Source organism: Pleurodeles waltl, chromosome 3_1, assembly GCF_031143425.1.
Source record: "Pleurodeles waltl isolate 20211129_DDA chromosome 3_1, aPleWal1.hap1.20221129, whole genome shotgun sequence".
NCBI classification, from domain to species: Eukaryota; Metazoa; Chordata; class Amphibia; order Caudata; family Salamandridae; genus Pleurodeles; species Pleurodeles waltl.
This window is the reverse complement of record NC_090440.1, coordinates 22,479,294-22,623,472: the sequence shown is the minus strand read 5'-3', so window position 1 is coordinate 22,623,472 and position 144,179 is coordinate 22,479,294.

Below are 144,179 nucleotides of genomic sequence, written 5' to 3'. Positions count from 1 at the left end.
TCAGGCCTCAGTTGCTGCTCCAAACATGCTGCATAACATAGCAGCGTCCCAGTTTCCGGCTGCCGCACTACCACAGCGGGACAAAGCACAGGGGGGCAGGCTGGGCTCAGTTTTCACCCCTGGTTGCAGCAGCAGCCCTAGGGTGGGCCGCAGCATTCAGCAGCAACTCTAAGGCATCTGCTAGATCTCAGCGATGCCCAGCGGTCGAGAGTGCATTGTGCAGTGTTACCCCAGGTAGCTTTTCTTGGGTGATGTGGGTCTCAGTTAAGCAGGATTATAAAAGATTGTAGAGTGGGGCAGTGGAGCGCATTATCCGCACGTCCGGTCAGCCATTTTGCCTGTCCTCACCCCTCAAGTTCAGCATGATTACCTAGGTGGCGGCTGCACTGTTTCAAACATCACTGACCCAACAGTTTTTGGCAATAAAAGTTAAATTGTCAACAAATAAAAAACTAAACAAGCAACACAAATTCACACACCTTCCAAGTGCTCCAAGCTTTTATTTTGCTCTGTGTTTATAGCTTATTACTGATGTTTCATCTTGAAGTTATCGCTGCATTAATTTAAGCTTACAGTCTTGAACAATATTTCCTCCTCAGAGATATACCTGGTTAAGAGTACTGTGGGCGGAGCACAGTTCGTCAGTGTAGGAGGCCGGCTCTCTTTATAGTGTACAGAAATGATGTGCAGTGTGCAGAGAAGCTGAGCAACCCCACCTTGGTATTCAGAGGCAATAAACAGACCACCTAATGCTCTATTTTTAGTTGTAGCTTGGTCGAGTGGTTAGGCTAATCTTGGAGATGTGGAAAGCATTTCTTGTACTCACAGTATCAATAAATGTGGGGACACACTCAAAAGAATAACTCAAGACCAATTTACAAAAATACTTCAGATTTGTATAAAATTCTTAGGACCAAGATCATCAAAATCGGATAAGTACTTTTTAAGTTATGATTTTTAAAAGTATAGCAAAAATAGGGCCGGATTACGACCTTGGCGGGAGGGAATTACTCTGTCACAAATGTGACGGATATCCCGTCCACCATGTTACAAGTTCCATAGGATATCCATCAGGAGGCTGCCCACCAAACTCTTCCCGCCATCTGGGCGCCTTGCGGCCTGAACCCCACTGGCCTTATTATTTCCCAGCTGGGCCATCGGTCGGAAACAGTGCTTCCGCCCACCGGGCCAGTGGGAAACAGGGCCTTAACATTGCAGTAGGCTCCTAATGGAGCCGGCTGAAATGTGGCGGTGCAGCGGTGACCTGGCGGATTACAACCGCCGGGACTGCCAGGCTGCAGGCTGGCGGCAGACCGGCGGTGTTGGCAGTTGGACCATGGCGGCTCTGCCACGGTCATAATGTGGTGGTCGGACTGCCACGACCACAGCGGTCTGACCACCACCGTGGGTTTGGCGGTCTGAAGACCGCCAAACCCATAATGAGGCCCATAATAGTCTTTCTTGTGTGTTTATCACCAATCCCCACTTTCTCCAGGTGAGGAGAAGTGTAGACAGGTACCATTCTTACTAATATTCGCCCGACGAGTCTAAAGGGAAGGAAACAACAGCTCTAGATGATATCCAGTCTGCTAGCGTGAAATGTCAACAGCTTCTATAATAGGCGAAAATATTGCACTTCCTTTTGGGACCCTCCTACACATGCCGATTAATCTGTCACAATATCATCAAGTTTAATCCCTATGGGATGTACCTTGCTCAAATTTAATTTAGATCTGCCAAAACCCACAGTGCCTAATAACCTAACAACAGAGATATCAGCGCTTTTCAATAGTATTTCAAGTGATGGCCTTCTCCAAGTAGATTATTTGCCTAATACACCTAGGCCTGGGTAGACCTCGCAGAGTTCTGTGAATGAGTGGAATTTGGGCATGTTGCGCTGCTTGTGCAGATTTTTAGCATTGAGAGCTTGTTCCACGCTGTAAAAGCTGCACGAACGGCACCACGCAGCGTGCCAGCGGGCGCTGCTTCTTTCTGCTGCTCGAGTAGATTGTCTACGTGAGCAGCAGCTTTCAAGGCAGGAAGGGTCACGACCTGACATGACCGCCCGCGTTGAGAATCTTGCTGGGAAGCATTCTAGCACCTGAAAATCAGTCTAGGAGATGCAAATTCTCGCTTTGCAACTTAAATTTGGGAAGCCGAACGTGAGAAAAAACACACGGTGGTCTTTAGGCAGAGCGCCGCACTCCAAACAGACTCTGCCTACTTCACTGGCGGACTGGAATTATTTACCCAAACCTAAATACACTAAATCGTCCTTTGAACATTTCTTTTAATCTTCCAGGAAACTATATACAATTATCAGAGGCTCTACAAGTGTTGTGTAGAATCCTGGATTTCATTTTAATACATCTAGGAAAAATGACTCACAACTCCGATCGTATTTTGAAAGTTTTCCTATAGTATTATGTACACTCATGAGTCACTCAAATCTCCCTGCAAAATTTCAAAACCCTCATACTCAAGCCATTGTTGACTTAAAATCATCAAATATGCAAGATATGGGTATTAAGATAGCAACTGATGCAACTCAGCCAAAAGAAACATTGGGTCTGGGAAAACAACTTTGTGGAACAGAAAAAGAACAGAACTTTTATTGAGAAAATATACTCTTTGTTTAGTTCATTTTTAGAAGACCAAGCAGTATTTAAGAGCTCTTCTCAACCTGATGTCCATCCTCTCTGTTTTCTGAGTTTTAATAGACAATGTAAAGGCACACCCCACACCCCACATACAGAGCCTGGGAGGGAGCAGAAAGCGAGGAAGCAAAATAATTGAAAACAAGCAAATATTAAAATGAGAAAAGGAACTACAAATACACGCAGAGTAACTAAAAAGGACCAAGGCAGTTTATCTTTCTTTCTGAACAGTTAGTGCCCGGACTTTCTAATAATAACAGTAACACTGACGTCAGCGGGAAACCGCCAATACAGCGCAGCTGTTACCACGCATTGCCTTTTCCACGTATGCGTTACTACGCATGCACCATTACCACGCATGGCCCTTACCCCACATGCGTTACTACGCATGCACCATTACCACGCATGGCCCTTACCCCACAATGTTTTACAATGCATATGCCTTTACGACGCTTGCCTTTACAATGAATTTCGTTGCAAAAGGATGAATGGTAAGGGCATATGGGTGGTACTGGTGGGAAGGGCATATGCCAGGTAAAGGCGCCATCATGGTAAAGGCTATCAGCGCTGTTAGAGGAAACACAGAGACCCTTCTGTTTCTTCTTTACGACCTGAGCTGCGCTTGAGAAGAGCTGGCTTGTGGTGAGTGAGGTAAGAGGGTTTTAGGGTGGGGAGCGGTTTTGGTTCTTGGGGTGGGGGGTACAGTTTTAGTGCTTAGGCAGGGGGTATGGTTTTATGGCTTCGGGGGGGCTTTATGGTTTTAGGGTGGGGGGCTTGGAGGTACGGTTTTAGGGCTTGGGGAGGGGGGCAGAGGGGAATGGTTTTAGGGCTTGGAGTGGGAGGTACGGTTTTAGGGCGAGGGTACAGTTTTAGGGCTTGGGGTAGGGGGCAGAGGGGCACGGTTTTAGGGCTCAGGGCATGGGACGGGTATTTTTTAGAAGGGCAAGGGGCCACAGGGTTGCGCCGGGGACCGCTTTTAGGACTCAAGGCAGGGAGTCAGGGAAATCCTTTACCACTCATATGCCTTTCACATTCATGCTTTTACAGCAAAATTCGTTGTAAAGGCATGCGTGGTAAAGGCATATTTGTTGTATGAAGTTTGTGCTAAAGGTTATGTGTGGTAATGGCATTCACGTTGTAAAACATGCATGGTACTGGCGTACGTTGCAACGGAATGCGTTGTTCTGTCATACAACCACATTATTAACTGATTAGTCCCAACGCAGTGACAAGATTATTGTAACACTTAAGTTGTAGAGCAAGGGTCAAATCCAGCAGCCACTGGACGTCATGGTAATCACTGAGGCTTAACTCTGAATAATACTGTGTGTAAATAAGGGGCCAGATGTATCAAGCCTATTTGCATCTGCAAATGGGTGATTCGCGAATGCAGAAAGGCATTTTGGTATGTATTAATTCCAAATCTGTAGTAGTTACCATATTGCTATTTGCAATTGAGAATGCATACCAATTAGGTATTTGGAGGGGCGTGTTTAAAGCGCTCCTTACAAATACCGAATTGAAATGGTATGTATTTTTGTTTTGCAATCCAACTCTGGTCGCAAAATACTAATACTTTACCACCCGTTCCAGAGTGGTAGTAATCCATTCGCAAATGGGAACAGGTCTCCGTGGAATCCCTTCCCCTTTTCGAATGTAAGGGATCACTGCCAGCTCTTAAAAAATGAAACTTAAATGTTTCATTTTCTGTTTTTTGAAACAGCCCGTTTTCCTTTAAGGAAAAGAGGGTGCATTAAGAATAAAATTGCTTTATTTAAAAGCAATCGCAGCAATGGTCATCTCCTGACCCCAGCAGATCACCATCCCTGCAATGGCTGCGATTCCTAATGGGTCGTAAAGTGCTTAATTTGTAAATAAAAATGTGCCGGTGCCCAATTAAATGTGCAATTAAATGTGTGAGCACGGAATACTGAGGCATTGTAATCCTAAAGCCATCTCGGGCCTCTTCAATCCATTTAAAGCTACTCCCTGCCCCTTCAGCTCACTCTTGCAGTGTTCAGCTTTCTCCCTTTATGACGCTTTTTCGTTTTTCTCTTCCTCCGTCTTTCCCATATGTGTCTTTTGCTCACAGTGAATTCTTGAGGCAGAAAAATAGGCGCCAGCCCTCAAAAATAAGTGCTGGTGCTCCGCACCGGAAACAATAAGCACAAATTAAGCACTGTAACTACCTCATGTATATTCATGGAGTAGGTCAATTTGCGACCTACTAGGAATCACTTTTTGAAAATAAAAAAGTTCATACATTTGGAATACCGATTTCCTAATTGCGATTCGGAGATAACCACAATTAGGAAATAGGTGTTCCTAATGTTGGTACATCTCGCCCTAAATTTCTAGAAATCTATAAAGAAAGATTACGATATTTCTGTCTGTAGTCGAAACCCACGCTGTAAATTCCCTACACAGGACTGCCAAGCACCACTCATCAGAGGTTAGAATAATGCTTGTTGGTGCTGGGGTCCGTACTAAAGTAGTATGTTACGCATTTATCAGTGAGCTATCTTCTGTGTTCAGTGCGGCCATGCAGCTGGTGGTGATGCACTCCTCAGAGGCCTGAGCAGTGTGATTTGGGCCCAGATTGAGAAGATGTGAGCTGCAATGCAGATGTCGGCCTGGGCTTGGGCCTGGTAGTTTGCTTTACTGAACTGTTACAGTTGAATTGCTCCAACATCCAGTGCTGTTCGTGTCCAGGCCACCAGTGCTGCTGGTGAGTGCACCACAACCTGGTGTCCGTTCCAAGGGATGCCGGCTCAGAGTCCTTGTCTCCATCTGCCGCTGTGGCTGGGCATGAGAGGAAGGCAGCCCCTAGTCAAACTACTACAGGAAAAGGAGACATACATGTTCAAGTAGAAACCAATATGTAAACACTTACGCTGTCAGCTCCCATATTAGTTTATGAATATTCTCATGTTTTAGGTGTATTTCTTGACTCGCCTTGCCCTGAGGAGGCCTTAATGAGCACAGGCCGAAACGCGTCCACAGCTTCGGAAGGAGTCCGACAAGTTGGATTAAGATGGAGCAGGTTTTGGCCAAGTTGATTAGGTGACCTTTGTGGTCCTGCTTCCTGGGCATTTTATGTACTACCTTTAGGAGGATTCAGCACTAAAAGCCTCGGCAAAACCACCTTTGACACAAAACCTCAAAAGGGACAAGGAACTGGATGGACTTCAATATGTTTTGACTAATTTATTTTAATTATTTGTATGTATACTTTTTTTTGGACTTCATGGTAGTGGTTTTGTAGTCGGTATTTATTGGTTGATAGTTCGTAGCCCAGGAAGCACAGGGTTATATGGGCATACCCTTTACGTTTATTTGTAATCTCCTGAATGCACTCTCATTTATAACTCCTATCTTCTGCTGATATTACATCAGTTATAGGTGTAGACCAGCACGACCTGTCTGAGGAAAGAGCAGAATTATGGTTGATTTTCTCTCCACTGATACTTTCAGTGTCAGTTCACTGCCCTGTATTTTGACTCCAGAGGGGCGGATGTGGTCCAGCCCTGACATATTCTTCCACGATTCCCGTGTCTGACCTGCGCGCGCACTGACATTGAAGTTAGTGGAGACACGCCCAGTTCAATGTGGGAAAGGATAGTTGGTTGAACAAAGAAGAAAGAAGGGAAAGCACTGGTTACTGGATCTTCTGGGAGGAACACTCTGGACCCCAAACTTCCTGATATCAGGAATTGTCTTCTTTAAAGAGAGAAAAGATTGAGGGCATTAATAGGAGTTTGGTGGTCAGACGAGCCGACTGCCACACTCCCGGGGAGGACGCCACCCTTATACCGGTGGCACTCCCACCTGAGGGTATTACAATGCTTCCGCCAGGCTGACCGGCGGGAACAGTGCTGCGGTATTGTCCTCAGCTCCTTTAAAAGAGCCGAGGCCAATACCGCAGCACACTAGCACCATCGGAATGCGCACTTTCTGCAGAGCAGACAGTGCACATTCTGATAGTGCTGGGCAGAGGGCCTGGCACTGCCATGCCATGGCCATGGGCAGTGCAGGGCCCCCCCTGTGGCTCCCGGCACTGGCCTTCCTCCAGCCTTTCCATGGCGAGGTCTTCGCCATGGAAAGACTGGCAGAAAGTTGAGTTGTAATCAGCCAGGCGGTGCTGAGCGCTGCCCTGGCTGAGTACAACTCCGACTGCCGTCAGCCCGTCAGGAACCATGTGGCTGTCGGACCGCCACAGTTCCGACCGTCACCAAAGGGCTGGCGGTCCTTGGACCATCAGCCTCGTAATGAGGCCTTGAGTTTTATCTCTGGCTGAAGATAGAAGTATATACATGCACTGTTGCATTACAGTGTAATCAATTAAGTACTTGATGCTTCTGGGCCATGATATAGGCTGGGAATTTATTCTGAGTATGTTGGGGCACTCTGTCCGATTTGATTCTTTTCAATACCCATCTTTATGAAATGGGCCACCTAATAAACATCTACGGTTGCTCCCTAGTTTGATTCAACCCAAAGGAATGTACCTTCAGCATCCCTGGGCTTGAGGTTAACTTGTGCGTTCCATGCGCCCGCTAAATACTGGCAACAGAAAAGAAACAAAGTAATGTGTGCGTTATTGTGAGAATCAATCGCTGTAAGAAATCATAGTGTCATTTGCTGAACCGCTTTGTACATAATACATAAGCACTGGTCCTTAATCTTCCTGCGACACTCGCTTGAAAAGAAAAGGAACAAACTTCCCACGATTATAAAAAAACACAAATAACTTGTGGTTTTAGAAGTCAGCACTAAATTCCAAATCTGATGTCCTGCTTTCAGGGAAAGCCAAGAAACCATGGTTTACCAAAGCACCAAAGGCAGTTTAAACCACGCGAACGTCTAAGCGCCGTATGAACAAAGCATTTTTATGGTCAGAAACAGCCCATTTGTGTTAACGATTCGGTATTTGATAAAGAGCGTGTTTAGGGCATCCCTTCCAAATACAGAATCTCAGTGGTCTGTATCAATGTTTTACAATCGAATTCTGTTCACAAAACATTATTATTTTACTGACACCTAGAAGGAGGTGGTAACCCATTTACAAATGGGAAGGGGTCCCCAAGGGACCCTTTCCCCTTTGAAAATGGGAAAAAAATGTTTTTAGGAGCAGACAGTGATCCCACGGACCATTGCCTACTCTTAAGAACTGAAACTTCAAAGTCTCAATTTTTCTTTATAAACACATCCTATTTTTCTTTACTTTAAAAAGGGCTGCATTTTTTTTTAAAAAGTATGCTTCATTAAAGGTCAATCAAACATGGTGGTCTGCTGACCCCAGCAGGACACCATCCCTGTGATGGCTACGATTCCTAAGGGGTTGTAAATTGAGACCTACCTCATTAATATTCATGAGGCAGGTCTATTTGCAGACCAAGTAGGAACCACTATTTTATATATACTTATTTTGTACATTAGGCATAGTGATTTCCTAATTGTGATTCGGTAAACATCGTAATTAGGAAATCACGATCCATAAGTTTTGTACATCTGGTTAACTTTCTTGCAAGTCTGCCTCAGCAACAAGTGCAAGCCAGACCCAGAAGGCAGGGGGAGAAATAAATGACCGAAACAGATCAAAACCAGCAGCTCACGTGCTGCTATGATGTTTCCCCGAAGCAAAGCAAACAATTCCAAGGAAAAGGGAAAGGTTTGGCCTGCTGCGCTCTGTCTCCACTAAAGGGCATAGAAACTGAAAGCAAGCGCGTGCACGCTCTGGCAGCAAGCGCGTGCACGCTCTGACAGCAAGCGCGTGCACGCTCTGGCAGCAAGCGCGTGCACGCTCTGACAGCAAGCGCGTGCACGCTCTGACAGCAAGCGCGTGCACGCTGTTCTCCGCCTCTTTTATTCTGCCTGACCTGCGTGCAGTAGCGCGTCAGCGGAAGCTCGGATTATAGCACAGAGCCTGACATTTACATAACTGTGATTTATTTCACAAAACAATTATGTGATGCCAGGCAAACTAAAAACCTTACAGAGGATCCTAGGAAAATTGATCTTTTCTATTTAAGGTCTGTAACCCAAAAAACAATATAATGCATAAATCAGTAATGAATCGCCTGAATGCTGCATGCTCAGTAATAGTTCAGGTCAACCCTAAAGGAAGAACAGTTTAGGCTTTAAAATAGTCTGCCTCCAACTCAAAGAGGAAAAATAAAGCGGAATCGTGGGCTTCGCTGGCAGGAACTTTAACTGTAAGTAAACCGCATAAGAAAACCTTTCAGTTAACTTAACCAAAACAGTTAAATCCTCTCTTTGAATTGGCAGAACTTCATAAATAATAAATTCATAAACTGATAAATTCATTTAGTTAATATAACTAAAAGATAACTATTATACGTATCCAGGAATCATGGGAAGATGGCAATTTTACAATAGAAAGATATTGCATAGTTAATAGTCCTGACATTATGCCACAAAAGCCATGCTGGGGAGGGCACTGCAACTCTTCTAGCTACAGAATACATTTCACATTATCACATCCTCCCCTATACTTGTGATGCTCTATCTACAGTGCGTTAGGATTCATTTTCTCGGGCTTTATTCACAGAAAAAACATACTCAGCATATATTCCTCCACATCAGATCACAGCTTTGACTTTATAAAGTTTGCCATTGAAAGGAAAAGGACTGAATAAGTAATAGTTGTAGGCACTTCGTTGTAAAGCTCTCTAAGAGTGCTATACAAGCAAATAGACATGGAAGAGGCCTTTAGCTTCCCTGAAGTATCTTTTCTAAATAAATGTAAGGATTACAAATACGGAGTGCTCCTGTTAGACCAGCTAAAGGCAGTGGGTGGTGGGGCAATCAATGGCTGAGAGAATCTGAAATACCTTCCCACCCAACCAGAAAAGGTAAAGACGGGTCCTCAATAATTCACTGTTCAGTTTCTCCCTGTGAGTCCTTTATCCCATCTACAGAAGTGCGCACACTAGATTCAATGAACCATTCAGTCCCACAAGCTAACCAGGACCTTCCAGTCCAGTTAGCCTCAGACTGGTCGGCAGATATTCCTAATGTTCAGGGTGATATTCCATCAACAAATGGATAACTACATTGGAATCCTTTTATGTGAATTGTAAAATTGGTATTGTCATGTGTTGAACTGTCAACGATTTCTCATGATAAACTAATCTTTGCACTTAGCTCTGAATACCAGAATTGTTAAAGACACTGGAAGGCGGTGACCGCTCAATCGCTGAACAGGAAGAAGATAGTCGAGGACCATGGAGACCTACAACTGTGAGGTGAGGTAGATAAACTCATTCCTAAACAGTTTCACAGTGATAAAGATATCGAAATCTACAAAGAAGGTAACAGGCTGAACAGTATTGCTGGGACCTGAATCAAACAGTGCAGGAAAAAAACTCAAGATGCTTCTAGCGAGTTGTAGCTTTAATTTGTGGGACAAAGTTCTGTTGTGTAAACTATGACTTGTGCGTAGTTCTACAAGGTTTACTTTCCCACCCACCTGTGACACAAGTGAACTCAGTTCAAAGCAGCACCGCAGAATGTGAAAGACAGGTTATTGTAGCCCCACAGAGCCCCACCCAATACGCTGTTGAAATAGAGTAATTGCTTTTGGGTTGCTAAGAATCCTTGTAAAGGGATCAGGGGCACCTTGGTAACAGAAACACGCCTATTTCATTTTTCACACTATCACACCCACACACTGTACTAAGAAGAATGGACAATGACAGGTAAACACATTTATTTCAAAAGGAACAAACTTTCTCTCAGTATGTCTAAAACAACTACAAAGAATATCATAAAAACAGCAAGAATGTGCGTTATAAGTAATGAGAATAAAATGAACATTTCTAACATGGTTAAAATGCTATTTAAAACCCAACACCCTAAAAGTCACTTATATGCACTACACTAAGAGACCATTGCAAGCTGAACAACTTGCAGTCTAGAGTTCCTTAGGGAGAAGAGACGCACTACATACCTTTATGACAGCGAAGGCTGTTGTTATCAGAGATGGCGTGAAGGCGGTGTTCCCTGTGCATGGCACACTCATGCTGTGGTAGCAGCCTTCCTCCAGGACTTGGCTTTATCAACACTGAGTGAGATGTTACATCTTTGAAATGTGCCGGCAGTAGGTGAGACCATCTTCTGGCACAATCTGTTTCTTCTTCAAAGTGTGCAGGCAGTAGGTAAAACCATCTTTTGGCACAATCTGTTTCATCTTCAAAGTGTGCCGGCTGTAGGTAAGACCATATTCTAGCACAATCTGTTGCATCTTCAAAGTGTGCGGCAGTAGGTGAGACCATCTTCTGGCACAATCTGTTGCATCTTCGAAGTGTGCCGGCAGTAGGTGAGACCATATTCTGGCACAATCTGTTGCATCTTTGAAGTGTGCCGGCAGTAGGTGAGACCATCGTCTGGAACAATCTTGGGGGATAATCTGGGAGAAGGACGTCTCTATTAAGTGGTAAAATTATAGTCAGTCAATTCAATTTAGACTACATAATTTTGATTACGGGCCTGATTTATATATCAGTGGAGAGGGTACTCCATCGCAACGGTAGCAGAGTTCCCTTCCCGCCAATATAGTGGTCTGCCCGCCGCATTTACATGTGGGTGGACCTTAGGGTTCATCATGGTGGAGACTACTCTGTCTCTGCCATGATTAATCCTCTCGACGGACCTGGGGAGTCAGAAATGACTATGGGGGTCATTCTGACCCTGGCGGTAATTACCGCCATGGCGGAGGTTGGCGGTAGCACCGCCAACAGGCTGGCGGTGCTCCGCCGGGCATTCTGACCGCGGCGGTACAGCCGCGGCCAGTAGCGGAAAGCCGGCGGTGTACCGCCGACTTTCCGCTGCCCATGGGAATCCGCCATTCTGACAGCCCATACCGCCATCCTGTTCCTGGCGGTTCACCCGCCAGGAACAGGATGGCGGTATGGGGTGTCGTGGGGCCCCTGGGGGCCCCACAAAGAATTTCAGTGTCTGCTTTGCAGACACTGAAATTCGCGACGGGTGCAACTGCACCCGTCGCACCTTCCCACTCCGCCGGCTCCATTCTGAGCTGGCTTCCTCGTGGGAAGGGTGTTTCCCGCTGGGCTGGCGGGCAGACTTTCGGCGGTCGCCCGCCAGCCCAGTGGGAAAGCCAGAATGACCGCCGCGGTCTTTCGGCGGGAACCGCTTGGCGGGCGGCGACCGCCGTCCGCCGCGGTCAGAATCACCCCCTATATGTCCGCCCGCCCAATTTAGATGGATGTACATGTATCATATTTTACTATTTCTTACTGCCAGGTACTACCTGGCAGTAAGGAACAGTAAAAACATTATAATGCTCCCCCTGCCAATGGAGGACCCCCATGGCGGCAGGAGCAATACTTTTTTTTCTTTTCGAAAAGAAAATCCCATTTCAGGATTTTCTTTTTAAAAAGAACAAACGAAATGGAGTCTTTCCAACACAGCCCTGTAGCAAACAGTACAATGCATTGACAGGAACCATTGTGACAGAGGTTGCAGCCAATGCCTTTGTAAATGACCGCTAGATAGGCAGTCATTTATAAATCTGGCGGGTGGAGTAGTTTAAAACTGGTGACATTAGGTCTGGACAGAGTTCGCAGAGTTCCGCTTTGCGGAACTCCGCAAAGTGACCAAAAGACTCCACCGGGCTATGTGGAGTTCTGCAAGCAGTGAAGTGCGTTAGGTCACGCCTATCATGCTGATTTTAGTGCTGGGTCTTTGTCCTGTGCTGTTAAATCAGCGCAAACGGCACCACATGCAGCACAAGACGATGCTGCTTCTTTTTTTTGCTGCTCGAGTATATTTTCTACTCGAGCGGCAGCTTCCTGAATTCAAACGGAAGGTTTCTCAGTGCAAGCAGAAGTGACCATCTGTGACTGCCCGGGTTGAGAAATCTCACTGATAGGTAGTCTGGAGTAAGATTTTTGTCGCTTGTGGTCACCAACTTAACGTTGGCGAGTGCGAACAAGGAAAAAACTCCGCTCCACTGAGCTTTTCTCAACTCCTCACTCTAAGTGGAGCGCAGAGTGGAAAAAACTTTGCAAATTTCGCGAGTAGAGCGAAGTTCACCGTCCACCCCTAGTGAACATTAAGTTCTCCACCAGACCAATAGAGGATATGGCATCCACAAGAAAATAAATAAGGCCCTAAGGGCCAGATGTACGAAGCCGTTTGCATGTCGCAAACTGCAAAAATCGCAGTTTGCGGCATGCAAACGGCCGAACGCGATGCTCATTCCCAAATTACGAGTCGGTACCGACTCGCAATTTGGGAATGCGACTCGCAAATAGGAAGGGGTGTTCCCTCGCGGTCGCAAACCTACTCGCAGTTACGACCAGTGTCACACTGGTGGTAACTCATTCGCAAAAGGGAAGGGGTCCCATGGGACCCCTTCACCCCTGTGAATGCCGAAAAAAATATTTTTTCAGAGCAGGCCTACTCTGAAAAAAACGAAACCAAATGGTTTCGGTTTAGTTTTCATTTTGCAGCTCGTTTTCCTTTAAGGAAAACGGGCTGCAAAATGAAAAAAAAAAACTGCTTTATTTACAAAGCAGTCACAGACATGGAGGTCTGCTGACTACAGCAGGCCACCATCCCTGTGAGTGCAGGGACTCGCTATGGGGTCGCAAACTGCGACCCACCTCATGAATATTGATGAGGTGGGTCTTTGCGACCCCATAGCGAGTCGCAGAAGGTGTCTGAGACACCTTTCTGCATCCAATTTTGCAAGTTGCAAATTGCGAGTCGGTCAGACTCACAATTTGCAAGTCGCAAAATTGAAGTTTCCTACATCTGGCCCTAAATGTTCTTGTTTAACCTACATATGGTGATAAGCAGATACTTGACCCTGACGTATGTCACAACGGCTGTTATATCTACGTCATCAGTCAGATGACCTGACACTTTCTCAGTTCTTAGAAAAATAAGGTCAGCCGACATCTGTGTCTAATGGCAGACAATGATTCTGCATGCAGTGAGAAAGATGGTAGCCTTCTTGTCCTAAAATGGCTATGGGTGCCTACCTAAAATAAAGTCTGATGAGTCGCCCCTCAGGCACTTTACGGCAGTTATTCTACCGTGATTCCTTTTCCATCACAGGTTCGGTTTGCTTCATCCCTGAGCTATGCACGTTGAGTGTAACAAAGGCTCATGTTAATTAATGTCAGTTTGCTGAAATATAATTTCTCCTCCATCACGTAAACAAATATGAATTATATCAACAAAGCAAGATGTTCTAGGGCCATGGGACCAGATCAAATTTCGTGAGAGTACTGAAAAGACACCCAGAACTTTGGGCTGATTAAGCGGCACCCTTGAGATCCCATTGCTACAAAACAAGTTACACTCCAAGTTCATGAATGGAGAGTGTTATAATATCATTGCACAAAAAAGGTTGTTGTAAAGCTCATAGCAACTACAGACAAACTGCACTCCCTAACGTGGCTGGGAAGATCTTTACAAGAAGTGCATGAGAACATCTGCAGATATGGGCCTTTGAGAATAACCCAACCCCTTGTGAGCAATCAGGTTTCAGATTTAATTGCTCTGTAACAGGTAATGTAGGCGTAGCCCAAACTGTTGTGGAGAGATATGTAGTTACTAGAAGTCAGACTGTTTATGGTACATTTATTGATTCCCCCTCGGCAGGCACATGCATCAGTAGCCAAATACTCTCAGTAAAGTTATTAGCGTTGGCCATGCATCGTAACGTATTGCTGTTGATGCTTGCACTAAATACGTCAACGCGGTGCAAGTTACTATTAATTGGAAACAAAGAAATTACATCAATGGTAAAACACAGAATGGATTAAAACAAGAATGTGTTCTTACTCCCTTACTTTTCTCCTTATAGTTCCATGATCTCCCAAAGCAATTTGTGAATTTGAACAATTTCCCACTGAAATTAGGTACCCATACACTGATGTATGTAGGTGACGTTGTTTTCTTAGGTAGCAGCCTATCGGACAGAGCAACTGTCTGGTTTGCTAAAGACATCTTGGGGTCTTTCAGAAAGCTGGCCTAGGAATGCATTCTGCCCATTGGCTTTGTGGTTTGTAACTCACATTTTCTGTCTTTCCATTTGCTGACTTTATTTGTTTTAGGCTGCCCAGCTCAAATTCGTACCTTCTCTTGTCCAAACCTTATTTACAGTATCTTTGCGAGTGCTCCCTTTCTGTAAACAGGCCTGTAACTCTTATTCTTTTCTCGTCACATTGACTGTGCATTCAAAGACCGAGGTCAAATGTCAGGCGCTGCCTTCTGAGGGCTCTTGCTTACTTTTCTTTCCCTGACTTCAAAGTGAGAGGATTTATGTGACAATCTTGCTGGATACTGGGTGGCGGGGGTAGGAGAGAGTTTTTGGCCAGTACATGAAAACATTTAAATGAACTGTGTAAGTATTTCGGAATATATCAGAATTAGGATCACAAATTAAACACATTTTTGTTATGTATGAAGTGTGTTCGAAACAAATATTTTAAAATGATCAAAACAAATCATTACACTAGGCGATGCAATTTCCACACATGTTTGTCTATATACTGTATAGTTTTATTAGTATGTATGTGTGTGGACATGTAATGGCCACTTCAGTTGAGAATATGCTGTCTGTAATAACAGTGTGTAACCACACCACAGATACTCCACTCTACTCTGCATCATTCCGCACCTCTGCAATCTACTCTGCACCACTCCACTTTACGACACTCCACGCCATTGTACTCTATGCCACTCTGCAACACTGCACTCTATGCCACTGTAGTCTATGCCAATACACTCTATGTCAATGCACTTTACTCTGTAACACTCGGTCTATGGCCCCCTGTACTCTACACCAACCCACTGTATGCCACTCTGAACTGCTCTGCACCACTATACTATATGCTTCTGCACTTTACACCACTTTACTCTGTCCTTTTACTCTATGCCACTCTACACAACTGCACTCTACCCTGCACCACTCCACTCTATGCCACTTCATTCTACTCTGAAACAATCTATTCCATGCCACCACACTGTATGTCACTCTACTCATCTTTGTGCCACTCCACTCTATGCCACTTCACTCTACGCCACTCTACTCTTAACCACTTCCCTTTAAGCCACTACACTCTACTCTGCATCACTGTACTCTCTGGCACTCTACTCGGCACTACTCCACTCTACGCTACTCTATGTCACTGCACTCTATGCCACTGCACTCTACTGCACTCTACAAAACTCTGCACTACACTACACTACTCTACTCTGCACCACTCTACGCCATTGCACTCTGTACCACTCGACTCCACTCAGCGCCACTGTCCTCTTCACCACTCAAGTGTATACCACTCTACTCTGCACCACTCTACTGTACTCTACTCTGTGCCACTCTACTCTGTAGCACACCACTCTATGCTACTGTACTCAATGCCACTGCACTCTACTAAACTCTGCACCACTCTATGCTACTCTACTCGGCACCACCCTATGCCACTGCACTCTGTACCACTTGACCCTACTCTACACCACTGCTTTCTGTGCCACTTAACTCTACTCGGCACCACTGTCCTCTGCGTCACTCAGGTGCATACCACTCTACTCTCACCACTCTACTGTACTCTACTCTGTGGCATTCCACTCTGTGCCACTCTACTCTGCGTCACTCCACTCTGCACCACTCCACTCTGTGCCACACCACTGTGCCACTCTCTGTGCCTCTCTACTCTGTACGACTCTACTCTATGCCACTCTACTCTGTGCCACTCTACTCCGTGCCACTCTACTCTGTGGCACTCCACTCTGTGATACTCTCTGCGTCACTCTACTCTGTGCCACTTTAGTCTGGGTCACTCCACTCTGCACCACTCCACTCTGTGCCACACCACTGTGCCACTCTCTGCGCCTCTCTACTCTGTACCACTCTACTCTATGCCACTCTACTCTGTGCCCCTCTACTCTGTGCTACACCACTTTGCGCCACTCTACTCTGTGCCACTCTACTCTGTAGCACTCCACTCTACGCTACTGTACTCAATGCCACTGCACTCTACTACACTCTACTAAACTCTGCACCACTCTATGCTACTCTACTCGGCACCACCCTATGCCACTGCACTCTGTGCCACTCGACCCTACTCTACACCACTGCTTTCTGTGCCACTTAACTCTACTCTGCACCACTGTCCTCTGCATCACTCAAGTGTATACCACTCTACTCTCACCACTCTACTGTACTCTACTCTGTGGCATTCCACTCTGTGCCACTCTACTCTGCGTCACTCCACTCTGCACCACTCCACTCTGTGCCACACCACTGTGCCACTCTCTGTGCCTCTCTACTCTGTACGACTCTACTCAATGCCACTCTACTCAATGCCACTCTACTCTGTGCCACAGCACTCTGTGGCACTCTGCGCCACTCTACTCTGTGCCACTCTACTCTGCACTACTCCACTCTACGCCACTGTACCCAATGCCACTGCACTCCGCTGCACTCTACTAAAATCTGCACCACTCTCTGCTACTCTACTCTGCACTACCCTATGCCACTGCACTCTGTACCACTCAACCCTACTCTACACCACTGCATTCTGTGCCACTTGACTCTACTCTGCGCCACTGTACTCTGCATCAGTCAAGCCTATATCACTATACTCTGCACCACTCTACTCTACTCTGTGCCACTCTACTCTGTGGCACTCCACTCTGTGCCACTTTACTCTGCACTACTCCACTCCATTCCACTGCACTCTACAGCACCATATGAAGCTATACACCACTCTACACTTCTCTACTCTGCATCACCCTATGCCACTGCACTCTGTACCACTCGACTCTAATCTGCACTTTACACCACTGCATTCTATGCCACTTGACTCTGCTCTGCGTCACTGTCCACTGCGTCACTCAAGTCTATGCCACTCTACCCTGTGTGAGATAAGGCCTCTTTTTGACATGGTTAGCCCCCCACTGTTTGCCTGATGTTGATGTGTCCTAGAAATTGTAGTGCCCCGGGCCCTGCTAACCAGATTCCCTGGGCCAGAGCTCTTTCCCTAACTCTGTTATGGTGAATTGGCACAATTGGATACACTCTTAACTGCCACTATAAGTCCTTAGTAAGTGGGTACCTATGTGCCCAGGGCATGGGGTACTATGGGTAGGCCCCTGACGGTAGCAGCACTGATTGTGCCACCCTCTAGGGCCATGCATCCAGATATCCAGATGCACCCAGCACTGCCATTGCAGGCTGAGTGTCCTGGTGCACACCTAAAAGACAAATTCCACATGGCACACTGCCTGTATGCCCTGTCCACCATATACTACATTTACTATGGGTAAGACACCCCTCTGGCAGGCCTTACAGCCCTAAGGCAGGGTGCTCCATGTTATATGTGAGGGCATGACTGCATGAGCAATATGCCCCCACTGTGTCCTTGCCAAACTTGGACATTGTGAGTGAACGCAGCTGCCATTATAATACATGTAGTGGACTCTGGTCAACACGAGTTTCCCAGCTTCATGATAGCCACTCTGAACCCTGGGTGTTTTCGTATCAAAAAACTCAGAATGATAAATCCAAACTAGTACCAGTATTGGATTTATCCCTAAATATACCCAGGCGTCAACTTAGATGTGCCCCCTGCAAAAGCTAACTAGCCTGGCATGGTTGCTGACTGGTTCCATCCAGTATGCCACCTCCATACAGCCAATATACAAACCTTGGGGGAGAGCTCTGTCTCTCTGGTTTGTAAAACAATGCCCTTCCTGGGTGGAGAAGCTAGCACCTGTGAGAAAGTAGCCTCTTTCTAGCCTTGTTACCCCCACTTTTGGCCTGTTTGTGAGTGTATGTCAGGGTATTTTCACTGTCTCACTGGGATCCTGCTAGCCAGGGCCCAGTGCTCATAGTGAAAACCCCATGTTTTCAGTATGTTTGTTATGTGTCACTGGGACCCTGCTAGTCAGGACCCCAGTGCTCATAAGTTTGTGGCCTATATGTATGTGTTCCCTGTGTGGTGCCTAACTGTCTCACTGAGGCTCTGCTAACCAGAACCTCAGTGGTTATGCTCTCTCATTTATTTAAAATTGTCACTAACAGGCTAGTGACCAATTTTACCAATTTACATTGGCTTACTGGAACACCCTTATAATTCCCTAGTATATGGTACTGAGGTACCCAGGGTATTGGGGTTCCAGGAGATCCCTATGGGCTGCAGCATTTCTTTTGCCACCCATAGGGAGCTCTGACAATTCTTACACAGGCCTGCCACTGCAGCCTGAGTGAAATAACGTCCACGTTATTTCACAGCCATTTTACACTGCACTTAAGTAACTTATAAGTCACCTATATGTCTAACCTTTACCTGGTAAAGGTTAGGTGCAAAGTTACTTAGTGTGAGGGCACCCTGGCACTAGCCAAGGTGCCCCCACATTGTTCAGAGCCAATTCCCTGAACTTTGTGAGTGCGGGGACACCATTACACGCGTGCACTACATATAGGTCACTACCTATATGTAGCTTCACAATGGTAACTCCGAATATGGCCATGTAACATGTCTATGATCATGGAATTGCCCCCTCTATACCATCCTGGCATAGTTGGCACAATCCCATGATCCCAGTGGTCTGTAGCACAGACCCTGGTACTGCCAAACTGCCCTTCCTAGGGTTTCACTGCTGCTGCCAACCCCTCAGACAGGCATCTGCCCTCCTGGGGTCCAGCCAGGCCTGGCCCAGGATGGCAGAACAAAGAACTTCCTCTGAGAGAGGGTGTGACACCCTCTCCCTTTGGAAAATGGTGTGAAGGCAGGGGAGGAGTAGCCTCCCCCAGCCTCTGGAAATGCTTTGTTGGGCACAGAGGTGCCCAATTCTGCATAAGCCAGTCTACACCGGTTCAGGGGACCCCTTAGCCCTGCTCTGGCGCGAAACTGGACAAAGGAAAGGGGAGTGACCACTCCCCTGACCTGCACCTCCCCTGGGAGGTGTCCAGAGCTCCTCCAGTGTGCTCCAGACCTCTGCCATCTTGGAAACAGAGGTGCTGCTGGCACACTGGACTGCTCTGAGTGGCCAGTGCCACCAGGTGACGTCAGAGACTCCTTGTGATAGGCTCCTTCAGGTGTTGCTAGCCTATCCTCTCTCCTAGGTAGCCAAACCCTCTTTTCTGGCTATTTAGGGTCTCTGTCTCTGGGGAAACTTTAGATAACGAATGCAAGAGCTCATCCGAGTTCCTCTGCATCTCTCTCTTCACCTTCTGCCAAGGAATCGACTGCTGACCGCGCTGGAAGCCTGCAAACCTGCAACATAGTAGCAAAGACGACTACTGCAACTCTGTAACGCTGATCCTGCCGCCTTCTCGACTGTTTTCCTGCTTGTGCATGCTGTGGGGGTAGTCTGCCTCCTCTCTGCACCAGAAGCTCCGAAGAAATCTCCCGTGGGTCGACGGAATCTTCCCCCTGCAACCGCAGGCACCAAAAAGCTGCATTACCGGTCCCTTGGGTCTCCTCTCAGCACGACGAGCGAGGTCCCTCGAATCCAGCGACTCTGTCCAAGTGACCCCCACAGTCCAGTGACTCTTCAGTCCAAGTTTGGTGGAGGTAAGTCCTTGCCTCACCTCGCTGGGCTGCATTGCTGGGAACCGCGACTTTTGCAGCTACTCCGGCCCCTGTGCACTTCCGGCGGAAATCCTTTGTGCACAGCCAAGCCTGGCACTCTAACCTGCATTGCACGACTTTCTAAGTTGGTCTCCGGCGACGTGGGACTCCTTTGTGCAACTTCGGCGAGCACCGTTTCACGCATCCTCGTAGTGCCTGTTCCTGGCACTTCTCCGGGTGCTACCGGCTTCAGAGAGGGCTCCTTGTCTTGCTCGACGTCCCCTCTCTCTGCTGGTCCAATTTGCGACCTCCTGGTCCCTCCTGGGCCTCAGCAGCGTCCAAAAACGCTAACCGCACGATTTGCAGCTAGCAAGGCTTGTTGGCGTTCTTTCGGCGGGAAATCACTTCTGCACGACTCTCCACGGCGAGAAGGATCCGTCCACCAAAGGGGAAGTCTCTAGCCCTTTTCGTTCCTGCAGAAACCTCAGCTTCTTCTGTCCAGTAGAAGCTTCTTTGCACCCGCAGCTGGCATTTCCTGGGCATCTGCCCATCTCCGACTTGCTTGTGACTTTTGGACTTGGTCCCCTTGTTCCACAGGTACCCTAGATTGGAAATCCACAGTTGTTGCATTGCTGGTTTGTGTCTTTCCTGCATTATTCCTCTAACACGACTTCTTTGTCCTTAGGGGAACTTTAGTGCACTTTGCACTCACTTTTCAGGGTCTTGGGGAGGGTTATTTTTCTAACTCTCACTATTTTCTAATAGTCCCAGCGACCCTCTACAAGGTCACATAGGTTTGGGGTCCATTCGTGGTTCGCATTCCACTTTTGGGGTATATGGTTTGTGTTGCCCCTATCCCTATGTTTCCCCATTGCATCCTATTGTAACTATACATTGTTTGCACTGTTTTCTAAGACTATACTGCATATTTTTGCTATTGTGTATATATATCTTGTGTATATTTCCTATCCTCTCACTGAGGGTACACTCTAAGATACTTTGGCATATTGTCATAAAAATAAAGTACCTTTATTTTTAGTATAACTGTGTATTGTGTTTTCTTATGATATTGTGCATATGACACTAGGTGGTACTGTAGTAGCTTCACACGTCTCCTAGTTCAGCCTAAGCTGCTCTGCTAAGCTACCATTATCTATCAGCCTAAGCTGCTAGACACCCTATACACTAATAAGGGATAACTGGGCCTGGTGCAAGGTGCAAGTACCCCTTGGTACTCACTACAAGCCAGTCCAGCCTCCTACAGCACCCCCTCCCACAGGAATGTGCGCTGCCCTAGCGGTGAGCTTTAAAGGGCTTATCGCACTTGAAACTCGACCCCCAGACCTGCTGCTAGCAGCAGATATCCTCCCCCTTTGCAAACCACCACTTTTGGCCGGAGCAAAATCAGGAAACCATACAAAGGGTATGAGCAGTGGCCCTCACCTAGCATGCACCACCCCTAAGGTGTTGCCTATGAAGTGGACCCTCCACTTCATTTTCCTCCATCTTGGATGGAAGGAAAATAGATAATTAGGTTTAGGGAAGTGACCCTTCCCACAGGAAGTGGTCACTATAGTGGATGCAGCCACCCAAAGGTAAGTGTCCCATTGTACCCTACCAGGTTCCCCCTAAAACACCCACTAAATTCAGTCCTTAGTGGGCACTCCGGGACCAAGAAATCAAATTTGAAAGGACAAAGAATACCAGCCCAAAGAAGAACCAAGGCACGAGAAATGTAGACCTGCTGCACAAGAAAGGTGTCAAAATCTGCCTGCTGCACCCAGGTCCTGAGAATCACCGCTGCGGAGGAGCTGGACACTGGACTGAACTCAAGAAATCCAGAAGACCTCCAGGCTTCACTAATCGCCCAAGATCCCCCTCCAGAGTGGAGGTACCACTCTGCAACCAACCAAGAACCAGCAACCCAGTGAGGGTCACTTCATTGACCGGCCAATATCTCCCGAACCAGAAGGCACAGCCAGACACACACCGACGACCACAAGGACAAACTCCGCAAGTGTGCCAAGTTAGGTGGCATTCCACCCTCCAGTGGTCGAGTTGTGCCAATACCCTGAGTACTGGTCAGCTGATGTCGGACAACTAGAAAACCAGCTCCCACACAGCTGAGAAAGAAACAGGAGGAAGCCCTAGTCAAGGGACTTCAGGAACACCCTGGACCTCCCATCAGAGTGCCCCTGTTGTCTTGTAAGTGACCTTCAAAAAAACTTTCCTCTAGCTCCAAAGGGCTCCTTTGCGCACCACTCCTGGATCACAAACTCGCCCTGTACCCGGCCGCCCTGTGCCCTGCATCAAGGAACCAGCTGTGCCCCAAGGGTCCCCCACCCCTTGTGATCTCCACATCCCAAGGGGACCCACAGGCACCACCTCTAAATCTGGAAGAACAGACCTTTTCCAAGTGGTCCCACCTCAGTGCTCCTGCACCTGCACCAAGAGACGTTCCAACGCTGCTCCCGCCGGAACCGGGAGACGCCCGAGCCTCTCCAGCTGGCATAATGTGCCCACCGACAACCTCGACCAACCTGCAAAAGTGGAACTTGGTAACTCAGCTGTGTGATTTTATATGCATTTTTAAAAGTGACTGCCTATTAATTCCTATGAAAGACTACATTTATTAAAACGTCAAAGATCCATATCTTAAAAAGTACTTAACCAATTTTGATAATCTTAGTCTTACAATTTATATTAAAATCTGAAGTATTTTTGTAAATTGGTCTTGAGTTATTCCTTTGAGTGTATGAGTTGCATGATTGATACTGTGAGTACATCAATGCTTTGCACTTCACCAAGATTGGCCTAACTGCTCGACAGAGCTACCTCAAAAATTAGAGCATTAGGTGATCTAGTTTTTACCTCTGGAAGCCAATGTGTGGTTGCCTGGATCCCCTGCACAGTGTGCTTAGTTTTGCACACTACATAGAGGGCCAGCCTCCTACACTCTGCACCACTCTACTCTGTGCCACTCCACTCTGCGCCACTCTTTGAGCCTCTCTACTCTGTGCCACTCCTCTCTGTGCCACTCCACTCTGCGCCACTCTCTGCGCCACTCTACTCTGCGCCTCTCTACTCTGTGCCACTCCACTCTGCGCCACTCTCTGCGCTACTCTACTCTGCGCCTCTCTACTCTGTGCCACTCCACTCTGCGCCACTCTCTGCGCTACTCTACTCTGCGCCACTCTCTGCGCCTCTCTACTCTGTGCCACTCCACTCTGCGCCACTCTCTGCGCCACTCTCTGTGCCTCTCTACTCTGTGCCACTCCACTCTGCGCCACTCTCTGCGCTACTCTACTCTGCGCCTCTCTACTCTGTGCCACTCCACTCTGCGCCACTCTCTGCGCTACTCTACTCTGCGCCACTCTCTGCACCTCTCTACTCTGTGCCACTCCACTCTGCGCCACTCTCTGCGCCACTCTCTGCGCCTCTCTACTCTGTGCCACCCCACTCTGCGCCACTCTCTGCGCTACTCTACTCTGCGCCTCTCTACTCTGTGCCACTCCACTCTGCGCCACTCTCTGCGCTACTCTACTCTGCGCCACTCTCTGCGCCTCTCTACTCTGTGCCACTCCACTCTGCGCCACTCTCTGCGCCACTCTCTGCGCCTCTCTACTCTGTGCCACTCCACTCTGCGCCACTCTCTGCGCTACTCTACTCTGCGCCTCTCTACTCTGTGCCACTCCACTCTGTGGCACTCTCTGCCCTAATCTGCTCTGCACCACTCTCTGCGCCTCTCTACTCTGTGCCACTCTACTCTGCGCCACTCTCTGCGCTACTCTACTCTGCGCCTCTCTACTCTGTGCCACTCCACTCTGCGCCACTCTCTGCGCTACTCTACTCTGCGCCTCTCTACTCTGTGCCACTCCACTCTGCGCCACTCTCTGCGCTACTCTACTCTGTGCCACTCTCTGCGCCTCTCTACTCTGTGCCACTCCACTCTGCGCCACTCTCTGCACCACTCTCTGCGCCTCTCTACTCTGTGCCACTCCACTCTGCGCCACTCTCTGCGCTACTCTACTCTGCGCCTCTCTACTCTGTGCCACTCCACTCTGTGGCACTCTCTGCGCTAATCTACTCTGCACCACTCTCTGCGCCTCTCTACTCTGTGCCACTCCACTCTGCGCCACACTCTGCGCCACTCTCTGAGCTACTCTACTCTGTGCCTCTCTACTCTGTGCCACTCCACTCTGCGCCACTCTCTGAGCTACTCTACTCTGTGCCTCTCTACTCTGTGCCACTCCACTCTGCACCACTCTCTGCGCCTCTCCACTCTGTGACACTCCACTCTGCACCACTCCACTCTGTGCCACTCCACTGTGCACCACTGCACTGTGCACCACTGCACTCTACTATGCACTACTCTAACCTACGCCACTGTATTCTATGGCACTGGATTGTATATCGTTGAATTCAATGCCACTGCACTTTATGTCGCACTCAACACCAGTCCACTCTACTCTATGCCACCCCAGTGCATGCCACTTTATGCTTTCACACTCTGCCACTCCAGTACACTCCACTCTCTGCTACTCCACTCTTCACCACTCCACTCTGTGCCACCCAGCTGTACTCTCCTCTACGCCACTAACCTTTAGCCATGCTGAACAGCTGCCACCCTGGAGCAGAACATGGCCAAAACACACTGGCAAAGCCAATAGCACTTGCATAGTAAGACCTATTGGCTTTGCCAATGCTTGTTATTTCATTAGAGTAGGCTTACAATTCAGTTTAGCGGTGTTGAACCAACATGCAACAAATCATTTTTTGAAGAGTAATGTTTTGAAAAGTAAGATTGCTGCCTTAAGGGGAGGAAAAATGCAAATCACAAAGCTGGGTACTAGGAGAGGACAAACTCGAATCCCTAAAAACACATTTGTACCTGGGCAGACCCTTCATTTCTAACCAAAGAAATAAACTTCACTTCAGCCTCTTAGGGGCTAAGGCTTTGGCCCATGCAGGAGGGATGTTCACACTACTACTGCCATGATGTACCCGTTCAGTAAGAGAAAGGAGCTTAACGGTTGCTGCTGTTCTGTACCCGTTTTATAGCACGTGGAAGCTTGCACTGCTACTGCCTCATGAGAGAAGAAAGGAAACTTGCACTTCTACTGCCTCACGTGAGAAGATCGGAAGCTTGCACTGCTACTTCCCTTAAACCTTTTCTGAGGGAAGGGAAGCTTGCCTTGCTACCGCCTCATGAGGGTAGAAAGGAAGCTTGCCTTGCTACTGCCTCATGTGAGAAGAAAGGAAACTTGCACTGCTGCTAACTCATGTGAGAAGAAAGGAAACTTGCTGAGAAGAAAGGAAGCTTGCACTGCTACTGCCTCATGTGAGAAGAAAGGAAACTTGCATTGCTACTGCCTCATGTGAGAAGAAAGGAAACTTGCTGAGAAGAAAGGAAGCTTGCACTGCTACTGCCTCATGAGAGAAGAAAGGAAGCTTTCATTGCTACTGCCTCATGTGAGAAGAAAGGAAGCTTGCATTGCTACTGCCTCATGTGAAAAGAAAGGAAACTTGCTGAGAAGAAAGGAAGCTTGCATTGCTACTGCCTCATGTGAGAAGAAAGGAAGCTTGCACTGCTACTGCCTCATGTGAGAAGAAAGGAAGCTTGCATTGCTACTGCCTCATGTGAAAAGAAAGGAAACTTGCTGAGAAGAAAGGAAGGTTGCATTGCTACTGCCTCATGTGAGAAGAAAGGAAGCTTGCACTGCTACTGCCTCATGTGAGAAGAAAGGAAGCTTGCATTGCTACTGCCTAATGTGAGAAGAAAGGAAGCTTGCACTGCTGCTATCTCATGTGAGAAGAAAGGAAGCTTGCACTGCTGCTATCTCATGTGAGAAGAAAGGAAGCTTGCATTGCTACTGCCTCATGTGAGAAGAAAGGAAGCTTGCACTGCTACTGCCTTAAGTGAGAAAAAAGGAAGCTTGCACTGCTGCTAACTCATGTGAGAAGAAAGGAAGCTTGCACACTACTGCCTCATGTGTGAAGAAAGGAAGCTTGCATTGCTACTGCCTCATGAGAGAAGGAAAAAGGTTTGCATTGCTGATGCTTGAGTTGTACCTGTTATGGGGGAGTGAAACTTACGCTGTTGATACCTGTGTCATTCCTCTTCTTTGCGTAGGACAGACCCATATGTTGCTTCTCTTGCTTCTCCCACCTGCCTTTTACCCACTCTTTGTGTAAGCGAAGCTTGCACTGCTGCAGCTCATGCAGCATCTATTTTTAGTATTAGGCTAGCATCCTGTATGGAGAAGGGAAGCTCAGGGGCCTGATGAATACGTTCAATGAATATGGAGTACCGGACACACATTTCTTGGAAGTTGGGGGTGTGGTACGGTCATTGCACCAGGTTTTGGTGGATCCTAGCCAAGAACCGCAGATGCATGAGATGCTACAGGTCATGCTCACTTCTTTAGGGAGTGGAAATTGATATCCTGGGCCTCATTTATGATGTTTTTGCGCAAGACCGCACCGCAAGGAATCTTGCTGCACTGCCCTGCATCAAAAGAAAAGGGTGGGAATGAGCCATGTATATGAGATATGGTGCATTCCTGTCCTTTCCCCCTACGCTGGCATACAATTGGCTGCCTTGCACTAATGCAGGCACCCTTGCACCATGGTGCAAGGATGTCTGCGTTGCAGGGGTGATTGTTTTTGTGCTGGAAGTGACACCTTCCTGCATAAAAACAATTACAAGAGGTGTTTTTCTACGTGTGCTGGAGAGTGCAGCACACATAGAAAGAGTAAAAAACGAAGACAAATACATTTATTTCTCCTTGTTACGCCTTCATTACGCCTCCCCTTGGGAGGTGTAGGCTTTAGACGCATTCCCAGGTTTATGAAATGTGGTAAATCTGGTAATGTGTCACATGCCATGGCTGTTACGTGGGAGCGCTCACCATAATGCGCATGGCACACTACCCGACGCAGTGTGAGGCGACTGGCGCTGCGTTGTCTCACTCCATATCTACAAGGCCACGAAGAGCCACGCAGGGTGGCTTTATGTGCCTCTAGAGACATGGCCCTGCAGTGTGTGCCGCCCGGCAGTGCACAGTGGTTTGTAAATAACCCCCCATGTCTCTAAAGACCCTCATCTCAGTGATTTCAGGTGATCTCCCAACATTGTGAGATGGGAAGAAATAAAAGGAGACCGTTACAGGCTAAGGTGTGAGGCAGTACTCCTGCAGATAAACATAAAGTCCATCAGTCACATCTCACGCCGCATAGACTGAATATTATGGTGAACACAGATCATCTTAGATGCCCCTGATGCATTCTTGTCGATGCCAACTTAGCCCACATGGTTTGGAGTTGCCCCCTTATTGCCCACTTCAGGGTGAGGGTCAACCAGAGAGAACTTTGAACAGGAAGATATGAACAATGGGGGGGTATGGTTGTTGGGTTTCAATGCTCAGTGAAAGCCAAAAAAGTGGGTAGAAAATTTATATTTTTGGCTCTGGGTGCTGCCCGCAGAGACTTTTTGTGGTGAATTGGCGCTCGACTGAGGGCCTGCCCTGGACTAGGTGGAAAAGGGAGGTGGAAATGGGAGTTAGCAGACTGAGCTACCCTGATGGCAGAGGAGGACAAGGGTCTAAGACTGAGGCTCTTAGAAGACTTCTTGATGGAAATATGTGCAAACTTTATAGACATTGAAAAATAAACTCATGTCTTGGACCGCAAGACTGACGGGGGTTACCTTCCTATTGCTGTGTGCTTTGAAGTGTGGAGTCACTCTTAAGGCTCTGTAATGCATCTGAGGACTGGGCAGAGAAGAATACTGCACATGAAGTCTGATTATTTCGTTTAAGTTGTAAGTTTTGATATGTGCTTGAACTGTAACATTCTGTACATCTTGTGTGGGATATAAAAAAACATCCTGATGTTCACCTGATGAGAGAGAGAAAGTGGATACGCGACCCGCCACTATTATAGAGCTATCTATGGTGTAAACCTATAAAACACAGCAAAATCAAAAAACATAATTGGAGAAAAAATCTATATTGTGTATTAGTAGTATTTTACAAAAGCTGCAACGTTTGGTGCAGGCCTTGCTTGTTTCACAGTGTGATGGTTTTGCATTCCTCCCTTAGCATAGGAGAGATCGGACAGCGTTCACACACATCCACTTCGTCTTGTGCTCTCGATAAGTTTGTCTTTTTATGCGGATGTTTGCTGCACGAAATGCATTGACCTGTGAAATATGGGTTTATCATCCTAGTGACATACCCACAAGTGTTCTGTGTAGCCTTACCGTCGTCCATCGATTTATCCACATTAGAGCATTGGAATACTGAGTGAAGACAATGGATTGGCCCGGGGCTTATAATGGCTAGTAGAAGCCCGGAGCTCCGACATTCCAATGCCTGGCTTTATGTTTCTCCTTTTTAAGTCGAGTGCGCAAGCGCTTTGTCCTGTAATAATCTATCTGTGGGCTTTTAACCACGCCCACCGCACGCCCATCACTATCACTTGTTCGTGGGCTTGCCTTTCAAAAACCCTCTGTTATCATTGGTAAATGCTTTACGTTTGCCCCTCCTTGGGGCGGTTTTGTTACCGCCTTGGACACCGACCCTGTTACATGGATAATTGCGTGTCTGCTGATACTTTTCACTGCGAGCAAACTTATTTTTCCTTTTCTCTGTCTCCCTTGCACTCATGGCAACTGTGGCGCTTTGAATCGGCTCGCTTATGTCAACTGTTTTACTTATCATTTTTAATTTATGTGGCAAAAAAAGTCCAGTTAGGAATTTGCAACGCTAACCCATTGCATTTCAAATGCGTGTTTAATTTAGAACATTGTACCCTGAGCAGGTGAAATGTTCTAATAGCCTTATAGTCCTTCTGCTTCGGGCTGTACATGTTGTTAAAGACCCTCTCCCTCGTTATAGGCCATCACCTGCAGTTGGAGCCTATAGCCCCGGTATATCCCTTGCCAGTGGGCTATATATGTTGAACAAAATCTGAATATTTTATTTGAAATCAGTGCCTATTGTTAGGTGCATTTTGAAGAGAACAGCTTCAACAATCTCCCTATTCCACTGACAGACCTAAGTTATCTTCTTTTTACTGCAAACACTAAAGCCCATTATTTCACCTATTATTTTCAATAAACCACCCTATGTTTGAAAAACACCCTTTTCAAGCTAAGAATCTCAGAATAAACACGTAATATAAAAATACTTAATTGTTAACCATGTAATAGGTCTATGGGTACTGGTGTTACAAAGTATTTGGCCTTCAGTCTCATGGTTTATGATGTCACCAGAACCCCTCAATAGCAAGGCACCCCAGCTTTGTCCAGAAGTGCCCCGTTTTGGGGTACTAAAAGACCAGCGCCCTGCTGATCTAGTGAGGTGAGCAGGCTCCCTCCCAGGAGTGTAATTTCCCAGCTGAGAAGTGGGGGTGCTGTCCTAATTTAAAAGGCAGCAGCCCTGCTGGGAAGTCCCTGTTACAATTGCAACAGAGCTGTTAAGAGCTGCTGCAACTCTTTCTAACTCTAGAAATAATGCTGCTTTTCCATTGCAGGTGTGACAGTCCATTGAACAGGTGTGGTGCTGGCCTAGTTCTGTTAACCTGCTGAGAAATGTCCATTGCTGTCTAATTAAATTACTGGAAGCCTGCTGGGATACACTGCTACTGTTTCTTTCCAAAACTGGGGTTTATGACTTTCTTGCTGTATTTCAATGTGCTAGCAGGCAGGAGGGGTTTCCACACAAATGTGTATAAAATAAAACAAGCGATAAATAAGTATACTTTAAGCTCTCAATAATGTTAATAACATAACTAAGTTCAAAAATGGGATCAGTAATATTTTTGTGAAATGCTAATAACGTTCAATAGTTATTAAACCATGTGGCTATAACTAAATTGTAAGTCTGTCGTTAAAGATTAAAACCTAAAACTGTAAGATAAATAAATAGATACTTAAATAAATGGCGTGCACCCCGAATATAGAGACCAGGATATTGATGGGACATGATATCGAGGACAGAATATCAAAAATAAAGTTGCAACAGGTGAGTAAGCCTAGATCTTTTATAGCTACCTCCACGTATACATACATATGCTGTACATATATCATAAAGGTATATAGATGTGGAGTTATGAATAACAAATCTCTACTTCCCCATGTGCACTTATCTTTCGATATTTTGTCCCTCGATATTCTTCTATCTCAATATTGTTGCTGTCGATATTCAGCAGTGCAATCTAAAGACATAAATAAATAAATAGTTGATTACAAGTTATTTCACTATCTGAAGATGTTGTTTTTAAAATATGTGAATCAATAAGTTAATCAAGAGGTACAAATATGCTATTTTAGAAAATTAATTGTAATCTTGTGTTAAACTGAAAGTAATCTTTTATTTATCCTTCATCATGTGTCTTGGACACATCACATCACACCATTCCCACACTCACACCCAGAACACACTCACCCCATTTGTAGAGCTAATGCCTCTAACCTCCTTCACATGCCACTCTCTAGAACATGCGCAGTCATTGATGCTAATATGTGTACACTCTCAGTCATGCGTGGTCTGCACATCGTGGACCTCAATACGTAACATAACTAAAAGGCACTCTTCGTCACTGAAACCGGTTACACTCCCTCCTATGCACACATCCTCGTGTCTGATGGGTATAGCATCCAACACAGATTGCCCAGTCAAGATGGAGGGGGACTTTCAGTTCAACACAGGACATCCTAGCAACTACTCCACATGTAAGTCTTTCAAGCTCCTCTGCTGCCATTTCCTTCTCTTAATCTGCAAAACAGCCTTCTTTCATCTGATCTTCAGACCACCCGGACAAAACAAGAACTTCCTAGAAGAACCTTTAGACCTCATCAGCTCTGCAACTGTCCAACACACCTGTCACACAAACTTCAGATACTTCAACCTCCTCTGCAACTCCAACATGAAATATATCAACTCAGCCTACACACTCCTCAACACACTGGCAATAAAACATCATCAATAACCTAACCTACACCAAAGGGAACACACTGGATTTCATCCTACCAGTGCCCCCTTAATATCCATGGTGAGCTACCTATAGCCTCAGACTGCACCAGTCACTTAGCGATCCCCTTTACCATTGCATAAACTATACTTCAGCATCATGGACAACTGAAAAGAGGAAAGGTTACCTTCTGTTCCATCAAAGGCATTGATCTAGGAACAATCCAAGGAGGAGTAAAAACAACCTTCCAGAATACTTCCAGCCTGCTACAGATGTCCACACTCCACTGAAAATACAGAACACCAGTACGAGAACTCAGGTTGAAATCTGTGCTCCACTGAAAACCTGACCCATCAAGCCAAAGCCCTCAGGTCCCTGGTACACTCCCATCGCTTGCAGAGAACCCCTGGGCCCAATCCTTTCTCCCATCATCTTTAGCATCTACATGGTATTTTTCAAAATGCAGATGGTTCCCATCTCCAGCTAAAGATAGCCGCTCACTTAAACCAACACTGCAAAGAAGATCAAGAAAATGTTGTTGCAACTCTCCTTCTTGAAGAAGTGAAGCTGTTTCTCTGAGAAGATAGACATCTAGACAACCGTGTTGGATGGAATTTACCACCCTAGATGGCTCAACCAACTCCATCACCCTCTCCCAGGTACTCTGTGACAACCTTTCACACTACTTCAACAACAAAATTGAGCAGATCTGCAATAACTTAGCAAAGCAAGCAAACCCAGGAGGCATCATCAGCAAACTGCACAGCTACCACTTGGAGAAACAGCTAACCAACTGGAGAACACTAACTGAGGAAGATATTTCCTCTATCATGAAGATGCCCACACCATGTCTACAACCGTGGTGGACCCGTGATCAGCAAATTCCTCACTCACATCATCAACTCCTCCACAAAGTCTGCAACTTTCTTAGAGGAGTGGAAGCATGCTGCATCCACAGCCCTCCTAAAAAAAACATTGTCTGACCCCAACGAACTAAGCAACGTTTGACCCATCTCTCTAATACAGTACTCAGAAAGGTGATGGAGAAAGCACCTGACTCTCCACAATGTTCTCGACCACCCCCAATCCAGATTATATAGCAATCACTGCATAGAGACAGCACTTATTGCTACAGAGAAGATACACACCCTTCTAGACCGAGGAGAGTCCGCTGCCCTCATAATGCTGGACCTCTCTGCAGCATTTGACACCATGTCATACTCCAACCTCATCAAAAGATGACACGATACAGGCAACCAAAGACCAACCCTGAAATGGATATGCTCCTTCCTCACAAAGAGAACTTTGTGAGTCAGTCTCCCCTCTACACATCAAAGCCCAAGGACATGAGCTGTGGAGTCCCTCAAGGATCATCCCTCGGCCACACCCTGTTCAACATGCACACAACACCACTCGCGGATGTCATTATATCCCACAGCATCTCCATCATCCCCTACGCCAATGGCACCCAACCCTACTATATTTTTGCTGACATTAGAACTCTGCACACTTGTCCCCTATTATCCAGTAGTAAAGTGCCTGTGCTCCCCCTTTTCACACTGCTGAATTGGCAAATTCCTCATCAATATACTTAACATTCCTTTAAAGTATATGGTACAAGGTGTCCCCAGGGCCTGGAAGTTAAATGCCGCTAGTGGGTGGCGGCATCTCTTGTTTGATCAACTACAGAGGCAGTGCAAACATGGCTTCAGGCCTAGCACTGTAACAGTGCAAAACATACACAGCACCCCATTCACATCGGAACCTAAAAACACTTGCTGTGGAGTGCCCCAAGGATCCTCCCTCAGCCCAACGCTTTCAACGTCTACATGGCCGCACTCGCCAAGATCACCAGACAACACGAGCTAAACATAGTCTCCTACGCTGACAACACCCACCTGATCCTCTCCCTGTCCGAGGACTCTGTGCAAGCCAAGAGGAATTTCCACAATAGGATGAAAGCAGTCGCCGCCTGGATGGAGACAGGCTGCCTCAGGCTCAACTCCGACAAGACAGAGATCCTCGTGATTGGCTTTACCCCTTCTGCCTAGAACAACTCCTGGTGGCCCACCGCACTGGGTAACGCCCCTGCCCCCATGCACTATGCACGCAACCTGGGCATCATCCTGGACTCCACTCTTTTGATGACCCCCAAGTTAACGCCTTCTCCTCATCAAGCTTCCACACTCTTTGTCTCCTGTGGAAGATCTTCAAATGGACTCCCTTCGACACAAGGAAGACAGTCACCCATGCACTCATCACCAGCAAACTGGACTACAGCAATGCACTATATGCCGCCGTTACCAAGAAACTTCAATCAAGACTACAATGAGTCCAAAATGCAACGGCCAGACTCATCCTGGACATCCTCCGACACAGCCGAATCTCCTCCCACCTCAGAGACCTACACTGGCTCCCAGTCAACAAGAGCATCACATACAAACTCCTGATCCACACATGCAAGGCACTGCACAACATAGGACCGGCGTACCTCAACCACCACCTCACCTTCTACGTACCCAACAGATGTCTTTGTTCCTCCCAGCTTGCCTTCGCAGCTGTCCCCAAGATCCGGAAAAGTACAGCAGAAGGAAGATCCTTCTCCTACCTCGCAGCCCGGACATGAAACACACTTCCCTCAAGCTCAGGCAGACGCATCACTGAAGCAGTTCAGGAAGGACCTTAAGACCTGGCTCTTCGACTGAGCAGCCCAGACATGGAATGCACTACCCCTCAAGCTCAGGCAGACGCATCACTGAAGCAGTTCAGGAAGGACCTCAAGACCGGGCTCTTCGACTGAGCAGCACGCCTTCTTTCAGCGTCTTGAGACCCTATGGGTGATTAGCCGTGCTTTACAAATCCTTGATTGATTGATTGCCAACATTTTCCTTTTAAAAATTAATATGTCACCCTTGTAAAGGCCTTGTAACCACAAAGCATGTTGTGTGCTATTTACAAATAGGACATGTAGAAATTTAAAGTTAGCATGTCTTTACATTGACTACCATTCAAAAGCTATTTTCACTGTTGGCATGCTGGCTGGCCCATAGAGAAACAGTGGAAACAATATTAAAAACTAAGGGGCATATTTATCAACCCCTTGTGCCGCTGTTGCCTCACCTTTTGTGATGCAACGGCCGTGCAAACCTTGAAATCATATCTATGAGGCTACACAAAGCCACTTTGCATGGCTTTGAATTACCTCATAGATATGGAGTAAGGCAAGGCAGCGCAAATTGCTGCGTTGCCTTACTCTGCGCTAGGGTGGCATCCCATAGGCACTGTGGTGGGTGTTCCCATGCAACACCCATGGAGTTTGATGCATCCACAGATTTACAAGACCTTGAAACCTGGGGATGCGGCAAAACCTTACGTCTCCCCAGGGGAGGCACAACAAAGAGAAAATTCTTTATTTGCCAGGACTGTTTTAGCACAGGAAGGGGCCCCTTCCTGCACATAAACAATCCTGCATGCAACACAGGCACCCTTGGATGTGGGCACCCCTGCACCATGGTGCAAGGGTGCCTGCGTTGGTGCTAGGCTGCCAAAACAGCACCAGTGCAGTGGGAAAGGACAGGAATGCACCGTATCCCATAGATTTGGTGCATTCCTGCCTTTTCCCTTTGACACAGGGCAGAGCAGCAAGGTGACCCGCCCACCTGCCCTGTGTCACAAGCCCAAAACTATGGGCCTAATACTGTATCTCATGAAAGGTGCCAACTAGAAAAATTATTAAACAATTATTTTAATAGTTATTAAAACCCAATTCATTGATGATGTCAGATTTTTTATAAATCTTAAAGAAAAGTACACTTTTAGAAGGTTTTCCTTTCCTTGGAGGCTAATTTGCATTAAATCTCCAACTTCTCCCAGCTTGTTCTTGTCTGAATATGGTTTGAATGATTTGCGAAATTCCTCCCAGGAACTACACAACGGGCACTATGATTAATGATCGACCTGAATGGGCAGGGATGACTCATTTGAGCTCAACAGAAGGGTGGGCGCTCTGTCTGGGTATCATGTTTGACTCTCCAGTGCCAAATCTTGCTTGAGTGTCAGCTACTGCTCGAGAGGTCTGCTGGATTTATATATAGCTTGTGGGGCACTCTTTAAAGGTGAGAGAACAGGATGACAAGACAATTTGTGTGGATCCACTGTATGGTTGCTGAATGACTATGCTTTTCACCTACCAGACTTCTGTCTCTGGGTTTATTCTGGGTACAATGGCTGCCTCAAACTAGATTTTTGTGTTAGATGTGGAGGATATTAGGATTACCAAACCCAGTCCCCACACAACCCCTGTCCTCAGACCACCCTAAGCATAGTGGGGCTGAAGACTTTCATCATCTTGAAAATGCTCCAAGTAGGTAGGATTGTCCCTGAGGATTTCTACGCAATTTATTAGGGTGTGTCAAGGAGTCATTCCATGCACTACCTGGTTCCAGGTATAAATGTTGCACCTCCAGACGTCCTGGAGCCGATAGGAGCCCTGAATAACTGGACCTGCTCCTTCTTGCACCCAGGCGCTATTTCTACTTAAAACGAAAAAAAATCATATATTGGTTTCCTCGTATTGAATTTTTGTCATTTTGTGTTATATTGTTTATTACATTTTACTCTCTTCTTTTAATTCAGTTTGGGATTTTTTATTATTTTGCCTTTATTACTGTTTACAGATTTCCCTACGTTAAGCCTGTTTACTTTGTGCCGTAGCTGCCAGGGAGGTTTTCTCAGGTTAATTTAGTGACTTTGGCGGTCGAGATCTCCCAGGATCTGAAACAGCATCCTTGTCAACATCAGCACCAACTTACCTACAATTCACAGCAAAGCCAAAGACATACATAGCGCCTCAACCCTGACCCGACAGTCTATCTTTAACTTTCCTAATGATTGTTCTTTGCAGGGGTCCATGTTCACTGTTCAGTTCTCTGTGGTTCTCAATCTAGTTTTGGGTTTTACAAATAACAACACCTACACACATACATACGCACACACATACATTTTGAGGGTAGCTGAAGTCTTCTGTGAAAGAGACAAGTCTATAATGAAATCAATTGCTCAGTAACAGTCTGAGGGGGGAGTGCTGGAATAGGCAGAATCCAAGTAGTTCCTCAGATTTGAGTCTTTCAACGGGATGCCCACTGCATAGGGCTGCAACCAAGCAGCATGTATGCAATAGGATTTGCTGCTACAAAGGTTTGGTAATGAGGGTCTGTGTTACTTTGACAATGTTATATTCTGTTGTAAAATTAATATCCTTTTTTAGAATCAGTACATGAAATGTGTCAATTGGGGTATATAGATTATTGCTACAAATGATCAGATCTTACAAAAACCTTTATTGGGTAGTGCTTCATTGACTGGGTCTTGACAAGAGGTGTTGCATCAAGTCATTCTAGGGAACACACTGTTTGTAATGAGAAAAGACACCTGTTTTTCCAGTCTTTTCTCCAAATTAGTAGAAAAGCATAAAAGAAATAGAAGCAATAACATACTCTAGTAGGTCTGGCGTTAATCGAGATGACAGCACGAAGACACCGCCGGCTTTTGCCACTGGTGTAGACCCCAGGTAGCATGGGAACTTGTAAGGAATAATTTGGTTTTCGAACGACCCTTTAATAAGCAATATTTCATTCTGTGGGGTTGTTTGTTTGTGCATCAGTTTATTGTGGTTGGTGCCCTTGAAAATGAACCACATTTGCCTCCTCAGTCTGTGTCTTCCTTTGGAAATAACTTGCCTCCTTTAATAGTTGCATAAAGGTTGTTAAATGAGAATAAATAGTAATCAAAGTCAGTCGATATCTATAGGTTTCTACATAGTCCTGGGATTTGTTGGCAACAACCACCTCATAATAGTATGTCATTTTTTAATCAATTTTAGCACTAGCACAGGAATCTACAAAAATTCCATCCGATCCCTCTCAAATGTGCAGTTTGGCAAGATTTGCAATTTGATGGTTGACATTTAGTTAAGTTAAAATCCCTAAAGTGAAGAACACATTAAAAAAAACTATCAGTAAAATGAGAATGTCACATGGAATATTTTTAGTCAGACTTTTAGGATGTCAGCGTATATGAAAATAATGAAAGTCAGAAAAGTAGCCTGGGTGTTACATAGAATGCACTTAACAGCACATTCTCACCCTCACCGACGAACCATCAACAGCCAAGAGCAACTTCCACTACGGAATGAGAGCAGTCGCCGACTGGATGAAAAACAGCTGCCTCAAGCTGAACGTGGACAAGACAGAAATCCTCATCCTGGGCCCCAGTCCCTCCGACTGGGATGGCTCCTGTGGCCAGCTGCCCTTGGAAGCATCCCCCTACCCACTGACCATGCACGCAACCTGGGCAACCTCCTGGACTCCACACTGTCCATGAGCTGCCAAGTCAACACAGTCTCATCGTTATGCTTCCACATTCTCTGCCTCCTCTGGAAGATCTTCAAGTGGATCCCCACTGATGCAAAAAGGACTGTCATCCACGCACTTGTCAGCAGCAAACTCAACTACGGCAAAGCTCTTTATGCTGGCATCACAAAGAAGCTCCAAGTAAGACTCCAGAGAATTCAGAAAGCAGCAGCCAGACTCATCCTAGACATCTCCGTCCGCCTTGGAGACCTGCACTGGCTCCCATGAACAAATGCATCACCTTCAAGCTCCAGACCCACTCCTACAAGGCCCTGCACAATATCGGACTGGCCTACCTCAACCACTGCCTAGCTTTCTATACTCCCACCAGACAACTCTGATCTTTTCGACATGCCCTGACCACCACCGCTAGAATCAGGAAGAGCACAGCCAGAGGCAGATCCTTCTCCTACCTCACAGCGCAGACCTGGGACACGCTACCAACCCACCTCAGGCAGGCCCCCTTGCTGCATCAGTTCAAGAAGGACCTCAAGACCTGGCTCGTCGACTGACTGGCTCTCTCTTGACAGCGCCTTGAGCCACCCTGGGTGATAAGAAGTTCGATACAAATTGCTGATTGATTGATTGACAATAGCCCATCAGGAACCTATTCTACGGTCACAATCCTGTAATAGAATAGACCATGGGTTAATGCAGGTATCATAATGCCGAGCAAGTGACTTGAGAATTAATACCTTTGGATACTTTTTACTTTATGAACTGTTTTAAAGCTGGGGAAGCTTGTACTGTACAAAAATCACCATCTTCCTTTCACCCAGAATTAATGCTCTTGCAGGTTCTGGAAGGTTTCATCTTAAATGACATCCAACCTTTTATGGTATTGAGACAATCTCTTTGCTGTTTGATATCTACCCTGGATGACACTGAGATGCAAATGGGTCAATGCTTAATTCTAGCAGGTGGTTTCCGGTGCTCGGCACCTGCACTTAATTGTCAACACTGGGACCTATGACAGCCAGCCACATGGTGGCGCTGTTTGTCTAATGTTGTGATGAACACAACAACAATTGTCTGATTATTCTATGCACATTGAAAATGACTAATACTTGCCGCCAAGGCTATACAGATTGCGTGGGTGGCAGGTAATAGCCATTTGTAATGTGTAAAAATTCTGAATTGTCATTAGTAGCGCTGACAGAGGCAAAGGGGGTTGCAAGCTGCAGTGACCTCCTGACGAGGGCCCTGGCGCTTGTTTCTTTCCAAATTAAGGGCCTTATTTAGATTTTGGCAGAGGGGTTACTCCGTCACAACTGTGATGGAAATCCCGTTTGCGGAAATATAAATCCCATTGGACATAATGGGATTTAGATTTCGGTGCACAGGATATCCCTCACCGTTGTGACAGAGCAACCATTCTGCCAATATCTAAATCAGGCCCTAAGTACTGAAATGGGTTCTGTCTTTGTACTGGTTTTGGAAGATATGGCCGCTACACTCCAGGTCCCCCAGCGGCCCTGTATACTCCACACGACCGGAAGAGGATCGTGCTAACAGTGCAAAAACGAGGAACCCTCTTAATGAGTGAACAACCAATTCTTGAGTGCACCACGAGGATGAAAGGAGCACGTTCTGAATGACCATCCCCAAAGCTGATGAACCAATCCCTTTATTGTATCCCTATGTAATCAGTGATATTTCATGGAAACCCTTATTTAAACACAAGGAAGGCAGAGTGAGTACTAATATCACTTGTGAACTTAGTTATGCACTTTTATGTTTCCTGTCACTGGTTCTATACCACATTCCGTCCAGGGTCTCCTTGACTAGCAGCTAGACAGCATACATGGCGCTATTATTGAACCTGGATGCTAAAGACATATCCACGTCACGTTGGCACAGAGGATCAAAGAGCAATATACCCCACCTATGGTAACATTGAGCAAGAACTAGACCCCACACCTTGTGGTGACTATTGATCCAGGACACCCACATGGAGAGATGACATTTTCACATCACGTGGACACATAACACCAAGAAGGGTGATAATTCTTGCTTAGAAAGGATGCACCCGTGGTGCTCCAACAGACTAAGCTCCATATTTATGACCTAGTTTGTGGTGCTCTTGCCTCACGCAACATGGTGCAAGAGCGACACAAACCTTAAGTGAGCTTTATGAAACCGCGTATGGCCATTTCTCGAGCAATGTAACGCACAAATCGCTGCGTTACATTACTCTGCACCTGGGAGGCATTACCATGGGTGTTGCGTGGGAGTTCCCATGCAATATCCATGTATTTTGACGCATTCCCAGATTTACAAGAACTTGCAAACCTGGGAATGTGCCAAACACACCACTCTAGGAGAAGTGCACGAGGAGGAAAATGTTTATTTCTCCTTGTTTGTTCCTCTTTCTATGTGTACGTCATTCTGCCCCTTTCTGCACAAAACCAATCCTGCATGCAACGCAGACACCCTTGCAGCATGGTACAAGGCTGCCTGCGTTGGCGCTAAGTTGCCTAAAGGGTGCCAGCGCAGGGGGAAAGAACAGGAATGTGCGGTATTCTGTAACGCAGTGTGGCACGGTGACTTCCTTAGCTACCCTGCTCCACAAGGCACATAAATATGGGCCTAACTTTGGAGAATCCTAGCATGTACATGACCTTATGGTAGGACTAGACAAGTTCATTTCTCTAACAGTGTTGACTTTGCCTTACTTAATCCTGCCTATTGTGCACAATTGTCCCTAGAGAGATATATGGAATGAGTTTGCCATATCCACCTGAACCTAAGTACACACACAGGGCCATATTTACAAGGCACCATTATGTCAAAATTTCTCGTGCCTGCGTGAAAAATCCTTATGATGCCATGGATGCACCATATTTACAATATGGGGCTCCATGGCTCAAGGTCCCAAGGATGCGTGAGAAATTCTGACGTGCCCATGGGAAAAATGCCGCAAGGTATCCAGGCCAAAAGTGGCACATTGCTCTAGTTGGTCATAAAACTGACGCACCTACAGCAATGTGTCAAAAAAAGAGGCAATGAGTGTTGACTGATGCAAGTAGCCTACTGTATGGGGACCAATGTATACAGGGCCTCATTTGCAAGAATCTGAAGCATTGGCATTGATGCGTCAGATTTTCTGCACTTCCGGCACCTGGCCTAATGATGCCATGAATGCACTGTATTTACAATAGAGAGCTCAATGGTGCACATTTTCACAGATGCGTCGGAAATTCTGACGCATTTGTTGGCGCTAAACTCACGCTTTGATGGAGTAGCATCGTTAAACTGACGCAACTCCACCAATGTGAGGAGTCTCCAATTGGGAAAAGCCTTACATCATTTTTAGGCGTGCTCTGAGCAGGTGATAACATTTTGTTTCTGTGAAGTCACAGAATGACGCAGTGAAATGTTGTAAATTTCACTGCATCAGTTCTGCTTGGCTTTCCCTGTGGGAACGCCTACCCTGCATACATTATACCTGGTGCAGTTATATTGTGAGGCAGGGCTTTACAAACGGATGCATTGGACCGAATGCATCAGTTTGCAAATATGGAGCAGTGTAGTGCACTGCTAGGGCCACCGCTGCGTAAAAAAAAATGACGCATCAGTGACGCAAATGGCTTGTAAATGAGGCCCAGATTGTCAAAAGGTGAAACGCTCACATTGCACTCTATTACATTTTGCCCTGGATGTCATGCATGCAAGTGGGCATAGTGTACTTATATGTACCACTATGCCTAGGTATGTATGACATAAGTCAATATTGGTGTGTAATGTGTGATTTACTGTGTTACCTACCTTATTTGTGCACTTACTTATTGAGAGGATGTGACTTGATTGCAGATTACACTGTTTCAAGTCACTTCAGCTGGTCAAATTCTTCTCCTTGTAAATATGCCCCACAGTGTTGTGGGATGTTAATGTTATATTAAGGGTCCTTGAGAATGGTCTGTTACTAAAGATGTGACTCATGAATCGTTTTCACTAAAGCTGACCACATTGCGGCAGTGTTTCTGATGTTAAGGCCTTGGATTTAGCAGGTAAAGGGCCTGATTTAGATGTTGGCGGACCAGTTACTCGGTCACAATTGTGAATGATATCCCATCCACTACTCTGAGCAGGCATTACATTTGCCGAAAAAAATGACGCAAAGAAAACTTTTAGTTATCTTTGTGCTATTTTTTCAGCCCCCCTAATGAGGGAACGCTCCCCTTGCAGACATTGTGCCTGGTTCAGACATAATGCATTACGCCACTTTGTAAATATGGCGTGTTGTAAAAGCTACTATAGCGCTGTGTTAGTGTCAAAAAAATTACGCTATGGAGACGCTAAGGTCTGTGGGTGTTTGCAACTGATCACAGAGACCAGTTGCTTATTGCGAACCAAAAATCTTTCAAACTGGTACCATCGGCTACACATTTCCCGGTGGGTAAAATGGCTTGGGGAGAAGCAGGCGGTTACAAAAGATCCCTATTCAAAAAACAACACGCACAAGGGATGTTAAGTTAGCCCAAGTCTTTATTATTTTCTGTTCTTGAGAATTATTTGAATTTAAACCATTTTAATTCTGCAAGGTAATGTATCACAAAACAAGCCTTTTCTTCTCATCTTTGTAGGATGTGGTTACTGGAAAAGATGCTCCTCAGTGTCCTCTCACCCATGAACGAGGTTTGCTGTTTGGAAAACAAGCAGGTAAGTATTCGAAAAAACGTAAATAAAAAAAATATGAATTATGAAAAAAAAATACTGTTCCACGAGTTTTCTTTTTTTACGGTCTATCATTCATCTATTTTTTTTGTTCATTTGCATCTTAAATTCTAGTTTTCTTTGCAGTTTTTCCCGTCTTATCAATCAATCAATCAGGGATTTGTAAAGCGCACTACTCACCCGTGCGGGTCTCAAGGCGCTCATGTCCTCCTCTCATTCTATTGCTCTCTGTGACTTTCGTATGTCCCTTCGTTACCCTGGTTTTCTTTACAATTTATTATGTCTTTTCATTTCCTCCGTAAGTTTTCTTTCTGTCCCTGGGCTCTTCTTTTCTTCTTCTAACCCATTTTAGGTGTTACAGTGTTTAGATTAGTTTATTCTATTTTGAAGAAAAATAATCCAAAAAATATATTCCCTTCCATTATTTTCCTCCCTAACCTGAGGGTGATAAAACCTAGCCATGCACCTGACAAAGCCCAGGCCTGTCCTTGGATTGTGGCGGGTGGATGGAAGCGGGGGGCTGTCACCATGGCCATTTTATGGATTTCTGGGGTCCCTGGGCCGAACATACTTTGGGGGCCCCAGTTCGGAACAGTTTTGAATTTAGGATCCAGTTTCAGCTCTTTCAGGCCCTCTTTGCCCAGCTCCCTGACAGTGCACAGACACTGGTCCAAATTCTATATGTGTTTACATCTAATATTCAGGGATAGTGACGTGTGTTTTCAATATTGTAACACAGCAGCAGCTCACTAATATTACTGCAAATAATCTCTGTGACACCCTCATGTTTCTCACATATGAGGTCCTGTTTTGACCTAAAAGAAACATTTTTATGGATGTTGCATGAAATATAACACACATTTCTCTGCAAAATGTCTCTAATAGACTCTCACACATCACTTACTTTAAAATAAATAAAAGGAAAAATGTATTTAAAACAATCAGCATAATAATTATTCAAGGTCATCATGGAAGGACTGTCTGCAGAAGAAAGCTGGCTCTATCAGGGGCCCCTGGGCCAGAGCCCACTTTGCCCAGGCCTAAAAAGGTCTCTGCCCCTCACCACTCTCCGCCCCAGCTCCTCTTCTTCTTCAGCATTTGGGCTCTTTTGGGGCATCCTGTCTTCAGCTCTTGTGGCTTACTTCTTCTCTGGGTCCCTAGTGGGGCAGAGTCATGAGTTGGGGATGTGCTTTCCTGTCCTCAGTGTTATTGGGGTCTTTCTCAGCTTTCTGGGTGTCAGTCCTGCCTCCCTCTTCCTGTTGGCAGTCCCAGTCTATCTTCAGTGTCAACCATTATACTCTTTACCTGCCTTCCCTGGTATAGTCTTTCTTCTATGTTTATTTCATCCTCTTTTTTTAGTCCCAGTGGCGGCTGGTGACCTTTAAATCTAGAGGCCATAATCCTTAACTCAAATTGCAGTGAGCGAGCCTAATTTTTCGGAGTGCTCACACTTGCTTGCACTCAGTCTTTCACACTCATTCTCACCCAATCTCATTCACTTACTCTCATTTGCTCTTTCACTTACTTTTACGTGCTCTGGCTCACTCAGTTTCACTGCCTCACACAGTCTCACTCTGACCTATAAAGTCTCACTCATTCTCACTCAGTCCCACTCATGCTGATTCACTCACTCTCACTGTGACTCACTCACGGTCATGTATTCTCCCTCTGTCGCACTGATTCTCCCTCAGACTTCCTGACTCACTTGCTGTGATTGATCTTCTCACTCCTACTCATTCCTATCCGTTAATTTCATTCTGACTAACTCATACACACTCAGTCACAATAATTTCCACTTACTCCCACTTATTCTAACTCATTTTGACTCACTTATTCTCACTCTGAATCACTCAGCCTCACTCATTGTCAGTCAGTACTAATCATTCTCAGTTAATCTCATTTAGTCTCACACTGACTGACTCACTCTCACTGATTCTCTCAGTCCGGTTCACTTGTGCTAACTCATTCCCACTCATTCTCATTCATCCCCACTTCTTCCCACTGAGTCTCACCACTCAGTCTCTCTCTGACTCACTAAGTCGCACTCATTCTCACCCAGCCTTACTCATTCACACACACACACTGACTCAATCAGTGTCACAAATTCACACACTGGCTTACTCTGCCTCACTCATTCTCTAGCTCAGTCAGAGAATGACTCCCACTCCGATTCAGTCAGTGTCACACACAGTAACACTCAGTTACCCTCTTTGTCATTCTCCCTCACTCACTCTAATCCATTGTCACTCATGCTCACACTTCCTGTCATTCATTCTCACTCACTTCATTCACTCCTTCACTGACTGTCCCCCACACACAGACATGCTCACACATATACTCACTCTCTCTCACACGCACCCATTTAAAGGTTTTTTCACTTACCTTGTACCAGAACTTATTCTTTAGGAATGAATCCACCACATAGGTAGCCCCAAATAAGCCTCAGAGCCTCAAACACTCTTACGCTGGCTCTGCCGAGGTGCACACCAGTATCACATTTCTGCAGTTAACTGAAGACATCTGTCGGAATTTGAGGGATATAGGATGTGTCAGTTAGAGAACTCAGAAGTGCCAATGGATGTTACATCAGAGCAGGTACCGCATCCAGACACAGACTGCGGCCTTTGAAATTGGCATCATCATGTAGTGAGCACCATGTGCGCATTCCCTGTGAATCAAGCATGCACATCTGTTTCCAAAAGTACTTTTGATTTCCCAGAGTTCATTTTCTATTAAGTGGGGTGCCATCATCTGCACAAATACACTTACCACAATTTATTTGACTGCGGCACTGGATAATGGGTATATTCTGTCAATTATCCATCTCCAAAAAGGATACATTTTGCATCAGCCATGCATAAATAAAGTTGGTCGAAGACATGTGCCAACAGAGGAGTGTGAATTGATGGCACGGCGGTGCTGCTGAGGGTGATTTACAGTCGTAGATTCTGGGCACAGAAAAACAGCAATATTTACAAAAAAGAAAAATGCATCAAATCTCCCCGCCTGGGCACATTGCCTCTAAAATCAGGCTTTCCATTTACAACGCAGAAGCCGAGTGCCAGCGGCATTTTGGGAGCCAACTTAAACCAGAAACCTGGCTGAATTTAGGCCAAAACGCATGCTTTTAAGCCTCTAATGTAAGTGAAACTGAGGGGAACTAGCAGATGTGATACTGCAGCGTCAGTACTTTATAGAGCCTCCCACAGCGCCCCCTCCCATTCAAAGACAGGGGGCATGTTTACCACAGCCGTGTCCTTCTGGAGCCTCACAGGCCTTGGTGCTCCTGTGGCGCAAGCCTCTCAACCCTATGTACGAGGCCACGCAAAGCCACTTTGCGTGTCCTTTCGTGACCTCATAGATCTGGAGTAAGGCAACGCAGCGCAAGGCATTGGGTTGCCTGACTCTGCGCCAGAGAGGCGTGCCATGGTCGCTGCGGCGGGTGTTCCCACGCAACACCCAGAGATTCAGATGCTGCCCCAGATTTACCTACTCACGCAAGCCTCAGGCAGCGCCAACACCTTAACGAGGAAAAATACTTTTATTTCTCCTACATTTTCACTCTTTCCATTGGTGCTGCATTCTGCAGCACGCATAGAAAGAGGAAACGCCTCTCCGGATTGTTTTTGTGTAGGAAGGTGTTCCTTCCTGCAGAAAAACAATCCTACATGCAACGCAGACACCCTTGCACTAGAGTGCCAGGACTGGCACTAGGCAGCCAAAAGGGCACCAGTGCAGAGGGAGAGGACAGAAATGCATCGTGTTTTGTAAATACGGTGCATTCCTGCCCTTTCACATTGGCGTAGGGCAGCGTAGCGGGGTGACTCGCAGTGCTGCCCTACGCCAATTCCCCATAAGCATGCCCCAGAGTGTTTCCAGCCGCCCACGGGCCGATGTACAACCAGGCTGGCCACAAATGCAGGGCCAATTTATGAAATCTTTCACGGAGCGCAACGCAGCAAGCTACCATGCATGCGCTCGCTGTTTGAAAGGGAAAGGGCAGGAATCCACAGTAATTAACATTATACAGCGTATTCCTGTACTTTCCTAGCACTTTTGGCTGCCTAGGGCCAACGCAGGCCCCCTTGTGTCACGTTGCAAGGGTGCCTGCGTATGCAGCACACATAGAAAGAGGAAAAAAGGGGAGAAATAAAGATAATTCACCTCGTTACGCCTCACCTGGGGAGGCGCACAGTTTTGATGCATTCTCGGGCCTACCACTAATGGTAAATCTGGGAATGCGCCACAATCCATGGGTGGATGCGTTGGAACACCCACGGTTCACCCATGCATCCATGGAACGCCTCCAGGAGGGAGAGTAACGCAAGGAAGTGATCCGCGCTGCATTGTATTACTCCAGATTTATCAAGCAGTGCACGGTGGCCCTATTGGTCTGATAAATCTCACTGAGGGTTTGCGTTGCCCTTGCGTGCCTTTGAGGGGCACAAGGGGGTGACACACAACCTTGATATGAATGGGCTGACCCCTTTTGGTACAGTCTCAGCTGGCAGGTAGTCGTGCACATAATTTATTTCTTCCGTTCACCGTTATTACACTCACGAACATCTAAGCCCTCATTTAAGGGGATTTGGCGCAGGGCAGCATACTGAGTCACCTCTACGCCAAAGTGAAAGAGCAGGAATGCAGGGGATTTATGCAAAACGGTGCATTCATGTCCTTTCCCCCTGCGCTGGTGCAGTTTTGGCAGCCCAGCACCAACGCTTGCACCACGGTGCAAGGGTGCCTGTGCTGTCGGCAGGATTGCTTTTCTGCAGGAAGGAGCACCTTCCTGCACAAAAAGAATCCTAAAAGGCATTTTCCTCTTTCTCTGTGTCCTTCAGAGTGCAGCAGACTTAGAAATAGGAAAGAATGAGTAGAAATGAAGATATTTCTCCTCTTACGCCTTCCCTGGAAGGCGTAAGGGTTTGGCGCATCACCAGGTTTATCTGGGGATGCATCAGAATCCATGGGAACTGGAACACCCACTGCAACGCTCATGAAACGCCTCCCTGCAGCGGAGTAAGGCAGTGCAGTGATTTCCGCTGCCTTACTCGTTATCTACGAGGCCACTCACAGCCACGCTCCGCGCGCTCTCATAGATATGATGTTGTAGTCTGGGACTCTGGAGCCCCCAAAAAGTGACACTCCGGGGGCGCAAGGGGCTCATAAATGTGCCCCCAATTTTGGGGGCCGCTGGAGGCCTCACACTTGCGCAGGGTTCGCATGGCACGAGGGGTCATGGCCAGGGCCCAGTTGTCCCCTTTGCACTGGCTGACTGCGGATTACTGGGTAAGTAGCGCCGGAAGAGGCGGGGTTCTCTCTGCAGGACGGAGGTTGTCACCTTCTGGATGGACAGGTCCTGGGTGCTCTGATAACCAAACGATGACACGTGCTCTGCTCTGTTCGGTTACATAAATCTGAATTATTATGATGCTGACGGCAGGCAGTGGCTGCGCCTTGCTGTGATGCCACCACCCACACGTGCCCCTTCCTAGCTAGAGCTGGTGCTCGAGTGGGCAGTGCAATGCGCCCAGGCCCGCCCAATATGGACCCCTCCCTCCACAACCTCACGGGGTTACTCCAGGTGGGATTGTCCATTTCAGGTTTCCTGGGGGTAGTAACATGCACAATGACAATGTGCTGGTTTAGTTTTCCTCACCATTACTTAAGTACCTTTGAGTATATTATGTTTTTTTCAACTACCAGTAATATGCACAGTCTGTTGTCACCGATGCCCATGTCGGCTAGTGGCACCGAATCAAACGAGCAGACCTGGAGCGCCTCGAGGCAGAGCCGGCCAGCATGTGCCCTGTGAGGCCTGTGAGCTGGAGGATGAGAGTATAACATTGCCCTGTTACATTCCTCCTCTGCACTATGCGTCACCGGCGCATGCGCTACAGGACGAGCCCTGTGTAACCAGCCGGGGACAGAAGCCTGACCAATCACTGTCTGGCTCCGGAATAAACCCTAGAGATTGGCCGCAGCCTTTAACCCTCCTGCGGTGCCCTGTGAGCGAGAGCCTGTGCTGACAGCCAACTGAAGGCACAGTGGCCAGAGCCAACTCGGGCACCCCTCTCATGCTGCTTGTGTTAGTAAACTGCATGAGAGCAGCACAGGGATCTGATGTGCAGGTGAACCCACCATTCCAAAGGCGACTGGGGGGCTGTTCTGTGCCCCCTCCCCTTAGACCCTTTTCGACTTCTGTTTTTTCAACAGAGGTCGTGCTAGATGCAGGACTGCAATAAAGTATGAGAACTATGCTGGATCCTGCCAGGTAGGTGTCACCAGACTATACAGACATCAATAGAAGCTTATTCAATGCTCATTGTAGGAAAGTGGCCTCTTTCTAGCTTGGTTACCCCACTTTTGGCCTGCTTGTCAGCGTGTTTGACTGTGTCTACTGGGATCTGCTATTCAGAACCCCAGTAGTTATGCCCTCTCCCTTAAATTATGGTTGTAGGATACTGGTAATCCAGTATTTCACCCACAATTGGCATACTAGTGCCTCCTCATAAGTTCCTAGTATATGGTACCTCGGTACCCAGGGCATTGGGGCTCCAGGAGGTCCCTATGGGCTGCAGCATTTCGTTTGCCACCCACAGAAAGCCCATGCAAAGGCTTCTGCAGGACTGCCATTGCAGCCTGCGTGAAAAGGTGCATGCACCCTTTCACTGCCATTTACATATTAGTTTGTGTCCGGAGAATAAATAAAGTCGTAAAATGGAATATTTCCACATTCACTTAACTCCTGGACTTGCACTCATGCGCAGATGCCTGTTGCACTTTTGCAAATTAAGCAGCCACATATAACACAATTCTACAATCAGAGGTACATATTGGTGTTGAGTTACCAATAAATTTAACATATATCTGTATTTATGGAACTCTCATCCTGTATTTTAACTGGGCTGGTGTCTGTTCAGCTTTTGCATGGAGAGTCTTTCACAAAAAGCAGAATTTCCAGTATTTTTCCACTTTTAAAAATAAATACAGACCAGGAAGCATATTGTTTTCTGTCTGTATTTATCTGTAAAATCAGTAAAAACGGAAAACTGGGAGCTTTAATTATGATAGTGTGCCTTCTATTCACAGGTTCATATTGTCGACATTAGGGCATGCAGAGACTGGGGCTTTCTGTGGGAAGAAGACGCAACAGAATCTGCACAAGAATCCCTGTGAGATTGTGGCGGGCTGACCTGTTGTGGCTGGGGCAACAGGACTAACAACACAGAAGGCCAAGAGGTGGGACTTCCAGGTCACGAGTGGCAGAAGTGCTGCAGAAACAGTTCACTTCCTTTGGGAAGATGCTTGGCACATTTCTGTGTTCTGTTGGCTCTTCCGCTGTCGCTCAAGTTTGTTCATCGTGGTACCTGTCCTTCACATTTGCTGTTCTGCTTCTTATTTGCTTTCCCCAATTCCCTGACTAATTATCTTCCTTTTGACATATTTGTGCATTGCTACTTGACTTGGTTTGCTGTGTTCTGTCCTGTGCTCCCTTTTTTTCAGGAGGATGTTGGCGAAGGCCCAGAGCTGCTGACTTTGGAGGTGGGGAACTAGCTTTGATTCTTGGTGTCTCCTCAAAATCCTGTGATTTGGGCAAATCACTTAATCTCCCCTAGCCTACAAAAAATTAATTTGTCCTTGTGTAACGTAACTGGTGCTCATGTAAAGCTCTCCAATACCTTCAGATCGAGTTTGCACTATATAAAACTGCAAAAATAAACAAACAAACAAAATAAACCTGGAGTTCCCAATTAGTGCTACCAGCTTTCTGCCTGTTGCTTAGGTCACTGCGGTCCATCATTCTGAAACCGGAAAGCGTAAAAACAAAGATCACCTTTGTCATTTCCTTGTGTCTGATTGTGAACTATAATAAATGTTTGTTGTCCTTTTATGCATCTGTAGTAAATGCTTGATGTAAACCTGTAAGAATTCTCCAGTGAATCCCCCGAAGATTGAGAGAGGTACACCAGAATAGACTGCGGCCCTCCAGCTGTCTCTTTTCTCTCCCACTGCCATTCCCCCTTACCTCACCTGCTTTAGAAATAGATATCCTATGACATCATATCATATATTATCATACCATATGAAATAATATCATATCATATCACATCATATCGCACCAATCATATAATATCATATCATATCACATCATATCACACCAATCATATCATGTCACACATATCATATCATATCACATATCAAATCATATAATATATCAAATCATATCACACCATATCATATCATGTCATATCATATCATATCGTATCTGTTAGAAATTGGGTCTGTAGTTGGCAGAAGTATGCACCCTGTCCAAGTAGGGACCACAGTCATATTAAGGGTAAGTCAACACACAGTCCAAATTGTCCTGTGCTCACTGTGAGAAAGTAGCCTCTTTCTAGCCTTGTTACCACCACTTTTGGCCTGTTTGTGAGTGTATGTCAGGGTGTTTTCACTGTCTCACTGGGATCCTGCCAGCCAGGGCCCAGTGCTCATAGTGAAAACCCTATGTTTTCAGTATGTTTGTTATGTGTCACTGGGACCCTGCTAGTCAGGACCCCAGTGCTCATAAGTTTGTGGCCTATATGTATGTGTTCCCTGTGTGGTGCCTAACTGTCTCACTGAGGCTCTGCTAACCAGAACCTCAGTGGTTATGCTCTCTCTTTACAAATTGTCACTAACAGGCTAGTGACCAATTTTTCCAATTTACATTGGCTTACTGGAACACCCTTATAATTCCCTAGTATATGGTACTGAGGTACCCAGGGTATTGGGGTTCCAGGAGATCCCTATGGGCTGCAGCATTTCTTTTGCCACCCATAGGGAGCTCTGACAATTCTTACACAGGCCTGCCACTGCAGCCTAAGTGAAATAACGTACACGTTATTTCACAGCCATTTTACACTGCACTTAAGTAACTTATAAGTCACCTATATGTCTAACCTTTACCTGGTAAAGGTTAGGTGCAAAGTTACTTAGTGTGAGGGCACCCTGGCACTAGCCAAGGTGCCCCCACATTGTTCAGAGCCAATTCCCTGAACTTTGTGAGTGCGGGGACACCATTACACGCGTGCACTACATATAGGTCACTACCTATATGTAGCTTCACAATGGTAACTCCGAATATGGCCATGTAACATGTCTATGATCATGGAATTGCCCCCTCTATACCATCCTGGCATAGTTGGCACAATCCCATGATCCCAGTGGTCTGTAGCACAGACCCTGGTACTGACAAACTGCCCTTCCTGGGGTTTCACTGCAGCTGCTGCTGCTGCCAGCCCCTCAGACAGGCAGCTGCCCTCCTGGGGTCCAGCCAGGCCTGGCCCAGGATGGCAGAACAAAGGACTTCCTCTGAGAGAGGGTGTGACACCCTCTCCCTTTGGAAAATGGTGTGAAGGCAGGGGAGGAGTAGCCTCCCCCAGCCTCTGGAAATGCTTTCTTGGGCACAGATGTGCCCAATTCTGCATAAGCCAGTCTACACCGGTTCAGGGACCCCTTAGCCCTGCTCTGGCGCGAAACTGGACAAAGGAAAGGGGAGTGACCACTCCCCTGACCTGCACCTCCCCTGGGAGGTGTCCAGAGCTCCTCCAGTGTGCTCCAGACCTCTGCCATCTTGGAAACAGAGGTGCTGCTGGCACACTGGACTGCTCTTAGTGGCCAGTGCCACCAGGTGACGTCAGAGACTCCTTCTGATAGGCTCCTTCAGGTGTTGCTAGCCTATCCTCTCTCCTAGGTAGCCAAACCCTCTTTTCTGGCTATTTAGGGTCTCTGTCTCTGGGGAAACTTTAGATAACGAATGCAAGAGCTCAGCCGAGTTCCTCTGCATCTCTCTCTTCACCTTCTGATAAGGAATCGACTGCTGACCGCGCTGGAAGCCTGCAAACCTGCAACAAAGTAGCTAAGACGACTACTGAAACTCTGTAACGCTGATCCTGCCGCCTTCTCAACTGTTTTCCTGTCTGTGCATGCTGTGAGGGTAGTCTGCCTCCTCTCTGCACCAGAAGCTCCGAAGAAATCTCCCGTGGGTCGACGGAATCTTCCCCCTGCAACCGCAGGCACTAAAAAGCTGCATTACCGGTCCCTTGGGTCTCCTCTCAGCACGACGAGCGAGGTCCCTCGAATCCAGCAACTCTGTCCAAGTGACCCCCACAGTCCAGTGACTCTTCAGTCCAAGTTTGGTGGAAGTAAGTCCTTGCCTCACCTCGCTGGGCTGCATTGCTGGGAACTGCGACTTTTGCAGCTACTCCGGCCTCCGTGCACTTCCGGCAGAAATCCTTTGTGCACAGTCCAGCCTGGGTCCACGGCACTCTAACCTGCATTGCACGACCTCCTAAGTTGTTCTCCGGCGACGTGGGACTTCTTTGTGCGACTTCGGGTGAGCACCGTTTCACGCATCCTCGTAGTGCCTGTTTCTGGCACTTCTCCGGGTGCTACCTGCTGCTGAGAGGGTTCCTTGTCTTGCTCGACGTCCCCTCTCTCTCCTGGTCCAATTTGCGACCTCCTGGTCCCTCCAGGGCCACAGCAGCGTCCAAAAATGCTAACCGCACGATTTGCAGCTAGCAAGGCTTGTTGGTGTTCTTTCGGCGGGAAAACACTTCTGCACGACTCTCCATGGCGAGAGGGATCCGTCCACCAAAGGGGAAGTTTCTAGCCCTTTTCGTTCCTGCAGAAACCACAGCTTCTTCTGTCCAGTAGAAGCTTCTTTGCACCCGCAGCTGGCATTTCCTGGGCATCTGCCCATCTCCGACTTGCTTGTGACTTTTGGACTTGGTCCCCTTGTTCCACAGGTACCCCAGATTGGAAATCCACAGCTGTTGCATTGTTGGTTTGTGTCTTTCCTGCATTATTCCTCTAACACGACTTCTTTGTCCTTAGGGGAACTTTAGTGCACTTTGCACTCACTTTTCAGGGTCTTGGGGAGGGTTATTTTTCTAACTCTCACTATTTTCTAATAGTCCCAGCGACCCTCTACAAGGTCACATAGGTTTGGGGTCCATTCGTGGTTCACATTCCACTTTTGGAGTATATGGTTTGTGTTGCCCCTATCCCTATGTTTCCCCATTGCATCCTATTGTAACTATACATTGTTTGCACTGTTTTCTAAGACTATACTGCATATTTTTGCTATTGTGTATATATATCTTGTGTATATTTCCGATCCTCTCACTGAGGGTACACTCTGAGATACTTTGGCATATTGTCATAAAAATAAAGTACCTTTATTTTTAGTATAACTGTGTATTGTGTTTTCTTATGATATTGTGCATATGACACTAAGGGCCTGATTCTAACTTTGGAGGACGGTGTTAAACCGTCCCAAAAGTGGCGGATATACCACCTACCGTATTACGAGTCCATTATATCCTATGGAACTCGTAATACGGTAGGTGGTATATCCGCCACTTTTGGGACGGTTTAACACCGTCCTCCAAAGTTAGAATCAGGCCCTAAGTGGTACTGTAGTAGCTTCACACGTCTCCTAGTTCAGCCTAAGCTGCTCTGCTAAGCTACCATTATCTATCAGCCTAAGCTGCTAGACACCCTATACACTAATAAGGGATAACTGGGCCTGGTGCAAGGTGCAAGTACCCCTTGGTACTCACTACAAGCCAGTCCAGCCTCCTACACTCACCCTTTGGTAGCTTGGCACAGAGCACACAGGCTTTACTTAGAAGGCAATGTGTAAAGTATTTGTGCAATAACTCATACAGTAACACATTGAAAACACCACAATAAGTACTCCACACCAGTTTAGGAAAATAGATAATATTTATCTGAATTAAATAAGAACAACAAAAATCCAAGATCCACAAGTCAACCACAAGTCAGGATATCACTTTTTAAAGGTTTCAATGAGTCCTAATCCACAAAATCAGTTGTTGTTTCCTTTCAACACACCGCACCTGGGATGCGTCAAAAATAACAATGCAGAGGGTCTGTAGAGGAAGAGATGCATTGGAAACTAAAGCGATGCGTTGGTTTTTCTGATGCGGCAGAGGTGATGCAACCATTATTTCCACACGGCACAGTTGATTTTCAGGATCGCAGCCTTGGTTCCTCACTGAGGTGCGGGGATATTTTGACGCTCAGGGACAAGTGTGGTAATTCAAAACGCACTGGCAGGATAGAGCAGGCACTGCGTCGATCCGGCAGGTGATGAAGCAATTTTCAAGCTGCGAAACAGGTGCTGCATCAATTCTGCAGGTGATGCATCGATGTTTGCAGGCGTTGCGTTGATTTTCTGACGTGCTAAATTTTCTCTGTTTCGTGAACTCTTTGGTGGCCCTGAGACTTCAGAACAGGAGGCAAGCTCAATCCAAGCCCTTGGAGAGCACTTATGAGGGAAGGCTGAGTCCTTCCAGCAGAGTCCGGGGCCAGCAGGCAGCAGTACAACAAGCATGAGAGTAGTCCTTCCAGCAAAGCAGTCCAGATGAGTCCTTTGGGCATCCAGGCAGTCCCTCTGACAGAGTCCAGTTGTAGGTCCAGAAGTATTTGATTTGGTAGGGCCACAAACCCAATATATATACCCAAAAGTGCCTTTGAAGTGGAGGAAACTTCAAGGAGTGGTTTTGAAGTGCACAAGTTCCCCTTTCAACCCAGCCCTGTCTGCCAGGAGATCTGTGGGGGGTGATCAGTCCTTTGTGTGATGTCAGGCTACTAGCCTTTGAAGTGTAAATGAGAGCCCCTCCACCCTTCCTGCCCAGGAAGACCCACCAGTATGAAGATGCAACTGAGTGTCCTGTGTTTATGGCTGTCTAGGTAGAATGCACAAGGGGAGCTGTCAACCAGCACAGACCAGTGGATTGGAGACAGGCTGTAAGGCACAGCGAGCAGTAAATACAGAGAAATGCCTACTTTCTAAAAGTGCATTTCTAAAATAGTAATGTAAAATCCAACTTCACCTGTCAGTAGGATTTCTCACTACTATTCCAACCATACCAAACATGACAAGGTGACTCCTCTCAGATCAGAAATTACCACTTAAAAGTATATAAGGGTATTTCAAATTCTGGCCTAATAGAGGAGCAGGCTTCATAGTGGTGAAAAATGACTGTGAGTTTTTCACTGCCAGGACATGTAAAACTTATAAGTACATGTCCTGTCTTTTAGTTACATAACACCCTGCCCTATGGGTTGCCTAGGGCCTACCTTAATGGTGACTTATATGTAATAAAAGGGGAATTTAAGGCTTGACAAAAAATATTATTAAATGGCAAGTTGAATGGCAGTGAAACTTCACACAGAGGCCTGCAATGGATGAACTGAGACATGCTTAAGGAGTTACTTATGTAGTGGCACAATTAGTGCTGCAGGCCCACGAATAGCATTTAATTTACAGGCTCTGGGCACATCTAGTGCACGTTACTAGTGGATTAGAGGTAAATCAAAAATGCCAATTGGGTATGAGCCAATGTTACCATGTTTAGGGAAGACAACACATGCACTTTACCACTGGTTAGCAGTGGTAAAGTTTGCAGAGTCCTAAAACCAGCAAAAACAAGAACAGAAAAATGGAGGGAGGGATGCAAAACGCTGGGGGAAGACCGCCCTAAGGCTGTCAGGTCTAATAGTATCATATTATATCATATCCTATCACTTAATATCATATTACACCATACCATATTACACCATATCATATCCTATCAGATCAGATCAATCATATATCTGTGGGCAACAGGGCAAAAATAGAGTCTTCAGGTCTCTGTGGCATAGAGAGGCACATCTGGGATTCCAGCCAACTTGTTTCTCCTCCACCAAGGACACTGGCTGATAACAGGCTGGGTTCCCATAGACAGAGACTGTTCTTGCTGGCACACAGCGATCAGCAGCAAACAGGACGTAGACCATAGACCTTGGCAGGCCATAGACCTAGACCATAGACCATGGCATGGCATAGGCCTAGACCATGGCATGCCATAGACCTAGACCATAGAGCATGGCATGCCATAGACCTAGACCATAGATTATGGCATGCCATAGACCTAGACCATAGACCATGGCATGCCACGGGCCTAGACCATAGACAATGGCATGCCATAGACCTAGACCATAGCCCACATCATGCCATGGACCTAGACCATAGACCACAGCATGACACAGACCTAGAATTAGACCATAGACCATGGCATTCCATAGACCTAGACCATAGACCATGGCATGCCATAGACCTAGACCATAGACCACGGCATGCCATAGACCTAGACCATAGACCATGGCAACTGATGCACTTACTGTCACTGGCCATTGATGCAAACACTTACAGTGGCTATTGATGCACATACTGCCTCTGAACGGGCACAGCCTGCTGTAGCAAACAGGTAAGTGGTAAAACACTACACCGCTACTGATGACAAACTCTAAGGTGCTAATTTTAACCAGTAAAGACTCAGGAAGACTGTGCATTGTTTAGGGAATCTTGTTACCTATGCACATAATATTTACGTTCTGTTCATTCTTTATTGCTACAGACCTAGACCTTATTACCACAGTTATTGTGATATTTGCTCCTATATTTTTGCATATATTCTGCACTTGTTTGGCTTCTAATGATAGGCTCTAATAATGCTAATCTAGGTGTCTTGTGTGTATGTTCACTTTGGAAACATGGTGAGAGGAACCTAAAAGAAACCTTTTGTCTTTATCAGGTAATGTTCATTACTAAGTTGGATCCCTTCCTGGTAAATTTAGGAGAGGATTCCTGTCTGTCTGTCTCACAGCAAAAGGGCCAAAGGAAATCTACTGGGTATGACCAGTACTAGGGTGGCATGTAGCTCTGAGTCCATTGATGCATAGACTGTCTGGGACAATTGATGTGAACACTGTCTACATCACTTTAAAAGACACAATAGCAATTATGAAAACCTCAAACCTGCATTCTTTCAGAGTGACCCTTGTGTGGCCAAGCTGGTGATGGAATTTCATAGAGAAGTGACTTCCGGTATTATACGGATTGTGAATAACTGACTTAAGGAGCTCATCATTCCATCTAGACTAAAGGACGCATGAATCTTGAGGTCACTGACTAATGCCCTATATCTGTCAGATGGCTACTTACGATCACAGAAAACATGTCTACCGTTTCGTTCAAGTATTTGTGAAACATCACAGCATCTGGGAGAAAGCAGTTGGGATTCTGACCAATAGAAGTATTGAGATCATCTTGATAGAAGCCCATCCAAGTGTTGTAAATAGCAGAAGCTGGAGAACCTGCACTGCTGATGTTGTTGGGTTTTTGAGGTACTTTATTTTTTTTATAACTCTTTTTATTAACTTTTTCCAACCGGTGCATACCAAATTCAGAAAATAAATACAGAACAGTACTGTACTTTGGCACCAAAAGTAACAAAGGCATTACAACCGTGAATTCCTTCCTCCCCCTCAAACCTCCACAGACATTCTGGCATAGTCTTAAACAGTTCTTTATGTAGGTCCCATTCTCCTGTGCACGAGTCCCAGTCCCACCCCCTCCCATCTTGACGTATATTACAGACCTTCCTGGACCCCCATGGAACCCTGACACTGCCTCCCTAAAGAGATAGTGAATGATACGTCAACCAAGCGCTTCATATCCTTTCAAACTTGCTCGGACAGCCTCTGTTTGCATATGTTACCTTTTCTGCCATCATGAAATCATCCATTCCTCTCCTCCACGTCTCTACTGTGGGTCCAGGCACCACTCCCCACAAACAGGCCACGTCTCTCTTGGCCACCAACCCCAGATTGCAGAATAAAACTTTTGCCCTGGGCACATCTACATCATTGTGAATACCCAGGAGGATATATTTGCGGTCAAGCGGTAGCCGCTCCGCAACCACCCCTGTAGCTCCCCCACAATCTTCCCCCAGTATTCCTGCAGCACTGGGCAATCCCATATGGTATGGAAAAAGGTACGTATGTGCCCCTGACATCATACACAGTTCGGGTGTTGCGCCCGACAAATAGCATCTAGACGCTGTCTATCATAATAGATCCTATGAAGTATCTTAAACTGAATAAGTCGTAGCCTCGACCTGATGGCAACTTCTCGGGGAAACATCCGCTCTGCTTCCCAGTCGATATCCTTTATATCCCTTAAGTCAGCCTCCCATCAGTGGCGAAGTTTACTAAGAGTGTCCGGCATATTATTATTAATTGTCCTATACACCACAGAGACAGCTTTCACTGTTAACTGTTCATTCAACAGTCTACCCTCCAGCGGGGCATATTCCGGTATTTCCATCCCAGGGAGGCCCTCCACTCTCCAAGCATGCCTCAGTTGAGCGTAGTAAACGGAATGTGTCTCACTGAGCCCTTAAGCGACCCTGAGTGCTGCAAACGGCATAAGATTCCCCCCTTCCAACACATCTCCTAGCTTAGAAATTCCAATGCGATCCAACGTCTCAAATACTGTCAATTTTCTGATTTCTGACCACCAGCCACCCTCCCACAAGGGGTCACCCTAGTGGGTCTGTGCATCCAACCCAGCATCCTGGTTGCTCTAGCCCAGGCTCCAAGAGCCACCTGCGTAGCGGGAAGTAGCCGTCGCACTCCCCCCACCAAATTAGAAATAACGTAAACAAGACCTCCCATCCCACTGCAATCTCTCCTGCTTAAAAGTAGGGTGGTCACTGGGGGGCAAACGTCCAATCATTAATGTTGATCAAGTATGTAGCCCAATAATATGCTTCCACGTCCGGCAGGGACAGGCCCCCGATGCAATGATTACGTTGCAGGGTTTTGAGCGCAAGGCACGGGTGTTTCTTTTCCAATAGAAAGGCCCGCATATCCTGCTCCAGGGCGGGAAAAAACCCCTGTTGGATCCGGTAATATGTGTTTTGTAGGACATATAATAACTTTAGTAGGGGGTTCATTTCAAACAGGGTCACTCTACCCATCAGGGTGAGTGGTTGGCCCCCCACACTCCACATCAGCCTTGCACATTTCAGTCATCCTCCCTAGATTCACCCTCCTTAGATTCCGGCATGACATAGATCTGCCATGTGCATCACAAAGATGCCAAGGTTTTTGAAACCTTCACTGGAATATTTGAGTTGACCCGGAAGGGAGTGGAGAACAGTGTCCTCCTGTGGTGCATATAACACTGACTTATCCCAGTTAATCTGGTACCCAGAATAACTCCCGTACTCTGTGAAAATCTAGAAGAGGTGCGGCAGAGAATCGAGGGGTTTTGCTACGTAGAGGAGGATATCATCTGCGTATAAGGAGATACGTTCTTCCTCACTTCCCTCTTCTGTCAGCCTGAACCCATATATCTGGGGGTGGGTACAGATCTTGCATGCTAGGGATTCTATAGTGAGTGCGAATGGCAAGGGGAACAAGGACAACCCTATCTGGTGCCCCTCACAATAGGAGATTCAGACGAGAGAGTCCCATTCATCCTGACTGCCGCCACCGGGTTACCATAGAGCAGCCGCACCCATTCCCGGTATCTGGGACCCACCCCAAACCTCTCCAACGTACCTTCCAGGAAGGGCCAGTGAACCGGGTTGAATGCTTTTTCAGCATCCAGGGCCAAAAATATGTGTGGGTCCGAGCAGTGCAAAATGGTATGTATCCAGTTATGTGTACACCTCAGGTTATATCTTGTGGACCGTCCCGGAGTGGCCTCTGTGAACTAAAGGGGTAATGACTCCCTGAAGGCGTATGGCTAGTACCGTGGCCAACACTTTCACCTCTACATTGAGAAGGGAAATAGGCCTATACGATGCACAGAAGGTTCTAGGTCAGCCCTGTTTATGAAGAACCACTATTTCCGCCGTCCCTAAATCCGGGGGGAGTGTGCACTGGTTTCTTGCTTCCAAGAACATCGCCAGGAGATGAGGGGCTACTAGATCGCTCAGCTTCTTAAAATGCTCCACTGGGAACCCATTAGGGCCCTGAGCTTTCCCTGCGCGCAGCCCTACCATGGCCTTTTTTACCTCTTCTAGAGTACTATCCCCTTCCAAGGCCTCACGGTCCTCGGCGTCTAAGGTGGGGACCGCAATGCCCTGTAGGTATTCGCTTATATGATGCGGTTCTTGCAACTGGTGGGCCCGGTACAAAGACCGATAGTATTTGGCAAAGGCCCCCGCAATTTCTATGTTCGTGGAAACCCACATTCTCCATTGGGTCTCCACCTCATCCACCCACCTCGCCTCCATTTCTTTCCTACTAGCGGATATGGCCAACATCATGAGCGAATGGAAAGCACACCAGTTGGCCCCTACCACTAGCCAGTCAACTGAACAGACCTCCACATCTGTCCCACAGGCCACCAGCGCCCTTCCCCATGCAGAAGGTGCACCACCCCGCAAACGTTCCCTGCGACCCAGACAAAAGCCAGAGACACTTACCAAGACCAAGACCACCGCCAGGAAATGAGACCCTCTTGAATGTCCCCCTTGTGTCCCACCCAGTCACCTTGTCCATTTTTAAACTGCCTTTGCTCCCCTTCCTATGGTCCCTTGGACGCTAGACCTGTGCTACAAACAGACTGGACCAATACCCTGGACTTACCTCTACCATCACCCCATTCCATTGCACTATTCTGTCTATAACTTTCACTAAAATAAACACCCTTGAACACAACTTGAGTGATAGTGCTTTATGTGATGAAAATGTGCAACTATGGTAACACTTACATCTTGTGCAAATGACCTGAACACTGTGATAGCATAGAAATAATGACCTGTAGCTGTCTGTAGTCATCACATCAGTACACAGTTGTTATAACACCAGCATTTGCAAACCGAGAAGACATGGGTGACAGACAGTTGAGATGCAAAGGAAGTGAATGCCATCTTGCTACAGCCACACAGAAAATACCAATAGTCAGAGGAATGGTCAGTTCCACTGTCTCACGTTCGATGATCCATCTGGTTTGCCCATGTGCATCATTATACCGATTCTCAGCCCCTGTCTTGGCATTCCTCACAGGGGTAGACACCTAGGAACAGTGCTTTCTGTTTACACCCAGAGTCCCTGTACATATCTTCTGGCTGGGTCCATCCACTGTCTTGAGATATGAAAGAGCAGGGATTTACAGATTAAAGTCACCACCCCCCTGGAGCCAGAGGTGTAGCCTGCGTGTGCCAATGTAACACAGGGTCCTCTCCCCAGAAATGTACACCTGGTGCCCTTGAGTCTGAATGTATTCTCTTTATGTACTGAGACACCAGACCTCTTTTAACGCTATCTCCATGTCCATTTACATTCCACGATAGCACAGAGAAGGCCCGCAGGTTGACTCGGGGGGCCCTATATCACTTGTGGGAGCCATTATACTTGAGGAGGGATCTCGGTGTGAGGGGGGAGCCCCCCTGTCCCCCACTCCCAGACGAGTGGGTGGGACAACCAATTACCAGCTGTGCCGAAGGCAGGACCTACCTTGCCTATATGTCTGGTGTATCCAACATCAGCAAAAACAGGCAAAAAATAACCCACAGCAAGACCTGCTTCCCCACCCTCCACCCACCCCACCTCCCACGGGCCCCCGTGAGTAAGAAACTCTATGCTATCACTCACCAGGAGTCGAGAGGTCTGTAGCACCCCTCCCCCCACCCTATCCCATTGAAGCAAAACTACAACTCACAGGTCACCCCTACACGGGAAGGCCACCCGCCACAACCCTCAACACGAGGGAACTTGCGTAATGTCTAGATTGTGGTCCAGCACCACCTAATGCTCTACTTCGTCCTTGCAAGAGATGGTGCTACCACATTCAGCTCCTACTCCTTCGTCCCCACATTATTGTGTTGTCTGCACAGTCTGGACCCCCCCTTCTGCCCCGAGAACCACCTCCTCAGTTTATATTCGGGTGGTGGCCTCCACCAACAGATGCGGAGACCCCACTGTTGACCCCACGGTTGCACTCAGGGCCATCTCTCCCATGTCCGGCACTGAATCCACCCCTCCGCCTCTCCTCCGGACCACCAGGGGCTGACTGTCCCCCGATTCGGATGATCCCGCTCCACTCTTTGGCAATCGACTCACTCGCCACAACATTGTCTTCATGCTCCAGCCTCCACATGATATCTTTGTTGAGGACCCTAGTCTCTGCCGAGATTCTGGATCGTGCCTTCCAAATCCAATATCCTCGTTTCCACCTCCAAGTGTAACTCTCCCACTAGTCCCTCCAGCGCCTCCCTTGAGGATTGAATATCCAACAGAATGGCAGTGTTGTCAGGTGCCGCTGGGGGGTCCGCAACTGGGGGTGGGGCGGTCACCACCTTTGTATAACGGTCCATACAACCCTGTCTGGGTGGCTTGGGTTCCTTATCTCTTGCCCTCCAAGTGTGTATGGCCAAGACCAGCTCCTCTGACTGTCCCCCACGGACAGCCAGGACCTCGGCCCGTTCATAGGCAGCACACTCCCTCCAGCGAAACCCCAGGGGGGGAGTTTCCCGGCATGTCTCCCCCCAACCAGGTCAGTCGCTCCAGATGACAAACGGGGGTCAAGTGGGGCAGACTTCACAATCCTCCGCCAAAACACTTTCACTACTGCAACCCGTCGTTGGTTACTCGTTGCTTCCTCGAGCCTGCCACTCCCACATGGGCCAATCACAGGTCCTGAGGGCCAGGTTAAATCACCTCAATCCGTTTGCGCCAGTCTGTGCCTTACTCTGGGGTGAGCCTGTAAGGCACGGGGCATAGAGGGGGAGGGCACCCTCACCTCCCACCATCCCCCCTCCCAGCGCACTGTTTCACTTCTGGTCCCCCTGCACCTCATTTTAGGTACTTTCAACACTTTAGAACATCCCATGATGTTTTAGCAATTGAATAGCACTGTGGTTGTGTCGGAGGTGGCTGTTCCCTGGTTTTGAATCTTTTTTCAGATTTGGCATGCCAGGGTAGTTGGATGTGACCCATCCTGCTCAACCTGCAAAGGTTGTAAGTGGTGTGCTCCAGGGTGTATGTTTTTCTCCACTATTATTTTGTATGTGTTCGTAGCCATTACATCAATTGCTTGTTTACTCAGGGGTCTGCCTTCAGAACAAAGCCAATGACACTCACTTTATGCTACTTCTACCAAGCGGATAAAAGCTTGGTACTGGGTTTATTTGGTAAATCAGTGATTGGCTGGAGCTAAGTGGAGTAAGTGAGTACTTCCAAGACTGTGCTTCTGGTATTGAGGGTTGAACATTGGTTGAGGAAGCATGGCGCACATTACGCCACGTTTAGGTTTGAGGAGGTGGAAGTTCAGATCTCGGACAAGATTAAAATCGTTTAATGATTTTGATGAAAACAGGATCATCCAGTCAGCAAATTTCCACCAGATATTGCTTTGAAAATCACACCATGTGGTGACTCTGGAAGACAGGGTGACCATTGTGAGGCTCATTATTAAGCATTACATGACAATGCACCAAATGTATAAAATCTATACATAAGAAAGCAGGAGGTTTTCCACGAGGCTGCGGTAACAGGGGTACCTTAGCGCATCAGGAATCTTTGTCGGATATGGTCGTAGTCAGGGGGTTTTCTGAACCAGTGGGCCACCTGGGCTCTGGCCGTGGGTGTCGGGGGCAGAGTGAGCAGGGTTCGCGGTTCTAGGGCGGATTTGGAGTCCTTTTTGAAGGTTTCTTCTGGACAGGGCCATTGTCCTCTGGAGTTTTTGGTCCTCTGCTGGGCTGGCGGTGCTCTAGGGTTTTGTAGAGGTCGCTGGTTCTGAAGGATGTGTCACCTTTTTGTAGCAGGAATCTTGAAGCTGCAGACAGGCCGGTAGGGCTGGGGCCAAGTCAGTAGTCGTCTTGAGTCTTCACTGCTGGGGTCGGCTGTGCAGTCCTTCTTCTTTCTTCTTGCTTGAGGTCACCAGGAATCTGGTTAGTAAGGTTCAGGATGTGCCCCTAAATACTAAATTTAGGGGCATTACAGAGGTCAGAGGGCCATAGCAAATGGCTACTGTTACTGAGGGAGGCTACACCCTTCCGGTGCCCATTCCCTTTGGGGTGCGGGGCACATTCCTTTTGGTCCCTCTCCTCCAAATCAAGATGAGGATTCTGCAGGGAGAGGGTCACTTAAAACTCTGGACACCTTAGGGGTGGTCCTAGCTGCAGTGTTCACTCCTCCTTGTTTTACCTAATTTTACCTAATTTGCCCTCTGGATGCATTGTTCAATAAATCCAACATCAGTGTGGGTTTATTGTGCTGAGACATTTGATACCGAAATTCCCAGTCTTCAGTGAAGCCATCATGGAGCTGTGGAGTTCGTAATGACAACCTCCCAGACCATATACTTAATATGGTGACACTGCACTTACAATGTCTAAGAATGGACTTAGACACTGTAGGGGCATATTGCTCATGCAGCTATGCCCTCACCTGTCGTATAGTGCACCCTGCCTTAGGGCTGAAAGGACTGCTAGAGGGGTGACTTACCTATTGCATGAGGGATGCCATGTCGACTTTAACTTTCTCTCCACCAACACACACAACCTGCAATGGCAGTGTGCATGTGTTTTATGAGGGGTTCCTTAGGGTGGCGCAATATATGCTGCAGTCCTTAGGGACCCTCTCTGGCCACAGAGCCCTTGGTACCACTGGTACCTTTTACAAGGGACTTATCTATGTGCCAGTTGTGGAACAATGGTACAGTTTAGGGAAAGAACACTGGTGCTGGGGCCTAGTTAGCAGGGTCCCAGTACACAATCAGTCATGTTAGCATCAGATATCAGGCAAAAAGTGAAGTGGGGGGGTACTGCAAACCAGTTTCCTACAATATGTCTGCACTGAGAATTCAGGAAAGGAAAGCCCTGAAGATACACTTATTTTGCTGATTCCCATAGACCATGGCAACTAATGCACATACTGGCACTGGCCATTGATGCAAGCACTTCCAGTGGCCATTGATGCAGATACTGCCTCTGATAGCTGCTACACATACTGCCTGGTGCCATTGATGCATGCCTTGTCAGGGGGTTTTATCCCTATATTGCCCAGAGTCAATGTTTGATGTACTTCTTTCTGGTTACTACTGATGAATATATTACCAGTGACAATTAATGTGCATATTATCTGGGACCAATGCTACATGTTCTGTCTATAGATATAATGGCATATGTTGTCTAGGGTTAATGATGCATATAATCTCTGGGACAAGTGACGATTATACTACTAGGGACAATTAAGGCACATAATGATTGCAATCACTTGTGCACATATTCTCTTGCGCCATTGGCAAGCATAATGTTTAGGGCTATTGGTGCATATATTACTGGGGGTCATTGATGCATATACTATATGTGACTGCTGGTAATTCTGCTGCCTGGGATCCCTGATGCATAAAAAGCTAGTGCCAAGAGATTCACAGATTGCTTCTGATAGTAGATGCACACATTTTCTCACCCTCTTACAACACCTACTGCTGCATCTATTGCCTTAGGCCATTGGTGCATGAACTGTTCATTAACTATCTGGTTATATTATTATACTTAACTAGTCTAGGTTCAATGATGCAGGTATTATTTGGCATTAATGCTGCATATATATCCTTGGTCCTTATTGTATACACTGCCTGAGCCTAATATTACCCTTATTGCCCCAGGAGTGACTTCTGTCTGTTCAGTAGTTATTTAGTAATGTTTAATATGGTGTTAATTTAGTACTTCTACAATTATAGTGGGCTTTTGTTTTAGCAATTTCACTGATGTTCCTTCCTGTGATGTCACTTCCTCTGATGTTAATGGTGTTAAAGACCATGGCTGTGTCCTGAGTACCTAAAGACAAGGCCAGGGAGGGGTTGCAACTTCTAGCTCTAGCTACCGGTGTCTACTGTAAGCTGACTTCATGTTTACGTTTATTAACTGGGATTGCCACAGATATATGATATATACCTTTTCTTTTTGTTTCACAATTATTTACTATATAAGAAAATCACAATTACCACTGATGCCAAGAGAAGGACACTCGTTACAGCTTTTGAAGGAACATCAGCTACATTATACATACATGGTACTTTGGTGTTCAAAAGAGCACCTGGCCCTCTGTGCAATAAGAAAGCAGGCTACTCCTTCCTAGCGTGGGAACCCAGGGGAGTTGGGCTAGTGTGAGAAGGATCATACAGGAAGAAGGGGATAAAGCAACTCATAGATAAGGCAGGAAAGCCTAAGCGCTTAGAGGGTGTGTACCCTGCCAGCACAAAGTGGTTCAGGTGTAGTGTGGGCCAAAGGATGCTGTGTCTCAACAGTAAACCAGATAAGACATCAAGACTGTGGTGACGATGGTAGGGCACATGTAGAGGAAAAAGGGGCGGGGCAAGTCATGTTATGGTAAGAAGGCATCGGGGGGAGTAACCTTGCGCTGGCACTGCGCGAGGGTGCGCGGGCGGGTTCGAAATCTATAGTATGTAATTTGTAGAATTTATGTCAACATCCGTGTGGTTGCCAAGGGATAGTAATAGTAGAGGACATAGGAGGACAACATGGAAGACCGCGGATAGCGTGATCCTGCTGTAAAAAGTACGGGGCCTGGCGCCATAGGAGTATCAAGATCGGGACCGGGGAGAGGAGATAGTGTCTTGGTAAGAAAGAGGAGGGAAAGGGAAGAATAGAGCTTGGGGCAGGGTAAGACAAGGGCAGGAATAGGGTTAAGGGGGGATGAAGATGCCTGCTGAGGGGAGGGCAGTGGGTAAAACCACGAGGAAGGGGGATCGTGGGATGACTCCGGTGGATGGTAGCGTGACCGAGCGGGGCGGAGAGGGGCAGGTAAAACCAGGAGGGGGTAGCAGGGTGGGGGGGGCAGCAGATGAAGACAAGAAAGAAGTAGCTATTAGTGCAAGAACTGGTGTTTCACTGGGAGTCCACCTCAGCCTGGAGAAAGGGGGCCCAAGTGTGAGAGGATAGGTCGCCTGTTGGTGCAGATTACAAATGACAGGCTCATATGACGCTGTCTGATACATTGCCAACAGCCATTCTCCATGCGTGGGGAGTATCGTAGATCTCCAGTGTCGAAGGATGCATCGTTTGGCAGTGGCAAGTGCAGTGTGAAGGAAGCGCTTTTGGGGGTGCTTCAGATCTCGGGAACCTGTAACATCATGGAGAAATAATAACGAACGTGGCAGCGGGTTCGGCAGTGTGGTGTTTCTCGCAGTGTGCGTCCCACCGCGTCCCAGTAGGTGGTAATCGATGGGCAATCACATAGGATATGCAGGAGATTGCAGTGGGCATGGGACAGCACCAACATTGTGCATGAGGCAGGAGGCCTGCCATCTTCAATTTAACAGGCAATAAAAATAACCAGTTGTGGAGCATTTTAAAGAAGCAGAACTTCATCCGGGCTTCCCTCGCTCCTCGGTTATGGGCTTCTATAGTATCTGCCCAATCTTCCTGGTCAAATTCCATTTGCAGCTTTAACTGCCAGGAGGTACGGAGGTTGTGCAGAAGGAGTATAGAATAAAGGTGTTGGATCAAGACGGCATGTATGCTGGACATCACGCCGCGATAGTGCCCCCATGTGCGAAGATAGGAGGCCAACGGTGAGGATGGCAGGGACAAGGCTACCAGCGAGTTTGGTTTATCGCCAGCTTCCTGAGCAGGGAGATCGAATTCCTCTTGTAGCGTAGTATAGGGCTTCAAGTCACTATCTGTCAGGACCTGACCTATGTGTGTGATGCCAGCTGTCCGCCATACACTCCAGTCCAGCATCTTCCCTCCGATTCTCAGTTTTGTGTTACCCCACAGTGGAGCATGTTCATGGAGATAAGCGTCAACACCAAATAGTTTGTGGATGCATTTCCAAGAATGCATCATGGCTTGCACTATAGGGTTGCAGGGATGCGTTCCAGTCTTCCCATCCCCATATAGGGGGCTCGTCTCCCTCGGGCAGTGTAACAAGGCCTGTTCCGTTTGCACCCCATTGTTGCGGGTCTTTCGTCCTGGGAAGCATATACGCCAATTGGGAGAGGTGCAGCAGAAGCGAGTACATCTCTACTGAGGGTAAGCCTAGTCCACCACAAGAGCGATGGGCCAATAGGTTGCCTTTGGTTAGACGGGGACAGCAGATCCCCAGACGAAGGAATGTAGGGCTTTGTCTACCATGCGCAATAAAGGTAGGGGTGTCAACAAGGGCAGCATACCCATAACATAGGTAAAGCAGGGTAGTGTTACCATGCACCGCCTGAACCCTCCCCCACAGGGAGAGACCAAGATGGGACCACTTGGCAAAATCTAATCGTGTTCGTACTAGCAGTGGTTCAAGATTATCTGAGATCATGTGCTCCAGACCTCTGCTAATCCCCAAATACTTAAGATGGGGGTGTCTAGCGTATCGGTAGGCTGCGATGAGTAACTTGGTGGAGATTGGCAATGCCTCGCTTTTGTCCCAGTTTACTTTATAGATTGATAGGGCTGCAAATTCCGTGAGGATGCACTGTAAGCTTGGGAGAGAGCGCAGAAGATTCGTAAGTGTAAGGAGGGTGTCATCGGTGTATAGATAGAGCATAGAAGTATCACTTGGGATTGGATTCCCGTTACCTCCGTATTTTGACGAATCGTGGCGGCTAAGGGTTCTGTGACCAGAAGGAACAATAAGGGTGACAGCGGCAGCCCTGACAGGTCCCACAGTTGATGGGAAACGGATTCGATAGGAAGACCCCTCAGTTCACCTGTGCAGTGGGTGAGTCATAGAGCCATCGGACCTTGGTAATAAAGTAATCTCCCAAACCGAAATGTTTGATGACTTCAAACAGATACCACCATTCGATCCTATTGGACGCTTTTTCTACATCCAAGGATAGGGCAGGGGCCTCTTCCTGGTGATCCCTGGCTAACCATAAGGTATGTGCCAAGGTGCGGAGATGGTTACGGGATGAACGGCCGGGTACAAATCCCATTTGGGTGCGATGGATAAGAGAGGGGATGACTTGGCAATATCGAGCCTTCCAGGCTGTTGATGTCCCCATTCAAGAGAGAAATGTGCCGATAGCCTCCGCTGAGCAGGGGTCTTTCCCCCTATTTTGGGAAGACGGTTAAGGATGCCTTGATGGAAAGGGGACCGAAGGTTCAGTATGTTTCGAATTCTTGAAGGCTTCGTAATGGGATGTGACTACATCCTCTCCCGCCCACTTATAGAATTCTGCGGGGAATCCATCTTCTCCCGGGGCTTTTTGGTAGGATAGTCTAGAGATCGCTTGGGCAATCTTGTCCTTGCTTATTTCATCCTCCAGCAAACCGCTACCGTCATCGTTGAGACCGGGTAGGGGAACATCAGTTAAGAAGGTGGATCAGCGCACAGGATCTACTGTGGTTTTGGGTGCATATAGAATGCGGTAGAAGGCTGCAAATTCATTAACAATTTCCTGGGGTGCGAGAGGATATTGCCAGTCGCAGAGCGTATGGCTGATATGGCTAGAGCATACCGGCAAAACGCTCCCCTTGTTCGCAGTGACGGCCTTTCATTCTACTGAGGGCATACTCCACCTATGAGGTCAAGAGAGCGTTGAGTTCTATTTTGTCCCTTTCGGGTTGACAGAGTAGGATGTGGGAAGGTGTCACTGCTGTGTGAGGGTCAATATCGCCTTCTCTAATTCTGTTTGTTGGGTGCACCTTTTAGCATTTGCTACAGCCGCATCTTTCATCAGGTGACCCTGAATGGCTGCCTTGGGTGCAGCCCACAGGACCCTTCCTGAGGTAACTGAGCCCCATTTGTGTTCCAAATAGGTGGCGACGCGGGTTCTAAGTTGTTCTTTGCCCTGAGGTGTGCGGTAGCGTGAGCTATGCTGCGGCTCACGCCCAGAGTTGGCTAGCCCCAGGTTAAGGGTGAGGAGGATGGGCCAGTGATCAGTGAGTGCAGCCTCTGATATACAGGAGTCCGTGATGCGGGCCACGGTACCATGGGTTATCAGAAAGTAGTCAAGTCAGGAATGTGTGTCATGTACCGGTGACAAAATGGTGTATTCCCGCTCCGCTGGATGTGCAAGGCGCCAATGATCCATCAAGTCATGATCCAAAATCATTTCATTCATTAGGGCCCTGTCAGCTGCATTACAATGGTCTAAGGGACCGGTACGATCCGTGATTGGGTCACGCATCACATTCCATTTGCCTTCTAGTAGAAAATGCACAGCCCCAATTTCTGTAAGGAGACGATTGAACTGTAGGAAGAAGGATTGTTTAGTCCCTACTGGGGAATAAACAGAACTGACACATAGTACATGGTCACCGATCTTTAGTTTAGCATCTTTAGTTTAGTTATTTAGTTTAGTTTAGCAAGTGTGTAAAGGGCATTCGGATCTGTCCAAGTTTTAAGGATGGTGAGGGGTAAAGATCTGCGTATGAGTATCGCTATGCCACATATCCGGGACACGCCTGAGTTAGGGGTCAACGTTTTTGGGCAGCTGCTGTATACTACTCGGCCTACCCAGGCATGTCGCAGATTTTCTGATTCAGAAGAGGAAAGTTGGGTTTCTTGTAGAAGAGCTTTACCTACTTTCTGGGAATGGAAAATAGTTAAGTACCTGTAACCGTATTAGCGCGTAGTAATCACACATGATCTGGCTGTTCTATGTGCAAGGTGTTTATTTGTAGATATTGTGGGTTAGAGTCAGGATACTTTTAGGTCTTTCTTCTTTTGGTGTTTCTTTCTTCTGGCTTGTTATGGATGTTTTTAAGTATTGGAATATGTTCTTCACACTTCTCCTTTGTCTCCTCGTCTCACAGGTTCCCCGGGAAGCGTATGTGGAGAGAAAGAGAGGAAAAGAGGTAAGTGATTTATTTAAGATACTCTGGGATTTTGTTATTCTCTTTTCTGTCTCCTTTCTTGTCTTTCCTTCTTTTGGTTCCTCTCCACTTTGGTATCTTTTCTTCCTTATATTTGTTTTCTATAACTATGTTCTATCTCCTTCGACTGGGTTCTTCCCAGATCTATCCGTTTCCCTTTTCTTCCCTTTTAACGACTTGTACCAATCTAGTAGTCTCCTATTGGCCTCCTTGTCTGGTGAGTCTCTGTGCGCGGTGCCTTGGTGCTGCCTCTATGCTTGATGCTTAATATTTCAGTGAATTCATGCGATAGTGCTCCCCCCCCTTTTCCCTTCGTACTTTAGCCTTCGGTTGCCCTTTCTCTTTCTTGCCCTCCCTCCCCTTTTCTACCCACCCTCCCGCTCCCCCAGGGGAGGGCCCTCATGCACCTGGAACTGCCACGCTTCTCCAGAAGCGTGGCGGGGTGCAGCGTTCCGTCTTCCCAGAGTCCTGCTGGTAGGGGTCCCGTCTGTGGTGTCCGGTCCCGTCGCTGGGCTGAACTCCGCTCTTCCGTCTCCAGGCTCCTCTTGTGTATCCAACCTTCTTTGTCTTCCTCCTCATCGTCCTCGCCGTCCTTTCTTCAACTCCGATGCCGTCTCCGTCTCCGCCTTTTCTTCCGTCTCCTCCGACGACTTCTTGTTCTGCTACTGGGGTTTTTGACCTCCCGGCTTCCCGCGCCGAAGGTCCCGTCAGCCAATCACGGGAAGGGAGGCCGGGGAGGTCCGGAACAGCACGGGCAGCGCCAGCACCAGTCAGTTAGATGTGCGGGCGATCCACATCGAGCCCGTCACATACACTCCCCCTAGAGAGCGGCCGGCCGGGACGCTCGGAAACTGGATAACGGGAGAGAAAATCGGCAGTCACTATTTGTTTTCCCGGGAGATGTTGAATCTGAAAGGAAAAAGGCTGTAAGGAAAGGAACCAGCGCAGAACACAGGAATTTGTGTCCTTATTATGAGCGAGCCAGGTGAGAGGAGCGTAAACGGTAACCAGGGTAATGGTCCTGCCAGACAGATAATATCTGAGTGATTCAATAGCCCATTTTATCGCCAAGCATTCCTTTTCTATAGCAGGATAATGTTTTTCCCTCGGCAGGAGTTTCCTGCTGATATATAGTATGGGATGTTGTGTTCCATCGTCCTGAGGTTGGGACAATACAGCCCGAGACCTACATCGGAGGCATCGGTCAGTAAAACAAAAGGCTTATGGAAGTCCGGGCAACATAACACTGGTCCTGAAGTGAGTGCAGCCTTTAGTCTATCAAAGCTGTGTAGCTCAGACAACGTAGGAGGGAAAAGGGTATTAGGGCACGATTTCTGCAACAGGTTAGTAAGGGGTTCCGCCATAGTGGAGAATTGGGGAATAAACCGTCTATAATAACCAATTAATCCCAGGAAGGCCCTAATGTCTTTTTTTTTCTTTGGAAATGTCATATTCTTGATGGCTTCTATTTTCTCCACCTGCGGGCTAATCTGGCCTCACCCCACTATGTATCCCAAGTATTTGATACTGGTTTGGCCTAATCGACATTTCTCCGGATTTGCAGTTAGCTGGGCTGCAATTAGGGCCCGCAGAACGTCGTTTAAATGGGACATGTGATCACCCCATGTTTTGCTATATATAACAATATCATCAAGATATGCCACTGCGTATTGACTATATGGCCGCAAGATTTTATCCATGAGTCTTTGGAAGGTGGCAGGGGCCCCGTGTAGCCCAAAGGGAAGGACCGTGCAGTGATATAGCCCTGAAGGGGTGGCAAAGGCTGTTTTTTCTTTGTCCTCTATTCTCATGGGTATTTGCCAATATCCCTTCGTAAGATCAAGGGTGGATAGATATCTGGCTTGACCCAATCTCTCAATAAGTTCGTCAATCCGTGGCATGGGACATGCATCAAAGTGGGTTAGGTTATTGACCCCTCTATAGTCCACACAAAACCTGGTACTTCCGTCTGGCTTGGGAACCAGTACAACCGGAGAGCACCAAGGACTGGCTGATGGCTCAATAAGGCCAGCTGCTTACATGGACTGGACTTCCTGTTCAATAATCCTTTTTTTTGCCTCCCGGATGCGATATGGTCTCTGCCGGGAAACTTTATCTATTTTGAGCCGAATGGGGTGTTGTACTAGGGTGGTTCTTCCCGGACACTTAGAGAAGACCCCCTGATTTACATCTATCAATTGGACAAGTTGTCTATGACAGGATCCTGTGAGAGCGGGATTGATCCATGGTCTGGCCATGACAGAAAGATCTTGGGTCAGGAGGGAGGGATACGGGATTTCGTCGGTAACATCATGGGTGATGTAACGGACGGGCTGCCCACAAGTGGGTTCTAACCATTTTTTAAGGAGATTGATATGGTATATCTGTTCCCTTCTGCTGCCTTCGGGAATGGCCAGTTTAAATGTGGTGGGGTTAATTTGTGCAATAACATCAAATGGTCCCTGCCATCGGGCCAACAGCTTGTTTTCAGTGCTAGGGAGTAGGACCAACGCCTTGTCCCCTACGGTTAAACTATGAACTACACTTCTGGCATCATACACCTGCTTCTGCTTTGTCTGAGCTTCACGTAAAGCTGTGTGGGCTTCTTCCCACACTGTATTAAGATTTTCTCTCAAATCTCGTTTATAAGTTAAGAGGTCCTTTATTTCCTCCTCAGTGTCTTCCCATTGTTCGGCTAACATATCAAGAAGGGTACGGGGCTGTCGGCCAAACAACATCTCAAAGGGGCTATGTCCTAGGGAGGTCTGAACGTGGGTACGGATTGCGTAAAATACAAGAGGTAGTTTTTTCTCCCAGTCTTTACCAGCCTCTGATATGCTTTTTTTTAGAAGAGTTTTAATGGTCCTATTGTACCTCTCTACTAGTCCGTCTGTTTGTGGGTGATATACCGAGGTCTGGATTTGCTTCACCCCTAGAGATCGGCATACCTCAGTCATTAGTCTGGACATGAAGGGCGTCCCTTGGTCAGTCAATATTTCTTTTGGGAAACCCACCCTCGAAAAGAACTCTATCATTGCCTGTGAAATGGCTTTTGTGTGCATACTGGGAATGGGAATCGCTTCCGGATACCGGTGGCATAATCCACCAATACTAAGAAATATTGCCGGCCCCGGACTGATGGTGTGAGAGGTCCAATAATATCCATCCCAACTCTGGAAAACTGAATGTCTATAATAGGAAGGGTTTGGAGGGGAACGGGTTTATGCGGAGAGGGGTTATACAGTTGGCATTTGGGACACTCTGCACAATATTTACGAATTTCTCCGAATACCCCAGGCCAATAGAACTGTCTGAGCACTGCTTCCTCTTTCTTTTCCCTTCCTAGATGACCTTCCTCGTTATCCCCATGGGCTAGGTGTAACACCTGCTGACGGTGACTCCTAGGTACAACCAACTGTAATTCTTTTTCCCCTTTCGTGGTGGGTCTCCTATACAGCAGGTTATTAAGGATCAAGAATTTGGGACCTACCCCTTGTTCCTCTGGAGACAATGCTTGCAGCCATGCGTGTTTCAAAGAGGGGTCTTCGTTTTGATTCAGCCGAAAATCTCCTCTGACCGTTCAGACTTTTCTAGCAATCTCTAGTCCGTCTCGTGGTAGGGATTTCTGTGCATAATAATATTGCTGCTCCCGTTTCTGTCTCCTACTGAGGGTAACCCGGGCCTCTTTGGGTTCCTCCTTATCCGAACCACTGGGTGCCTCCTCCCACCAGGTTCTCAAGAGATGTTATTGCCCTGCTTTATCTAACAGAGAGGGGAAGTCCTCATAATCAGTTCCGAGGATTATATCCTCGTCCAATCGGGGAAGCACCCCCACCCATAGGGTCTCGTTCCTATCCCTCCACTTCAACCGTATGGTAGCCAGTGGATAATACCGTTGATCGCCATGCACACATGTGATTAGGACCTGGGTTTCAGAATCCTCTTGACCAGGCAATACTAGATCCCCCCGAATCACGCTCTGGCTACACCCTGAATCTATTAAAGCTGTTCTTTCCACCTCATTGATGATGATGGACAGGGTATATTTTGGTTTCTCCCCTCCAGACCAGAATACCCTCCCTCTCGTCAATCCAATCTCCATGGGTTCCTCAGCGTCTTTTCTATGGGGGCAATGCCTGGCGATATGACCCCACTCCGAGCAGTTATAACACTGGGGCCCTGCGCCGGGGTATCCAGAAGCCAACGGGGCGGCTGGTTGTGAACGTTCCGGACCATGGATTGATACTGGCCGATGGGTGGTGTTCCTAGTCATGATGGGTCTGACAGGAGGGGGAGGTGGGGTTCTGCTAGCTGTAGCACGGAAGTCAGGGCCCCTGTGATATGCACAGGCAAGATCCACAGCTGTTTCGTTAGTGAGCCCTGGATGTTGTCTTACCCAGTTTTGTGCGGTAGAAGGCAAAGCATCCAAATACTGTTCCAGGACTATAACGTCAAACATTTCTTACCTGGTTTTCTCTGTTGGATGTAACCACCTCCCTGCTGCATGCTGGACTCTATAGTATAAAGTGCGAGGGTTCTCCTGATGCTGCCATTTCACTTGTCGGAACCTAGTACGGTAACTTTCACTATCCAACCCAACCCTTTCCAAAATAGTTTTCTTGATCTCCCTGTAGGGTAGGGGGCCACCAGGATTAATAGCTTGGTAAGTTGCCTGCAAGTGGCCTGTGAGTAGTGGGGCTATATACTGGCCCCATTTTTCCTCTGGCCAGTTGGCTGTGCTGGCAACTCTCTCAAAGTTCGTGAAGAAAGAGTCTGGGTCCTCCTGTTCCTGATAGCGCTGAAGTACACTACTTGGTACATTAGGGTGTACCTTTGTATGGGTGATGGTGTCTGTAAGCTTCCCCAGGGCTGTTTCATGTACCAGCTGGTTGTTGGCCATAATTGTTGCCTGGCTCTTGAGAGCTGTCTGCAACGCCTCACGTTCCTCTTTGGCTTCTTTCATTTGTTGCTCCCAAACCAGCTGGAGATGTCGCTGCCCCTCTGCTAACTGGGCTATCATGTCGGCCATTGATGCCTTCTCTTCCATGGCGGCGGTTCTTCAAAAATCCCACTTCTGACACCACTTGTAACCGTATTAGCACGTAGTAATCACACATGAACCGGCTGTTCTATGTACAAGGTGTTTATTTGTAGATATTGTGGGTTAGAGTCAGGATACTTTTAAGTCTTTCTTCTTTTGGTGTTTCATTCTTCTGGCTTGTTATGGATGTTTTTAAGTATCGGATTATGTTCTTAACACTTCTCCTTTGTCTCCTCGTCTCACAGGTTCCCCGGGAAGCGTATGTGGAGAGAAAGAGAGGAACAGAGGTAAGTGATTTATTTAAGATACTCTGGGATTTTGTTATTCTCTTTTCTGTCTCCTTTCTTGTCTTTCCTTCTTTTGGTTCCTCACCACTTTGGTATCTTTTCTTCCTTATATTCGTTTTCTATAACTATGTTCTATCTCCTTCGACTGGGTTCTTCCCAGATCTATCCATTTCCCTTTTCTTCCCTTTTAACGACTTGTACCAATCTAGTAGTCTCCTATTGGCCTCCTTGTCTGGTGAGTCTCTGTGCGCAGTGCCTTGGTGCTGCCTCTATGCTTGGTGCTTGATATTTCAGTGAATTCATGCGATAGTACTCCCCCCCTTTTCCCTTCGTTCTTTAGCCTTCGGTTGCCCTTTCTCTTTCTTCCCCACCCTCCCCTTTTCTCCCTGCCCTCCCGCTCCCCCAGGGCAGGGCCCTCACGCACCTGGAACTGCCACGCTTCTCCAGAAGCGTGGCGGGGTGCAGCGTTCCGTCTTCCCGGAGTCCTGCTGGTAGGGGTCCCGTCTGTGGTGTCCAGTCCCGTCACTGGGCTGAACTCCGCTCTTCCGTCTCCAGGCTTCTCTTGCGTCTCCAACCTTCTTTGTCCTCCTCCTCGTCGTCCTCGCCGTCCTTTCCTTCAACTTCGATGCCGTCTCCGTCTCCGCCTTTTCTTCCGTCTCCTCCTCTGACTTCTTGTTCTGCTACTGGGGTTTTTGACCTCCCGGCTTCCCGCGCCGAAGGTCCCGTCAGCCAATCACGGGAAGGGAAGCCGGGGAGGTCCGGAACAGCACGGGCAGCGCCAGCACCAGTCAGTTCGATGTGCGGGCGATCCACATCGAGCCCGTCACAGTACCTTTTTCCTTTTAATGTAGAGGGTGAGGCCATTAACATTTCAAGATATCAAAGATGGCGTGGGCATGGTCGGAAGCCCTTGGGAGTATGCCCCTAGTGGTAGGTGTGCGCAAACCAGTGATGACAATGAGGGATACACAAGCGAAGAGGCGGTGGGAGAGGGGGAGGGAACGAGGGGGATAGGCCTAGCAACAAAAAAAGTGGAGGCACCTCAGTCACAGGGGTGGGGAGGGTATCAACATCTACAGAGGTTGAGTGTAGAAAGAGGGGAGACGATGCAGCAAGTAGCTGAGGAAGAAAGAAAAGGAAGAAAAAGAAGAAAGGAAACAGGGGAGAAAAAAGGGAGTGGAAAGGGAAGGAAAACGGGACAAAAAACGTCTCTGAAGGAGGGAGGGGAAGCCCTGGCACGTGTCCAAAAACTTCTAATTGCAGGTCTAAACTTGCCCTGCTCCCATGCCGGCGGTCCCCACCCATAACATGGGAGGGGTGAAGGAGGAGCCGACAGGCGGTTTTTAATGGTGAATGTCAGCTATGGTAGCATCAGAGCAAGGGATGGAGGGCACACATGTGCAACCTACGTGTGAAGAGCGACGTGTGTCGTATAACAAGACGGGTGGGGCGAACGGGAATGCTAACGAGAATGCTAGTAGTCAAGTGGGTGTACCTATCCACATACACAAGTCCAAAGCTTGGTGTATGTGTGCGGGAGGTCCCATTTGTAACTTTTGAACATGAGATGTGATGGACTATGTAGAGGTGGAGCTGAAGCTAAGGGTGCAAAGAATTGAGCCTGCAATTGTGGGGACTATGTGGCAAATGTGAGGGGGGAAATGGTGAAGTCCACGAAGGATTGCAGTTCACAGCCCAAGATCGCAAATGCCCATCATACACTCATATGGGCAGGCAGTGAGCGGGGGAATCTCTACAGAAAGTATCTTAGTCTCCAGGGTAAACTGGAGGAATCGCAGGCAGCTGACAAGAGGCTCTCACAGGGTTTATCATGAGCCAGGTGTAGAGTCGTCTATTGTACAGAGTGGGTGAAAGAAGATCGCCAGGCAGCCATCCCTGAGAAGAGTCAATAGAGGACATGCCCACCCCTCGGAAGTGGAAAAGTGCATTAAGGTGTCGTGGTCGAGGGAGGAGTAGCCTCTGTGACTTTCCTGATTTGTTCCTGGGTATGTGTGTGCTAGGCTCCAGTGTGCAAGGGGGGTAAGGGTGATTGCAGAAACCACAGAAGGCAAAGGCAGGGAGGCCTGGTCAACCCGGGTGGCCTTTTAAGCCAAGGCATGGCCAGATAACACCAAGGTTCGAGGGGAGATGATAAAGTAGGGAGGGGAGCAAAACTATTCAGTCCCAGCAAGGATGGGGGCCAGAGGAGCCACATAAGGAAGACAGCCCTGGACCCCATGGTTAAGCAGTGGCCCCACAGTCAAGGAAAGCCCACAAGGGTGAGACCTAGTGTGGCCTGACCGGGAGCTATAAAAGGGAAGTGTGTGCAGTCAGAGAAGTGCATGATAAAGAGATGGTTTTTGACCTGTAAGGGGGGGGCGAACGGGGTTCAGCCTGGGGAGCTGAGTATAAGAAGCAGCCTGAGGTCCATGCAGACGGACATCTGTTTAACCCAAAGGGGGGGAATAACACAATCATTTAGTCCCTCCACCCAACAGCAGGCCCCATCCAGTAGTCAGTCAACACCATTGCCCTCAACATCAGCACCTGCTACTGGACTGGAGGCACAGCAGGAGGCACCCCTACCCCTGCAGCTGAGGAACCCCCCGTAAAAGAGGTCACCCATCCAGACATCCTGAAGGACCCCAGGCCAAGACCAATCCCCCCACCAGGAAGTGATCCCTCTCCTGAAATGTCACCTTTGTGTGCCACTGTTACACTCTGTTGGCTGTCCAACACCAATGCCACATAATTCCGATTCTAATGGTCACAGGACCTATGAACCTAACAGCTGGACCACCCACTGTGTTTATAACCTAGACCACTACCCCACTCCTCTGGACTGTGAAATGCTACACTAAATAAACAGCTATAATCACAAGTCATGGTGCATTGCTCTCTATTGTTAGTATTTCAAAATATGTTGAAGAACAACAAACTAATACACAGGTCTACAAAACACAGATGTCCAAGTTACATATGTATTGTGATACTCCAGCAGGTGTGTAAGTACATCCATTTTGTTTTAACCTCCACTGTCAACTACACCAACAGGCAAATCAGCAAGCAGACTTCAAACAGAGATGTCACCTGAAGAGGGATAAATAAATGGAATGAGGTACAAGGTGGTAAGGAATGTAATCTACAGTCATACATCAATAGCAGTTGACCACAAACACAGGATGAGTGTCCCAGCAGCTATGTTGCACAATAAGTAAGGGACCTCATTGGCATTCACACATGTGTGGGACAGGAAAGATGATACATAAGTAACATCCTCAATTGCACAACTCCCTGAGTAGTCACGAACATGGACCTGACACCCAGCAGATGACAATGCATGATGTGCCTATGCAGCTGGACAAGAGTGAGAAGTCCCCCTAACATAACCCCAAATAGGCAGTCTGAGGACCCTAAACCTCCACAAAAACTTGAAGGCTGTACCGCCATAGAACCAGCATACCACAAATGAAGTTAGCAGCTTTGCATTTCCACTACCTCTCATGGTGAGTCACCTACCCTTCAAGGTCGTCAACCAACATGTAAGGCTCCAGTCCCCACACATACATTGATGCATACAAATACTGCCTACAGACTGCCTTCAACAATACATCTCCCATGCGCAGATGATATGTAATGCAGACATACCTGTACATCAAGGAAAGTAGTGACAAATCATGTCAGTCCTGTTGTCATGTGCTTCATACTCGTCTGCCTCCCCCTCAGCACCAGAGTCACCGGCCACAAACACAGCTCCATCATTAACATCCCCCTCCTCCAACAGTGGGATGTACCTTCTGAGGGCCAGATTATGGAGCATGCAGCATGCAACAATGATCTTGCAGACTTTCCCTGGATTGCACTGTAGTGCACCACCAGACACATAGAGACAATTAAATCTGGCTTTCAGGAGACTGAAAGTATGTTGAGTCACACGCCTCGTCTGGCCATGTGCCTCATTGTACCTGTTCTCCCCTAATGTAGTTGGATGTCTCACAGGTGTCAGGAGCCAGGACAGGTTGGGGTATCCACAGTCACCTGTGTGGGAAAGGAAACATGGCCATGGGTAACATTGCTAGGCGGAGTGCTGACTTGGTCATGAGGGGTATAGACGTCTGACATGGAGAGCAGTCCACATACCTGTGAGCCAGGCACTTTCTCCCTGTAGATGTGACATCATTGCAGGGACACTGCTCTTCCTCAGGATGTAGGAATCATGTACTGATCCAGGGAATTTAACGTTCACATGTGTAATGTATTGGTCTGCAAGACACACCACTTGCACATTGAGTGAATATGTACTCTTCCTGTTTCTATAAACCTGTTCATTGATCCTCAGAGGTACCAGGGTAATGTGAGTCTCATCAATGGTCCCAATTACATGTGGGACATTTGAGAGGTTGTATAAGGCTGCTTTCACAGTAGGAAAATCCAGAGGTAATGTGAACCTAATGTACCTGTGCACATGCTTTAGTAGGGCATCCAGCACATCCTGCAACACCTTGCAGAACTGGGGCTGCGAAAAGCCTGCAGCCAGTCCCACTGTGCTCTGAAATGAGCCACACGCCAGGAAATGTAGGACTGACAACACCTGGGCTGTTGGAGGGATGGCATGGGGATTCCTCAAAGCCGGCAGGAGGTCTGCCTTCAACTGGGTGACCAGTTCCCTGATGCACAAACGGTTCAGTCAGGTCAGGATGATGTGGCGCTCTTCCATGGTTTCCAGATCAACGAGTGGCCGGAACACTAGTGCATTCTTCCTCACTCCATTCTGGCCAAACCTGTGCGGGATGCAAACAACAATCTGGGTATCTGTCACAATGTACACTATACAGTATGACACACGACAGTCATTATGCAATACTCATGCAAGTTGCCTGTAATGTGTTAGTACACATTACTCTACCCTCCGTACCTAACCAGGCGATGGCATAGGATTACTGTGTGGATGGACGTATACAGGACATGTACACCTACACCTTTCCTGTGTTTTACCTTACTGGTCAAATATGCTGACAATTGCTGTGCCAAGTCTGTACATTTCACTAGACACGCACTACATGTGTCCATATTCACCATGTGAGACCTGCAGTATGTATTTGTGTGGACAGGCGGGTAGTGACGCTGTGTAACATCAGTCACAAACTAAAATGGCATCCGCGTGTCAGGCATGCATTGGACTGCTGGAAGTGACCTCGTTCCGCCGGCGGAAGTCATCATGGCAGAATACGGTTAGATCCGCCGTGCAACTCCTCATTGGTTAACATTGATGTCAATGGAAGACTAGAAACAATGACGATCACCACCGACGGTGACAGTCATGACCGCTAGGGTCGTAACCGCCATTTTGTGTGAGACAGCAATGACTCCTGGCATTCGGGCGATACAGACCTCAGCTTTGTGTGCTGCTGTGTCCTGTCTCTTGGAGCAACGATGGCACGCACTGCAGGGGAAAGGGCCCCAGCCATTTCAAGAGGAGCTGGACAAACTAGTGGAAGGGGTCCTACCCCTGTATGAGCAGTTGTATGGAGCTCCAGGACAACAGGTCAGTACGACGTCCATGGTCCCACAAGTTGTGTGTTGTTTGACGATGTATGTGTGTGCACATTCACATGTCATGAGTGACCAGGTGTGTAGCATGCACATGATATGTGTGGGACATTGCCAGTGTGCATGAGCAGTGTTCATTGTGTGTCGCCTACGCTCACTGCTGGATTGTTATTATTTACATGATGTCTCCCTTTTCTCATTGTTTCCCAATTAGGTCAGCGCCCACCAGAAGAAAGGGTTGTGGCGAGCCATCGCCAAGGAAGTGCGGACCCTGGGGGTCCATTGCCGGCGGAGCACCCACTGTAGGAAGCGGTGTGAGGCCCTGTGTCGCTGGGCCCGGAAGACCGCAGAGGCCCAGCAGGGGACGGCCTCCCGACATGGGAGAGGTACATGTCGGACCCTGGCCCCCCTAATGGCCTGCATACTGGCAGTGGCGTACCCTGATTCGGATAGGCGCCTGAAGGCAGCACAGCAGCCACAAGGGGGGTAAGTCACTACTGCATGGTTGTGCACTGTCACCCTCCTTGGACTTGGAATGAACGTAGTCAGATGTGATAGAGGGAATGCACAGTCCTGGTTGCCACACCCATCCAGTAGGAGTGTGTGATGGTCGCTATGTTGAGCCATGTAGGATGAGTAGTGGTGGTACAGTGACACATGTTCAGCTGTAGGCGTGGGTCTCTCAAGTCTGCTATCATGTCAGTGGCTGCATCATCCATCTCTGCGTATACTGTAGTAGTTTGAGTTGGTCATGATGGCACTGTATTTGGGTAATGACAGGCATGTTACATGAGGGTTGCAGTTGCATCACTTCCTACATCAATGGATCCTCTGTACCACATGTACTCCTCACATTCCTATCAGTTAGTTAGTGTCCTGAGTCCCTCTCTGCTTAGATTAATATTGTAGGAAGCTGGCCTGGTTTGTAGTGGGTACCTTGGGTACTTACACCTTATACCAGGTCAAGTTATCCCTTATTAGTGAAGTAATAGTGTTCTAGCAGCTTAGGCTGATAGAGGTAACTATAACAGAGCAGCTTTGGCTGAACTAGGAGACATGCAAAGCTCATGCAATACCACTTATAGTTACACAGTACTTATACACAAGTAAAGACAATACTCAGTGTTACCAAATATAAAGGTAGTTTATTTGGGTGACACAGTACCAAAAATATCTTAGAGGCAATACTCCTTCTGGAGGTAAGTATTATACACAATATGTACATTAGACACCAAAATAAGGTAAGTAACTAGACATAGGATAGTGCAAACAATAGGAAATGCTATAGAATGCAATGGGAGAAAATAGGTCTAGGGGCAACTCAAACCATATACTGAGAAAGTGGAAGGTGAATCACGAATTCTCCCTAGACAAGTGTAGTGTGAGCAGAATCGCTGGGAGAGTAAGAATACAGTAATGGTAAGTAAATTACCCCACCCCAGAGCCCAGAAAAGCAGGAGTAAAGTACTGCAAGTTTCCTTAGGACACACTACAAGTCGTGATTCGAGTTATTGCAAGAACCAACCAAGCCTGCAAACAACAAATGGTGGATTCCTGGACCTGAAGACCTGCAAGGGAAGGAGACCAAGTCCAGAAGTCGAAAGAAGTTCCAGGAAGGACAGGCGCCCCTGTCAACCCAGAAGAGGGTGCAAAAGAAGAGTCCCCGGTTGGAAGAAGACTGCAGAAATGCACCCAAGGAAGATGTCAGTGGGTTCCTGCGTGATGCACTGGTTGTCCCACGTCGTGAAGTTGGAAGCAGGTGAGATTTGGCACTGGAATTCTCCAACAATCCCTGGTTCCGGCAAAGCCGTGTTTTGCATCAAGTTGGCCCTATCTGGACCCAGGAGGGACCTGGGGGCCTGAACTCTGTGTGAGGAGGAAGAAGGGGCTCTCAGCACTTCAGAGAGCCCTCAGAGCACCAGATAGCACCCACGGGAGTCCCAGGACACTGGGTCAAAGGAGGAGCAAAATGCAGTTGTTGCAGCACTACAAAGGAAGGTCCCAAGCCGCCGGAGAACAACTCAGCGAGTGGAGCATTGCAGGATAGAGTGCTGGGGACCTGGGCCAGGCTGTGCATGAAGGAATTTTTGCAAATAGTGCACAGAGGCCTTCGGAGTTGAAGAAGACGCTGTGCACAGGGATACTGTCGTTCTCGGGAAAGGCAAGGTCTTACCTCCTCCAAATTGGGACAGCAGGGCCTCAGGACAGTCTGTGTTGAAGGGGTCCACCCTCTGTGTTCCAAGGAGCACGCTTGTCGCCAGGAGGGAAGTCCAAGAGAACTGGTCGTCGACTTAGAAGGTGCCTGCTTCAGCAGGGGAGTGACTCCGTCACTCCACGGGAGATTTCTTCGGTCCTTCTGGTGCAGGGTGAAGAGAGGGAGTCCTGGGAGTGTGCACACCATGGAAACTGTTGCAGTTGCTGGCTGGAGCTGAAGTTGCAGAGGAAAAGTATCCCTTCTGGGTACTTTGTTGCCGTTACAGCAGTTCCTGGAGCAGGCTGCGCTTGTTCTGAGGTCAGAGGATGAAGTAGTAGTTGCAGAGGATTCCTGATGGAAACTTGCAAGAGAATCCTCAGGAGAGACCCTAAATAGCCCTGAGAGGGGGATTGGCTACCTTATCAGGTAATGACCTATCAGGAGGGGTCTCTGACATCACCTGCTGGCACTGGCCATTCAGAGGCCTCCAGAATGCCCCCACACTTTGCAAAGCAAGATGGCTGAAGTCTGGGACACGCTGGAGGAGCTCTGGGCACCACCCCTAGGGTGGTGATGGACAAGGGAGTGGTCACTCCCCTTTCCTTTGTCCAGTTTTACGCAGAGCAGGGACAAGGGGTCCCAGAACCAGCATAGACTGGCTTATGCAAGGAGGGCACTATTTGAGCCCTTCAAAGCATTTCCAGAGGCTGGGGGAGGCTACCCCTCCCCAGCCTGTTTCACCTATTTCAAAGGTAGAGTGGAACACCCTCCTCCCAAAGGAAATGCTTTGTTCTGCCTTCCTGGGACTGGGCTGCCCAGACCCCAGAGGGCAGAACCCCGTCTGTGAGGTGGCGGCAGCTGTAGCTGCAGTGCAAGCCTCAGAGAGCTGGTTTGGCAGTACCGGGGGTCCATGGTGGAGCCCTCAGGATACATGGAATTGGCTCCCCAATACCAGATTTGGAATGGGGGGACAATTCCATGATCTTGGAAATCCTACATGTCCATAGTCGGAGTTACCATTGTGAAGCTACATATTGGTATTGTATTGTACTGAAGTGGATGACATGTGATTAGTTATAGTCCAGGGCTTGATTCTAGGAGTAGTCATTTTGGCATTGATGGGCATTTAGGTGTCTCCATGCAGGGGTTTGGTCTGCAGGGTTGTAATGGGTTATGGACATAGCTTGCATGACTCTTTTTGGTAAAGACTGCTAAATTGTCCAATGTTTGGCGGACAAGGACTGTTATCTGCATTATTTGTATGTGAAGCGGATGTGTGGGTTCTAACATTTTCCTCACTTTCTTTTTCTGCCACCCTCCTTTTCTCTCTCCTCCTCTGTCTATGTGTGCATTAGAATCATCTGGTGAGGGAGGAAGGCACCGGCGAGTGGGGATGCAGCAGCCCACGGGACCCAGGAGGCGACCAGCAGTGAATCCGAGGGGACCAGTGGGACAGAGGGCGAGGGGAGCACCACGGCAGACACTGGAGCTACTACAACATCTGACTCAGAATCCTCCTCCGATGGTGGCTCCCTGGCAGTGGCAGACCCTTCTGCTACCACACCAACACCATAGTTGTCTGCCATCCCCCTTTCCAGCACCGCCCTCCCTGTAGCACCCCACCCAGCTGCCCGTGCCCGCTCACCCAGGAGGGTGAGCGTCTCCTCCACCGCAGGCACCTCTGCCCCTGCCCAAGTCAGCCCTGCTGCCCTCAATGAGGAGGCTATAGACCTCCTGAGGTTCATCTCTGTTGGGCAGACAATGATCGTGATTGCCATCCACGGACTGGCATCCCAGATGCAGCAGACCAATGCGTTCCTGGAAGGCATTCACTGTGCCTTGTGTGGCCCCCAGAGATCGTTTCAGGCTCTGGCCTCCTCGATGGCGGCAGCCAGTGTCCCTTCATCTTCCGTCCCCCCTCCAGCTACCTGTTCCCAATCCACAAGCCCTCTCTCTACACCCGTCCATGGCATACCAACATACACGCATACACCCAGTACAACAGACAAGGTGCACAAAGACATACATGGGCCTCACAAATGTTCATACAGGCATGTACACACACAACACACATCTACAGACACAACAACAGACACTTCTCCCACTACCTCCTCCCATACAGTCACATCTCCACTCATACCTGCCAGCACAGTATCATCACACACTGGTCCTGCTGTCATTCCTGTCATCCCCACAATCACCACAACAGCAGACTCACAGTCACACACCCCACACACCACATCTGCACTCACCACAACTACTGTATCTACCACCTGCAGCACATCCACCTCACTTGCACACACCACCACAACATTCACTCACAGATCACCCATTCCCTCTCCCTGCATCTCTGCCCCCTCCCAGGAAATGCATACGTACCCACTCACCCACCCAACATTCAGCCACCACACACATACAGACACTGCACACACCAGCATCCACGTACAGCACACAGACATGTCAGAAGACCACTCCCTCTACCTCCACTCCTCTCCCTCAATCATGTGACCGCCCCCTGTAACTAACAGTGTTTTCCTTGCCACCCTTGACCTCTTCCCTACTCCTCTCCCACCCCGTCTTCCATGTAAACAGCATATCCCCCTGCCCCTCTCAGGACCTTCCACCTCCCATTCCTTGGGTACCCTCTCTGGTATTTCCCCTGCTCCTCCACCCAGAAAAAATAACACCCCTCCCAGTGCCAAGGTCACTTCTCCCAAGCCCAAGCCAAAATGTGCCCCTTCCACTTCCAAGCCTCCCCCTCCAGCCCCACACCCCTGAGGTACCTGCCTGTCCCATTTCTGCCCCTATAAAGTGGAGTCCTAGCTTCAGTTAGGAGACAGGTCGGGCCATTCTTGATGAACAATGTGTCCTGCAAAATTGGACATTTGAACTTGCCATTGGCACTTTTGTATATAGTTTATTTCTTCAATACAACTGCCCACATTGCTGTGGTTGGCAAGATGAGATGCTTGTCCTCGTTTACTTCTACATTGTGTGTTTGTATAGGGTGTTGTGTGCGTTCGTGTGTCTTGTGCTGGAAATGTGTATTTCCTTGATTGTTGGTTGTACGTGTTGTGTCACCTGTATGATTGTCTGGATGTGTGTTCACAGCTATTGATTGTGTGTCATTGCTACATGGAGTTCATGGTGTGTGTTGTGGCACAACATGCCCGTCTATGCCATCATTGAGGTGTTTGTGGGGTAGTTGTTGTTGTGTGGTTATGGAGTGTGTTGGTGGTGTTGTGCATTGTGCTGTATGTTTGGCACATATCTGCATGGATTTGTGTGCATTAGGTATTTGACATTGACCTATGTTATGTGTGCATGTGTGTGGCCTTCACTTAGCGTGAAAAAGTACTTTGGTTGCGGCAAAAATAACCCAGCATGGGCGAGTGCGTGTCAAAAAGGGCTTGCGATGCGTTGATTCCACTCACGAGCGGGACCTTGCGTCGTTTCTCCTTTCGCCGGGTCAGGGCGGGTCGTTTCTTCTCTCCGCAGGAGAGCGATGCGTCGCTCCGGTCAGCACTCTCTGGTCCAGGCAGTCCTTGCATTGTTTTTCCACGGCCAGCAGTACTTGAGTCGGAAATCCAGCCGTACGATGATCCGAAAACCCCGCAGCGCAGGTAGTGATCTCCCAGCCTCCGTCAGTGAAGCTGTGCATTGTTTCTCCTGCTCCGTGTGTCGATTCTTCAGTCGCATTTCCTGCGAGCGTCGATTCTCAGCTGCGGAGCTGATGGCACGTCGTTTCTTCAGCTGCAGATCGGAGTTGCGTCGATCTTTCCACGCACGGCGCTCTCTGCGTGGATTTCTTCCTCTTAGGCTGCCAGCTTCTCCTTTCATGGTCCCAGTAACTGGATGGGCACCACAGGGCTGAGTATGAGTCTCTCCAGAGACTCCAGGTGCTGGCAGAGATAAGTCTTTGCTGTCCCTGAGACTTCAAACAACAGGAGGCAAGCTCTAAATCAAGTCCTTGGAGATTTCTTATCAAGATGGAAGGCACACAAAGTCCAGTCTTTGCCCTCTTACTCTGGCAGAAGCAGCAATTGCAGGATAGCTCCACAAAGCACAGTCACAGGCAGGGCTGCTCTTCTTCCTCAGCTCTTCAGCTCATCTCCAGGCAGAGGTTCCTCTTGTTTCCACAAGGGTTTCCAAAGTCTGTGGTTTTGGGTGCCCTTCTTATACCCAATTTCTCCTTTGAAGTAGGCCTACTTCAAAGTAAAGTCTCTTTTGAATGTGAAATCCTGCCTTGCCCAGTCCAGGCCTCAGACACTCACCAGGTGTCGGAGACTGCATTGTGTGAGGACAGGCACATCCCTTTCAGGTGTAAGTGACCACTCCTCCCCTCCCTCCTAGCACAGATGGCTCATCAGGAAATGCAGACTACACCCCAGCTCATTTTGTGTCACTGTCTAGTATGTTCATCCTTCAAGGGTCTGTGCTTCAAATCCTGGCAACCCTGACTATCTTCACCATTACTGTACTGTTCCTAGAGTTCCTTTGCTCTGTACCATATGGTCACTCATACTTCTACCAGCCCTACCTGCCCAGCCATTTCCCTTTTAGTTTTTTCCTCTCGTCTCCTACCCTGATGAGAATCGTGAGCACTTCTTTGAGTGCTCACGATTATCCACAAGCAATGTAGGCCACGTGAGCAAGCAGCAACCAAAGGGTAAACGCTGCTAGACTCATAGCTAACATCTTGGGTCTATCTGTGCTGGGATACTTCGGCCAATCATGAGGTCCAGCACTGGGCCTCTCTCCACCCCGGTTCCTCTCAGAAATACTTCTCCGTTACCTGTGGCACCTGGGGTCCTCATGAGAAGTTTAACCCAGTGCTCCCCTACTTTTCTCGTGGAGTCAGTTCCCGCCGCCACAATGCACCAGTTGTTAAGCATAAAACACAATACGCCAGGAACCCTGAAGTCCAACTGGCGTTTAGTGCCGAAAAGCGGACAGCAAAAGATCAAGAGACAATTGTCATTTCAACTGACCTGGGCTCTCACTAGAAAGCAGGATCCTCCCCTCAAGGAAGCCAGGATGGGCTTGAAGAGAAGATATCCCTCATACACACAGGACTAGCTCCATTACTGCTACAGGAGCAGGCTTCCCTTGCAGGGTTTGGAATCGAGGTCACGCTTTTGGAAAGTGTGCAACATGGAGCATCATAGCTTCTGGGGCTGCTCAGGCCGTGAAAGGCTTGTGATGAATGCAACACTCTCGGAGACTTCACACACACAGAAGGCAACATGCATAGGTGAGTAGCAGTGGATACACCCATGATGACACGTGTGCTTGTTGGCTTTACTCTTCGTAGGTGTATGTGACCATAACACAAAGCAGATCTTAGGGATGGATTTACTAAGGTTCTGGTGGCTTAACAATGAAAAGGGTTTAGCCCTTGGAAGGAAATCCTTCAACACTTAAGTGGTTAGTTACCTGCCCCCCAATCTTTGGATCGCCTCATTAGGCTATGCAGCTGATCAAGCCTCACGAGCAGAGGACGAAGACACCACTTATGAATGATTACTGAAGCCTTGTTTCAAGAGTAAGATTCAGCCATCATTGAATGAGTACAGGGTGTATCTTCAGTCCTGGCCTTAAGGACAACACGATGGAAACTGTTAAAGCTTGTGTGGTGTTAAAGCAGAGCATTGTAGATACCAGCAGCACTCTCACAGCCCTCACAGATGATGCCAGGAGTATCAGTCACACACTCCTGGCAGCATTCTTACACCCCTCCAATACTAGCTGTCTCGCTGTACTATAAACCCTCACATTACAGAAGCACTCTCACGCCCCTCACAAACTAATTAAGTAGCCTGGCTTAAAATTATTTGGGGGGAAAGGACTGCAGGCCGGCCTAGGAGATCTCTCTAAGCTAAGGCATTGGTTCCATTCCACAACAGACATGCACACTGCCAAAACCAGACTTGCTAGCGTTGCCAATGCTTGTTTAACTTGGTGTTTGTTTTATTTAGCTCTTAGAGGTCATGCCAATGGAGATGCTGGCTTTATGAGCATGGACGTAATGAGGTTCCCCTACTTAACTATGAAAGGAGTGGGTCTGGGGCACCACCCCATTCAGATCATCCAGGGTCAACTCTTCCCTGCAACTGGGAAGAGCTGAAAATCCAAGTCTTCAAGCAGCAGCTGACCAGAGGGTACATACCTGGGCACCACTGAAGTATTCCCACTCTCACGCCTTCCTCACCCTCCCCTCCACCCTCATGCACTTCTGCCTTTTCTCCTGCCGCCTCAGACCTCTCTGCAAGCTTCAGACACGCACACTTGCACCCTCAGCCCACACCCTTCTTGCCCTCCTCACCAGGCCATGTAGAGCTTCTGCCCTGAAGAAGACCATAGCTATTGCATCGTGAGTCGAAACAATATAAAAGACATACATACTTAGGACCCCAGCATGAACTACCTGCTCGTCCAAACCCGTCCAGTAGTTAGGATTCAAAGTTTTGTGAGAACCCCACACTCCATTGTTTTCATCTGCGAACACTTCACCAGGAAGCGTCTGCAGGAATGTGTTTCCTGAGGCAGCGTTTTGTTGGAAGAGTGCGGAGATGATCATCGGTGTCCTCTCTGGAGTGTCTTCCGGCCTCTTGTGAAGAGGAATACAAGAAAATAAAGACTTAAAAACTTCTTCTGATCATTAGCATTTATTTTGTGGATTTACTCGTGCGATTGTGTCTGTTTTCATACTGTTTATGTGTTGCCTCTAGCAGTACATAAAGAATGTCCATGGGTTTAGGCCACTTGGTAGGTGGCCTATAGAGGTGGGCGACAAAGAGAAACCCTGGGTGGCCACTACGGTTTGTGCAGGATAACTTTTCTAGCTATCATTTATACTAGATGAGGAGCGTCTGGAGACATATCTGGGCTGAAAAGTGCTCAGAATGAGGGAAAAGACCAAGTAGTGATGCTCAAACGTGTTTGCCATAGTTGTCGTTCACCAGGGTCCAGCTTGTGATGGGAAGTCGATCCAGCACCAGGGCCCGCAGGGCGAGGACAGCCTTAGAATGAGCCCTGGGTGTTTTAGGATAAGAAAGAATAGTAATTGTTGATGTACGTTTAGTCATGGTGCTTTAATGCCAAGGTGCATTTTTATTTAGCAATTACATGCTTTAAAGCAGTGATACTCAAAGTACGGCCCGGGGGCCGCATGCGGCCCTCCTGACATTTACGTGCGGCCCCCAGGTCATCAGCAGCACTGTGCTGTGCTGCTGTTTTATTTGACTTGGCACTAGCACTAAAAATTATAAATAAACGGGCAAGTATTCATTTGGAGGCTAATTGAAAAGGGAGTAACTAGGGTGTCCTGGAACTCAACTTTAGAAACACCTTCATTATTAAATACATCTTGAAGCGAAAATATAAAAGTATGATCTGTTTGAAATTCAAAAAGTGCATTTCATTAATCTGCAGAACCATTTCGCCTTAGTACACAAGATTATTTCACTGCATTGAGAAGTATTTTTTAAAGTGATATTTTTCAAACATAAATTTACAAACTTTCATCCCCCATCCACCCCCCACACCCTGACAGCAATGTGAACTAAGAGGCTAGTCAGTTGTTATGTGAACTCTTTGGGAGGGCTGTGTTTCTATTATACATGAACAATATTATAGCTTTTTAAATCAGACGCACAAGGTTTTATACAGCATACATCCTGAAGACGTATTTCAAGGTTCTTAAATGTGACGATGAAGGAAAAGGAGGTAAAATGAAATAAAACATTTGCCTGGGATCACACAATTTGGTTAAGTGGAGAAGTCGGGATTTATACCCCAGTTTCTGGTTTCACATTGCTCAATTCAGACACCGGATGTATACGCTTCATTTCCCCTACAACCACTTTACCACTACCCCTCCCCACCCCTCCGACCGCCACCCTGCTGGCATCAGTGCGGCCCTAGGTCACATCACAGAGCAAACTGTGCGGCCCCTGGGAAAATGTTTGTGAGTATCCATGCTTTAAAGGGACCGTTCGGATATGTTTTAAAAACTTTGGATCTTAGAGCAAACAGCCCACAGAAGGACAAATAGTTTCGAACAAAAGCTTTAAAATTGAAGCCAATGTTGTAGATATTTATAATTTCTCGATATCAACACAAAGTGAAAACCGTTTAATTGCCCGTGTTAGCAGCATTAATTGGATGCTTAAGACCTGGTTCATGTGTGATCGGGTGCCTAGAGGACGCCCTACCGACACTGGGAAGGCTGCAGACAGGAGTGGTGGGCAGGAGGTGGGGCGGACCCATCGTCTGTTACTGAGGCGGATCTCAGAACCGGCCAGCCCCACTCAAATGTGTGGCCTTGTGTGGCTTCATAAATCTCCGGCCAGCCCCACTGAAATGTGTGGCCTTGTGTGGCTTCATAAATCTCACTGAAGCTTTGCGGTGCAAGACTGATGCAAACCAGGCCATAAATATGTCCCTCTGCTTTTTGCTTTACAAGTACACGAGCTACAGAATTATGTGGAGGCAAGATGTGTTTTTTTTACTTTTCAAGCTGTTTGCAAGAGATATTCGTGCAATCCAAGCATGTTTGGATGCCTCTACATGGGTAATAACCATTTATGTAGCGCCTCCGAACCTCCTAACACAACGATACCGGAACACAAGCTGTAACCACTGAGTTATCTGCATGAAAGACACATCTCTGACCTGCAGGCGAGATGCTGTGCTTCGAAGGACGCACACTCGTTGCAGACACTTTAGCCCTGTGTGCTCTTCGGTGAGGAGTTGAACCTGTGACTGGGCTGCACACAGGTGTCTGCAGCAGGTGCAGTGACCACCAGAGCTACCTTCTTGCTGCTGGCCTTGCTGGGTACACAAGCATCTCTGCAGCATGGTCCTTAACATTTTAAGGTATTTTATGATACAGTCTGATTACTGGCAATGAATTAGGCTCATATTTACTATCGCACTGGTCCCTGCCTCCAGTTTCTTTGCCGACAGAGTTTTTACAAATACAAATGTCTAAGTTGACTGTCAGCCTGTTCCCCTCAGAGTCCGCCCCTCGTGACTCCACCGAGTACTGCCCCCCCAGGCAGTCTGAGGAGCACCTGGGCGGGTTCGTGTCCCCTGTGGACTCCAAGCCTTGGTATTCCTGTAGAGAGTTGCGCCCCCGAGCCCCGGAGCCGGGGGGTGCGTGGTACAAGTCCGGGGACGCCGAAGCCCGGGAGATGCTCTCAGCGCACCTGCCACCAGGTGCACGCACATTCCTGCCTCCGGCAGAGGAGCTCCTGCGCTTCCGGCGGCCGCCAGCAGAGGGCGGCATCACTGCACTGAACTCCTGTCTGACTTCACAGCTCCGGATCTGTAACGTTATAGCGTCTGCCTCCAAGCCTGGGAATATTACATGTGCACTTTATTCCATACAGATAGTCAGACTGGGGTGCAGTTTGGGCCCCTCTCACTTCTGGGTCTTAGGGTCCCTGTCTCTCTGTCCCAGTGTCTGTGTCTCTCTGTCCCTGTGTCTGTGTCTCCCTGTGTCCGTGTCTCCCTGTGTCCGTGTCTCCCTGTGTCTGTGTCTCCCTGTGTCTGTGTCTCTGTGTGTCTGTGTCTCTCTGTCCCAGTGTCTGTGTCTCCCTGTGTCTGTGTCTCTCTGTCCCAGTGTCTGTGTCTCCCTGTGTCTGTGTCTCTCTGTGTCTGTGTCTCTCTGTCCCTGTGTCTGTGTCTCCCTGTGTCCGTGTCTCCCTGTGTCTGTGTCTCCCTGTGTCTGTGTCTCTGTGTGTCTGTGTCTCTCTGTCCCAGTATCCGTGTCTCTCTGTCCCTGTGTCCGTGTCTCCCTGTGTCCGTGTCTCCCTGTGTCTGTGTCTCCCTGTGTCTGTGTCTCTGTGTGTCTGTGTCTCTCTGTCCCAGTGTCTGTGTCTCCCTGTGTCTGTGTCTCCCCGTGTCTGTGTCTCTCTGTCCCAGTGTCTGTGTCTCTGTGTGTCTGTGTCTCCCTGTGTCTGTGTCTCCCTGTGTCTGTGTCTCTCTGTCCCAGTGTCTGTGTCTCCCTGTGTCTGTGTCTCTCTGTCCCAGTGTCTGTGTCTCCCTGTGTCTGTGTCTCCCTGTGTCTGTGTCTCCCTGTGTCCGTGTCTCCCTGTGTCTGTCTCTCTGTCCCAGTGTCTGTGTCTATGTCTCCCTGTGTCCGTGTCTCCCTGTGTCCGTGTCTCCCTGTGTCTGTGTCTCTGTGTGTCTGTGTCTCTCTGTCCCAGTGTCTGTGTCTGAATGTTCCTGCTCCAGTGTCCGTGCCTCCCTGTGTCCGTGTCTCCCTGTGTCTCTCTGTCCCCGTGTCTGTGTCTCCCTGTGTCCGTGTCTCCCTGTGTCTGTGTCTCCCTGTGTCTGTGTCTCTGTGTGTCTGTGTCTCTCTGTCCCAGTGTCTGTGTCTCCCTGTGTCTGTGTCTCCCCGTGTCTGTGTCTCTCTGTCCCAGTGTCTGTGTCTCTCTGTCCCAGTGTCCGTGTCTCTCTGTGTCTGTGGCTCTCTGTCCCTGTGTCCGTGTCTCCCTGTGTCTGTCTCTCTGTCCCAGTGTCTGTGTCTCCCTGTGTCTGTGTCTCTCTGTCCCAGAGTCTGTGTCTCCCTGTGTCTGTGTCTCCCCGTGTCTGTGTCTCTCTGTCCCAGTGTCTGTGTCTCCCCGTGTCTGTGTCTCTCTGTCCCAGTGTCTGTGTCTCTCTGTGTCTGTGGCTCTCTGTCCCTGTGTCCGTGTCTCCCTGTGTCTGTGTCTCTGTCCCAGTGTCTGTGTCTCCCTGTGTCTGTGTCTCTCTGTCCCAGTGTCTGTGTCTCCCTGGGCTGTGTCTCTCTGCGTCTGTGTCTCTCCCTCCCAGTGTCTGTGTCTCCCTGTGTCTGTGTCTCCCCGTGTCTGTGTCTCTCTCTCCCAGTGTCTGTGTCTCCCCGTGTCTGTGTCTCTCTGTCCCAGTGTCTGTGTCTCCCCGTGTCTGTGTCTCTCTCTCCCAGTGTCCGTGTCTCCCCGTGTCTGTGTCTCTCTGTCCCAGTGTCTGTGTCTCTCTGTGTCTGTGGCTCTCTGTCCCTGTGTCCGTGTCTCCCTGTGTCTGTCTCTCTGTCCCAGTGTCTGTGTGTCTCTGTGTCTGTGGCTCTCTGTCCCTGTGTCCGTGTCTCCCTGTGTCTGTCTCTCTGTCCCAGTTTCTGTGTCTCCCTGTGTCAGTCTCTCTCTGTCCCAGTGTCTGTGTCTCCCTGTGTCTGTCTCTCTCTGTCCCAGTATCTGTGTCTCCCAGTGTCTGTGTCTGTGGCTCTCTCTGTCAGTGTCTGTGTCTGAATGTTCCTGCACCTGTGTCCGTGCTTAAATGATCCTGCAATGTGCTGTGGCCTGAGGTTGTGGTGTTATACGTGCTGTGGCCTGAGGTTGTGGTGTTATACGTGCTGTGGCCTGAGGTTGTGGTGTTATACGTGCTGTGGCCTGCTAGTTGTGGTATTAAACGTGCTGTGGCCTGCTGGTTGTGTTGTTATACATACTCTGTACTGGTGGTTGTGGTGTTATACATGCTGTGGCCTGGTGGTTGTCCTGTTATACGTGCTGTGGCCTGCTGGTTGTGGTATTATACGTGCTGTGGCCTGCTGGTTGTGTTGTTATACATACTCTGTACTGGTGGTTGTGGTGTTATACGTGCTGTGGCCTGCTGGTTGTCCTGTTATACGTGCTGTGGCCTGCTGGTTGTGGTATTATATGTGCTGTGGCCTGCTGGTTGTGTTGTTATACATACTCTGTACTGGTGGTTGTGGTTTTATACGTGCTGTAGCCTGCTGGTTGTGGTGTTATATGTGCTGTGGCCTGCTGGATGTGGTGATATACGTGCTGTGGCCTGCTGGTTGTGGTGTTATACGTACTCTGGACTGCTGGTTGTGGTGTTATACGTGCTGTGGCCTCCTGATTGTGGTGTTATACGTGCTGTGGCCTGAGGTTGTGGTATTATACGTGCTGTGGCCTGCTGGTTGTGTTGTTATACATACTCTGTACTGGTGGTTGTGGTGTTATACGTGCTGTGGCCTGCTGGTTGTGGTGTTATACGTGCTGTGGCCTGCTGGTTGTGTTGTTATACATACTCTGGCCTGCTGGTTGTGGTGTTCTACGTGCTGTGGCTTGCTGGTTGTGGTGTTATACGTAGTCTGGCCAGCTGGTTGTGGTGATATAAGTGCTGTGGCCTGCTGGTTTTGTTGTTATACATACTCTGGCCTGCTGGTTGTGGTGTTATACGTGCTGTGGTCTGCTGGTTGTGGTGTTATACGTAGTCTGGCCTGCTGGTTGTGGTGTTATACGTGCTGTGGCCTGCTGGTCGTGGTGTTATACGTGCTGTGGCCTGCTGGTTGTGGTGTTATACGTACTCTGGCCTGCTGGTTGTGGTGTTATACGTGCTGTGGCCTGCTGGTTGTGGTGTTATACGTGATGTGGCCTGCTGGTTGTGGTGTTATACGTACTCTGGCCTGCTGGTCGTGGTGTTATACGTGCTTTGGCCTGCTGGTTGTGGTGTTATACGTACTCTGGCCTGCTGGTTGTGGTGTTATACGTGCTGTGGCCTGCTGGTTGTGGTGTTATACATACTCTGGACTGCTGGTTGTGGTGTTATATGTGCTGTGGCCTGCTGGTTGTGGTGATATACGTACTCTGGCCTGCTGGTCGTGGTGTTATACGTGCTTTGGCCTGCTGGTTGTGGTGTTATACGTACTCTGGCCTGCTGGTTGTGGTGTTATACGTGCTGTGGCCTGCTGGTTGTGGTGTTATACATACTCTGGACTGCTGGTTGTGGTGTTCTATGTGCTGTGGCCTGCTGGTTGTGGTGATATACGTACTCTGGCCTGCTGGTTGTGGTGTTATACGTGCTGTGGCCTCCTGATTGTGGTGTTATACGTGCTGTGGCTTCCTGATTGTGGTGACATACGTTATCTGGACTGCTGGTTGTGGTGTTATATGTGCTGTGGCCTGCTGGTTGTGGTGTTATACGTAGTCTGGCCTGCTGGTTGTGGTGTTATACGTGCTTTGGCCTGCTGGTTGTGCTGTTATACATGCTGTGGCCTGCTGGTTGTGCTGTTATATGTGCTGTGGCCTGCTGGTTGTGGTATTATATGTGCTTTGGCCTGCTGGTTGTGGTGTTATACGTACTCTGGCCTGCTGGTTGTGGTGTTATACGTGCTGTGGCCTGCTGGTTGTGGTGTTATACATGCTTTGGCCTGCTGTCTGTGGTGTTATACATGCTTTGGCCTGCTGGTTGTGGTGTTATACGTGCTTTGGCCTGCTGGTTATGGTGTTATACGTAGTCTGGCCTGCTGGTTGTGGTGTTATACGTGCTTTGGCCTGCTGGTTGTGGTGTTATACATGATTTGGCCTGCTGGTTGTGGTGATATACGTACTCTGGACTGCTGGTTGTGGTGTTATATATGCTTTGGCCTGCTGGTTGTGGTGTTATACGTGCACTGGCCTGCTGGTTGTGGTGTTATACGTGCTGTGGCCTGCTGGTTGTGGTGTTATACGTAGTCTGGCCTGCTGGTTGTGGTGTTATACGTGCTGTGGCCTGCTGGTTGTGGTGTTATACGTACTCTGGCCTGCTGGTTGTGGTGTTATACGTACTCTGGACTGCTGGTCGTGGTGTTATACTTGCTTTGGCCTGCTGGTTGTGGTGTTATACGTACTCTGGCTTGCTGGTTGTGGTGTTTTACTTACTGTGGTGTATGGTTAATGACCTAATTACAGTGTTTGACACACTGGGGCATTACAAGCAGCAATAGCCTAGTGTGGAAAGCACAGTGTATTGGCCCTCAGTGATCTACAAACTGGTACAATTAAGGTACTGGTCTGGTTATGGTACTTTTTAAATGTATGGTAGTTGTGTTGCAGGTGTACAGGCCTGACAAAGACAAAGTGCTTGTCAGCGTTGCACTGAGTTGACTGTGTATAGTTCGAAGAGTGGTGGATGAGGGTGTGGCCTGGACAGGGCATGCCTTGGTGGTGTGTGTGGCATCCAGAAGGATGTTCTCAGCATGTTATGTTGATGTTGTAGCTGGACTTAGCGATGGGCTGGATGAAAGAGAAGGGGGGCTGCGTAGACTTCCACCTGCTGTGGTTGTCTGTGGTTGGAAGAGTGTGGGCTCCTATTGTGATATATTGGCCTGGGGTAGTAATGTTTACCATCCTCAGCTTTTATCCAGGTTCAGGCTGAATGATTTTCTCCCACTGATGAGCTTTCCTAAAGGTTGGGCTGCTGACGGCACTTTAGGCCCACGTGAGTGTGACAGAACCTCAGCTCAGTCTATTACACGTCCTAATGTTTTGTAGCTTATGCACTTTCTCAAAGAAAGTTTCTGGTTCCTACTCAATTTCACAAAGTAAGGCCCATTGGATGAATTTTACAACCCTATATGTGGCGATTGATCATGCTTCACGGGGAAAGGGCGGGAATGCGCCATACTTATCCAATAAGCTGCTTTCCTGTAGTTTCCCCTGCGCTGGCGCCCTTGTGGCAGCCTAGTGGCAATGCAGACACCCTTGCACCAGGGTGCAGGGGGGCCTCCGTCGCATGCAGATTGTTCTTGTGCTGAAAGGGACAGTTTCCTGCACAAAGCAATCCAGAGAGGTGTTTTCCCGGTAGTCGCATGGGAAGGCCCATGCAAAGCCCGTGGAACGCCTCGCAACGCAGGGATTTGCGCTGCGTTGCCTTACTCTATACTTTTTAAACAATTCAAAGCCATGCAAAGGGGCTTTGTGTGGCTTCAACAATATGCCTTAGTGGTTTGCGGCACTCATATACCACGTTGTGTGGTGCAAACATGGCGCAACCCCTGACATCTATGAAGCTAAGGGTTTTTCCCAGTTGGACACACTGCATCGGGTGGGCACGGCTTCTCCTTTAGAATTCATATCTGCCTCCTGGTCTGAATCAGGTGCAGCAGTTCCTCACAGGGACAGAAGTGATTTACTGCTGCAGAGAAATGTCGCTCCTCTGTGCTGTGGCAAGCCCCGAAGTAATGGCTGTGTAATCTGGGGCTTTGTAGCCAATCCGTTCATACCTTTTTTCTATAAGTAGACGATTTGGCCACTATTTGTACAGTTGTTTCTCTGAGAAATGGGGATGCCCCCCCAAAAAAACATAGTGACATTTTAGCTGGGGTTACATTTTTCAAGGGCTTCTTGGGTTCTTGTTCAGCATCTTGGCTCCTCAAAGTCATGAAAATAATCTTTCAAGTATGGGGGCTCCTGTCGGCAAAGGCCCCTCAACCACAGAGTTTTAAGGCACAACTGTGTGTGCTTGGCCCAGGGCCCCAGCCTGTCAGGGGAGCCCCTCTCTCAGGGTCTCGCCCTGATGACCCCGTATAATTTTTATACAGATTGTTTTAAATACCTTTTTTCAGTTATTTTTAATGTGGGTGAATGTGATACTCTATTACAGACACTTTGTAGAGAAATAGTCTGTTTGTGTTTCATGCAACAAAAGGTTTCTTCTAGATCTCAACAGGTCCTCACATATGAGAAAGGGGAGGGGTCACAGAGATTATTTGAAGTAATATTACTGAGCTGCTGCTGGGGTACGGTATTGAAGTCCCACCTCACTATCCCCCAATATTTGATGTAAACACATGTAACATTTGGACCAGTGTTTCTGCGGTGTTAGTGACCTGGCCAGAGAGGGCCTGATAGTACTGAAATTGGAGCAAAAATTCAAAACTGTTTCCAACAGGGGCCCAAATAATACGTTTGGCCCCGAGACCCCGAAATCCTTAAGATCTCCCTGCCCTGAACACTCTTCCTAAATCTGATTTCTTTATTTCGCCGCCACATTTCAGTCCTGTGAGACGCTTCTCCACACCCCCGCTCCGGGATACATGGGGTTAACAAAGAGCAGTGCGCTGCGTGGTGCGCGTGACGGGCTGGGACGTCTAGGCGCTTCCCTGAGGCCCTAAGGATTCCTTCGCCTTAAGACATGAATTTCCTATTAGGAAGACTGTGACGTGAGTGACAGGCGCCCTCAGACCTGAAGATTAAAAACACGTGAGCAGGGCGGGCCTCAGGGCGCCAGGCCCTGCTTCCTGTCAGGCCCACACCTCCAGGGAGAACATCTCAAAACTCCATCACTGGGATTTAGGAGCTAAACTGGCCTCTCCCATGTGGGGCTGAATGTTTTCAATGGTCGCTCACTAAAGCCTGGTCCAGTTCAAGTCACACGTACAGCGGACAACTCAGATGAGGGCTCAGTGTGGAGGGGGCGCTAGACTCCAGGTGAGGTGTCCTGGTAGTGAACACAGAACTCCAGGTGAGGTCTCGCTGTAGTGAACACAGAACTCCAGGTGAGGTCTCGCTGTAGTGAGCACAGTACTCCAGGTGAGGTGTCCTAGTAGGGAACACAGAACTCCAGGTGAGGTCTCGCTGTAGTGAACACAGAGCTCCAGGTGAGATCTTGCTATAGTGAACACAGAACTCCAGGCGAGGTGTCCTGGTAGTGAACACAGTACTCCAAGTGAGGTGTCTTGGTAGTGAACACAGAACTCCAGGTGAGGTCTCGCTGTAGTGAACACAGAACTCCAGGTGAGGTCTCGTTGTAGTGAGCACAGTACTCCTGGTGAGGTGTCCTAGTAGGGAACACAGAACTCCAGGGGAGGTCTCGCTGTAGTGAACACAGAGCTCCAGGTGAGGTGTCCTGGTAGTGAACACAGTACTCCAGGTTAGGTATCACTGTAGTGAACACAGTGCTTCAGGTGAGGTCCCGCTGTAGTGAACAGAGTACTCCAGGTGAGGTCTCGCTGTAGTGAACACAGAGCTCCAGGTGAGGTGTCCTGGTAGTGAACACAGTACTCCAGGTTAGGTATCACTGTAGTGAACACAGTGCTCCAGGTGAGGTCCCGCTGTAGTGAACACAGTACTCCAGGTGAGGTGTCCTGATAGGGAACACAGAACTCCAGGTGAGGTCTCGCTGTAGTGAGCACAGTACTCCAGGTGAGGTGTCCTAGTAGGGAACACAGAACTCCAGGTGAGGTCTCGCTGTGGTGAACACAGAGCTCCAGGTGAGGTGTCCTGGTAGTGAACACAGTACTCCAGGTTAGGTATCACTGTAGTGAACACAGTGCTCCAGGTGAGGTCTCGCTGTAGTGAACACAGTACTCCAGGTGAGGTGTCCTGATAGGGAACACAGAACTTCAGGTGAGGTCTCGCTGTAGTGAACACAGTACTCCAGGTGAGGTCTCGCTGTAGTGAGCACAGTGCGTCAGGTGAGGTCTCGCTGTAGTGAACACAGTACTCCAGGTGAGGTCTCACTGTAGTGAACACAGTGCTCCAAGTGAGGTCTCGCTGTGGTGAACACAGAACTTCAGGTGGGGTCCCTCTGTAGTGAACACAGTACTCCAGGTGAGGTCTCACTGTAGTGAACACAGAACTCCAGGCGAGGTCTCAGTATGGAGGGGGCACTATGCTCCAGGTGAGGTCTTGCTGTAGTGAACACAGAACTCCAGGCGAGGTCTCAGTATGGAGGAGGCACTAGACTCCAGGTGAGGTCTCGCTGTAGTGAACAAAGTACTCCAGGTGAGGTGTCCTAGTAGGGAACACAGAACTCCAGGTGAGGTCTCGCTGTAGTGAACACAGAGCTCCAGGTGAGGTGTCCTGGTAGTGAACACAGTACTCCAGGTTAGGTATCACTGTAGTGAACACAGTGCTCCAGGTGAGGTCTCGCTGTAGTGAACACAGTACTCCAGGTGAGGTGTCCTGATAGGGAACACAGAACTTCAGGTGAGGTCTCGCTGTAGTGAACACAGTACTCCAGGTGAGGTCTCGCTGTAGTGAGCACAGTGCGTCAGGTGAGGTCTCGCTGTAGTGAACACAGTACTCCAGGTGAGGTCTCACTGTAGTGAACACAGTGCTCCAAGTGAGGTCTCGCTGTGGTGAACACAGAACTTCAGGTGGGGTCCCTCTGTAGTGAACACAGTACTCCAGGTGAGGTCTCACTGTAGTGAACACAGAACTCCAGGCGAGGTCTCAGTATGGAGGGGGCACTATGCTCCAGGTGAGGTCTTGCTGTAGTGAACACAGAACTCCAGGCGAGGTCTCAGTATGGAGGAGGCACTAGACTCCAGGTGAGGTCTCGCTGTAGTGAACACAGTACTCCAGGTGAGGTCTCACTGTAGTGAACACAGAACTCCAGGTGAGGCCTCGTTGTGGTGAACACAACGCTCCAGGTGAGGTCTTGTTGTAGTGAACACAGCGCTCCAGATGAGGTCTCATTGTAGTAAACACAATACTCTAGGTGAGGGCTCGTACTGAACACAGTACTCCAGGTGAGGGCTCAGTATGGAGGGGGCACTATACTCCAGGTGAGGTGTCTTTGTAGAGTATACAGAACTCCATGTGAGGGCTCATTGTGGTGAGCACGGCACTCCAGGTGAGGTCTTGTTGTAGTGACCACAGCACTCCAGGTGAGGTGTTGTTGAGGTGAACACAGTACTCCAGATGAGGTGTCCTGGTAGTGAACACAGAACTCCAGGTGAGGTCTTTCTGTAGTGAACACAGAACTCCAGGTGAGGTCTCGCTGTAGTGAACACAGTACTCCAGGTGAGTCCTCGCTGTAGTGAACACAGTACTCCAGGTGATGTGTCCTGGTAGGGAACACGGAACTCCAGGTGAGGTCTCACTGTAGTGAACACAGAACTCCAGGTGAGGTCTCGTTGTCGTGAATACAGTACTCCAGGTGAGGTGTCCTGGTAGTGAACACAGTACTCCAGGGGAGGTCTCGCTGTAGTGAACACAGTACTCCAGGTGAGGTGTCCTGGTAGGGAACACAGAACTCCAGGTGAGGTCTCGCTGTAGTGAACAAAGCACTCCAGGTGAGGTCTCGCTGTAGTGAACACAGTACTCCAGGTGAGGACTCAGTATGGAGGGGGCACTATACTCCAGGTGAGGTCTAGCTGTAGTGAACACAGTACTCCAGGTGAGGTGTCGTTGAGGTGAACACAGTACTCCAGGTGAGGTGTCCTGGTAGGGAACACGGAACTCCAGGTGAGGTCTCGCTGTAGTGAACACAGAACCCCAGGCGAGGTCTCGTCGTGAATACAGTACTCCAGGTGATGTATCATTGTAGTGAACACAGTACTCCAGGTGAGGTGTCCTGGTAGGGAACACAGGACTCCAGGTGAGGTCTCGCTGTAGTGAACACAGAACTCCAGGTGCGGTCTCGTTGTAGTGAACACAGTACTCCAGGTGAGGTCTCACTGTAGTGAACACAGAACTCCAGATGAGGTCTCGCTGTAGTGAACACAGAATTCCAGGTGAGGTCTCGCTGTAGTAAATACAGTACTCCAGGTGAGGTATCATTGTAGTGAACACAGTACTCGTTGTGGTGAACACAGTTCTCCAGGTGAGGTGTCCTGGTAGAGAACACAGAACTCCAGGTGAGGTCTCGCTGTAGGGAACACAGAACTCCAGGTGCGGTCTCGTTGTAGTGAACACAGTACTCCAGGTGAGGTCTCACTGTAGTGAACACAGAACTTCAGATGAGGTCTTGCTGTAGTGAACACAGAACTACAGGTGAGGTCTCGCTGTAGTGAATACAGTACTCCAGGTGAGGTATCATTGTAGTGAACACAGTACTCGTTGTGGTGAACACAGTACTCCAGGTGAGGTGTCCTGGTAGTGAACACAGAACTCCAGGTGAGGTCTTGCTGTAGAAAACACAGTACTGCAGGTGAGGCCTTTTTGTAGTGAACACAGTATTCCAGGTGAGGTCTTGTTTATGATGGACACAATACTGCAGGTGAGGTTTCCACAATGATTAACACAATACTCCAAGGGAGGTCTCATTGTAGTGAACAGAGCACTCCAGGTGAGAGCTCATTGTAGTGAACACAGTACTCCAGGTGAGGTCTTGTTGAGTGGAACACAGTACTCCAGACGAGGTCTCGTTGTGTGGAACACAGCACTCTAGGTGAGGTCTCATTGTAGTGAACACAGAACTCTAGGTGAGGTCTCGTAGTGAATACAGTACTCCAGGTGAGGTCTTGCTGCAGTGAACAGAATACTTCAGGTGAGGTCTCATTGTAGTAAACACAGTACTCCAGGTGAGGTTTTGATGTAGTGCACACAGCACTCCAGGTGAGGTCTAGTTGTGGTGAACACAGTACTGCAGGTGACGTTTCATTGTAGTGAACCCAGCACTCCAGGTGAGGTCTTGATATAGTGAACACAGTACTCCAGGTGAGTGTAGGAGGCTGGCACTCTAAACAGTGTACAAACTAGGCACACTGTGTACGGGGTCCAGGCAGCCACACGTTGGTTTCCAGAGGCAAAAAGTAGATCACCTAATGCTCTAATTTTTTAGGTAGTTTGGTTGAGCAGATAGGCTAATCTTGGAGAAGTGCAAAGCATTTGTTATATTCACAGTATCAATCATGCACCACACACACGCAAATGAATAACGGGCCCAATTTGCAAAAATACTTCAGATTTTTATATAAACTTTAAGACCAAGATCATTACAATTGGTTAAGTAGTTTTGGAGTTATGAATATTTGGAGTTTTAATAAACGCAGTCCTTCTGTGTGTAATCATGCACCATAGGAATCAATAGACAGTCACTTTTAAAAATGCATATAAAATTAAACAGTTATGTCACCAGGTTCCGCTTTTGCAGGTTGGTTGAGGCCACTGGTGGGCACACTGTGCCAGCTGGAGAGGCTCGGGAAGCTTCTGGTTCCTGCGGGAGCAGCATTGGAACGTCTCTTGGAGCAGGTATAGGGCCATTTGGGGGATCACTTGGAAAAGGGTGGTTCTTTTAGAATTAAAGGTGGTTTCTTGGAATTCCCTTGGAGTGTCAAGGTCGCAAGGGGACCCTTGAGGCACAGCTGGTTCATCTTTGCAAGTCGTAGGGGGGCCGGGTGCAGGGCGAGTTGTTGATCCAGGGGCTATGTGGAAAGATGCCTCTCTGGTCCAGAGGCAGGTCGTGGTCAGGGTCGCTTGCAGCACAACAGGGGCACTCTGGCGGGAGGTCCAGGGTGTTCCTGAAGTCCCTCGACAGGGGCTTCCTTCTGGTCTAGTTGCAGCTGAGGGGGAGCTGTTTTACTTGTTTTCTGACATCCACAGACCAGTACCAGGTGTATTGCCATGACTCGGCCACTGGAGGGTGCAGTGCCACCAAACTTGGCACACTTGCGGGGTTTGTCCGAGCGGTCATCGGTTTGTCGTTGGGTCCGGCTGAAACTTCCGGTTCAGGAGATAGCAGCTACTCAGTGAAGCGATCCTCACTGGCTTGTTGGTCTTTGTTGGTTTCAGAGTTGTGCCTCCGCTCAGAAGGGAGATCTGGGGCGATTTGTGAAGCCTGGTGGTCCACTGGGATTCTTGGAGTCAGTCCAGTATCCAGCTCCTCCGCAGCAGCGATTTTCGAGTCCTGGGTGCAGCAGGCAGGGCTTGGCGCCTTTTCTTGATGCAGCAGGTCCACAGTTCTCTTGCTTAGGTTCTTCTTTGTCCTTTCAAATCTGAAATCTTGGTCTAGGGTTGCCCAATAAATACTGAATTTAGTGGGCGTTTTAGGAGGAACCTGGTAGTACCTTTGGGTGGCTACACCCACTATAGTGACCACTTTGTGTGGGAAGGGTCACTACCCTAAACCTAATTGGCTATTTTCCCCTATCCCAAGATGGAGGAAATTGAAAAAGAGGGTCCACCTCGCAGGCAACACCTTAGGGGTGGTGCATGCCAGGCGAGGCCACTCCTCCTACCCTTTGTTAGGTTTCCCGCCTTTGCTCCTTCAAAAGTGGGTATTTCGAAAGGGGATTTCCAGCTGCTGCTAGCAGCAGGCTTGGGGTCGAGGTTATCCCTTTACTATGCTCTATGAATAAAATGATGTCCAGAATAATTGTAACAGAACATATCGCCATAATTTTCTTTTGTTTGGTAAATGTCTTCACTTTCAAATACAGTAAAGTACTCTAATTCAGATAACATAACAATCAACAGTTTTTACATCTCAGTAATCAGAAACAACCCCAGGTATTATTACATCATTTAAAGAAAGTTTAAAAACATGTGATATTTGCAGAACGTCCGTCAGACTGAAAATATCAATAGATAAGGTCGCACAGATCTATTATAAGCTTGATGGACTTAAAGATACAGCGAGGGAAAATAACAAGCAGTTTAAGGTTTAGAACGGTCCATCTTTTCAGAATTTTTTCTACCGTCCACAGAGCAGATACCGGAGCAAATACTTCTGGCTAAATCAGGATCGCCGCTTGATCCCTGCCCTCCATCTGTGATCAAATTAGCATCAGATTCCATCGCTTCTAGTCTCAACTATTTTAATTTGATGTTCAAGACAGGATATTTTCCCAAACAACGGAAGGGGGCCTCTATTCTACTACTATTAAATAAACACTGTCTAAATCGAGCTGACACCAGCAATTATCGGCCTATTTCTCGCCTCCCTTTACCCGCAAAGATTATTGAAAAACCTATGAATGAGCAGCTCTCATGCTTTATTCAGAGCAATCAAATATTAGACTCAACTCAATTTGTTTTTTGTAGTGGGCACAGCACTGAGATAGCATTGATCAAGGCAACCGAGGAAGTAAGAGTCGCCCTGGATGGAATAGAAAGTGCAGCCCTCGTCTTACTCGACCGTTCGGCAGCCTATGATGCTGTCAATCATGAGTTGTTGGTCGACTGGCTCCGGGAGATTGGGATCGGCCTGACTGCACTTGCTCTTCTAAGATCGTTTCTCACAGAGTGGAAGCTAATGGTGGCTCCTGACCACTTTGTATCTGAACCTTTCTCACTACCGTGTGGGGTCCCTCAGGGGTCCTCACTTAGTCCAACACTGTTTAATGTTTACGTTACAGCCTTGGCCACTTTGATCAGATCTTTTGTTTTTTCTTTAACATCCTATGCTGATAACACACAAATCGTCGTTTCCTTGGCAAATAAATACATCAATATAGGATCGAGGTTCCATCACTGCATGATGGTAGTCAGTCAGTGGGTGGACAAAAAAAGTCTAAAGCTTAATTCTGATAAAACAGAAGTTATTCTCTTTGGGAATCAGACCTCCTTTTGGACCCCGTGGTGGTGGCCTGAGGATCTGGGAACACTCCCTACACCAGTGAGTAAGGCAAAGAATTTGGGAGTAATCGTGGGCAACAGGCTCACCTTCGGTGACCAGGTAAATGCAGTTACCTCGTCCTCCTTTTACATGCTGAGGTTGCTGTAAAAGATTCTCCCCTTTCTGTCCTTTGAGGCCCAAAAAACGCTGGTTATGGCTTGATGCTTGCAAAACTGGATCATTGTAATGGCATCTATCTTCTTATGCAGCAGCAACACCTACATAAACTTCAAACACTGCGAAACGCTGCCGCCCGACTATTGCTGGGGATTCCTAAGTCTAAATCTGCTTCTCTAGCTATCCAGACACTTCACTGGCTCCCTATCAGGCAGTGAATCCAGTTCAAGAAACTATGCACTGCTTACAAAGCATTGCATCACTTTTACCCAGACTATCTTTTCAGCATGTTTAGGTGGTTTGAGCCAAGTAGGAATTTATGTTCCTCTGGAGCCAAGGCATTGGTAATTCCAAGGCTCAGATGCACTAACTGGGGAGGCAGAGGCTTTGTCACTTGCACATAAAATTTTTGGAACCTCTTACTCCCCCAGATTAGATCCATCCCTAATCTGTTTTCCTTCAGGAAAGAATTAAAAACCTGGCTTTTCTGTAAATAATCTTCCCGAGGGCGTCATACCTTTAGCAGACCCAGCACCAGGACACCACCGGGTAATCACGCGCTTTCTAAAATCATTTAACATTAACATTCAGGATGCAGGGTCTCAGCAGTGAGGTCATTGCCGATGTCACTATTGCTGGGAGTTGCTCTGGAGTTAGTGACGTCCAGGGATGGGTCGGTTACCTGGCTGGTGACCAACAAGCCTTGGCAGCGTCAAAAGTAATCCACGGGTTCTTCATTGGCTGGAGGTCGACGGGAGTGGTATAGCTGCTCGAAACTTGGTGTGGCCCCCACTACTACTCCCAGGGTGCAGGTCACCGATTTTCTTTGGACTCACTTAAGAAGGGCCCAGCTGGTTGCATTTCTTGTGACACAGCACAACGATTCTTCTGCAGGTTGCAGGTGACGGGTTCCACAGGTCAGGGGAGTCTGCTTCAGTTTCAGGCATCCACTGGAGTCCCTCTTTCTTGGGGCCATGAGCTTTTGCTGTGGGCACGTCAAACACATAGTTCCAGTACATGGTGTCCTCAGGGCACATAAGTGTCCTACCTTTGCACGGCTGTGGAGTCCAAAGTCATGTTTTTAGTGACGGCGTCTTCTCTGTGCCTCTTCTCAGATTCAAAGTCAGAACTCAGGTTCTGGTGCCAGGGAAGTCCCTTAAATTATAGTTTGGGGGGCATTAAGGGTGTGAGGGTCTCATCGCTGGGCTAGTCTACCCCAGAGGTGATGACTTCCTGTGGGAATACGTCACTTTTCTTCCCAGAACCCTCTAATTTCAAGGTTTGCCAACACATCAGAACCTTCCCTCGGCTGTACAGACCACCTAGCCCACCCTAAAGGTGTGGCTAGTCTTTGGCGGGTGTACACCTCCTTAATAACTAATTTGCCTGCCTGTCAACCTGGACAGGGCAGAAAGGGCGTTGTCCTTGAGGAGGGGGACAAGAGATTACATATCAAGGGCGGTGAAAGTCTTTGAGGCTCACCTCCTTGATCACTGTAAACACTAGCCATCCTGGGAGAGAGGAGGTGTGACCTGGGGAAGTGCGGGCACAACCAGCAGGAGGGCAGACTCTTGTCTTGTCGGCAAACGGCTCAAGGGAGCCCGCCAAGGCAAGTGAAAGCTGATATCTTGGTGGGTATCCCCTGAGGGCACCACCAGGGTACATGCTACTAATCCTGGGCACGAGAATCATGCTCAGGGTTAAAAAGCACAGTGTTTGACACCAAACACGGTGGAAATTGGCCAGGCCATCATGGAGCTGGACATCTGGGCACTGCACGGAGCCAGCCCATGTCATCCTATAAACTGCCGGTCACTTGTGGTGGCATTAAGTTTTAAATGCTATCACAGGGTCATAGATGCTTCTGCATATACGCCCACACTAATAACACACTGCACGCTGCCTCCTGGGCTATAGGGGGCCTGCCACAGGGGTGACTCATCAGTGCTATGGGTAGTAAAGGGACTCTGCCTGCACTTGGTGTGGGCAGAGTCGAACTCGAGCAGACAAGGTACTCGTGCAGGCCGACATGGCAGCTCTGCAGGCTTTGCTTTTACTTGGGTCACATAGGGGGGCACAATCGGTGCTGCAGCCCTGGTGGCCCCTTTACCATCCCAGCCCTGGTACCACTGGTACCATTTACTAGGGCCTTACAGGGGTAGTAAAGTCCACCCTCCATTGCTACACCACCAAAGATCTCCAGGCCCTGAACGTCGGACACCCCATCAACAGCTGCTTCACACCCTCCCCATGTACAACCAACGGATTGAGGTTTATAAACTCACAGTACAATTTAAGGCAAAGAGCACTGGTACTGGGGTCTGATTAGCAAGCCTTAGTGCACTTTCAGATCACAAACAACAGCATCAGTAATCTAAATGGGGCAGAACCTGGGGGGCATCTGCAAAGAGACCAGTTTCTTACACTCAGTAATGATGGGCACAATACTTCAAGTGAAGTGTCACTTAGTGTTCACAATACGTCATCTGAAGTCTCACTGGTGAAGATACTCATCTACAGCTTGAAGTCTACTAGTGAGTAGACCCAGGTAGGCCCTCACTATCGATGGGCACAATACTTCAGGTGAAGCGTCACTTTGTGTTCACTATATGCTGGAGCGTGGTCTGTATCTGACTGGGACGCGCGGTTTCTGTCTTCCTCTGCTGGAGACACAGAGTGGAGGGTTTCTCCCTTTGTGGAGCACCTGTGGGCTCCGCCCGCTGGGCCACGCCCCGTCCACCCTCGAGGTAGGTGGGGGAGTTCCCGCCTTTTTACCAGGATGATGGATGGACGACTAAGTATTTTTTACCCATGTTTCTAATTATGTATTGTATGTGCAGATGTGTGTGTATAGTCATGTGTGTGTGTGTGTATAAATATATATATATATGTGTATATGTTGTTTCTGTGCCTGGCATGTTTCTATGAATTTCTGCTCTCTTTTTATCACACTTATCTACTCATCGCTCTTATGTCATGTCTCTATCAAACTATCCTCCATTCTCACTCGGACTCATCCCAAATCCCTTCGACCACTTCCATCTCCTAAATATCTCTGCCTAAGCTCATCCCTCCACCCCCACATCTAACTCACCACACCTCACTCTACCTCTGTGACCTCCCACACAACCCTACTAAATTCTCCTGCATTCATCTCACCCTGCTGCTATGCTCTCCCTAACCCTTCCACATCCTCTTTCCCCTCCGCCCCCCTTTTATTCATCTCAAGCCTTTGGATTGAGCAAATGAAGGATAAACTCCCAATTAACACTTCTGGATTTCTTTCCTCCTCCACCCCTCCATTACTCCAGTCAATCTAACTAACAAACTCTCATATCCGCAACTCAAATTAACTCATAATAATACTAAAACTGTACTCCTTATTAAATTATACTAATCCATCACTAATTCTTGTTGGGTACCGGAGTAGCGTGCTACTCATCGAAAAGCGCTTCGACGCCTCGTCAGGGGTAGTAAGCGCTATATAAATACGATTACAATTACAATTACAATATGTCACATGAAGGCTCAGTAATGAAGGTACACGTACAGGTGGGATCCCTCTAGTGAATGGACCCAGTACTCCACGTCAGGTTTAATGTGTGGTCTCTCTATAGAACAGGATCAGAGCTTAGGGTGGTGGAGAGATTGCACACCAGTCCAGGTAAGATTTTAGTTATGAATTCACACAATAATCATCAGTTGTGAGTAACTGACATCTGTTTTCCAGGTGATGTCTTGCCAATGTGAATGAACGTGGGTGTCTATGTAAGTCTTCACTACAGAGTTGAGAAAACACACAAGGTGAGGTTTGACTAGTCAGTTAACTAGCTCTCTAGTGAGTTCTCACTAGTTAGGGTGCCCATGCACGTTAGTGAGCTTGTACTAATGAGGGTGCAAAACTCTTCAGATGAGGACTCACTAGTGAGGTCGTAAGTGCATGCAGCTCTCCTCACGAGTGTCACTAGTGAATGAAGCTTCGGCAGTGAATGGCCACAGCCATTTTGTGGAGGCAACTCTATAAGTGAGGTCTCACCATTGAGTGGGGACTGCTCTCCAGGTGAAGGCTCACTAGTGAGTGAACACAGGTCTCCTGCTGAGGTCTCACCAGTGAGTTAACACAGCTCTCCAGGTGAGGTCTCACCAATGAGTGAGCACAGCTATCCAGGTGAGGTCTCACTAGTGAGTGAACACAGGTCTCCTGCTGAGGTCTCACCAGTGAGTGAACACAGCTCTCCAGTTGAGGTCTCACCAGTGAGTGAGCACAGCTATCCAGGTGAGGTCTCACTAGTGAGTGAACACAGGTCTCCTGCTGAGGTCTCACCAGTGAGTGAACACAGCTCTTCAGATGAAGACTCACTAGTGAGGTTGTAAGTGCATGCAGCTCACCACACGAGTGTCACTAGTGAATGAAGCTTTGGCAGTGAATGGCCACAGCCCTACAAGTGAGGTCTCACAAGTTTGTGAATTCAACTCTTCAGAAAAGAAATAATCACTGAATGGACACAGGTCCCCAGATGAGGTCGAGTATTCACAACTCTCCAGGTGAGGTCTCACCACTGAGTGGCCACAACTATCTAGGCTAGGCCTCACCATATTGTGGGCACACCGCTTCAGGTGAGGTCTTACCAAAGAGTGGCCCCAGCTCTTCAGATGAGATCTCACCACTGAGTGGCCACATCTCCTCAGGTGAGGGCACACCACTGAGTGGCCAACCTCTCCAGATGAGGTCTCACCATATTTTGAGCACAGCTCTTCAGTTGAGGTATCACTAGTGATTGAATACTGCCCTCCAAATGAGGTATCACCAATTAGTAGGCACAATTGTGTCACAAGGAACAGACATTACGTCCAGATGAGGGTTTACCCTTTCGTGGAGACAGCTCTGCAGGTGAGGTCTCACCATTTAGTGAACACAGGTCTCCACGCAAGTTCTCCCTGGTGAGTGGATACATCTCTCCAACTGTGGTTTCTCCAATCAATAGGCACAATTCTCCAGATGAGGGATCGCCATTTTGTGGAGGCAACTCTATAGGTGAGGTCTCACCAGAGCATGGACACAGCTCTCCAGAACCCAAGAGACCTCTTTCCAGTGGGTAAACACAACTCTGCAAGAGAAGTCTCACCATTGTGGGGACACTGCTCTACAGATGAGGTCTTACCACTGAGTGAACACAGCTCTCCTGGTGAGGTCTCACAAGTGAGTGAACACAGCTCTCCAGATGAGGTCTCACCACTGAGTGAACACAGCTCTCCTGGTGAGGTCTCACCAGTGAGTGAACACAGCTCTCCAGGCGAGGTCTCACCTTTGAGTGGGCACCGCTCTCCAGGTGAAGGCTCACTAGTGAGTGAACACAGGTCTCCTGCTGAGGTCTCACCAGTGAGTGAACACAGCTCACAAAGTGAGGTCTCACTAGTGAATGAACACAGCTCTGCAGGCGAGGTGTCACCAATGAGTTAACACAGCTCTCCAGGTAAGGTCTCACTAGTGAGTGAACACAGCTTTACAGGTGAGGTCTCACCAGTGAGTGAACACAGCTCTCCAGGTGAGGTCTCACCACTAAGTGAACACAGCTCTCCAGGTGAGGTCTCACTAGTGAGTGAACACAGCTCTCCTGCTGAGGTCTCACCAGTGAGTGAACACCGCTCTTCAGATGAGGTGTCACCAGTGAGTGAGCACAGCTCTCTAGGTGAGGTCTGACCAGTGAGTGAACACAGCTCTCCTGCTGAAGTCTCACCAGTGAGTGAACACCATTCTTCAGGTGAGGTCTCACCAGTGAGTGAACACAGCTCTCCAGGTGAGGTCTCACCAGTGAGTGAACATAGCTCCCTAAGGTGAGGTCTCACCCGTGAGTGCACACAGCTCTCCTGCTGAGATCTCACCAGTGAGTGAACACTGCTCTTCAGGTGAGGTGTCACCGGTGAGTAAGCACAGCTCTCCTGCTGAGGTCTCACCAGTGAGTGAACACAGCTCTCCTTCTGAGGTCTCACCAGTGAGTGAACACTGCTCTTCAGGTGAGGTGTCACCAGTGAGGGAGCACAGCTCTCCTGCTGAGGTCTCACCAGTGAGTGAACACCATTCTTCAGGTGAGCTCTCACCAGTGAGTAAACACAGCTTTCCAGGTGAGGTCTCACCAGTGATTGAACATAGCTCCCTAAGGTGAGGTCTCACCAGTGAGTGAACACAGCTCTCCTGCTGAGATCTCACCAGTGAATGAACACTGCTCTTCAGGTGAGGTGTCACCAGTGAGTAAGCACAGCTCTCCAGGTGAGGTCTCACCAGTGAGTGAACACAGCTCTCCTACTGAGGTCTCACCAGTGAGTGAACACAGCTCTCCAGGCGAGGTCTCACTAGTGAGTGAACACAGCTCTCCTGCTGAGGTCTCACCAGTGAGTGAACACAGCTCTCCTTCTGAGGTCTCACCAGTGAGTGAACACTGCTCTTCAGGTGAGGTGTCACCAGTGAGGGAGCACAGCTCTCCAGGTGAGGTCTCACTAGTGAGTGAACACAGATCTCCTGCTGAGGTCTCACCAGTGAGTGAACACAGCTCGCCAAGTGAGGTCTCACCAGTGAGTGAACACAGCTTTCCTGCTGAGGTCTCACCAGTGAGTGAACACAGCTCTCCTACTGAGGTCTCACCAGTGAGTGAACACAGCTCTCCAGGTGAGGTCTCACCAGTGAGTGAACACCGCTCTTCAGGTGAGGTCTCACCAGTGGGTGAACACAGCTCTCCTGCTGAGGTCTCACCAGTGAGTGAACACCGCTCTTCAGATGAAGTGTCACCAGTGAGGGAGCACAGATCTCCTGCTGAGGTCTCACCAGTGAGTGAACACAGCTCTCCTACTGAGGTCTCACCAGTGAGTGAACACAGCTCGCCAAGCGAGGTCTCACCAGTGAGTGAACACAGCTTTCCTGCTGAGGTCTCACCAGTGAGTGAACACAGCTCTCCTACTGAGGTCTCACCAGTGAGTGAACACAGCTCTCCAGGTGAGGTCTCACTAGTGAGTGAACACAGCTCTCTTGCTGAGGTCTCACCAGTGAGTGAACACAGTTCTCCTACTGAGGTCACACCAGTGAGTGAACATAGGTCTCCAGGTGTGGTCTCACCAGTGAGTGAACACCGCTCTTAAGGTGAGGTCTCACCAGTGGGTGAACACAGCTCTCCTGCTGAGGTCTCACCAGTGAGTGAACACCGCTGTTCAGATGAGGTGTCACCAGTGAGTGAGCACAGCTCTCCTGCTGAGGTCTCACCAGTGAGTGAACACAGCTCTCCTGCTGAGGTGTCACCAGTGAGTGAGCACAGCTCTCCTGCTGAGGTCTCACCAGTGAGTGAACACAGCTCTCCTTCTGAGGTCTCACCAGCGAGTGAACACTGCTCTTCAGGTGAGGTGTCACCAGTGAGTGAGCACAGCTCTCCAGGTGAGGTCTCACCAGTGAGTGAGCACAGCTCTCCTGCTGAGGTCTCACCAGTGAGTGAACACAGCTCTCCTGCTGAGGTGTCACCAGTGAGTGAGCACAGCTCTCCTGCTGAGTTGCCACCAGTGAGTGAGCACAGCTCTCCTGCTGAGTTGCCACCAGTGAGTGAGCACAGCTCTCCTGCTGAGGTCTCACCAGTGAGTGAACACAGCTCTCCTGCTGAGGTCTCACAAGTGAGTGAACACAGCTCTCTAGGGGAGGTCTCACTACTAATCTTGAGACCTGTTTGCCTGTCCTCATTGCACTGCTCCCCCTTAGGCTCTGCATGCAGCCTTTTTTGCACAGTGTTAGCACAAGGCCCACATCTGGAAGCCACCACCATCCTGCCATCAGGCTCCACAGAGGAAGAGTAATGTGTAACACTCTTTGGAGTTCATCAACTTCCTCTTCTGGGAACCTTCAGCTTGGGGTTTAGTAGCAAAAAAAAAAAACTAATCAGAGTCAGAGGCGTGCGAGCGGCGTGGCACTCGCGTGAGCTATTGCGCGGGATCACTTCTGATTTGTAGCAAATACCCATAGGAGCTGAATTACACAAGCATTCAGGGGCCTTGGCTCTATCAGAGGCCCTCACAACTTACTTGAACCCCCCCCCCCGGGCAATAAACTCCTGCTTCCAGGCCCCCGTATGGCACAGCCATTTTGAATATCCCTCCATGCACTGGGCAGTCCCTGCAATATGTGCTGCGCCATTGCAAGGCATGGCACCAGCAGTACTTAATTTGTAAAACAATAGGTGCCAGGACCCTCGTCAGGAGGCCATTGCAGCTTGCAACAGGAATCGCCCCTGCCAGCGCTGCCAACGACAGAACCATCACAGCTAACTATCATTAACTAACCAGTACCTGACCCATTGGCCACTCCCCAGACTCTCCACGCCCTCCTGCCTGCCCCTGACAGCTCCTGAGCCTGATTGCTTCTGCCCATGCCCCTGCCAACGCCTTCTTCGCGCAACTGCCGTTCCCGCCCTCCTGCCATCCCACCCCCCTCAGCCCCTCCCTGGACATAGAATGGAGGCCGCAGGGCAGACTTGGTGAGAAGTGCCTAATCCATTGGGCCAGTTACACCTCCCCAGACGCTCCACGGCCCTCCTGCCTGCCGCTAACAGCTCCGCCCGCATTCCTGAGCCTGATTGTGACGGCTCCGCCCGCATTCCCGAGCCTGATTGTGACAGCTCCGCCTGCATTCCCGAGCCTGATTGTGACAGCTCTCCCCACATTCCGGAGTCTGATTGTGACAGCTCTCCCCACATTCCTGAGTCTGATTGTGACAGCTCCGCCCCATTCCTGAGCCTGATTGGGACAGCCCTGCCTGCATTCCTGAGCCTGATTGCGTCTGCTCACGCCCCTAGTGACTCCTCCTTCACGCCACTGCCGCCCTCGCCCTCCCGCCATCCCGCCTCCTACCCTGGCCTCTTCGATCTCCCAGGATATAAAATGGAGGCGGCAGCATGGGCGTGCAGCGGCTGCATGCAATGGGAGCACCAAAGGAGTGCCAAATGCAAGCCCATCCTGGTCCTGGTGCTGGACTCGCACCCGGACCGCGTCCAGCACCAGGACCTCTGGACCTCCCACCCTCCATTGCTACACCACCAAGGAGCTCCAGGCCATGAACGTCGGACAACCCGTCAACAGCTGCTTCACACCCGCCCCATGTACAACCATCGGACCCTTCCATGCTGTTTCTCCTGCAATGTGGGCCCACCTCCGCACACTAACACCTGCACTGCACCCACACAGAAGACTATGAGCAGCCAAGCACCACTCTAGTGCATCCTGCTAAATGCCCACTTCTTATGCAAACACGCCATGGAAATCTGGAAAGCCATCACCACCCACAACCCAGACGTCGCCTTCATCACTGAAGCATGGCTAACACCCTTCTCAAACCCCAACATCGCCACAGCCACCCCTAATGGCTACAAGATGATACACCAAGACAACACCAACAGGTGGGCGCATCGCCATCATCTTCAAGGAAAACATCCAATGCGCCATCACCGATGACGACCCAACGCCCCATAAAGCACCTCAACTTATGACTCCAGACGATTCGAAGCACCCTTGCATACAGACCCCCGGGACCACGCCCAGCCTTCGAAGATGCAATCATCAACCTCCTCGCCCCCTTGCCATTGACTCCCTCCACTACGTCCTATTCAGTGATCTCAATTTCCACCTTAACAACCTGAATTACACCAACTCCACTTCCCTCATAGATAACCTCAGCAACATTGGCCTCACCCAACTGGTCACCAAACCCATGCACAAAGCCGGACACACAATGGAGGCTATCTTCAGTTCTAGTGACAGAATCAATTTCACCTACGTGACTGAACTCACCTGGACCAACCATCTCATCGTCCACTTTACCATATACAATTCCCAGCACACCACCTCCAAACACCTCAGCACCCCCAACCGAAGCTGGGGCAAGTAAACCAAGACCCTGTGGGTACAGGCTCTAGGCACGACACAACCCGAGCCCATGGCAGACCTTGACCTCAAATAGACCATCCCAAACTTCACCACCTGGATCACCAAATCCACCGACAGAGTCACCTCACTGAAACCAGTTAAACCCAACAACACCTCCAAGCCAGCAAGATGGTACACTTCGGAGCTCAGAAACCCTAAACACAACTGCCACCAACTCGAAAAACAGTGGCGTGTGACCAAGGACCCCTCCAGCACAGCAGCCGACAAGGCAGCCCTCAACAACTACCACCACCACATCAAGGCAGCAAAAAGAACCGCAATCACTGCCCGCATTGACACTGCAGCCAACCACATGAAAGAACTCTTCAGAATCATCAAGAAATCCTCTAACCGAAAAGCCACAGAGGCCACCATCCACCCATCCCAGGAGCTCTGCGACACCCTCTCAGACCACTTCCACAGTAACATCACCACCATATACAACAATTTTGACTCTCAACCCTCCAACTCCAGCCTAGACAACATCTCTCAAGCACCAGACACCAGCCACACAATAACCTCCTGGTCCCCGATTACCACATGGACCACCGCAGCCATCATGTCATCCATCCACTCTGGGGTACCCACCAACCCCTGCCCCCACCAGCTTTTCAACCTCGGAGCCAACACTATTAGCAGGGAACTCACCTGCATCCTCAACACCTCCATCTCCATGGCAACCTTCCTGGAGGAATGGACACACATAGCAGTCAGAACACTTCTAAAGAAAACCTCTGCCATCCCTGGCAAACTCAAAAACTACAGCCCAATCTCCCTGATGCCCTTCCCAGCCAAAGTGCTCAAGAAAGCCATCAACCAACAGCTCACCGACTACTTTGAACAAAACCACCTTCTTGACACCTCACAGTCAGGATTCCGGGCCAACCACAGCACGGAGACTGCACTGATTGCCGCCACTGAACCTCCTTGACCGAGGAGAGTCGGCAGCTCTGATCCTTCTGGACCTCTCCGCAGCGTTCGATACAGTATCCCACCATACTCTCCTCAACAGACTCCACAACATAGGCATTCAACAAAACACCCTTAAGTGGGCCGCCTCTTTCCTCTCAGGCCACGTGCAGAGCATCCACCTTCCTCCCTTCTCTCTTACACCTAAGAACATCACCTGTGGCGTACCCCAAAGATCCTCTCAGCCCAGCCCTGTTCAACATCTACATGACCCCCCTCGCAGACATCATCAGATCCTACAGAACCAATGTAGGCCCTCATTACCACCCTGGCGGATGGCTGGATTTTGGAGAAAAGTACTGCCAACAGGCTGGCGGTACTCTTCCCCAAATGTACCACTCCGTCCACCAGGGTGGTAACAGGGGCCGGGCTGGAGACCTCATTCTCCAGCCAGGTGACCGTCACTTTCCCACCCAGGGGATTATGACCCCGCCTACCGCCATGGTTTTTGTGGCTTCCTTACCGCCACGAAAACCATGGCGGTAGGCACTATCAGTGACAGGGAATTCCTACCCTGTCTCTGATAGGGGTCTCCCCCTCCTCCTCCCCAGAGTTCTCCCCCTCCCGCCCCAGACCCCCCCACAACAGGCACGCACATTCACGCACCATCATACACATGCATACGCACACTCATACCCACATGCACCCACGCATGCATACATCCAATTCACACACACATCCACACACACTTACATACATACAAGCACTCACGCATTCACACAACACAACATACATGCACACTCACAACCACGTATGCACACACTCATTCCACATGCCACACACCCGCATGCACGCATACACAAACATACACCAACACCCCCACACACACACACAACCCCCCCCAGCCGCCAGTGTCATGATACGGTCTGCAGTGGTCTACTGGCGTGGCGCTGCTGCTGGCTGCAGTGCCACCTTAACGCCATCCACCGCCATGGCCGCAGCTGGAATTCCGCCATCCTTCTGGCGGAATTCCAGCTACGGTCATAATATGGTGGATGGAGGTAGCCGCAGCAGCCATCGCCGTGGCGCACCGCGCCGCGGCAGTAGGTGGTCAATACCGCCATTGTCATAATGAAGGGCATAGTCTCCTACGCCAATGACACTCAACTAATCCTTGCACTCACCAAAGCCCACTTCCGCAACGCCATGACCAACATAGCAACATGGATGAAAAACAGCTGCCTCAAACTAAACATCGACAAAAGAGAAGTCCGGATCTTCAGGAAGAACACCTCCGTATGGGACCACATCTGGTGGCCAGCAGAACTCAGAGCAAGGCCCTCTACATCAGCCCACGCACAAAACCTTGGCATCATCCTCGCCTGCCAACTCTCCATGAATCAACAAGTAAACTAATTCACCTCCTTCTGCTTCTACCTCCACTGTATGCTCAGCTGAATCTTCAAATGGATCCCTACTGACACCAGAAAGACAATCACACGTACCCTGGTCACCAGCGCCTCAACGATGGCAACGCTCTCTACGCCAGCTACTTACAACTCCAGACTCTACAGATCACTGCAGCCAGACTCATCCTTAACCTCCCCAAGTGCTCAAGCATCACCCTACGCCTCAGGAACCTCCACTCGCTCCCAAACCAGAAGAGATGCCAATTCAAAATCCTCTCACTCGTAGACAAGGCTCTCCACAACCTAGGGCTGTCCACATTAGCCAGTGACTGATCTTCTAGGTCCCAGCAAGACAACTGTGCTCCACCTCGCTAAACCTCGCACACACCCCTCACATCCATCACAGCCGCTCCGTCTCCTACACAGCAGCCAAGTCCTGTAACGCAAGTGTGACAATTCAGACTTTAAATATAAATTAGAAATGACTAATGCATGCTGCCCACACTAATCTTGCAGCTTTGGGTGGCAGGTATTAGTGATTTTAGTTTATTTCTAATTATTAAACAACTGTTCTTGTGTTCCTCGGAAAATTATACAAACAGCGCCACGATGTGGCAGGCTGTTGCAAGAGCTGGTGTTGACAATAAAATGATAGTGCTGAGTACCAGAAACCACCGGCTAAAATTAAGCACTGGGTTACAGACTTGGGAAGAAGGGTGGCAGCACATTATCTTTCCTTCTACTGTGTCTCTGCTGATCACATTGTTTTGGAAAACAAAGTCCATCCTTCCCTAAGGAGTGTTAATGACAGCCCATTGGCAGTCAGACCTTGCTATTTGCATTTGAAAGGTTATCTCTGCCTCAGATCCACTGGGCTGTTTAACCCTCAAGGAAAAAGGCAGAGTCAGGAAGACAATTTTATTTTTCATTTAACAAGTCTGCCAAGTGCACTACAACGAGGGCCACTGGAATTATGTGACTGTGTGGCTTTGGTGATTTCTGCATAATTATAGATTTGCCGCATTGCCACATAAACTGTCATTTGCTGCATAATCTGCAGATTTTAACACATAAATGTTTCTAACTCAAAGGGTTCAAACATGACTTTGCTTTACTAGGGGCTAAACTAGCAGTGATGAGCAACCGTCAATTCCCAGAAAGTGTTACCAAGTTCAAAATGAAAAATAATAAAGTAATGCTATCAAAAAGTGTGCAGCATTGTGCGGCAATCCTGCTGCATATTTTGGTTCTCTCCTGCCGCATAATTACCACTGGCCCTGACTATAACAAATCAGCCGCTCCTAGCTTTTCAGCCAACAGCATGTTGCATTGTGGGGCTTGTATTTTTGCTCTGACACTTCTTTATGGGTTTAAAAAGGCTAAAATGCCAGAACTGTCAGGTGTGTTTTAAAATGTCAGTCATTTGGGCCCATATTTATACTTTTTAGAGCCGCATTTGTGTCATTTTTTGACGCAAAAGCGGTGCAAACTCAAAATTCAGGCCCATATTTGGAGCCGCATTTGCGCCGCTTTTTTGACGCACAAACGGCGCAAACTTGCAAAATACAATTGTATTTTGCAAGTTTTGCACCACTTTTGCCTCAAAAAAATGACGCAAATGCGGCGCTAAAAAAGTATAAATATGGGCCTAAATTTTGTAAGTTTGCACCGCTTTTGCGTCAAAAAATGACGCAAATGCGGTGCTAAAAACCTATAAATATGGGCCTTGGTCCATTTAAAAAAAATGGTTATTTCACACATAAAACCAAAAGTAAACTAAGCTCAGATATTTTGTGAGTGTTCACTCTTTCTTTCACGTCATGCCTTAAAGGAGCATTGGCAATGCAAATTGTTTTGTCTTTTGTAAAGTCCCAGCCTCTGCGCTGCGCCCGTTGAGGGCTGCCTTTGCCTCCATTCCATGTGGCATTGGAGTGACACTCGGAAAGGTGCCAGTCTGCAGAGACTGATACTAACAGAAGAAGCAGACAGGATGCCAGCTTGTCATTGTATTTTGCGTCTTCTCCGGGCGGCCTTGCATCCGGGAGCACACAGGGCACGGGCACTGCATCCTTGTCTGCCCGGGTACTGAGCGCACAAAGGTGGAGGGATGCCAGCCAGGGTGTCCTGGGTGAAAGACGAGAGCTGGCAGCACACCAGGAAGGATGCTGGCATGCCCTGTAAGGACAGAGGTGGCACGTGGCTCTGGTTGGCACCAGGGAGATACTGAGGGTGGAAGAGATATTTCGCCACTGCCCCCCCCCCCGGGTCCGTCCTCCTCCTCCGCGGGGCCAGACTAGTGGAAAGCTCGCAGCAGTGAAGGGCGTGGGAGGGGTCTTTGTTTCATCTCTATGCACCGTGCCAGCCCTAGGCCGATGACTACCAGGCCATCTATCAGGCCACCTCCTTGGCACCATCACCGAATGACACCCTGCAGGGTGGGTGCCCACGCAGGGCCTTGTCCCTCGATGGCCTAGTACCTTCTGGGGTCCTCTCTTCATGCACTTTTCCACAGCCAGCTTCTTACCACACGCATCTTAGCACCCATCACCCCAACTGTGCCCCCTGCTTCCTGGTGCTGTGCGCGGTGAGGACCCCTGCCCGTGCCATCCATCACCCCAACTGTGGCCCCTGCTTCCTACGGCTGTGTACGATAAGGACCCTTGCCCTAGCCCTCCATCACCCTAACTGTACCCTCTGCTTCCCGCAGCTGTGCACGGTGAGGACCCTTGCCCGTGCCCTCCATCACCCTAACTGTACCCTCTGCTTCCCGCAGCTGTGCACGGTGAGGACCCTTGCCCGTGCCATCCATCACCCTAACTGTACCCCTGCTTCCCGCAGCTGTGTGCGGTGAGGACCCTTGCCCATTCCTGGTGGCATCCATCACTCTAACTGTACCCTCTGTAGCTGTGTACGGTGAGAACCCTTGCCCATGCCTCTTGGCACCCATCGCCCTAACCATGCCCCCTGCTTCTGGCACCTATATACAGTAAGGACCTTTCTCCATGCCTCCGGGCACCCATCGCCGCTTCTGGTGCCTATGTACAGTAGGGACCCTTCTCCGTGCCTCTTGGCATCACCCTAACCATGCCCCCGCCTTCCTGTAGCTATGTGCAACCAGCGCCCTGCTACCTTCATTGGCACCCGTCTCCCCTACCGTACCCCCGCTTCTGGTGCCTATGTACAGTCAACACCATGGTGTGTAAATATCGTGGAATAAATATTGTTTAACAGAAATATTGTGCCCTAAACATAGTTTACCAAAGCATCGCTTCACTGGAGTTAATAATATAAAAACTACACCGAAATGAGCGAAATGTTGTAGCGATATTTAGGGCACAACATTGATATCTGATGGTATTTTGGCCAACCACAGAGCTACCACCCTTCGCCCAGCGCCTTGAAGGGCATCAGCGTACCTAGGGCTCCGTTCCTATACTGTGCCAACCCGGCGCCTCCTGGGTGGGTGCGCCCTCTCCGGTGCCTTTGATCGCTCCTCTAGCACCAGAGACCAAGTGCCAGGGCACACGGCTAGCACCCTTCACCCAGCGCCTTGAAGGTCATCATCGTACCTAGGGCTCCGTTCCTATTCTGTGCCACCCCGACGCCTCCTGGATGGGTGCGCCCTCTCCAGTGCCTGTGATCGGAATCCCCACCAAACAAGGGTACTCCCTCTTAGTGGTATGAAGTCAGTGCTCAGTGCAGATTTCCAGCTCTTCTCCTGCATCAAAAACGCGCCACCAAAATTGGTGAGAAAACGCGATCAGGGCCCTTTGGTAAGCTGAGATTTTCATCAGCCTGGAAAATGGTGGGAAGTCAGTTCCATACTACTAACGTCAAAGGGACGGGGCAGAACAGGCAGAGTGTGTAGGTGATTTGATGACAAGACAGAACCTACTCGACTTGGACAGTCACTACAGGAGAGATTGCACTCCAATAAATCAACAATGCATTCGTTTTCCAAAGTGGAATCATAGAGAGAACACACTTCCTTTGCTTTGGCCAAGCACACGAAGTTAGGATGGTTTCTTCTTTACAGAGGTGAAGCTTCACTGGGGCACCTGCTATGCTCATATTTGTAAGTGCTTCCTGTTGAGGTTTAATTTCTGTGAAGTGAGCATCTGTGCCAGAATGGAACATTGACTGTGTTTTTATCCAACAATAGCCACTACTTTGCATCAAATGACCCCCAAAGTCAGATTAATTATTCACACTTTCTCTGCTCGCCCTGATAAGCCAAGGGTGGACGCTGGGTGCAATCAAAGACTTCCACCCTAGCATGCATTTAGCAACACTGATGACCGGTCCCACAAGACATCATCACTGGATAAGACAAGTAAGGCCTCCCTCACCCGGGAGACCTGACTACCCAGGCCAGGCCCTGGCAAAGAAGAACAAGCATTGGCAAAGCCAATCGATCTCGCTTTCTTGACTTCTTCGATTTGCCAATGGCTTTTAGCCATGCTGAGCGTGGATACATTTTAAAAAAGAACAAAAAAACAAAAATTTAGCTGCAACCGTCATGTCATGTAGTAGGCACATGCTCTAAACATTTTCTTTTATGGTTAGTTAGTGATCTGAGTTGGCGGAGGGGTGGAGGCAACATGGGAAACAATGGGGGAACGTCAAAACAACACGGGGCAGAGTTGAGGCAATCGGCAAAGCAACACAGAGGAGGGTGGGGATGCTGAAGTAACATGGGAGGGGACACAATAGCAACCGGGATTGGATAGGGCTTGACGGTTGCGAAACAATGGGGGAGGAGGGAGTGAAAGCAACACAGGGGGTGGGGAAACAAGTATGGAGGGTACGGGGAGAGGAAGCAGTGAGGAGAAGCACAGAGGTGAGTGCAAGAGGGAGGGGTGGTCAGCTGTCGAGCAACAGAGAGCACCGGAGTGCAGGAGAAGAAACGCACACAAGGTTGACGAATTGAAACCCACACTTCAATGGGTGTTTCACAGAAAGTCAAAAACTAGTTCTTGAAAAGCAAGCAATGGAAGCAGCGATGCCAGCCTGTCAAAGAGACTGTAAAGAGGCAGTGCTCCATGGGAGGGACAAACACAAGTTTGACAAGATGGAGCTCCAATAACAAACAGGCAAATGATAGTCGCAAGGAAAGTCCACCAATGGTAAGCAATGGGCAGCCGCCAAGTCCCTCTATGCTTTTGGTAAGCATGCTCGTCTAGGTGGGTCAACCTAAAAATAGAGGTTGAACAGGAAATATTTTTAAAAAGTTAAAAATTCCAGGGTAGGGAAAGGACTTGCTAGAACAGGGGCAGTAGGGTGACAAATGGAGAAGAAGCAACAAATGAGAAGAGAGCACGTGGGGGAGGAGGGAGTGACAGCGAGGGCACGGGGGCAGGCATCTGAGGGGGGAGAAAATCTGCACACAAAAGGGAATAAGAAAGCATTTCCAGTCTTAGGAAGCCCTTAAACAATAAGGAAAAAAGTAGTACCCAGAGTGTGAGCAGTGGAAGAAGACAAGTCATCCAACCAAAAGGATGGTAAAAAAGCTATGCTACAAAGGAGCGACTAACGCAGGAAGAGGAAGGAAATCCATCAAATAGAAAGCAAGCAAATGAGAATGACAAGAAAGCCAGCCAGTGGTAAGCAAGGGTAGCACAAAGTGCATTGTGAGTTTTTGGTATGTGTGAGAAAGTAGCCTCTTTCTAGCCTTGTTACCCCCACTTTTGGCCTGTTTGGGAGTGTATGTCAGGGTGTTTTCACTGTCTCACTGGGATCCTGCTAGCCAGGGCCCAGTGCTCATAGTGAAAACCCTATGTTTTCAGTATGTTTGTTATGTGTCACTGGGACCCTGCTAGTCAGGACCCCAGTGCTCATAAGTTTGTGGCCTATATGTATGTGTTCCCTGTGTGGTGCCTAACTGTCTCACTGAGGCTATGCTAACCAGAACCTCAGTGGTTATGCTCTCTCTGCTTTACAAATTGTTACTAACAGGCTAGTGACCAATTTCACCAATTCATTTTGGCATACTGGAACACCCTTATAATTCCCTAGTATATGGTACTGAGGTACCCAGGGTATTGGGGTTCCAGGAGATCCCTATGGGCTGCAGCATTTATTTTGCCACCCATAGGGAGCTCTGACAATTCTTACACAGGCCTGCCACTGCAGCCTGAGTGAACTAACGTCCACGTTATTTCACAGCCATTTTACACTGCACTTAAGTAACTTATAAGTCACCTATATGTCTAACCTTTACCTGGTAAAGGTTAGGTGCAAAGTTACTTAGTGTGAGGGCACCCTGGGACTAGCCAAGGTGCCCCCACATTGTTCAGGGCCAATTCCCTGAACTTTGTGAGTGCGGGGACACCATTACACGCGTGCACTACATATAGGTCACTACCTATATGTAGCTTCACAATGGTAACTCCGAATATGGCCATGTAACATGTCTAAGATCATGGAATTGCCCCCTCTAGGCCATCCTGGCATTGTTGGTACAATTCCATGATCCCAGTGGTCTGTAGCACAGACCCTGGTACTGCCAAACTGCCCTTCCTGGGGTTTCACTGCAGCTGCTGCTGCTGCCAACCCCTCAGACAGGCATCTGCCCTCCTGGGGTCCAGCCAGGCCTGGCCCAGGATGGCAGAACAAAGAACTTCCTCTGAGAGAGGGTGTAACACCCTCTCCCTTTGGAAAATGGTGTGAAGGCAGGGGAGGAGTAGCCTCCCCCAGCCTCTGGAAATGCTTTGTTGGGCACAGAGGTGCCCAATTCTGCATAAGCCAGTCTACACCGGTTCAGGGACCCCTTAGCCCCTGCTCTGGCGCGAAACTGGACAAAGGAAAGGGGAGTGACCACTCCCCTGACCTGCACCTCCCCTGGGAGGTGTCCAGAGCTCCTCCAGTGTGCTCCAGACCTCTGCCATCTTGGAAACAGAGGTGCTGCTGGCACACTGGACTGCTCTGAGTGGCCAGTGCCACCAGGTGACGTCAGAGACTCCTTGTGATAGGCTCCTTCAGGTGTTGCTAGCCTATCCTCTCTCCTAAGTAGCCAAACCCTCTTTTCTGGCTATTTAGGGTCTCTGTCTCTGGGGAAACTTCAGATAACGAATGTAAGAGCTCATCCGAGTTCCTCTGCATCTCTCTCTTCACCTTCTGATAAGGAATCGACTGCTGACCGCGCTGGAAGCCTGCAAAACTGCAACATAGTAGCAAAGACGACTACTGCAACTCTGTAACGCTGATCCTGCCGCCTTCTCGACTGTTTTCCTGCTTGTGCATGCTGTGGGGGTAGTCTGCCTCCTCTCTGCACCAGAAGCTCCGAAGAAATCTCCCGTGGGTCGACGGAATCTTCCCCCTGCAACCGCAGGCACCAAAAAGCTGCATTACCGGTCCCTTGGGTCTCCTCTCAGCACGACGAGCGATGTCCCTCGAATCTAGCGACTCTGTCCAAGTGACCCACACAGTCCAGTGACTCTTCAGTCCAAGTTTGGTGGAGGTAAGTCCTTGCCTCACCTCGGTGGGCTGCATTGCTGGGAACGGCGACTTTGCAGCTACTCCGGCCCCTGTGCACTTCCGGTGGAAATCCTTTGTGCACAGCCAAGCCTGGGTCCACGGCACTCTAACCTGCATTGCACGACTTTCTAAGTTGATCTCCGGCGACGTGGGACTCCTTTGTGCAACTTCGGCGAGCACTGTTTCACGCATCCTCGTAGTGCCTGTTTCTGGCACTTCTCCGGGTGCTACCTGCTTCAGTGAGGGTTCTTTGTCTTGCTCGACGTCCCCTCTCTCTTCAGGTCCAATTTGCGACCTCCTGGTCCCTCCTGGGCCCCAGCAGCGTCCAAAAACGCCAAACGCACGATTTGCAACTAGCAAGGCTTGTTGGCGTCCTTTCGGCGGGAAAACCCTTCTGCACAACTCTCCAAGGCGAGAGGGATCCGTCCACCAAAGGGGAAGTCTCTAGCCCTTTTCGTTCCTGCAGAAACCTCAGCTTCTTCTGTCCAGTAGAAGCTTCTTTGCACCCGCAGCTGGCATTTCCTGGGCATCTGCCCATCTCCGACTTGCTTGTGACTTTTGGACTTGGTCCCCTTGTTCCACAGGTACCCTAGATTGGAAATCCACAGTTGTTGCATTGCTGGTTTGTGTCTTTCCTGCATTATTCCTCTAACACAACTTCTTTGTTCTTAGGGGAACTTTAGTGCACTTTGCACTCACTTTTCAGGGTCTTGGGGAGGGCTATTTTTCTAACTCTCACTATTTTCTAATAGTCCCAGCGACCCTCTACAAGGTCACATAGGTTTGGGGTCCATTCGTGGTTCGCATTCCACTTTTGGAGTATATGGTTTGTGTTGCCCCTATCCCTATGTTTCCCCATTGCATCCTATTGTAACTATACATTGTTTGCACTGTTTTCTAAGACTATACTGCATATTTTTGCTATTGTGTATATATATCTTGTGTATATTTCCTATCCTCTCACTGAGGGTACACTCTAAGATACTTTGGCATATTGTCATAAAAATAAAGTACCTTTATTTTTAGTATAACTGTGTATTGTGTTTTCTTATGATATTGTGCATATGACACTAAGTGGTACTGTAGTAGCTTCACACGTCTCCTAGTTCAGCCTAAGCTGCTCTGCTAAGCTACCATTATCTATCAGCCTAAGCTGCTAGACACCCTATACACTAATAAGGGATAACTGGGCCTGGTGCAAGGTGCAAGTACCCCTTGGTACTCACTACAAGCCAGTCCAGCCTCCTACATTGGTTGTGCAGTGGTGGGATAAGTGCTTTGAGACTACTTACCACTCTTGTCATTGTACTTTTCATAAGAGAAAAATATACAAAACAAGGTCAGTGTATATACACATAGCCAAAAAGTTTTGCATTTCCTCTTTTCACTCTTTTCTAAGTGCTGAAAAGTACTTCTAACTTTCAAAAAGTTCTTAAAAGTTTAAAAAGTTTTTTTCTGTCTTTCCAAAAAGTTCTGAAAACTTTTTTCTCTTTTTCTATCACTTTAACTCTCTCTAAAAATGTCTGGCACAGGCCAAAATGTTGATCTGTCCAAACTTGCATATGACAACCTTAGCTGGAAAAGAGCAAAGAGTCTCTGTATAGAGAGAGGTTTGAGTGTAGGGAAGAATCCTTCCTTGGAACTGTTACTTAACATGCTTAGAGAACAGGATAAGGCCATAGGTGCCTCATCTGTTGAAAAAGTACCTAATAGTTCCCAATCTGATTCAGGGACTCCCCCAGGAAAAGATTCAGGAAAGAAACTTCCTAGCCTGCCCATTACTAGACAGTCTAGCATAGTTGGTAATGATGATGAGCCACACCATACAAATAGTGTTGTCTCACATCATAGCAAAAGCATTTATTCTCACCATACTGGTAGTAATGTTTCTGTTAGCCAAGCTGTTAGGGTGGCTTCTGTAAGGGACAGGTCTCCTTCTGTTCATTCCCATTATACCTCTGTATCTAGGAATGTCCCTCCCACCAACCCTGATGACAGATTGTTAGAGAGGGAACTCAGTAAGTTGAGGGTGGAACAAACCAGACTGAAGCTTAAAAAGCAACAGCTGGATTTGGATAGACAGTCTTTTGAACTAGAGAAGGAAAGACAGAAGTTGGGTTTAGAAACCCATGGTGGCAGCAGCAGTATTCCCCATAGTCATCCTGCAAAAGAGCATGATTCCAGGAATCTGCACAAGATAGTTCCCCCTTATAAGGAGGGGGATGACATTAACAAGTGGTTTGCTGCACTTGAGAGGGCCTGTGTTGTACAGGATGTCCCTCAAAGGCAGTGGGCTGCTATCCTATGGCTATCATTTAGTGGAAAGGGTAGGGATAGGCTCCTTACTGTGAAAGAAAGTGATGCCAATAATTTTACAGTTCTTAAGAATGCACTCCTGGATGGTTATGGCTTAACCACTGAACAATACAGGATAAAGTTCAGAGAGACCAAAAAGGAGTCTTCACAAGACTGGGTTGATTTCATTGACCATTCAGTGAAGGCCTTGGAGGGGTGGTTACATGGCAGTAAAGTTACTGATTATGAAAGCCTGTATAACACAATCCTGAGAGAGCATATACTTAATAATTGTGTGTCTGATTTGTTGCACCAGTACCTGGTAGACTCTGATCTGACCTCTCCCCAAGAATTGGGAAAGAAGGCAGACAAATGGGTCAGAACAAGGGTGAACAGAAAAGTTCATACAGGGGGTGACAAAGATGGCAATAAGAAGAAAGATGGTGAAAAATCTCAAGATAAGCATGGGGACAAGGGTAAAACCAAAGATCCCACTTCAAATCTTAAACACTCTTCAGAGGGTGGGGATAAAACAAATTCGTCCTCTTCTTCCCAACCTGCACACATTAAAAAGCCTTGGTGCTTTGTGTGTAAAAACAGAGGCCATAGGCCAGGGGATAAGTCCTGTCCAGGTAAACCCCCTGAGCCTACCACCACTAATACATCAAGCTCTAGTGCCCCTAGCAGTAGTGGTACTAGTGGTGGGACTGCTGGCAACAGTCAAGTTAAGGGTGTAGTTGGGTTCACTTTTGGGTCCATAGTAGAAACTGGGGTAGTCAGTCCCAAGACAGTTTCTGTCACACCTAGTGGCATTGGCCTTGCCACACTGGCTGCTTGTCCCCTTACAATGGATAAGTACAGGCAGACAGTTTCAATAAATGGTGTTGAGGCCTTGGCCTACAGGGACACAGGTGCCAGTATCACTTTGGTGACTGAAAACCTAGTGCACCCTGATCAACACATCATTGGACAACAGTATAAAATTATTGATGTCCATAACTCCACTAAGTTTCTTCCCTTAGCTATAATTCAGTTTAGTTGGGGTGGAGTTACTGGCCCTAAGCAGGTGGTGGTATCACCTAGCTTACCTGTAGACTGTCTCTTAGGTAATGACCTAGAGGCCTCAGGTTGGGCTGATGTAGAGTTTTATGCCCATGCAGCCATGCTGGGCATCCCAAAGGAATTGTTCCCTCTCATTTCTACTGAAATGAAAAAGCAAAGGAGAGAAGGCCTGAAAACTCAGGATCCCTCTCCATCAACAGGTAAAAAGGGTATCACAGTATCCCCTAACCACCCTACCATTCAGGATAGCATTCCTGTGGTGGGAGAAACCTCTCCTGGGGTGGCACCTTTCCAAGGGAATCATCAGCTGGCAAAGCTGGACTCCCTGAGGTAGAAGTACCTCTCTGTGGGATAACTAACATTGGTGAGAAAAAGAGCACCATTTTAGTTAACATGGAGCATCCCTCCAACCCTCCCAGAGAAACTTTAGTGCAGAAACCCTGCACTGCCTCACAACACTTAGGACAGCATCCCTGCCCTAGTGTGGAGCTCATAGGACAGCATCCCCGCCCTGCTCCAACCCAAGAGAAACAGCATCCCTGTTCTCTCCTCCAGCCATATGGACAAAGTTTTTGCCCAGCTATGGCTTTTCTGAGACAGCATCCCTGTCTGGCATTTCCATCACTACAAATATGTTCAGTGGACAATTCCCACTGCTCTAAACTAAAACTTACTGATAGAAACTCTGAAAATACATCTTCACATTGTTGCTTAGCTAAAATACTTCAAACAGGGTGGTTTACATCCCCACAGGGAAGTAACCATATAGTGGATGATAAAGGGAGTAACCAGTCTATTGCAGAGCTACTCTCTACTTATCACCACTTAGACAATAAAGTCTCAACTGGCCAAGGTTAGCCTTATTGTCCTTCGTTTGGGGGGGGGTTGTGTGAGAAAGTAGCCTCTTTCTAGCCTTGTTACCCCCACTTTTGGCCTGTTTGGGAGTGTATGTCAGGGTGTTTTCACTGTCTCACTGGGATCCTGCTAGCCAGGGCCCAGTGCTCATAGTGAAAACCCTATGTTTTCAGTATGTTTGTTATGTGTCACTGGGACCCTGCTAGTCAGGACCCCAGTGCTCATAAGTTTGTGGCCTATATGTATGTGTTCCCTGTGTGGTGCCTAACTGTCTCACTGAGGCTCTGCTAACCAGAACCTCAGTGGTTATGCTCTCTCATTTATTTCAAATTGTCGCTAACAGGCTAGTGACCAATTTTACCAATTTACATTGGCTTACTGGAACACCCTTATAATTCCCTAGTATATGGTACTGAGGTACCCAGGGTATTGGGGTTCCAGGAGATCCCTATGGGCTGCAGCATTTCTTTTGCCACCCATAGGGAGCTCTGACAATTCTTACACAGGCCTGCCACTGCAGCCTGAGTGAAATAACGTCCACGTTATTTCACAGCCATTTTACACTGCACTTAAGTAACTTATAAGTCACCTATATGTCTAACCTTTACCTGGTAAAGGTTAGGTGCAAAGTTACTTAGTGTGAGGGCACCCTGGCACTAGCCAAGGTGCCCCCACATTGTTTAGGGCCAATTCCCTGAACTTTGTGAGTGCGGGGACACCATTACACGCGTGCACTACATATAGGTCACTACCTATATGTAGCTTCACAATGGTAACTCCGAATATGGCCATGTAACATGTCTAAGATCATGGAATTGCCCCCTCTATGCCATCCTGGCATTGTTGGTACAATTCCATGATCCCAGTGGTCTGTAGCACAGACCCTGGTACTGCCAAACTGCCCTTCCTGGGGTTTCACTGCAGCTGCTGCTGCTGCCAACCCCTCAGACAGGCATCTGCCCTCCTGGGGTCCAGCCAGGCCTGGCCCAGGATGGCAGAACAAAGAACTTCCTCTGAGAGAGGGTGTGACACCCTCTCCCTCTGGAAAATGGTGTGAAGGCAGGGGAGGAGTAGCCTCCCCCAGCCTCTGGAAATGCTTTGTTGGGCACAGAGGTGCCCAATTCTGCATAAGCCAGTCTACACCGGTTCAGTGACCCATTAGCCCCTGCTCTGGCGCGAAACTGGACAAAGGAAAGGGGAGTGACCACTCCCCTGACCTGCACCTCCCCTGGGAGGTGTCCAGAGCTCCTCCAGTGTGCTCCAGACCTCTGCCATCTTGGAAACAGAGGTGCTGCTGGCACACTGGACTGCTCTGAGTGGCCAGTGCCACCAGGTGACGTCAGAGACTCCTTGTGATAGGCTCCTTCAGGTGTTGCTAGCCTATCCTCTCTCCTAAGTAGGCAAACCCTCTTTTCTGGCTATTTAGGGTCTCTGTCTCTGGGGAAACTTCAGATAACGAATGTAAGAGCTCATCCGAGTTCCTCTGCATCTCTCTCTTCACCTTCTGATAAGGAATCGACTGCTGACCGCGCTGGAAGCCTGCAAAACTGCAATATAGTAGCAAAGACGACTACTGCAACTCTGTAACGCTGATCCTGCCGCCTTCTCGACTGTTTTCCTGCTTGTGCATGCTGTGGGGGTAGTCTGCCTCCTCTCTGCACCAGAAGCTCCGAAGAAATCTCCCGTGGGTCGACGGAATCTTCCCCCTGCAACCGCAGGCACCAAAAAGCTGCATTACCGGTCCCTTGGGTCTCCTCTCAGCACGACGAGCGAGGTCCCTCGAATCCAGCGACTCTGTCCAAGTGACCCCCACAGTCCAGTGACTCTTCAGTCCAAGTTTGGTGGAGGTAAGTCCTTGCCTCACCTCGGTGGGCTGCATTGCTGGGAACCGCGACTTTGCAGCTACTCTGGCCCCTGTGCACTTCCGGACGGAAATCCTTTGTGCACAGCCAAGCCTGGGTCCACGGCACTCTAACCTGCATTGCACGACTTTCTAAGTTGGTCTCCGGCGACGTGGGACTCCTTTGTGCAACTTCGGCGAGCACCGTTTCACGCATCCTCGTAGTGCCTGTTTCTGGCACTTCTCCGGGTGCTACCTGCTTCAGTGAGGGCTCTTTGTCTTGCTCGACGTCCCTTCTCTCTTCAGGTCCAATTTGCGACCTCCTGGTCCCTCCTGGGCCCCAGCAGCGTCCAAAAACGCCAAACGCACGATTTGCAACTAGCAAGGCTTGTTGGCGTCCTTTCGGCGGGAAAACACTTCTGCACGACTCTCCAAGGCAAGAGGGATCCGTCCACCAAAGGGGAAGTCTCTAGCCCTTTTCGTTCCTGCAGAAACCTCAGCTTCTTCTGTCCAGTAGAAGCTTCTTTGCACCCGCAGCTGGCATTTCCTGGGCATCTGCCCATCTCCGACTTGCTTGTGACTTTTGGACTTGGTCCCCTTGTTCCACAGGTACCCTAGATTGGAAATCCACAGTTGTTGCATTGCTGGTTTGTGTCTTTCCTGCATTATTCCTCTAACACGACTTCTTTGTTCTTAGGGGAACTTTAGTGCACTTTGCACTCACTTTTCAGGGTCTTGGGGAGGGTTATTTTTCTAACTCTCACTATTTTCTAATAGTCCCAGCGACCCTCTACAAGGTCACATAGGTTTGGGGTCCATTCGTGGTTCGCATTCCACTTTTGGAGTATATGGTTTGTGTTGCCCCTATCCCTATGTTTCCCCATTGCATCCTATTGTAACTATACATTGTTTGCACTGTTTTCTAAGACTATACTGCATATTTTTGCTATTGTGTATATATATCTTGTGTATATTTCCTATCCTCTCACTGAGGGTACACTCTAAGATACTTTGGCATATTGTCATAAAAATAAAGTACCTTTATTTTTAGTATAACTGTGTATTGTGTTTTCTTATGATATTGTGCATATGACACTAAGTGGTACTGTAGTAGCTTCACACGTCTCCTAGTTCAGCCTAAGCTGCTCTGCTAAGCTACCATTATCTATCAGCCTAAGCTGCTAGACACCCTATACACTAATAAGGGATAACTGGGCCTGGTGCAAGGTGCAAGTACCCCTTGGTACTCACTACAAGCCAGTCCAGCCTCCTACAGTATGGCACACAAGACGTCTTTTGCAAATAGACAACTAAAAGGTGTCTGTAGACTAGACCTAAAATTCATTTGTTAGGATTCATCAATGTGCAGAGAGTGGTGCACGTTTTTTTCTGGGTCTAAGTCCAAACGAAGACGTCGTCATAAGAGCAGCTGACCTTCTAGGTGACTTTGGGTAGATTCTGGGCCACCATGGTCATCGCAAGTGTCCCCGGCCCCATGGCAGCCAGAGCTTTGCCAATGTGCTGGTGAGCTTTTCTCAAGCTGTTACATTGCAGACGCCTCTGCCAACACATGGTGAAGGATGACATTTACCACAAAGGGGTGGCAAAGTTTAGTACGGTTTTCTGAGACACAGGCTGCATTTTTCTTTGCTTTTATTGCTTGATCTTTCAGAAAGTTGTATCTTTCCAACACGAAAGCCCTGCCAGTTGTGTTTTACTCAATATAATTATTTATGAAGGTTTGCTGGAACTCTGTGCCTTCTGGCTGTGCTAACCTTTATTAAAAGTTTCTTGGCACCACTAGCCTTGGAAGGATCCTCACACGTTTCTTCCACTGTTGGGATGTCCTTGCTGGAAGACAGATGTGCACAGCTACGTCCCAAGAGAAGGACTCCATCCAGAAGTCTTTCGCTTTGATACTCTGAGGGTGTACTCTAAAAGTCTACATAAACAACAGCTAGAAGTGCCACTTTTGGAACTGAAATGTCCACCCTTGCTTTGGAAAGCTAGTTCCCTGCTCTGCGATAGACTGATGTGTCTCAATATGGTTTTAATATTCGCCTCAGTGCAGGAGACAATCACACATGTTCACTGAGAGCCTCTCGTTTAAAGGACTGAAACCCCATGGCTATGTGGTCAGACGGGACATCTCAAAATGCATCCTTTTTGTTTAGAGTGACTACAGCCCTCCACCAAGGAAAGAGTGCCCGTGGTGGCAGTTCTAATTATAGTGAAAGGTGCAAAAAAAACAGATGATGGACGGAATAATGAACAATGCCAAACATTCACCCCCAGATCTCAGCCCACACCCATTATTCTTCTGCTCATCATGCAATTCTAGTTTGGACCCAGCCACTTGCAAATCATTCTTGATCCTGCTTCCCATGGGAATATTCCAGCCCAAACTGCCAGGCCAGATTCTCTCTTGACAGGAAACAAGCATCCAGGGATTGGTTTCAGGGTATCACCGTTCATCAGCCAGGCTAGCTTGAATTCAGTGGCATGGTGAGCAAGGGACCCACATCTGGGCATACCTTCCCACTCACTGTGACAAAAGCACCACCAAAGGATGATGGCCAGAATGCTGAACATTGTCAAACATTAACCCCTAGTCACAGATCTGGGGTGGCATGGTGAGCAAACAAAAACGATGGATTTAATCCAGATCTGTCGCTGGGGTGTCCATCATCTTTTGTGTTGCTATAGTGGAAGGGGCAGACTCTTTCCACTGGTCACTTTCAGGCAACCAGTGTCTGCTGGCCTCTCCTGTTAAAAAGCTCTCCCATTTTCCCTACACTGCGTCCTTTGCTCCATCTGCGTGGGACATGGATGTGAAGTTGTGTGCAGAGAGAAAGGTGCAGGTTTAGCCTCTATGTGTGGGCTGGATTGATTGAGGACAGGATCCCAGCGCCTTGAGACCCTCACAGGTGAGTAGCCGCGCTTTATGCACACCGATTGATTGATTGATTCCATTTTGGAATTACTGTTTGTGCCTGGCTGCCACAATAGAGGACTGCGGTTGGCCTGCTCAGGTGCTTTGCTGTTTGGGGGAAGGTCAAGGAACACTTCTAAGCCCCCCTTTGAAGTGAGCCAGAGGGTGGGGTGTCCCATCGAAGTGTAAAGGCAGCCTCAACATCTATCTGCTCGCCTGCTCCCTCTTTCCCCAGGGGTGTTACTGGAGGTAGTTATGTGCAGTTACTGGTGTAGTGTGTTGCGAGTGTTATGACGGAACCCTTTGGCTCCGAATGGACTCCGTTAAGTGCGACATAAGTGTTAGAGCAGAATGCAATAAAAGCTTGGTTTAGAATGTTCAGTTTGCAGTTACACACAGACGAATAAAGACGTGTAATATTCAGCTCCGACTATGGCATAGTTGTTGGTGCGTACCCAGGCTGGGGAAGATGCTAAAACTGGGTGGGAATGCCTCTCCCCCTGTTGTGCCTTTGTTTCACGTCCTCTGTCACACTCATGTACATCAAGTCCTGACTGTGGCTGTAAGGACCTGTGTGTGATGGACCAACACCCAAGAACCAGAATAACCCACAACAGAGAGTGGATCTTGTAACTCCTATCTGCATCTGCAAGCCAAGGATAATTACTGGCTAGACATTCAGACGAGTGTGCAAGGATTCACTTGACAAAGGATGGAGACACAAAGCACTGTGTTTGAGATATCTTCTGTGTGTTAGGGTGGGGCCCTTGATTCTCAGTCTCCTCTGGCACATACCTGGGACAGTGCCCTGCAAGGGGAGTTGTAGACATCCTGGGGGGCAGGATGAGCTGCCTGCTGGATCCTCCCAGAGGAAAAGTCTGTCTTGTACAGTCATCAGCTAGACTGCCAGGTGACTAGGAAGCTGTGCATGAAACTGGGGTTCAAAAACTGTTGGCGGTGCTGCATTTGCCGTGGTCAATTATTTGCGCAGACTGGTGCTGGAAATGTGCCCTCAAGAGGATGCAGTCTAGGAGAGAAGACCACATGCCTGAAAAAGGATAGGGAACTGCCCTATATGCAGTGAGCTAGGGACGAGGATCAGCTCTTTAGGGCACCTTTGTGGTAAGCCCCATCTGACCCTGGACTTTCTGTGTGTTCCTGGCCTTCAGTGGGCTCTTTCCTCCTTCCTGGTCTGGAAGTGATTGGTAGGATTGGCACGTGAAGCTATGCAGAACACATTGCCTCATGCCACTTTCCAGATCTGTCCAGCACTGCAGAGATATTTTACTCATTTTTCATGAGAGCCTTGGTGTGTAGACCAATTTCCCTATGGGCTTCCTGGTGACCGAACACAGGTAACGGTAACAGCAAAAAGTACTTTCTTTGGTAGGCTCCTAGAATTGTTAAATGCCTGAAAATTCACAATTCAGAGATATAGCCATTAATTTTAAGCCACTGGAACTCTCTACTGTGTTCCACATGGGCTGTAGACATATATTAACACCCCTCTTTGAGTCTCCTGTTCACCATCCCTTAAGACATCACATCTTCCGAGGATCATTGCTGCACATGAGGGTGGGCTCTTCACTCTGTTTCCGGGCAGGGGTCTTTGATGGCACCCAGGGACTCTGCCGACACCACGCAGGGCTTAGATCAGCTACAGAGGCTGTCTGAGAGGCATGCATGCAAACATCCCCCATAGAGTCAGCCATGGGAGGCTGAGATATGTGCGCGCAAACATTTCCTATTCCCCAGGCCAGTTGGTACACGGAGGAACTCAGAATGAAGGAACGCCACTGCAAACAACTGGAGCGAAAGTGGAGAATGAGCCAGGACAATGCAAACAGCAGCATGTTCAAATCTTTCCTAAGACGCAACCTCCAAGCGATCGGGACCACCAAATGCATAACTCTCGAAGAAACAACAAAAGCAAACAAACCTTTGCCATCATGAATTATTTCACCACATCAGCAGCCACCTTCAACTCAATCTCCTCCTTGAGAGACCTCTGTAACAATCTCTCTCAGTCCTTCAGCAACAAATTCACCACCATTTAGAGCAACTTCAGCTTGCACCTGGACCTGACAAACCTTGTTACACGCCTCTCGATCTTATCCAAAGCACTGATGTTAACCACATGGTCGGTCATTACCCTAGATGAAACTGCTGCCGCTATGAAGTCCATCCACTCAGGGCCACATCAAGTCCCTGCGCCCACAGTGCTTACTCCAGAGGACTGCAGTCCATCAGCGCCATGCTCACTCCGATTCTGAATGTCTCCACGTCTTCTGTGACCTTCCCAGACACTTGGAAACACAAAACTGTCCTCCCATTTCTGAAAAACCCTCTACTGACCCTTCCACGGTCTCCAACAACAGACTGATTTCCTTGCTACCATTCCCAGGCACGGTGTTCGAGAAAATTATTAACAGAAACCACACAGAATACCTCATTGATCACCAACTCCTCAGCACCACTCAGTCTGGTTTGAGACCCAACCAGAGCACGGATACTGCCCTCATTGCCTCCACAGCTGACATTCGCATGACTCTGGATCGAGGAAACACGACGACCCTCATCCTCTTGGACTTCTCACCAGTGTTTGATAAGGTCTCCCAACCCACCCTCATCCAACGCCTACATGAAATTGGAATACAAGGACATGCACTCCGATGGATCTGCTCCTTCCTGACCAGAAGGCCCTGGTCAGCTAGCCTGGCACTGTACACATCAGACGCCTGCAACCTCATCCGAGGAGATCCGTACGGATCTTCCCTGAGCCCAACCCTCTTCAGCGCATATATAATCCCTCTAACCAGCATCATCCGCTACCACAACATCTATGTCCTCTCCTGTGCTGAAGACACGTAACTCATTCTCCTATTCAGACAAGATACTCAGTACCTGGATGGAGTTCAATGCCTTCATGACTGAAAGCACCCACTGATTGAAGACCAACTACCTAAAGCTGCACACTGACAAGACTAAAATCATGATTTCCGGGTAAAGCACATCACGTGGAACTCCACCTGGTGGCCAACATAGATAGGACCGACACCCACCACCCACACTAAAAACCTCAGGATCGTCATCAACAGCCAACTCGACATGACCGCCCAGATCCACACAGTCACTGCCTGATGCTTCCCCACCCTCAAGGTGCTAAGGAAGATTGTCGCATGGCTCCCAGGCAGCACCTAGAAAACCATTATGCGTGCCCTCGTCACAAGCGAGCAGGACGATGGGAACACCCTCTATGCCAGAAGCAATACAAAGCTCACCAGACGGCTGCAGACCATTCACAACTCAACAGCCAGACTCACCCTCAACCTCCCCGCCACACTCACACCATGCCTGAAGGAGCTGCACGCCTCCCCACACACAAACAAGCCCAATTCATATTCCTCACTCACATTTTCAAGGCACTACATCACACTGATACTTCAACAATCCCACCTCCTTTCACAAATCTTTCACAACTCCTTCAGACACCTCTGCTCGTCCGTATTCCTACGTGCATACATCCCACGCATCAGGGAAAACCGGAGACGGGGGTCAAGCCTTCCCCTACATCACTCCTAAAGTGTGGAACAGTCTGACGCTACACATTACAGCTCACTCCTCACTTCTTGAATTTCACTAGAAGCTGCAGACCTGGCTTTTGAGTAGTGCCACTGGGATTTACGGTGGGCTAGAGTCACGTCCTCTCAGTGCCAGGTTACTCTACCGGGGGATAGAAAATCTACAAATTAACATAAGATAACATACGATAACATAGGATAACATAAGAGAACATACATAGTGCTATACCATCAGTGAACTCCCTACCCTGGCCACCATCCAGTGTGGTCACTGTGACCCCATTGGTGCACATTGAGCTCTCGAGGCCCATCTTCTACCAGAAACATTCTGTCATTGTGAAAATCCTGCTACGAATGGTTCTGGCTGTCCGTTTCCTTCAAGGGCCCTACTCAGAAGGTCTATTATTCTAATCACAATCCAGTGTAAAACCCATAGGCAGAGAAAAGGGTGCACTTCCCATTGGGCTAAAAGGTGCCCCACCCCGGTCTGCTGCATCTTCCAGGGCACACACAGTTCTTCATCTGATATATGCTGGGCTGGGCTGGAGATGGGGCCTTGATGACAGCTTTATGCAATGTATTTCGCAAGTCGTCCAGATGCTGAAGTGGTTTTTCTTTAATAACATATTTTTTCGCTGCTGTTGATACAATAAGTATTAAGATGCACAGTGAACTGTGTACCTTCCCAGTGTGTGACAAACTTACACGTAGGTCTTGCAGTATAAATACATTGCCAGCCATTACCCGTTTTAGAATAGTTGAGCCATGCAGTATAAATACATTGCCAACCATTAGCAGTTTTAGAATAGTTGAGCCAATTACCCCAGTCATGGACATGTTTCTCTGGACATCCCATTGGTTTATAAACAAATTGCCCCGCCTTGGCACAGTAGTCCAGTCCCAGGGTCCATTCGGTCATTGATGGATGAGTGTGGATCTCCAAGGCTGTGCTGTATCTCTCTTGGCTTTCAGGAAACCCATAGCTACCAGCAATCTAATGTCTTGCCCCCCCACTTGTTCATCAGGCGCAGTATCACCATTTTGGACTCTGGCTCTATCCTCCTCTGCACTACCTGTGATAGTGTTTTGCACGAGGCTCAAGTGCTTAAAAACATTTGGGAATTGTGATCCTGAGCGCAGTGGCTTTGTGGCCAGAGATGTGACTGAAAATTAACAAAATATTCTGCAACTACTTTGCCTTTCACCTTCAGGTAAGTACAATTAGGATGCAACACAATCACCTTAAATGAACAAAATAAAAGTAGGAAATGCATTCTTTTATGTTATGAAAGCTCAGTTGGTTAATGCGATGACTGCAGATGTCTGTGTGGGTAACCACAGTCACTGAACTGAATCCTGGTATGGCACTGTGGAATGGTGACGTGTATTTGTAGTGCTGCAAGGGGCCATCCTCTGGCTGGAAACGCTGTGAATATGCATGGTATTGCTTCAAAATGGTGTCAGCCCTACCAAGTGCCACGCATCTCGGGTGAGTGTAACAGATATTAGTAACAGCTCCGCCTTCCGCAAGGGTTGGACATTATCACGCACATGCTTGCCAGTTGTACAACTCTCTGTCTCTTTCTCACCAGCTTTCAAGAGGTTGACTCAGAAGTCTTTTGGTTAATTAAATTGATTCTATTTAATTTTGTTTAATTAAATAGACTAGATTTAATTAACTTAAACAATCCTTTATTCTAGGGGTTACTCTAGGAAAATATCTGTTGCTTGTATACCTTAAAAGTAAACAATGCACTTTTTAATAAGTGAAATGTCATATACATACATACAAACATACATGCATACATGAAGTTTAAAAGAGCAGATCACCTCGAGCTCGCACGCACACACAATGCTATCACTGTTTGCTTTCCAGATCCCACCAGAATTAAAAAGAAGTCCAGGGGCGGCTCGTCTGGAATAGCGGAGGAGCGTCGCCCCCCTCAGCTGAGAGCCAACAGCAGAGAAATAAAACAATACTTCAATATCATGTTATTTTTCTGCAGCTGGCTCAGCCGGGCTGGAGAGGCTGCACAGGCCCCAGGGTTGTGTCTGAGCATCAGTCCAATCCCCTCAGACCAATCCTGATGCTGCTTACATGCTAGCTTTAGTATGAAAACAGCACCAGGATTGGTGGGGAACCTGTGCTGGTGTCCCACTGAATGCTGGGACACCAGAACAGGAAAGGAGCGACGAGGGAGGCGGCAGGAGATGGCGGTGGCAGGAACGATAACTCTTAAAAAATATATATATATTATTTGTCCCCCCCATTCCAGTCATCCCCCTGCCCCTCCCCTTGATATTTCCAGCGGCCGCCGCTGAAAAGAATCATAATAATTCTGGGTAAAAATGTGCATTTCTGGGACAGTTTCTCATCATTCAGTGCATGGAGTGGGAGAGGGCTGGGAAAGTCATGACACCAAGACATCTTTAGCCAATTCCCGCTTTTTAGTGTTGTATAGCTATTTTAGCCATGTTTTTATACACGTTATTTTAGCAACTAGGCCTGCTGCTGTGCACTTTAGCCCAGTTACATTTTATTCAGCTTCATTTTATTATTTTAGAACAGGCCACATTTGTGGTGCTGTTTTGTTTTCTTTTTCTAGTTGTTCTTTTGCCTAGGAAAGCATTGCGTTTCTAGTAAGACATTATTTTCGCTTTGTGCTTTCCTCAAGGCTGCAGCCAGAGAGAGTTGCCGGCAAAGTGGTACGCTGTGTCTTCAACATTCACAAAAACACACTCATCCTTGCGTGGGGACATTTTCTAAGAACATCAGTTCTTTTAATATGAAAACACTTCTCTGTCCCAAACACGTTACAGGGAGATTCCAGCTAGATGACCATGGCCGCATGCTGATTGATGATTGCCTTCGCTACAGCTGCTTGCTTAGACTACGGGATCCCTGGCCTACATGGGGACGGTGTCTTTCTAGACCACAGGCTTCTTTGTTCAGATATTGGGGGATGATGTCTTCTCAGGGGTGAAACCTAAAGAGCGAATTAGTGCTTCTCACGCTATGCTCTAACATAGCTTAGGTAAGAACCACATGTATTACTACTAGTGACAGCATGGTGGGACTTTTTCTGTGTTTCACTCTTCTTGTCACCATTTTGCTTCTAGGGTGTTTTGTCATCTTAGTTATTGCAATTCATGACATTTTATCTAAGATGCGGTTAATTTAATAAATCTTATTGAACCATTCTCTGCCTTTATTTCTCTTTGCATGTGTGAGACTAATGCAACAGAGGAAAGGATGAGATCTGATCAACCACGACTTCCCTGAGGAGTAATTTCCATAATGCGCCCGGTTGCCACAATCATCCCTCCTATTGGGTGGAGATGAGGCGCAGCTAGTTAGCCAGAAACCTGGATTAGGTCAACAGTTGACACATGGTGTGGGATTCCCCACAATTCAGGTTATTCTTCCACCCAAATCCAGTAGCCTCATTAGGATGATGAAAGCCTACACGACATGGCGCCGCCAACGTTTGGTCAGGCACTAACTTTCGGATCCTCCTGAGTATCTCTGTCTCACTGCGTGCTAAAGGCACCTCAATAATATATATGGAGACGTCCGTGGTATTGAGGATTTCCTCCTATGCTAGGTAGGTAGGCCCTATCTTAAGCTGTAGGTTGTTCAAGCTTGAACCTTAAAAGGATCAATTCCCACTTGGTGTCCTTATCCCTAAAAAGGTATATCCAACATGGCGAACCCACAACGGTTAGAAATTGTAGTCAATATGCGACCACCCCTAACTACACATTTATTAGCAAATGGCCTCACATGCCGGGAGGGTCCAGTCACATTTGTAGTTGAGGCTAAACCAGCCTACAGAACAGAAATATTTTATACTTGGGTCACTTTTCCAGCAGTTAATGGGAACACTAATACAGTTCATCATTACACACCTGCAAACACACCTGCACAATACAGAGCTTATGCATACTTAGAGATTCCTCTATCTTATCAAGACCATAATAACTGACTTGATGGCGCCCTACCACATACAATATTACACGTTAGGTTAGGTCCTGTGAGCAATAATGGCCCTACCTGGCCTTTACTGGCCACATATACACCGCATCCTGGTGCAGCAACTTAAGCGGTAGCTGAGGTTTGCCACTGATATGCTGAATTTACGGCAAAATACAGAATGTTAGTACAGTTTGTAATGCAGACATTAAATACTAACCCAGCACGTGCTGCCCCAATGCAACCGCATGCAGTGACGCCAGGCATTAACCCTGCGACTGTACATTCGATCATGGGTAAGGCACTGGCCAAGTAGGAGGAAATTCCGTTTTGGTTAGCTCAAAAAATAAATGCGCTGGAAGCAGTCTTTCCCCATATGGAACCTCAAGATAAACATATAATTCTCAGTATGTGCTTTCCATTTGGGATGGTTCCCAGACTAGATAACTGCAATGCTTTAGACACAGTTTTTGCCATGCTCTATACTACCGCACATGGTACACCAACACTTGTCAATCTTCCGGAAGTGTTGAAACAAATTCAAGATGAATGCCAGGCTGCCCCGGCCCTGGATTTGGGGATGCAATTAATGGACAATTTTGCTACGAGGTCTTCAATAATTTTGAGTAATCTTAAAGGTGAA